At 34.0% G+C, this 142,867-nt stretch overlaps 11 protein-coding genes and 1 long non-coding RNA gene across 25 annotated transcripts in view; 4 read left to right on the top strand and 8 right to left on the bottom strand.

Moving 5' to 3' along the window:
* LOC106672626 (pyridoxine-5'-phosphate oxidase-like) overlaps positions 1–2,218 on the top strand; it is a 5,550-nt gene extending 3,332 nt beyond the window's left edge. Inside the window, exons 2-5 of the mRNA XM_014404189.2 lie at positions 1,136–1,292; positions 1,351–1,450; positions 1,517–1,734; positions 1,804–2,218. Coding sequence (XP_014259675.1) covers positions 1,136–1,292; positions 1,351–1,450; positions 1,517–1,734; positions 1,804–1,963 — 635 coding nt within the window. The 3' untranslated portion in view covers positions 1,964–2,218. The remainder of the gene's footprint in view (positions 1–1,135; positions 1,293–1,350; positions 1,451–1,516; positions 1,735–1,803) is intronic.
* Positions 2,219–3,117: 899 nt separating this feature from the next.
* On the bottom strand, positions 3,118–14,521 carry LOC106672623 (ribonucleoside-diphosphate reductase large subunit). The gene is made up of 13 exons (XM_014404186.2): positions 14,238–14,521; positions 14,072–14,160; positions 11,612–11,789; positions 11,371–11,531; positions 10,969–11,171; positions 10,641–10,866; positions 10,102–10,545; positions 9,752–9,901; positions 9,465–9,686; positions 7,817–8,029; positions 7,625–7,720; positions 5,337–5,525; positions 3,118–5,277 (listed from the first exon to the last, which is right to left on the bottom strand). Exons 1-13 carry the CDS (start codon positions 14,305–14,307, stop codon positions 5,080–5,082), a joined length of 2,439 nt encoding a protein of 812 aa, XP_014259672.1. The 5' UTR covers positions 14,308–14,521; the 3' UTR covers positions 3,118–5,079.
* Positions 14,522–16,052: 1,531 nt separating this feature from the next.
* LOC106672625 (serine/arginine-rich splicing factor 7-like) lies at positions 16,053–21,448 on the top strand. Of its 3 annotated transcripts, XR_001341287.2 has the most exons (7): positions 16,053–16,161; positions 16,331–16,385; positions 18,900–19,053; positions 19,118–19,285; positions 19,495–19,956; positions 20,824–20,970; positions 21,284–21,448. XR_001341287.2 is itself a non-coding variant. In XM_014404188.2 (6 exons), the coding sequence occupies exons 2-5, from the start codon at positions 16,331–16,333 to the stop codon at positions 20,981–20,983; spliced, it is 537 nt and encodes a 178-aa protein (XP_014259674.1). In that variant the 5' UTR covers positions 16,053–16,161; the 3' UTR covers positions 20,984–20,993; positions 21,284–21,448. The 3 variants fall into 3 exon arrangements, 2 of the variants coding, with proteins under 2 accessions (XP_014259674.1, XP_014259673.1); XM_014404188.2 differs by lacking the exon at positions 19,495–19,956 and having other exon boundaries at positions 20,824–20,993; XM_014404187.2 differs by lacking the exon at positions 19,495–19,956 and having other exon boundaries at positions 16,054–16,161.
* Positions 21,449–24,481: 3,033 nt separating this feature from the next.
* Positions 24,482–36,983, bottom strand: LOC106672644 (transportin-3). The gene is made up of 18 exons (XM_014404225.2): positions 36,374–36,983; positions 32,784–32,987; positions 32,485–32,709; positions 32,134–32,277; positions 31,891–32,054; positions 31,665–31,809; positions 28,725–28,871; positions 28,461–28,660; positions 28,260–28,399; positions 27,992–28,183; positions 27,468–27,568; positions 27,263–27,397; positions 26,999–27,139; positions 26,712–26,923; positions 25,210–25,366; positions 24,982–25,149; positions 24,797–24,909; positions 24,482–24,727 (listed from the first exon to the last, which is right to left on the bottom strand). Exons 1-18 carry the CDS (start codon positions 36,488–36,490, stop codon positions 24,667–24,669), a joined length of 2,766 nt encoding a protein of 921 aa, XP_014259711.1. The 5' UTR covers positions 36,491–36,983; the 3' UTR covers positions 24,482–24,666.
* Positions 36,984–39,214: 2,231 nt separating this feature from the next.
* On the bottom strand, positions 39,215–47,666 carry LOC106672645 (serine/arginine repetitive matrix protein 2). 7 transcript variants are annotated; one of them, XM_024227217.1, is made up of 11 exons: positions 47,359–47,666; positions 44,642–45,164; positions 42,991–43,060; positions 42,836–42,923; positions 42,657–42,783; positions 41,805–42,297; positions 41,533–41,726; positions 41,150–41,237; positions 40,827–41,062; positions 40,111–40,278; positions 39,215–40,053 (listed from the first exon to the last, which is right to left on the bottom strand). In XM_024227217.1, exons 2-11 carry the CDS (start codon positions 44,653–44,655, stop codon positions 40,026–40,028), a joined length of 1,506 nt encoding a protein of 501 aa, XP_024082985.1. In that variant the 5' UTR covers positions 44,656–45,164; positions 47,359–47,666; the 3' UTR covers positions 39,215–40,025. The 7 variants fall into 7 exon arrangements, with proteins under 7 accessions (XP_024082985.1, XP_024082986.1, XP_014259713.1 ...); XM_024227218.1 differs by having other exon boundaries at positions 40,120–40,278; XM_014404227.2 differs by having other exon boundaries at positions 42,836–42,928; positions 47,359–47,664.
* A 1,233-nt stretch (positions 47,667–48,899) lies between these two features.
* LOC106672630 (docking protein 3) lies at positions 48,900–55,424 on the top strand. The gene is made up of 4 exons (XM_014404204.2): positions 48,900–49,278; positions 49,361–49,428; positions 52,594–52,845; positions 53,770–55,424. The coding sequence occupies exons 1-4, from the start codon at positions 49,251–49,253 to the stop codon at positions 54,439–54,441; spliced, it is 1,020 nt and encodes a 339-aa protein (XP_014259690.1). The 5' UTR covers positions 48,900–49,250; the 3' UTR covers positions 54,442–55,424.
* A 4,271-nt stretch (positions 55,425–59,695) lies between these two features.
* LOC106672629 (signal-induced proliferation-associated 1-like protein 1) lies at positions 59,696–99,480 on the bottom strand. Of its 3 annotated transcripts, none has more exons than XM_014404202.2 (22): positions 99,201–99,479; positions 67,494–67,615; positions 66,829–67,428; positions 66,528–66,775; positions 66,324–66,463; positions 65,906–66,266; positions 65,732–65,835; positions 65,515–65,672; positions 65,346–65,452; positions 65,131–65,265; positions 63,427–63,667; positions 63,205–63,366; positions 63,052–63,145; positions 62,851–62,966; positions 62,652–62,780; positions 62,485–62,590; positions 62,265–62,426; positions 61,883–62,020; positions 61,421–61,825; positions 60,871–61,106; positions 60,651–60,794; positions 59,696–60,587 (listed from the first exon to the last, which is right to left on the bottom strand). In XM_014404202.2, the coding sequence occupies exons 2-22, from the start codon at positions 67,604–67,606 to the stop codon at positions 60,389–60,391; spliced, it is 4,098 nt and encodes a 1,365-aa protein (XP_014259688.1). In that variant the 5' UTR covers positions 67,607–67,615; positions 99,201–99,479; the 3' UTR covers positions 59,696–60,388. The 3 variants fall into 3 exon arrangements, with proteins under 3 accessions (XP_014259688.1, XP_014259689.1, XP_024082983.1); XM_024227215.1 differs by having other exon boundaries at positions 60,521–60,609; positions 99,201–99,480; XM_014404203.2 differs by lacking the exon at positions 62,265–62,426.
* A 2,051-nt stretch (positions 99,481–101,531) lies between these two features.
* On the bottom strand, positions 101,532–109,229 carry LOC106672649 (probable ATP-dependent RNA helicase DDX28). Of its 3 annotated transcripts, none has more exons than XM_014404233.2 (12): positions 108,891–109,229; positions 108,706–108,843; positions 105,332–105,481; positions 105,149–105,271; positions 104,886–105,083; positions 102,897–103,047; positions 102,734–102,840; positions 102,563–102,670; positions 102,336–102,493; positions 102,093–102,276; positions 101,875–102,027; positions 101,532–101,670 (listed from the first exon to the last, which is right to left on the bottom strand). In XM_014404233.2, exons 1-12 carry the CDS (start codon positions 108,957–108,959, stop codon positions 101,581–101,583), a joined length of 1,629 nt encoding a protein of 542 aa, XP_014259719.1. In that variant the 5' UTR covers positions 108,960–109,229; the 3' UTR covers positions 101,532–101,580. The 3 variants fall into 3 exon arrangements, with proteins under 3 accessions (XP_014259719.1, XP_014259721.1, XP_014259720.1); XM_014404234.2 differs by having other exon boundaries at positions 101,534–101,670; positions 108,706–108,831; positions 108,891–109,224; XM_014404235.2 differs by lacking the exon at positions 108,891–109,229 and having other exon boundaries at positions 101,533–101,670; positions 105,332–105,434; positions 108,706–108,831.
* Positions 109,230–110,406: 1,177 nt separating this feature from the next.
* LOC106672637 (cyclin-dependent kinase 1) lies at positions 110,407–115,190 on the bottom strand. The gene is made up of 2 exons (XM_014404217.2): positions 114,802–115,190; positions 110,407–111,420 (listed from the first exon to the last, which is right to left on the bottom strand). Exons 1-2 carry the CDS (start codon positions 114,860–114,862, stop codon positions 110,582–110,584), a joined length of 900 nt encoding a protein of 299 aa, XP_014259703.1. The 5' UTR covers positions 114,863–115,190; the 3' UTR covers positions 110,407–110,581.
* Positions 115,191–115,251: 61 nt separating this feature from the next.
* LOC106672636 (DNA helicase MCM9-like) lies at positions 115,252–128,246 on the top strand. 2 transcript variants are annotated; one of them, XM_014404215.2, is made up of 13 exons: positions 115,252–115,386; positions 118,247–118,343; positions 118,403–118,575; positions 118,635–118,801; positions 118,863–118,997; positions 119,209–119,315; positions 121,579–121,795; positions 122,281–122,514; positions 122,577–122,726; positions 124,448–124,623; positions 124,678–124,905; positions 124,960–125,132; positions 127,479–128,246. In XM_014404215.2, exons 1-13 carry the CDS (start codon positions 115,353–115,355, stop codon positions 128,141–128,143), a joined length of 2,556 nt encoding a protein of 851 aa, XP_014259701.1. In that variant the 5' UTR covers positions 115,252–115,352; the 3' UTR covers positions 128,144–128,246. The 2 variants fall into 2 exon arrangements, with proteins under 2 accessions (XP_014259701.1, XP_014259702.1); XM_014404216.2 differs by lacking the exon at positions 115,252–115,386 and adding an exon at positions 115,412–115,925.
* Positions 128,247–131,269: 3,023 nt separating this feature from the next.
* On the bottom strand, positions 131,270–137,688 carry LOC106672651 (endoplasmic reticulum lectin 1). Its single transcript, XM_014404238.1, has 10 exons — positions 137,203–137,688; positions 134,823–134,915; positions 134,672–134,752; positions 134,481–134,616; positions 134,136–134,415; positions 133,938–134,064; positions 133,430–133,486; positions 132,382–132,603; positions 132,075–132,326; positions 131,270–131,577 (listed from the first exon to the last, which is right to left on the bottom strand). Exons 1-10 carry the CDS (start codon positions 137,332–137,334, stop codon positions 131,401–131,403), a joined length of 1,557 nt encoding a protein of 518 aa, XP_014259724.1. The 5' UTR covers positions 137,335–137,688; the 3' UTR covers positions 131,270–131,400.
* Positions 137,689–138,201: 513 nt separating this feature from the next.
* LOC112127010 lies at positions 138,202–140,328 on the bottom strand. Its single transcript, XR_002910348.1, has 3 exons — positions 140,246–140,328; positions 139,473–139,671; positions 138,202–139,365 (listed from the first exon to the last, which is right to left on the bottom strand). It is a non-coding gene; the product is annotated as an uncharacterized LOC112127010 (long non-coding RNA).
* Between the last annotated feature and the right edge of the window lie 2,539 nt (positions 140,329–142,867).

Here is a 142,867-nt window from a genome sequence, read left to right as displayed (position 1 = left end):
GTTTTTCTACTCTTGGTTCGTCATCTGACAAAATCTGTCCCAAACTATCCGAAACACCACATACACTCCTTTCTGGTGCTAATGGAGTACAGTAAGAATATGTTTTACTGCTCTTGACATCCTTGACATATCAGTGGAGGTTCTTTTACCATGCGTGAGTCTGCAATGACCTATTCTGAGGCGAGCTAGGACCGTTCCTTCCTTACAAGAGGTTCGATTGGCAGTGGACCATTGGGTTACATCTTCCTTAATTTCTCTTAGCTTGTTTAGGGTTATTTCACGCCATTCATTATGCCATTTTGCCCAAATTTTTCTCTTGATATGGGTGAGAAAGTCTCCAGATACTTGTTTTATCCAGATCCCTTTTGTGACCCCGATTTGGCCGCATCAGCAAGAACATTGCCACGAATGTCACAATGACCCGGAATCCACATGAATAGGGCAGTGACATTTTTCGAATGAAATTCCCTCCGTGCTAGAAGAATTTCTGGAATCACGGGATTAAGGAGAATTGATTCTATGGCCAGCAGAGCGGCTAGAGAATCCGTGCACACGACCATTCTTTGTGTGACAGGGCAAACAATATTCAAAGTTTTATTGAGCGTAACGAGCTCTGCAGTGAAGTTGCTATTTATTGCAGGAAGAGCAAACATAACTTCTGAACTTGCTTACAAAGGTAACTCCCACACCGATTGAATTCTTGGAGCCCTCTGTATAAATGGTCACCTTGGTTCACTAAATTTTATTGTAACTAAGTCTTTGAAACAGTTCTTCTGCATCAGCTGTTCATCGGACCCTAAAATTTTGTAGCTCGCTTTGGTTCATTCTTTATAACTTCATCCTATTATTGATGAAATTCTCAACGCTTTTAAAAAGAAGGCCGTCTGGCTAAACGGTTTGTATGGAGATGATATGGAGAAAGCCATGAAGCATTTTATATAAAATAAAACCATTGCTCTTTAGTGCTCTAATTTCTCTAACAAAAAAAAAGTGATGGTGAGATTATATCATCAGTTCCAATATTATGTTTTGGAGTCTAATTAAAACGTCAGTGTATGAAAAAATGGATTTATACAAACTTCAATAAGGGCTTCTATGTTGATGTAAATTTAATTCAAGTTTCTTCTTTGTCCAGGATTGCGCCACAAGTACAACGAAAGCCACACAGCTTTTACAGAAAGTCATTTAGTTAGCGACGACCCAATAAAACAGTTTGATCATTGGTTCCAAGAAGCTAAAAATTGTTCCAAAATCCTTGAACCAAATGCTATGTGTCTTGCAACATGCAATAAGTATGTGTTATACATTATTATACTTGGACATATGTTAATTTTATTATTTTATATCAAGGCTAGGTAGACCGTCTTGCCGGTTTGTCCTTTTAAAGGGTTATGGAGAAGAAGGTTTTACATTTTATACGAATGGCGAAAGTCGAAAGGGGCAAGACATGGTTATTACTTCTGTTGCATTACAATTTTAATAATTGTTTATTTTATTTGTTTTCATTCTTGTTTAGGAAGAAAACTCTTATGTGTCTATAGCGTTTTATTGGGAACATTTAAGCAGGCAGATCCGGATCGAAGGGCAAGTTTCAAAATTGCCTGAAGAAGAATCGCTTAAGTATTTCAAGTCGAGGCCGATTTCAAGTCAGATCAGTGCTGCTGCGAGTCAACAGAGCTCTGTTATAGAATCCCGTGAAGTCCTTGTTGAAAAAGCAACAGAATTACAAGAAAAGTATATTTTTCCGTTGTGTATTTTTTTTCTCTCTTGAAATATTTTTTATGTATATGTTTAATTGAACAGATTTGGTGATAATGTTGAAAAACCAAAACATTGGGGAGGATATCTTATCAACCCGGACAAAATTGAATTTTGGCAGGGACAGAGCAATCGACTTCATGATAGAATTATTTTTGAAAGGAAAGAAGGATCTGCCTGGGTGCGGTACAGGCTTGCTCCATAAAAAAAAGTAAAAAGTTATAATAATTTGTTAATTAATTTTAAGTACAGAAAAATTACACAGTGATATTGTATGTACAAGTGTGATTTTTTTTTTGTTTTAATTAATGTCTAAATTAATTTTTAAGTCATGCCTTTGAACTTGGCTTTCAGCTTTTTATTTTTGCATGAACGTTTTACATAGCTTCTTTTGATTTTCACAGATTACACCCTTCACATAATATGTAAATGATTTAGAAAGTATATATATTTTTTTATAGTTTGTGACCTTTTTATCTCTTCCAAAATTGTTGCAATTTTTTTTCCCAATATTTCAACTACGAAGTTATATGATCATTTGGGCTGTCGTGTTTTTGAAAGAAAACCAGGTGTCATTGTAAAATTATGTATGTAATTTTTTGTATATTAGTAGGGATTTGACTAAATTATAAAATATATTCGAATAAGAACATAAAAGTTACCTCTAACATAAAGTTAAGTAAGTATAACATCCTATATTTACACTGGATTTTTTGAACTTACCTTTAGAGTATTAACTGGGGGGATATGACTTCTAGTTAGATTACAAATAAATTAAAAAATGGTGACTGTAACAACTAACAATTAATAGTGAATAAAATTTAAACCTTAGGTTTTTGGACGAATTGAAAGCCACATAGATAATGTGGCCGAATGGTTTTCCAGAAAGATGATTGAGTTGCAATTTAGCAAAAGTTTGAGAGAGGCCAGATCGTGAACAGAAGGGGGAGAAAAGTGTGGTTGTTAATTAGAATGTTAGAAAATTGTTACAGCTAAAATTGCTTATAAAAGTATACCCCAGTGCTCAGTGGAGCAAGAGTGAAAAAAATAAATACCAGTGGAACATAAATCTAGAAATAAATAAAAAAACATTTTTAATAAATAGAATGACAAAAATAGAGGCAGGAAGCAAAAATGGATAATTACAAAAAATAATAAATACATAAAACTACCCAGTATAAGAGAAGAGAAGAAAACAAAAAGTAAATGATTTCAACTTACCCTGAAATTCCTGGCTCCCACATGGAGGGTTCGTTTTGTGTTCAATAAAATATATAAAAAAATTATACAACAAAAATTAACACCTTGTTTAAAAAACAGTTGAAAAAAATTAGCAAATCCTCTTAACAGCTAATTAATTAAATAAATCAAACTATGCCGCAAGATTACAAAAACCATATAAAAATAAGAATTTGGTCTCTGGAAAAATTACTGGTCAGACATAAGCAATAAATTATCAGAGATAAAAAAAGATATGAAATCTTGGAAAAGCTACGTACGAGGATACCAAAAAGAAGAAACAGCACTCACTTGACTTTGCATTGGCCACACCAGACTGACCCATGGACATTAATGTGTAATAGGCCTCCTCTGTGTGCCAAAAATGCAAAGTAAGATTAACAATCAATCACATTATCTGCGAATGTAGCTTCTTATTATCAGCACAAAGGACCAAACTGGTATATCTACAGACATTAAAATTGCTCTTGAAGACCATGCTGACTCCATTTCAAAAATCATACAGTTCTTGAAAAACAAAAACTCTACAAAGAAATGTAAAAACAAACCAAACAAAAACATTTTAAATTCATCAATTAATTTGCATTAACCCGAGGGGATGGGAGTCGTCACTGTACAGGGGCTTGTCACTAGGGGTTCGGTGGCACTCACCTGGAGGAGGACACGGGGCAAAATGCCCCAGATCCCCAAGGGATGTGAACTTTTCCATAGGCGACACTGTAAATGGTTTTTTTCCACATCCCAAAATATATTAAAAGTACACGAAATGACTAGGGAAGCCCCCAGGGTCTTCCCTTTTAGTGGCGGCGGTCGGGCCACCGGCCATGTGCCTGTGTTTGGTGGCCTCTCACCTTTTACTCAAAACTGTAACAGGGCTTAAATAAAAACCATTAGAGCTGATAGCTGTCCTAAAGAGCTTATTTTCTGGTTGCTCATTCTCGGAATCCATCTGACGGTTTTTCCAGAGAGCTTTTTTCCACTCCCTGACAGTAGGAAAGACATCCTGATTGTTTTCAAATATTCATTCTGATTCCTCACTCCTGGATGGCTTTGGCTACACATAAAGAGGAACCTGGTGCACTGCCAACATCTCTCCTTCCATTGTCTCGGGTGGACCTACTGGTCTATTCGCCTCGGACTGTGGGAAAATCGTACTCTTTGTGGCAGTCATAAATCCAGGAAGGGGCCACAGCTGCACATGAGGAAAATCCGGTAACACCTTTTCCTAGTCCTTCTCCTCGGACCTGTTGGATTCGATTTGTATGATGTGTCCACAGTTGTTTAGCCCTTAATATTTCACATCCCTCTCTGTCAACTCTTTTCTTATTTTTCAGTTAACATTTTCTCGTACAAAACCAACCCTCATTTATATATGACTAATTTCGGCCTCACTTGGCTGCCTTCTTTTCCATGGCCTTTCTTTCTTTAATCTCTCTCTCCAGGGCTCGTGATATTTTTCAATGCTATAGGGGGGGGGTTACTTCAGCCTTTATTTTCACTTTTTTTGTAATAAAAAAGATGATGAGAAAGGAAGGGTGTGGGAGCTGTCCATTTCTACCAAGTGTCTCTTACACATTACATTCAACCTTAGCATCATGAGTGTCTCTTAAAAGTAGCTCTTAAAATGCAAAAAAAGAAACACTAGTGCAAGATAACTCTCACGAGTCCTGTGAAGTTTAATAAACATGTTGTTTCTTTGTTTGATTATTTAATACATATTCACTTCACATAAGATGGCTTAAAGGTGTCATACGGCTATCTTGAATAAAATCCCCTAGGCACAAAGGTTGGGAATAGATTCTACTTCCTAAGTTATATGGTTTTAATATCTCATTAAAACACATTTAAAAAAATGTAAAAACTTTTATTTATTATTAACATTAGCTCACAGATGGTTGTACAAATAAAATATTAACAGTGAATAATGGAAATTGAATTATTAAAAAAACAATAAATCATTATTATGTTCAAGGGTACGAATAATTGTAATGTGCAATTTTATTTTTTGTTATACTTAAAATACTTACAATTTTATTGATAATTACGAAAAATTAAAAAGTTTTCAATTTAAACTCGTATCTTTTAAGATCCACACATAAGGCATTCATCCTTGTTATCCAATGAACACACCATTGCCGCCATGTTATATGCAATTTCGTCATCCGTTTTCTCAGTGGCAGCAGGCTGCGAGTTGACCTTTAATTTTGTCTTGTCAACAGTAAACTGTATCGCTTTGGCAGCAGGCTTCGTTCTCAGATAATACATTCCAGTTTTTAATCCCTAATCGAGAGAATAACGATCATATTTAAATTTGATTATTTAACAACGTTCACACTTACCAGCTTCCATGCATGGAAATGCATCGATGTCAACTTTCCGTAATTTGGCTCAGCAATATGAATGTTCAAAGACTGCGATTGGTCAATGAACGCTCCTCTGTCTGCTGCCATTTGTAAAATAGTTTTCTGTGGGATCTCCCATACTGTTTTGTAAATCGCTTTCAATTCAGATGGTACCTCTTTGAAGTTCTAAACATTTCATTCGATTATTAAAAATGTTATTGATTTTAAAGTGTTTATATAAATAAAATTCATATTTCATTCCATCTACTTATCACAATCCTATCAAGCCTTACAACTTTAATAATAAATAATGGATTATTAACACCATAGAGTATAAGGGATGAATAATAACTTAAAGGAACTACTATCCTTATTCTGGTGAGCCCGAATGGCAGAATATTGCCTTTAGCTACTTGTGAGAGTTATGGGGCACCAAAATTGGAGGTGATCAATGAAAAGAGAGTCGTTAACCCTTTCAGGATGGTCTTGATTACCCCAGTGAGGGTAAGAGCCTGCCATCATGCTCACCCTTTTAGACTTTAGTTCACAGAAGCAGTGTGTTGCTTAAAATGATAATCAATTGTGTTGTTTTCTAAATTTCCCACTCTCACTGGTGCTAAAAATAATAACTTAAACAGCACACTGCTTCTATAAAATTGAGTATAAAAGAGAAGAGAGTAAAGCATGATGTCACACTCTGAATTTCACTTGGGGGTTAGGAAGAGTGCTGAGTGTCCTGGTTTAAGTAAGTAATAAAGGACTATAACGCAGTAATAACTTTTATTTTGAAGGTCCTCTTAAGAAATTTTTGTTTTAGTCGTATCATGCCAACTGAGTTAGAACTTAGAGTTAGAACTTAACCCTAGTGACCTTTTCAAGGATATAAAATACAGTGGACTAGACTGAACTAAATCAGCCTGAAATCTGTGGATTAGCAGAATAACAGCAATAATGCAGAAGAATCAAGCAGTAAAATAGATCTGGTTTATTAAGAAATAAGTGTACAGATGCATAAGTTGAAGTGTTGAAACAGACAGCTGGACAATGGTGAAAGTATAGTTTGACTGTTATTGTTAATTTTAGTCTTTTCATCTTCGTGGTTTTGGTATGTCAGACGCATTTTGGCTTCTTGCATCTTCAGTTTTTACGAACAATCTTGTTCAAAACACTCCACTGAAAATTACAAGTGCCAAAATGTGCCCCTGGAAGGCATTCCAAATTGTTTGAGAATGACCAAGCAGGTTAGATCTCAAGGGGAAAAACATACAATTTATTTATTTTTTATATATAGTTTTAAATTAAGTAAATTTTGGATTAACATGATTCCACTGTACTGATGATTTGTGTTAAACCATCAAAACTGGGTGATACTGAACTGTAAAAATAAAAATTTATTTTTTATTTTTAATTGTCTAATTGATCAAATACGTATTTCAATTAATTAATCTTTTTATGTAAGATATTGGTTAAGATGAAAAGTCAGTGTCACGAATGGGATTCGAACCCACGATCTTCGGGTGGGTACGAATCCTGCTCATGACACTAACTTTTTCATTTCAACCAATACCTTACATAAAAAGAAAAATTAATTGAAATATGTAAAATAAAGTCAAAGTATACTGTACTGTACTGTATAGTTGAGAGTATGGTGATACCATTGCTATTCTAAGAAGCTATGATATCAACGTAGTATATATTTGAAATCAGAGAGTCGGTAACCAGATTGAGTCACTCAAATGGCTGCAGTTTAAAACAAAATATGCGCGAAAGAAAAGAAAAAGATGGAAAACACGCAGAGGGCCGGCGATGACCTCAGCTGTTTGTCGGCCCATAAACTTCCCACTTTTATTATATAAGAAGCTATGAAACTGAACCTACATCTGGCCATACGATTGTTAAAAAAATGTAAAACCAATTTGTACAAAAAAATTACCAAACAAAAGAATACCATTGGAATTTGGAATTCGGGTTTCACGATAAACACATTATTTTGCTCTAACGCTTTTTTGGGAGAAATTCTTCTATTTTCTTGAACCTAAGAGGATGGTTAGGGTGAAACACTAACATCATGAATTACATCATCACAAAATCTTGATGTAATTTTCAATAAAAATTATTTAGTAATAAATAAAAGAAGATAAACAATTAAAGTTAATTAAGGAGTGTTTGTAGATATTTTCTGACTTTGGAGTTTTTTAAGTTTATAGTTAATTATAATTATTTAATTATAATTTATAGTTATAGTTAATTTACTTATTATTTAATGCACAAAATAAATTGCTAACCTGGATCGAACCACCATTCTCAATTAAACTATTTTTCATCTCCTCATTCCATAACTGTAGATTGACCAAGTCTTTCAATAAGTGTTGATTTACAACCTTAAAAACCACAATACATTAATTCCAGCCAATATAAATCATTAAATTTTTAATAATAATTTTCATTAGTTGTAACATTCTTAATTATAGACATACCTGAAATTCTCCAGATAGCACTCTTCTTGTGTAAATGTTAGTGGTGTACGGTTCAAAAGATTCATTATTGCCGAGAATCTGAGCTGTAGATGCTGTAGGCATTGGAGCGATCAAAAGGGAATTCCTAACACCATGCTTTGCTATTTTCTCTTTGAGAGCATTCCAGTCCCATAGATCAGATGGAGTCACTCCCCACATATCGTATTGCAAAATCTGAAAGGTAAAGTTTCATAAATTGGTGACATGGACTCATCCTTTTGGTAGAAAGCCTGATAAGTCATAAGGTTTACTGATGTGTCTCATGAAATTGTTGTCATGACCTTGTCTTTTATACTGACATTTATTGTATGCATTTTTTTCCCTACAACTTTATGGATTCCCACTTTAAAGCAGTTTGTAGATTTTGTGTGAAACCAGATTTCAGAATTGTGATTTGTTCCTGGATAGTCCATTTGTCAACTGAGAAAATTGGCTTTATTTTTTCTCTCAATTTTTTTTTTTTTTTTTTGCTTTTTAAAGGTAAAATTTTTACGGGTGTCAGTGCTACAACGGTTGAGACGTTGACACGACACATATCACTATAAAGAAAAGGCCCAGGTTCAAATGCAAGGCCGCTGAATTCAAACCCAACAAATGGGCTTTTTTTAAAAACACCGGCACCCCCCCTAGGTTCATATAAGCCCAGAGGTGAAATACTTTCATAAAAAAAAGGTAAAATCTGATTATTTTCTCTTTATGTATAAATACAGAATTGATGGATAGTTTGTTAAAAGCTAGAGTATTGTAGTAAAAGAGCTGAAGGGTATAATACAAAAGTAGGCATGCTTCTTCTGCCCAGGTGGTAGCACTGGGGATAGAAAAATCGACTGCCCTCACAGCTTCAAAAAATTCCATATGTGAATATTTTTGTAAATATTTGTTTAATGTACTTGGTTTTTAATTATTAAATCATTTTTTATGTAAATAATTTGTAAATAATGTGTATTAATAAGTTTGTAAATAATTTGTATTAATAAGTATGTAAATAATTTGTATTAATTAGTTCGTAAATAGTAATTATTAGTTTGTAAATAGTTTGTATTTATGAAATGAAAACAATTTTTATTTTTAAAAAAATAATAATAATTCAAAAATTAACAAATTGTCAAAGATTTGTTTAGGTTCAAATAAACTTATAATGCTTTTCCAACTGTTTTACTACTTTTTAAATTATAAGCATAATAAGTTTATTCAAACCCAAACAAATTTGAAATACTTCCAGTAATTGAAATAAAAAGAATCAAGAAATTGCCGAAAGAGATGCATTATAAAAGAAAATTATATAAGCAAAATAACGATTAGTAATTACAATGAGCATTACAATAGCAATTAATAAACAAAACGAGTTTTACAAAAATTGGAAACTAGGCGCTTTGTGTGTTGTATAACTTGGATGTTATCTCATATAAGATCCGGAAAGCTAATTTAGAGAGAGATAGTGCTTTTAAAAAAATTAAATAAAAAATTTACCTCGGTTTTATAATTATTATTAAGGTCATTTATAAAATAAATAAAAAATTTGCCACCCCAGAAGGTCGATAGTGTTTCAGGCTCCTGCATTCCACATGATAAAACATATTTTGTACTATTTTGACAATTTGAAACTTACTCCTTTGCTAACAGGTGAACCATCATATGTCTCGTACGGTCCAAGTTTCTCAGCAAGATCACAACTTGCTTCAAGCGCGCCATAATAAATTGTCTCGAATATCTGTTTGTTCAATGTTTGGGCCTGAATGCTCTCGAACGGGTACCTCATCAATATGAAAGTATCGGCTAAACCTTGAACACCAATTCCAATAGGACGATGCCTCATGTTCGACCTCCTAGCCTGATAAAAATTTAAAGCCAGCACATTGAACATTCCTGATATAAAGAGAAAAACACCAAACTTACCTCGACGACAGGATAATAATTTACATCGATGATTTTGTTGAGATTCTTTGTTACAATTTTGGCTACTTCTTTTAACTTTTTGAAATCGTAAGTACGATCTTGTTTGACATATTTGTTTAAAGCAATCGAAGCCAAATTACATACTGCTATCTACAAAACCAAGATAGTCATGTAAATTAATATCAATCCAGACTTGTAAGTTTCTTTATGTATAGTAATTATGTATATGTAGCAATAATCTTTATGTTAGAAATTAAAAGTTATATATTGCAACTGACCTAACACAACAACATTTACAATTACATTGTTATTACATTATTTCAATTGGTATTGACAAATTTGTATATTACCTCATCTGCAGATGTATATTCTACTATTTCTGTACAAAGATTGCTACATTTAATGGTGCCCAAATTCTGTTGGTTGGATTTTCTGTTGCACGCATCTTTGTACAGCATGTAAGGAACACCGGTTTCCACCTGAGACTCAATTATAGCATTCCACAAGTTTCTTGCGTCAATTTGTCGTATATAACGACCTTCGTTTTCATATTTTACATACAGATCCTCAAAGTTTTTACCCCAGACGTCATGAAGACCAGGACATTTATGCGGGCACATAAGACTCCATTTCTTATTAGATTCAACCCTTTCCATGAACAAATCAGGAATCCAAAGTGCATAAAAAAGATCACGGGCCCGTACCTCTTCCTTTCCAGTATTTTTTTTCAAATCGAGAAACTCAAAAATATCAGCATGCCAAGGCTCGAGGTAAATTGCAAAAGCACCTGGTCTCTAAAAAAATAATACGTGAAATAAATTGTTATATTTATATTTATAACAAAAATTATACAATATTTACAGAAGTCTTTTTTTTTTTTTCACTTTACCTTATTGCCACCCTGATCCACATATCGAGCAGTATTATTAAAAACTCTTAACATTGGCACAAGTCCGTTAGAGATGCCATTTGTTCCAGCAATTAAACTGCCTTTTGCCCGAATACAATGTACGTGAATTCCAATACCACCAGCAGTTTTTGAAATCAACGCAGACTGTTTTAATGTATCAAAGATACCTTCGATGCTATCATCTTTTAATGCAAGTAAAAAGCAACTGCAACCAAGTGAGTACAATAAATAAATAAAAATTAAACAATCAAATAAATCAAAGGAGTAGGTTTCAAAGTGATAAAACTTAATTTTTTTCGTTTCATACCTCGACAGCTGAGGTTTTGGTGTTGCAGCGTTAAAAAGTGTGGGGGAGGCATGTGTGAAATATCCTTCAGAAAGTAGATTGTAAGTTTCAATTGCAGCGTCAATGTCTTCTCCATGAATTCCAATCGCGACTCTCATCAACATATGCTGAGGTCTCTCGACAATTTTGTTTCTGATGCGAAGAAGGTATGACCTTTCAAGCGTCTAAATTAGGGACAAAGTGTACACATTAAAAGAAAGAACCAAGATTATTGATGATTATGATTGTGTAGGAAAATACTGAGGTAATTGATCATAAAGCCAAATAGTATAGTTTTTATCTTGAAATAATATTATAAAATTGAAATATTATTTGTAATAATCTCTTTTAAATCTTTACAAAAAGAAAGTTAAGATGGCACACCTTAAACCCAAAATAATTATAGTTGAAGTCTCTGTCATAAATAATAGCTGAATTTAATTTGTCTGCATTTTCCATGATGATTTTATGGTGTGTGTCTGAAATTAATGCCATCGGTTCTCCTGTGAATTCCCTAGTGGCTGTATACAAATCATGGACGGTTTCTGGAAAAATGTGTGATATCCTCGATAAGACAATTCATATTAGTACTTAAAAAACAAAAAATAAACAAACAGTGATGTACCACTAAAACTTTTTTTAGTCTGTTTGTGCAAATTAGAAACAGCAATTCGAGCAGCCAAAATCGCATAATCGGGATGTTTGGTCGTCATCGTTGCAGCGGTCTCCGCTGCCAAGTTGTCTAATTCAACGGTAGAAACTCCTGAGTATAATCCAGAAATAACCTTCATGGTAATCTCTACCTAGAAATTGAAAATAAAATCATATTGTTAAAATACATATATAAAAGTTGTTTTTTTCTTTTCTTTCTTTTTTGGCCATAGTGCGGTACCATAGCCATTTGCTCTAGATATTTTATTTTCTATTTTTCTTTATATACATTATGTGATCAGTTGTAACAATTTATAGTAATAATGAAAAATATTTCCAGTGCTAATTTTTAAAATATAGTGTAAGCCGGTCCCCATCTTAACATAAATTAGAATAGGTAAGGTAAATTAAGTTAGGAATAGTTGTTATATAAGGAAATAAAAATATATGTACATACTTTTTATGGGAATGTACAACTACAACTTGACAGTTCAGAAGGGCTGGAAATAATGTTTCCCAAAAACTTGAGGGTGTAGAAATGTGACACACAAAGAGCTTCAATAAATAAATAAAAATTTCTGGGTCTCTGAGATTTTAGTAATTTCATTGTCATATGTTAACTAACCCAAGGGGTAAAACCAGATATGACACCCATGTAAATTCAAAGAAATTAGTACAGCTTCCATAGCTAAAGTTTGAAGACACCAAGTATCAACCGTATCAGGTAGGTACTTATTTTGTAAACAGTAATCGCGCCTCTCAGACCCAGATTGAATGTGCACTATATTTTCATGGGTCTCTCAGACCTGTGATGGAATAAGGTAACACTTTTTTTGTAGGTCTATTTTAGTTTTCTAAATTTTCAATGTATATATCTATTCTTTTGATATTTGCAAAGAAATGGAGCAACCTTCAGGAGAACCAGCAAGACTTTTACGAGGGACGGTCCAAACTTTTCTGAATGAACTCAGAGGAAGAAGCTGGTTTTGGTGATATTTGTACCTGCCACTGCTTTTGCAGACTAAGATATTCTTATATGTACTATTACAAGTCCAAGATATAATTTTAATGGTCAAAAGACTGATACGAATAATAGCGCTGAACTTATATGTACTTGGTAAAAGGAAAAATTATTTTGAAAACGTATTTTCATTTTAATAAAAGTATTTTAATATATTAATCTTGAATTCTTCATCAGAACCTCTAAATACCCAGAATGATAAAAAGTAAATTACACACAAAACTGAAAAATAGATATTAGAAAGAAAAAAACAGTAGTGGGTCTGTCAGAATTCAGGTCATTTGGGAACGGTGCAGGTTAATGTAAAATTGTCACACATCACAGGGTCAACAGGTTCGCATAAAATTGTTATCTCGTCAACTTGGGCTTTGTACACCCTACACCAGAAGGGCATCAACAAAGCGCCTAGGATTGTGCAATTGCATTGGGAGCTTGAAAACCCTTGCAAGAAGAACAGTAACTGTCAGGCCCAATGGATTTTCTTTTTCCTTCCCTCACACTTGTTAGGGTACTGGGAAGATCGGAAAAGCAAAAACATAGTCAGAAAGATGAAGAGTGGTGAAACACACGGTCAAGCCACAAAGGAGGCAGTCGAGGGCCAAAACTAGTCGAATAGAGATGTCTTTCAAGAATCTAGGGAGCAGCAAGATAACTTACCAAGAAAGATAACTTACCCCCCTAATTTGGGGTAAGTTCTTTTTGTAAATAAGCTCTCTTCTAAACTTAAAGCCGAGTTTCCAGGGCACGAAAATGTCCCATGTTTTGGAATTTCCCTGGAACGATTTTGGAATGATTACCCGAAACTTGTCTCATGTTGTGGATACCTGGCTGGAAAGTGAAACTTTTGGCACGAGGATGTTTTGAGATGAGCTGACTAGCTGTTGGCTTTTTAGAGCGATTAGAAGTGTTTCGTATTGTTTGTGTTCATCTGTGTTATCACACTTGTTTCTAATTTTTACAGGACTGTATTTGACTTCTCCGAATGTATCCTACTGTGGGATGTTAAAGATAAAGTTCAACATAACAAGAACAAGAGAGAGGATGCCTGGAAGGAAATGAGCATAAAATGAGTCGAAGACAAAAAGTATGCAAACGCTGATGCAACAGTTGGTGTAGTTATAAAGGCCACGCTTGTCTCACACATACTGACAGCTCATCTCGTTTTGCCTGTTATGAAATGTTCCACCTCGTGGAAATGGCTAACCCAAGACGGCATTTCGCGAATTATTCTCATGTTTAGTTGCGAGTGATTTTTTCGCACAATGGAAACCCAGCTTAAGTTGTGCCTGATTTGTATTCTTTGTTTGTTATTGCATCTGATCTGTAGTAGTGATAAGACCTTCCGCTTGAATTCGTAAACCAGTTCGTTAACATATAAATTTACATGTTTAAACAATAAAATAATGTCATTACCGAATCGACGTACTCCGTATTCAAGCCATAGCACAGTTTTTGAATTCTAGATGTGATTTTATCGAAATGGACCGGTTCTTTGAATCCCTCTGGAGAAAAACAACGTACATAGGTTATGAACAATTCAAATAAATAAACAATAAATGTACATATATTTTAAAATTACTTCTTTTAACGACATAGAGACGGCTTTTGATGTCCTCTGTCTTCCTTTTTGAAAAATCGTCCATGCCCATCTTGAAGTATTACTACTTAGTACTTTCTGATATTAAATAGGGAAAACTGTATTTGCAACGATAGTTTTGCTAAATCGTACAAAAGTAATTAATTAACTATGACTGAACAAGTGGTTAAAAGGAAAAAAACGAAATTTGTAAAGATAAAAGTAACGTGAATCTGCAAGAAACGAGGGGACGTTCACACGATTCGCCTAACACTCATTATCATCTTGGGGCGCGGGAAACAACTTTATTGCGCCAAAGAAATATATTTAAATAATTTCCCTAATAACATTTATATATTAAAAAAAAATATATTGAAATAATTTCGTCGAAAATTTTTTTGTACTTAAAATTCAAATTTCTTTAACGGTTTGTTTATAGAAATTGTAACGGTGATAAGGAGTGACCGTTAAAAAAAGAAATACAATTTCAAACAGTGTTAACAATAAAATACCATAAACCCTTTTGCCTTCACAAACTATGATGTTTTTATAACGGTAACCAACTTTCTCTCTTTAATTTATCCTCCTGCTAGCCACTCTGTTTTTCAGGAACTCGTCAATTGTGTGTAAAATAGCACAAATGACAAACAAAATCACACAGAAACACAAAAATATGGACGTCTGTTAGCATTCACTCAACCCAGGGTACTCGATATTCCTCGGACTATTTGGGGATAGCCTCTCCATTCATGCTAATAGATTAAATTCACACAATTAATTGGTATAAACTTTCCCATTCATGTTATATTCACACTACTTTAGAATACTCGATATTCCTCGGGGAAATTAGGGATAAAACCTGCGATTACGGTAAAAAATTACATTCACACATCAGTCTTTGTTCACCTCCACACTACCCCAAGAGTACTCGATATTCAGCCATGCACGCTAATAAATTACCTTCACACTATCCAAGTGTACTCAGTATTCCTCGGGGAAGCAAGGGATAAACCCTGCCATTCTCGCTAATAAATTGCATTCACATTACCCAAGAGTATTCGATATTCCTCGGGGAACCTAGGGATAAACCCTGCCATTCACGCTAATAAATTGCATTCACACTACCCAAGAGTACTCGATATACCTCGGAGTAAATGGGGAATCCTGTCATTCACGCTAATAAATTACATTCATACTACTCTAGAATATTTGACATTTCTCGGGGAAATTAGTGACAAACCCTGTCATTCTCGCTACTAAATACATTAGTTCCAATGTATTTATATACAATATACAATTGTATCTATATACAATTATTGTGTCAACACCGCATGGCTTATCCTTAATCGGGTGAGGATGACTCTTCTTCTACGAGTCAGATCCTCCGAGGGCCATCCATCGACAGTTTTTCTTCATGCGGGAAGGCTTCCCTGCCGACACGGATAAAAAAGAATGTACTTATTTGTAGTATTTGAAATAAATAGGTCTTTATTTTTTTTGCATGTTTAGAAAGATTTAAAGTGAAGAAATTTCATTGTTACTGTTATTTAGAAAAGTAAATTTATTTAAAAGTTCTTTGAACTTTTTGTTTAAAGGAAACGGTTGAAAAGATGATCTTGTTTGGTTTTTCCATATTCAAAGGATCCCTCCAAAAAATGCGATAGACTTTAATGAATAAATCGAATAGTTCATGTCGCCGGTAGGATGCCTAAATCTAAAAGTAGTTTAATTTCAAAAAACTACAATTGAGAAAAACAATCAGTTTATTTTATTTGAGTTGAAATTTGAAGAAATACGATTTTACGCCTTTGAAATAATTTAGGTTGTAGACGCCCTCGAGTAGACGCCATACAGCGGCCTTTTGTTTTTCACCGGGATTCAGGGGGCTGGCGTACGTTTGCGTTTTATCGACTCGAACATCTCAGAGGTAAGTGGTAGTCAATAAATGTTTTCACATTTAAAAATAGATACTATTCAGTAGTTGTTTGTCAAAATTGTGCCGACGTTTGTAGTTTCACCCTTGCCTCGATATTATTTGTTTTGAAATTCTATCGGAAAGATTCTCTTCAAAAAATAACCTTTCTATTCATTTCTAGATGTCACGTTTCAGAGATTCAAATCCCGACTGTAAAATCTACATTGGCGATTTAGGTGAGTGATTTTACTAAATAATATTTCAAATTATATTTCACAAAGTTTTGTTTATAACTATAAGTTTTATATTTATCTGTATGTACAAAGCTCTCAAAGCGTGGTTTAGGTTTGGACCGGATAAAATCTCTATGGAGGAGATACAATTTGTGTTTTTATATTCATAAAACTGTGCATAAGTTGAATTCCGCCTTTTTTCGACTTGCAACGCAAGTTTCAGAGTTTCTTTTTGTATTAATAATTTAATAACTCGTGTAAAATTAATCGTGTTTTCTAATTATAACTTAAGTCTTAAACGTCGTAAGTCAAAACAACCCTTAACCCACTCGATCTTTCTTAAATCTAGGGTTAATTTATTATCCTTACACTAACCGTAAGGTAAAGCTTATAACGACGTTTATGCACAAGATTTAAATTTTATTAGAAAAAAATGTTGAAATTCTTAAGTCATTTAACTACTATTTATTCTAATCATGCATGCCATTGAAGTGTGGTTTAGATTTTCAGAGAAAAAAGTACTCAAAATATAAATATATTTCATTTTTAATCGAAAACGTAATTTTTCCATTTCAATTAATTATTCTTTTTATCTGAGGTCTAGGTTGAGATGAAAAAGGTAGTGTGAGCGGGATTTGAACCCCACGACCTTCAGCTCAATACGCTGCTTCTTTTAACACTTGAGCTATCTTGAACTTCTCATGACATTAACTTTTTTTTATCTCGACCAAGGCCTTAGATAAAAGAACAATTAATTTAAATAATTAATACAGTTAATTATAACAACTAAACATATACAGATTAATATAATAATTTTCAGTGTTTTCTATAAATTACAAAATGGTATGGAACTCAGGAAATAAATGTTAGGCAAAAAAATAGGCCACACAAATTATAAGTCTACTAATTTAGAATGTGATTACAAAATATTTTCAAATCTTAGAGCTAAAAGTAAGACACAAATGAAAATGGACTATAAAAATATGTACATGTTGAAGCTAATGTTGTCGAAAATGCGAAACAATTTTGGAAATTTATTAACTCATATAAGGCATCAACTGCTATCCTCCATCAACTGCATTACAAAAATGAAACTTACGAAGATGTGATGCAATTGTTGATCATTCCTCAACTGTATATGTGGTTGGTGAATGCTCAGCGCTAACTAACGAAAACTTGACTATTGTTATGAAAAACAGCAATCCATCTGTGATAATAAACTGTGATAAGGTAGTTGACAAATTAGAAAAATTAATGTCAAATTGTCATGCTGGTCCGGATTTGATCCCACCCATATTTTTAAAAAGTGTGCCATTGAGGTAGGGAGACCCTTAACACTACTGTTTAATAAGTCAATCTGTCACATGAAGATTGTAAATTAATTAAAAATTCCAGTTATCGAGTTTTTTGAAAAATCGAAGTTTGGGGTAATGAGCTGGCTAGTCCACTTACTGCGACATATTTTTATCCCTATTTTTTAAAATTGTGAACAAGGTGTTTGGCGGTATTCCAAATTCTTTGCGATGTGACCCTTTTTGTTAATGCCTTCATCTACCGCCCTAGTAATCGTGCATTTCCCCTTCAGGCTTAATGTCTCAAAATGATGTTTGATTGATTTTTTTTTTTTTTTAACACAATGAACAAACAGAGAAAAACAAACTGCCTGATACGTGTGAAATGTTGCACACAGAGAGAGAGAGAGAGAGAGAGAGAGAGAGAGAGAGAGAGAGAGAGAGAGACTCAAGAGCCCACCTGGAAAATAAATGGCACTAGTCGCAAGGGCTTTGAAAAAAGTCTAATAAGGTTTTAATTTTGAAATGCACAATGTATAGAGGTAAAAAGTGGGCAAACAGTGTAGGAAAATTAGAGGAATTTGAAAAAATTTGAGATAATAAGGTCGAGTTATTAAGAGTCAATTGTAAAAGAATAATTTACAGAAATATTCAGCTTGTAGGGTGGCCATAATTTTGTTTTTATTCATACAAATAAAAATCTATCTGACAAAAAAAAAAAAAAATGATAGTTAAAAAAATACTCTAAAGTTATATTTTATTTCCAATTGTTTTGTGAAATTTTCTGTTGTGGTGTTTCCCCATGTACTACCAAGTCACTTAAGTACATTTTCACATGCTTTTTAAATTATTGCACACAGCGTCATAAAATGCTAGAATATGTCTTATAGGCAAGACCTCTACTCAATTTTTATATAGTTTAAAAAAACAATGAAGATGTTATTTTTAAAAGTGTCATTTAGTTGTGCTTTTGCTCAATTGGTTTGTGTATGAAAAAGAAACATCCAACATTTAATCGACTTTACAGTAATGGAATAATATTTAGAAATGTTTTAAATTCATTTTGACTCATTTGCTTCATCACTTAGTATAATAATTATAATGTTATAAACATAACAATATGTACATAATAGAATAAATCATTACTATTGCATTTTTAGTGTTTTTATTTGAAATTTTATTTTTATTTATTTATTTTTTTCAATTAAATGTTTATTTTTTAAAGGGAGTTCTGCTAATAAACAAGACTTGGAGGATGCATTTTCCTATTATGGCCCGATTAGGAGTGTTTGGATTGCTAGAAATCCACCCGGATTTGCCTTTGTCGAGTTTGATGATGCCCGAGATGCTGAAGACGCAGTTAGAGGGTTAGACGGAAGGTAAATATTTATTTTTGAAAAAAAATTGAAATATTTGTTTTTAACAATTGCTATGTCTCTCCAGAAATGTTTGTGGAAGGCGCGTTCGTGTTGAAATGTCGAACGGCGCAAAGAGGCGAGGGAGTGTCAGAAGGGGAAGGCCTTTCCATCCAGAGGATAAATGCTATGAATGTGGTGAGCGTGGTCACTATGCAAGAGACTGTTCAAAGTATAATAAAAGAAGCAAGCGCAGGTAATGTTATAAACTTCTTTTTTAGACAAAACTTGTAACGTTTAATTGTGTACTGCTTTCTATTTGTTATTACATCACTTTATAAACGTGGTGGAGGTTAAAAATATCAATAGAGTGAAACAATTTATAAGAGAAACAAAAATATTTTTAACTTAATAGTAGAAACACAAAAAACGGACTTTATTAAAAATATTAAATATGGTTTATAGGAATAGCGGCTGAGCATCTCTCGTGTGTTTGCATAAGTCCTCAGCGTAGAAATTGATTGGTTTCTTCCTCCTTCTCTTCCCCAGTGTGTGGTTTGATCACGCTTCTCTCCCAGTTTGTCGGCCCATAACTCGAAAGAAAAAAACATGAAAACGAACCCTGCCTTCAGCCAACTTCTACTTCATCCCATTTGGCGGCATTCCACTCCTCAGCCTTTCCAAATGCTAAAATTTTACAGTCTTTTAAATTTAAAACAAACAAAATGGAAATGGCTCTGGCCTGGAAGAGTGAAGTGAGAGATTTCGATGAAAGAAAAGAGCAAGACTCCGTTGAGAAGGTGACTGTTAAAAATGCTTCACACCTTCAGAGCTCTTCATAAATCTACCTTCTTCTCTTCTACATTCTCGCGACGAATTTAAGACACACGAGTTCTCTCTCAGTATCACACGACTTGTCATAAATAAGTGAGTTTTGTCAATATGCATATGTGACATACTGTGTGTCTCATATTTTTATGTCATATATATAATATGTCTATTAAAAATTTATATAACAAATTTTCAATTTTTTTGAAAACAAAAAAGTTGAAAATTTTCCCAGAAATAAATTTGTTTACTAACCTATTGTATTTTTCTTGATATAGATGGTGAGTATTTGCATGTAAACTAATTTATGACAATCTGTTAAAACATCAAAACCTCCTTTTATGAAGTGATTAAATATAATATAGCAGTTTCCAATTAATTTTCCAGTCACTGCGTGAAAGATTTCATGTAGGTTTAGATTTTCAATCTTATGTTTAGGGATGGATTGTTTAAAATAAAAATATTGAACTTTATATTAAATAATTTTTAACAATAACGACAACTATGAATGAAAGATAACTTATTTTTACGTTTTACCAATGAAGAACTGTATATAAATTAAGAAAACATTTTACAAAATAATTTTTACATCACTTTAGCCTTTAAATTATGTGTTCATTTTAATTAATGCTCTTTCCTTTCCTATTTTTGTATTCAATAAAACCCTGAGGTTGTTTTCTTTTCTTTTCTTTTTTTTTTTTTTTTTTGCGAAACTACCTCCAGTTTTAAAAGTTGGTATTCAGTCAAATATTTGGTTAATGAATTTCTTGACTGATCCCACTCGCCCCAAATCCAAGTAGTAAATACTTTTTGTTTTAACTTTATTACATAAACATAAACTTGACTAAATGTAATCCTAACTGTGGATGACTATTTAAAAGTATATATTTGTGTAAATGGATGAGAGGTATTTTTATTTTGTTAAGTTCCACCAGCAGTTGATTCATTCTCAACTTCCTGTTGTAGAACCTACTCGCGAAGCAGATCACGCTCAAGATCTAGGGATAGGAGATCAAGGTCGCATAGCCGTGGTGGAGGCACCGAACGAGATCATTCCCGCTCCCGCTCAAGGAATAGAAGCAGGAGTCGTTCTCTCTCACGCTCCCGGAGCAGGTCAATATATTAAATTAATAACTGTATGTATTCTGCGAGCTATATTGCAAATTTATTTTTTATATAGACATAGATAACACATAGCTTCTATTATAATTTCAGTAAACTTATGTCTTTTTATTTGCAAAGTTGTACCCACATAATATAAATTGAATTTCTGTTAATTATTACAATTTAATTGTCATGTGACTTTAATAAGTTAGCTAACTTTAAATATAAATAGGTAAGTAGTTGCAATATACCTTAGTAGTAAAACTAACTTAATATTTACTTTATTTCGTGTGTATAAATTATTAATTTTTCTCCTTTTCAGAGACTCTAGAGAGAAGAATGGAACCAACTAAGAAGCAAAAAGACAAAATTGTCATAATTTATTCATTATTATTTTATAAATAATGACAAGCAATTGAGTTCTGTTATTAAGTTCTCTTTTCCTCTTTATTTTAATTATATAATAGCACAATTTTTTGACAATAGATTCAATTTGACTAAAATTATTTAGCCTAACTGTTTTTCTTCTTATTTATTGCAAATTTGTGTATATCAGTAGAGTGTTTATTTGACCTTTTTGTCTTGATATTTAAAGTGCTTTGGTACCACGTTAAGATATATGGATAATGGAAGATTTTATATAGTGTTTTATGTAACAACAAAAACAAGGTTTTTTTTTTTGTCAATCATTTAAAATATCCACTCACAAATACAACCTTTTGTACTCACATTGTGCAATGAATATGTTTGCAAAATAAAAAATGATTAATGATTTTTGTAGAAACAATAGATACGTAACATATTTGCTATATATATTATTAAAAAGTTTTCATTTATGTTGTTGTTGCTTTTTTCAAAAACCCTCTTAACTTTTGTAGTATTATATGTGCATGAGAAAACTTAACTTTTTTAAAGTGGCCTTATGAATTATGTATACTAGCCAAGGAGACGATATATTATGCATGTGCCTATTGGTGGGGGGGGTCTTGAAAAAGAAAGTCCCTGGGTCAACCAACAACGTGCTGAGAGTCATTGTGTCCCAAATCACACTAACCACTCGGCTATTGCGGTCTCCCAAGAAAACTAACCTGTAAGCGTAGAAAAATGAAGTTCAGAATAAGAAATTTTCAAATGGCAAACACGAAAATTTTAAACTAAGGTGAAAGCATCTGGCCATTAGGTGACCAGGTCAAAAGCATAGAGCGTTATCTGTACTGGCAGCTTTACTTCACAAATATCCAGTAGCATTCAGTTTCCTGTATGAGAACATTTTTTTTTCATTTGGGATAATTTGCCACCTCACACATTAAAGTGTCTTGCTCAACAAATTGTTAAATTTAACACATGCTCATCGATACCAAGATCCACCAATGTGCCTACTTATTTCCATGTATTATTTCTATAACTACCAATTTCCATGTATGCATTTGTATAAAATGCATGATGCATGCATTTTATAGAACCATCAATACAGCTAATACTTTTTGCCCAATAATTAAATGTATTCATGATTTTGATTTTTAGACAAACAACATCAATAATACTGCATTTTCTAAAACTGCCAGGGCGACAATAGATTTTTTTTAATTTGTGGACCACTGAAGCTTATTTGATATTTTTTTGTCACTTTACATAGGGAGTGTATTAATATGTAGCAGTAATGAAGATGCAAGAATGTAGTAAATGGGTAATATTTTCCCTCCTGAGCACTGCAGATCTATACGGTTTATTGTACTTTCCTCTCTTTTTTGGGAGTTAGAACGTGTGAATTGAGCCACAGATGTGCAGGTATTCCTCTATTAAAGAAACTAATTTTGAAAGGGGGTTGGGACTAAATTCAGGGTCACTGAGATTGATCCCGCCCCAGACCTTCCATTTACAAGTGCCATATCAATTTTTATTGTGGCCACTGGTCATCTTATTAACTTTATTAAACAATTGAGAATTATGTTTGAATCGAGAAATGTCTGTTTTGGTTGCTTAGGAATCTCCTCTGAAGAAAATCTTAAGAAATACAAAATGGCGAAGCCAGAGGATAGTAGCTGCTAAACAGAGCACTTGGGGAGTTTGCAAAAAAGCTGGGTGCTACCAAAAGTTGCTGGTCACTGGTTGACACAAATATGGATTTTGTTGACACTTCATCATGGATCATTTAAATTCAGAGTTAGTGACTGGCCAGCGCACAGTGATGAAGTTAGAAGTTGAATTTTAAATGACAGTTGGTTGCAAAAATGGAGATTCTAGACCTTTCCAATATTTTTACGTAGTGATCAAGCTTTTGAGGGGGAGTCTGACTTTGGATCAGATCCTGCATGGATTTTAAACAGATATTGAATGTTTTTTGAATCGTGAAGACCTGGAATACTTTTTTAACACTCCCTATGAAGGATTCAGGAGAAAAGCCAATCCTAATGAATGGTCGACTCCGTTTTTCTTCTGAGATATCTGTCTCTGCCTTTATGTCGTATATAAAAACAATATTACATAAAGTGTGATTTCAAATTTTAATAATTTAGCTTTATCTTTTGTCCACTTGAGGATTTTTTTTTTACAAGGGAATTTCAACTACAAGGTTATATGAACCCTCGAGGTGCCGGTTTTTGAGAAAAAAAGCCCATTTGTGTTTGAATGTAAGGCTATCTTACAACCTGGGACCTTTACCTGAACTGCTGCGTCCACTTTTGCCGCTAAATGGATTTTTTATAAACCATTTTATAAACAAAACACGTGCAGATTAACATTTCAAGTCAAGTGGGAAGTTTAAAAGTCGAAAACGACTTGAAACAAAAGGTACACTAGATAATGCCTTGGGCACAGGTAATAGGTTATGCCTTAAGTAGTGCTTCCTTAAATAAATAAAAAATACAATACAATCAAAATTACCCAGTAGTTATGGTTTGAATTATTTTAAAAATAGGTTGAATGTCTGCAAGTTTTTATATAAGTTGATATTCTAAAACTAATACAGTGTATGATGGAACTTTCAGCAGCAGGATTTTATTAAAACAGGTTCACATTTATCCAGGCATGTTACTTGTTTTTATGTATTTTTAAGTACTGAGAGAGCTTTTGGTTATGTTGAACCTATTAAGTACCCCGGTGCTCTATCACTTTAGGTTTGTGACACTAATTTTTCATTTAAACCTGATTTTACATAAAAATAATTAATTAACAATATACTATGATTAATTAAGATGGCCAAAAATTCCTAATAAGGATAGAAACAGTTTTCACTATGTATTGTATTTTCGAACATCCTGAGTGTCAGCAGATTATTATTTAATGTTCTGTATATTTTAGTATCAGGGTTGATATAGTGTCTTTAGTTTATTAAAAAGTATTAAAAATGAACATGTTAGAACATTTATAGACATCTTGGGCAAATTTACTTAAACAGTCATGAAAGAAATGATACTCTTAAAATGTACAATTTATAATAAGGAAAAAATTCCTTTTAAAATTCAATGATTGTAACAACCAATAAGTATACATTAAAAATTAAAACATAACTACAACTTAAAATAATACACAATTTCTTTACATACACGATTCATTAAAAAAATAGGTTTCAATATACATATTATCACAAGTTTAAAAATAAATAGAACAATCTACTGTCAGCGTATAGTACAAATTTCAATTTGTACAAAGGCTTATCACAAGATCGACACCTACACTTGCTTAAAATAAGCAATTCGACTATAGTCAACGGTACAATCTTGCAAAGTCTCGGAGAACTGTCGTCATTTCTTTATTCGTTTCAGCCCTAAATAAACGAAATAATTATTTAATAAATTTATAATTCCAACAACAAATTGTAATTTTATAAATTTACCTTAATAATGCTTTGAGAAATTCCTGAAGTTGTTCAGGTGTTGCAGATAGATTTCCTCCACTATTTTGCGTTGGCATTACTTTAATTGCTTGCTCTAACCAAGTACAGACAGCCTGTTAGAAAATCATTTAAATTAACGCATGTTATTTAAGTCTATGTTAGTGTCTTTTAGTTTTACTAATTACCGCACGGTCTAGCTTCATCAATTCGACAATAACATCAATGACATCATCAAGCATATAAGTGTGTAAATAGAATATAGATGCATGTAATAAATTTGTTATTAAATCTTGACCCTTTTCGTTTATCACAGTGCTAACAAGTCTTTTCCTCAGAGCCATATCCTCTGAAGTCTGTAACAAATAGTATTATAGAACCTCAAACATTGCTGTAAAGAATGTAGGTGATGTTACATCTTGATTTCTTCCCGCATGAACTAGATCATAAAAAAACTTCATTACGGATGCATTAGCGTCTCTATGATCAAGAGCGATTCCCAGGAGAGCACATTGCAATATAGAATTTAGAGAGGGCGATGTCAGAAAATGCACAGGGGCTCTTTGTAAAAACCTGCACAATAAATATTTATGAAAAATATAAATATAGATATAAATATAAAATCAAATTGTGTGTATGGGAGGGAATGCTTTTTCGCACAAAAAAAAAAAAAAAAAAAAAGTACAGGAGCAATTGAACTGAAAGAAAGACATTCTCATAATTAAATAATAAATGTAATCAAAACATCAAAAATAATTTTACTCTATATTTTCTCCCCATACAACACAACAGTAAAAAAAATTAAGAATACAGTGCTCTCTCCCTAATCCAAACTTCGGTACTCAATTTCAAGAAAGTATTGAAGGAAACAAACGAAACCTTTTTTACTCTTCTTTTCCGATTATTGTCTTTCTTGGATTTCTTTTCAGGAACTAGACAACCATCAAATTTTATTTCTTTTTATTGATATTAATTTTTCAAGGGGCAGCATCCTCCCCTCATTAGTCTCATTTTCTTTTCGGAAACGTTTCAAAATAGAAAATACAAAGAAAATGAGTTATGGGGAAGGAGGAGGTAGAGAGGGTGAAAGAGTGAGCGAGTGATAAAAGAGAGAGAGATGAGTGAGTGATAGTGAATAGTGTGTAAGAAAAAAGAGAGAGGAGAGAGATAGTGAAATGAGGGAGTGTGAGAAAGAAGAGAAGAGAAGAGAAAAGATGAGATGAGCTGAGAGAGAGAGAGAGAGGGAGGGAGGGAGGGANGAGAGAGAGAGAGAGAGAGAGAGAGAGAGAGAGAGAGAGAGAGAGAGAGAGAGAGGATCTTGCAAAAGATCAAGATCAGCTTAGACATTTTTAGAACTTAGAATTTTTTATTCAGTGAATTTCCTTCACTACTAAAAAATGAAATGTTAAATTAGACTTTTTTTTGTTAAACTTTTTTTTGTTAAGTATAATATACCTACTGTTTAAAAATTATGAAAAAACAATGAAGAAAATGTAAAAAAAAAAAATTAATTAAAGAAAAACTGACAGTATACATATATTTTAAAAATTCAACAGCCACAATGGTCAAAGTGTTAACATGTCACTTTTTTTTTTTTTAACACCAGCACCCTGAGGGTTCAATGACCTTGTAGTTGAAATACCCATGTACATTAAAAAAATAAATAATAATAATAAAAATAAAATAAAATGTGTGATTTTTTTTCCTTCATACGTGTGTATTTTTTAATACCGACTGTAAACCGAATGTTTCAGCAATCTGATTACTCACCTGCAACAATTAGCCCAGATTTCTGAGACAGCACTGTATACATTTCAATTCGATGTAAAAAAATATAACTAAATATTTAAAGAGGCTCAAACAGTTTGCTAATTTGTAATATATACATTTAAAAAAAAGAACCAAAAAAGAAATGCACCTCCCACAAAGTCTAAACAAGTCATCAACCGTGTCAGGGTGATTTTTGAGTCCATTTACTTCTTGCAGAAGAGTGAAAGTGGGAATAATGAAAGCCTGCAACATGTCAAGCAGACCTTGGACATAGCCAGGTTCACTGGCGTATTCATCAACTAAGATAGAACCGAGGTAAAGAAAGCTGCTATGCTGGTATTGAGAGTACAAGTTGACTATCTAAAATTTCAAAACAATAAAATTTTTATTTCTTGGTCAATATTGTACTTGTATTTTTTTTTTTTTTTTAATAACCTGTTTGACTAGTGGCTCAAGAATGTTAGCGGACTGGCGGCCAACACAGCGTAAAATATAACGTAGACATCGACAACTCTTTTCAATGATATGAGTATCTCTTGCATACTTTGTACAAACAGATGATAAAACTGGCCAGATCTGAAAAAATTACAGTTCAAAATGAAACTAACGAAAAACAAAAGCTTAATATTTTAAATATAAGTCCTGATTTCAATAATTTTTAGTTTATCAAACTTGGTACCGAAATAATTTGAAAATTACCTCTGTGATAACTGGCTGGCAAGGATGGAGCTGACCATTTTGAAGTTTTGGATTAATATGCTTAAATATAGCAGCGAGTCTGTCCATCCAGACTGCGGGGTCACTTTTAGTCCCTGTCTCAGGTTTTACATCATTCTGCATTCCAAAATTTAATAAATAATTTGATTATATACAAGGTAATGTTTTTTTGATTTATAAAAATTACCTCTATTAGATGGCAAAGTGGTTTAATTTGAATCAAACAAATTTCCTTTACAGCATGCCTCATCTGATCTAGGGGTATTTTTTCAATGACTGTTGCTGCACCTGTCAAAAATACAAATCATACATACAAAAATCCAATTTATGCAAGAAAGCGATGTTTTCATAACTAGAATTAAGTATCTATTAGGACAGTCAGCGCTATTTGTTACCCAAGTGAAGTTCTGAGAGTGTTATTTCATGCTCTATTTTCTTCCCTTTTAGATTCAAGCACGTACAAGCTATTGTTTTTAGTGTTAGTGACCAAGGGAAATTAAGAAAAGAACGCCATTGTTTAAGCAACACAATGCTTCTTTGAACTCCAGTCTGAAAGTGAATAGACCAGAGCGCAATATCATGCTCATAGTAGCTGAGTAGAGGTAGGAGTGAGCGTGAGGTACGCCCTCAGTACCTCACTGGGGGAAGCAATAGTCCTATATCACACGCACCGTCCTAAAAGGGTTAAGCTTGATAAAATTAAACCTTTACCTTTCAATAAACCAACCACTGCCTCATTAGAAATTGCAAATTTATCCAGCGATTGTAATATTTGTAATAAACCAGTAAAACGAGTAGCCATATGTTCACGACAAGATGAACATATACTCTGAAGACAGTTGGCTGCAACACTCGCAAGCTCCGGTTGTTGGAGGGATATCAACGCCATATTTAATACAGGTTCTAAAAGTTTTATAATACTTAATAAGTTTAATTGAAATAAACATTTATTATAATTATAAATTACAAAAACAATTACCCAAGGATTGAGGGTGTTTTTCAATCCACTCACACAGTTCTCCTAACAACAAAAGTGAGGTATATCTTACAGCAATATGAGTGTTTGGAGGTAAATTTAAAATAGCTTCAACAACTTTTGGCACTACATCATTTTCCATTCTAAAATGTAAAAGAGCCATTTTTGAAAGTCTTTATTATTGAAATTAATAACAGGACTTACGGTAAAATATTTTTTGCAAAAGCTTGCATTATAAAAAGGGCTGCCTCTGTAGTGTCCCACGTACTTGTCGGTGACTGAAGGCTGATAAACATTTGTCGAAAACAGTTGGATGAACCTACAATAAAAACGACATCCCGTATCAGTTCGGAAACTTTCAACCGAAAATCGGAAAAATCGTCTAACTCTTCCACAAGCCCTTCCTAAAACAAAAAGTACATACAAAAAGTTTTAGTTTCTCTAAGTGAATTTTAACATATTACTTACATGATCTGTGTCTATTTGGCAGTGCCTACATAACGCTTCAATAAGCCTTTCTATATAAGGTTTAAAAAGAATCGAGAGGTCATCATTATTCTTCTTGTATAAAATTTCTGACAGTCTGTACCACAAATTAAATGTTATTGCTACAACCTAAAATGAAAAGTATAACACTTGGTGTAATTTATTAGCGAATATAAAATTATACAAAATAAGATGAATATGGATAAATTTAAATAGTTTTTCGTATTTTTTTAATTACAATACTTAGCCTTTTTAGAGTATAATTAAAACATTCAATAACAACATTTAGATGTGAAAGCAAAATAAATTAAATGCTTATTTACTGAGTGTGTGCATAAGTGTTTCACATTTGTCAAATTTTGACGTTCTTCCTTATAAAGCTGATCCATTATTTACTTGCTAGCCCCGTTAGCTCTACAGTGGGAAAAGCCCTTTTGTAAGAGAGAAAGGTTGATCCCAAAAGTCAGTCTAGGATAAACTGTGACACGTTCAACATTGAAACAGATAAAATTCATTTGAGGTACTGTTGGCTATATGACTTTATCTCTGAGAGGTGGATGTCTGTTGAAATTTATGTGGAAATACAATGATAACAAAGTAAATGAATATGTGAGTTTAGTGATTCTGACTTTTCTTAATTCAGAGAGAGACAAATCAAAGAACACCTTATTGTGGAAGACCTAAGAGCATAAAAGCTTATGAATGATATTGGAAGATGAGCTCAAATTAAGTCTAGTAGAGCTACAAGAGAGAATTTGGATATAAGGTATCTTTTATTCAGATACATGCTAAGTGGGACAATAATCAGAAAAAAATATTATTTCGCAGATCGCAGATCCTTGCTGCACAGTGGAAATAATAGAAATCAAATAAAATCCGAATTACAAAACAAAATTATATTATTTTTTAATAAATACAACAAACAAATTCAATTCTTCGAAATAAAATATAAAAATCCCCACTAAAATAATCATACAAAAAGAAACAAACTATATATATAGTTGTTTTTTTTTGCCAACCTGTTAACAGTTTGATCATACAAGAAGTAGATGCCACGACTGCTAGCTATTAGTTGTTATGGTGGGAGCAGCGCTACTTTTTGTAACTATTTGTTTGGCAAATGCACTATTTACATTTTTATATAATAAAATCCACAATAACAAAATTTTGTTGACTAAACAAATACAAAATAAGAATTTTTCTAAATAACTTATAGTTTGTTTGAAAATAAAATATTTCCTTCATTGTTAATAATTTAACTTGAAAATTACAACATTAAAAAAAGAAAAACAAAGTGCTGGACTTGGGACACCCAGGCACATTTTAAACACACAGAAAGAGACACTGAGAAGTGCGAGCGAGTATGCCCTTCCCGTTTCTGAAATGAAGCTGCGTGCCGCGTCGCTCTCTCGACCGGACCAACAGTCAATTAATTAAAAATTGTCGTGACTTTCATGACAACCTTTATAGGAATAAATCAGAAGAGTTGATTTCCTGTTTGGTCATGGGGGATGAGAAGTGGGTCTTTTATAAAAATGTTAAATGGTGAAGGAAAAAATGAAGTGTGCTGATGACGTCAAGAACACAATTGCACCCTTGTAAGGTCCTAATGTCAGTTTGGTGGGATATTCGAGGAATAATTTTTGGTAGTTATAAAACCACAAACCCTTACAGCAAGGGTATACGCAATGAAGGAAAAACATTCAGCCCTGGATAATCACATCATGTTTCACCATGACAACGCCAGTCTTCACACAGCTACTACTCAAAATAAAATTGCAGAGGCTGGAAACAAATGCCCTACCTTCCATACTCTCCATACCTTGCCTCTTTTGATTTTTATTTGATCTGCTACCAAGACAACCACTTAAAAGGTAGGGAATTTTTGAACTAAAACACTTGGAAAATTGGGCTTACAGATTTCTTCTCGTCTAAGACATCAGATTTTTACACAAATTGAGTATTTCTGCTACCAGAATGTAGGCAGGCAGCTTGTTATAGAAAACAAAAGAAATTATGCTTTGAATTAAAAATAAAATAAATTTATGTTTTGAAAGTTTGACCTTTATTTCTGGAAACGAAAAAAAAAAAAAAAAAAAAAAAAAAAAACAGATTAATGGGAAAACTTTTGATACTTTTGTATTTACCAAAGTAACAACTTACAAAGCAAATCATTAGGTCATAGTCAAATTATGAAGGGAATAATTGAAACTAAAAATTGGTTGTAAATATAATAATGAAATAATTATTAATTACCTAGATTTGACAAAAAGATTGAATGGAAAAAATTCCAAGTTTAATAAATATAGAAATGTGTGGTGATTAGTGACTGTTAGTCAATGATTATTCGGAAATCGTAAGATGCGGTCTGGTGTGATGTAGGTTTCAGAAAAAATTTTTCTTTATCGTGCCAACGTTGGCATAGAAATAGAGATAGAGGCATAGAAAGTAGAAATACTTTGATTGAATATAAAAAATATTTTTTGCATTGTATAAATTCCCCTTTTTCCCACATCCTACCTGTATTTGTTAAATTTAAACAATGTTTGTAAATCCCAGGCCCTGAAGATGATCTCAATAAAGATCAAAACGTTGGCACAATAAAGAAAATGTTTTTCTGAAACCTACATCACTCCAGACCGCATCTCACGATTTCCGAATAATCAAATGTAGAAATAATATGATTATTGGCCTCACCCCAATCGTTTTATTGCAGTGGTACATTGAGATATGAGTGCCCCAACATGCGAATTTTTTAAGATACAAACTGTCAATCGTTTTGAGATATGAGCATTTTTACCTATGATATCGCCATAGAATAAATTACACTTGTATCTCAAAGTACCACAAAATATAATTACAATTGAAGAGGCTGGTCATAAATTATATCACAGAGATAGTATAATTGTAAACAAAAATTACCTCATAATCGTAGTGGCCTACGCAAGTTAAAACAAGATCAAATATTTTAATAGCATAATGTGGCGAAGAAGGCGAACTGCAGCGGACAATCTTTTCTAAAAATGATTCTGCTAATTCCGTAAAGACACGGCAATAATTTAAACAGCTAGAAAAAAAAAAAACAAATAAAAAATATTAGTAACTTCAAATATTAAATGTGAATTAGTAGTTTTATAAAAAAAATTACTTTTCGTGATTTTCATGTGCAACTGACATATGAAATGGTTGTTCCAAAGCCATCACACTGTTAAACAACTGTACTTCAAACGTCTGTTGATTGTTATTCTCTTCTAAATACTGAAGTAAGGCACAGATGCAATCTGTGGCAGCTTCAAGAACACCAGGAGAAGACTGGAAATAGTGAGAAAAAAGAAGCGTAAGTTAATGAAGGAAAGTAGGAACTTAAACAATGTATGTAAAAATGACAGACCATATTATTCCCAAGAATGTGAAATGCAGTTGCAACAACGACATTATCTAACATCAATGGCATAGCAGTTATCCATGAAGTATAGCATTTCAAAGTTTTTGTTTGAATCAAGATATTGTCACCCGATGTTGCTAAACATGATTTCTGAAAATATATATTAAAAAATACTTATATGAGTGAATAATATGCAGTACATGTACATGTACACTACAGTTTATTTCTAATTCTTCTTAAGAAATTTCACTATAAAATAATAATACACAATAATACAATTTTTTATTTAGGATATTTTTACCAATAATATTAATAATGTAATGTTAGAAAATACAAAAATTTAAATTAAAATCTTACAAGAAACTCGTAGACTTTTAGTGTACAGGACGCAAAATCAGCATGAATTTCCTCCCTCCGGTTAGCACCAAGTCTTAAAGCCCTGGAGCCAACTTCTTCTGGAAGGACCGTTAAAATTTCCAGCAAAGGTCCAGGATGCGTGCTTGAAAATTTGTCAATGAGGTCCAATACCGGTGACTGCCAGGAGTTCATCTGAAGGGCCAAGTCTGCCAGTGCAAGACATAGCTGAAAATTTACAAATATATTTTTTAAATATTAATTGTTCAATTTTAATGTTTAATTCTGTAATGGTTAAATACCTGAGTCACAATGGCAGAATTCGTCGAATCATTCACTTTCTCAATATGTTCAATTAATGAGTTTCGAAGAGAGGCATGCGATTGGGGTGGGAGTTCATGGAAGCACAACTGGATCTTAGTCCTCATCGTTTGGGCAGCAACGTAGCATAGCTCTAATTCATTGTTCCTATGCAGAATTTCATCTGATATTTTCCATGCATAGACCTAGGAAAAAAATAATTAGTACACAAGTTTCTATAAGAAGAAAACATGAAATGTTATCATAGTAGTGTATATTTTAGTTTATTAGATCAAGAGTGAAAGACAATATAAATAACTTGTTTGTAGTGTGGTCATTTCCAAACATTTTGGTCTATCTGTCACCTTCTTCAGTTGTAGGTTTAAAGGTGAAACTCATCTGATAGGCCAAAACAGTGTAGTTGACCAAAATGATCGGACAAACCAAGCAACAGATTCATAATTCCAAAAATTCATAATTCTGCAACTGACAATAAGTATATTGAAAGAAGAAAAAACAGCTTTGTCCATTCCATATCTAGGTCATTCAAATGTACAAAATTGTTAAGTTTTGTAATATTGAAAACTACAATTACAAAAGATTTTTTAAACCGGCAAGATTCAATACCAAATATTGTTAATTGAGGTTATTTTCCACTACAAACTTGTATGGAAGTATCATTTTTTCATTAAACATCAAATTTCATAATTAAAAAAAAATCCACTATTTAGAAGAAGCAAAAAGTCTGAGTTGGATAGTGAGTTATTACCCATATGAGGAACTCAATAATCCTAATTGATGAACTCAGTGCAAAAAGCTTTTGAGCACACTTAAAACAAATCTGACTGCTAACTGTTTCTTATCACTGTTCTGTTTATAAACAATATACAAACTTAATAATTAATAGGGGGCGTCGGTGGCCGCAACAGTTTAGGCCCCAGGTTCGAATCCAGCGCCCCTGCATTGAAACCCAACATACTTACAAATGGGCTTTTTTCAAAAACACCAGCAACCTGAGGGTTTATACGACCTCTGTGTTGCGAACTCGTAAGCTCATAAAAATAATAATTTTAAAAAATCTATTATATTTAGTGGTCAATTGACCAAATGACTTCTTTCGGTTAATTAATCTTTTTATGAGAGGTTTTGGTCAAAATGAAAAAGTTAGTCCGCTGCTACACCACTTAATAATTAATATAGAAGTGAATTTATGTTAAATTGAAGCAGTTGGCAATCCTGATTAGATTTAATTGTTCTTAATATTTCTTTTAAAGTTTGCACATCTTTGCAATGGAACCTCATTATATATTATTCTTTAGGTAAATTCAAAAAGCTTTTAGTTCCAGCAGATTTTCTTTAGTTATGAAAGACGCCTTTCACTCACCTCATGAGTATTCACGTTTCAATGTTGACAGTTTGAAAAGAACAGTTCATTTTTGTGTTATTTCTAATCTGTTTTGTTTTTAATGAAGGCTGATGATACTTATGATATTTCCTTCTTGAAGGTGGGATAATAGGTCATGTCCGTGGATATATCCCATGATTAGAATAACAATGTTTTCTTATATTTCGACCTCAACAGTTTAACTTATGATTTTTCCTTCTTGAAGGTGGGATAATAGGTCAACCTGATTATCGTTATGCTTATGATACTCACAATGTGAGTGAAAGAAATCTTCTAACAAAGAAAGAAAATTTGCTGGAACTAAAAGCTTTTTGAATTTAGAATAATATAATATTTAGAAGAATAAGAATAATATTTAATTGTATTTAGTATTTTTACATCTTCGGAACAAAAAGGAGAGGATTGGGATGACGTAATGGAAGGAAGATCATTATTAAACCATCCCTAACCTAGATAAGAGAAGACCATTGATATCTACTGCTTTAAATTTTGAAATTCATATGTTATAGTCAACTCTGTTGATTGCTTTTGATAAATCTGTGTAGATGATTAGGGGTGATATCAAATTGTTTGTTTTTTAATTTTCTTGGATATAACTTCCGTCAATATTTTATTAATAGGCTCAGATTGATGTTCTAATATTTTTACTACTTGGAGATGATGTGACAAAGTTTGAAAACCTAGATAAGAGACGACCATTGATACCTACTGCTTTAAATTTTAAAATTAATATGTTATGGTCAACTCTGTCAAATGCCTTTGAGAAATCCAGTGTAGACGATATTTACTTGTTTCACTTTTTTAATTTCCTCAGCTATTATATCAGCCAATATTACCTTAATTGGCTCAGATTGATACTATCCTATTTTTACTACTTGGATACATGTGGCAAATAGTTTGAAAATCAAGGATCAATTGATAAATACCTACTGCTTTATGTTTTGAAATTAATATTTTATAGTCAGCCCTGTCGAATGCCTTTGATAAATCTGTGTAGACGATATCTAGTCGTTTCACTTTTTCTATTTCCTCAGATATTATTTCTGTCAATTTTACCTCAATTGGCCCAGATTGATATTCTCCTATTTTTACTTCTTGGAGACAATGTGACATATAGTTCGAAAACCTAGATAAGAGAAGACCCAATGGTACCTACTGCTTTAAATTTTATGGCCTACTCTGTTCAATGCTTTTGATAAATCTGTGTAGATGATTAGGATGATATCAACTTGTTTCGGTTTTTTTAATTTCCTTGGATATAATTTCCGTCAATATTTTATTAATTGGCTCAGATTGGTATTCTCCTATTTTTACTACTGGGTGATAATGTGACAAAGTTTTAAAAACCAAGGTAAGAGAAGACCATTGATACCTACTGTTGTAAATTTTGAAATTAATATACTATGCTCAACTCTGTCGAATGCCTTTGATAAATCTGTGCAGACGATATCAAGTGGTTTCACTTTTTCAGTTTCCTCGGATATTATATCAATCAATATTACCTTAATTGGCTTAGATTGATATTCTCCTATTTTTACTACTTTGAGACATTGTGACAAATACTTCAAAAACCAAGATAAGAGAAGACCATTGATACCTACTGCTTTAAGTTTTGAAAATAACATTTTATGGCCTACTCTGTTGAATGCTTTTGATAAATCTGTGTAGATGATTAGGGATGATATCAACTTGTTTCAGTTTTTTTAAATTTCCGTCAATATTTTATTAACTGGCTCAGATTGATATTCTCATATTTATACTACTTGGAGATGATATGACAAAGTTTGAAAACCAAGGTAAGAGAAGACCATTGATACTTACTGCTTTCAGTTTTGAAATTAATATTATATGGTCAGCTCTGTCGAATGCCTTTGATAAATCTGTGCAGGACGATAACAACTCATTTCATTTTTTCAATTTCCTTGGATATTTTTTCTGTTATTATTAGATTAGTGATAGTGAGAAGATGAGACAGTAACTGAGATAATGGTTTTAACTTAAAATTATAAATTATTAGTTTACTAATGTAAAGGTGAGAATATTTTCATGGGCTTGAGATGTAATAAAAATTATGCCGAATAATTTGTAAAATTACAGGCAAGGTCGGTCGAATGTCGGGGTAAGTTGATAGAATTAAATTATTCGAATATTAAAACGATAATATAAGAAATAAAATGTAATTCTCACAGATTTTTGCAGTTCTCCAAGCCATTGGGATGCCTTCTCTTTTTCCGTTGAGTTGGGATTGTTGTGAAGCGTATAAACGGCTTGGTAGACCGTCTCCAGGCTCGGCGGGTTGTCCATTTTTCACGGATCTCTCGATGGATGTTCGCCCGGAGGATGAGACAAATACGACAGCATAAATCGGACCAAAAAAAGGATTTTCAAAACCGGTGCGCGTCCTGCAAAACTGACGAGCTATGACATCTTCTCGGATAGCCTATAATGTAGCAGATTTAATTCAATGCCTTCCCCATAAACCGGACTTTTTTCGAAGATTTAAAAGGCGTCCGATCCTTGAGTCAGACTATTTTTACTTTTCAATTCCAGCCCGTTTATGGACGTGCAATTATTTATTTAACGTACGCGTACATCGTGCACTAGTTCGAGACGACAAATGGATCATTGCAATAGCCAGCTGCCAGCCTATAGTGCGATGTGCCTACCATTCCAAGCGCCGATAGATGTCAGCGTTGATAATTGATGTTTTCAGTGTAGAAGTGTATTTTTATGCAAACCGTTCAAACAAAAATCAATGGCAAATTATTTTTTGATTTGCTATTTAAGAAAAAACTTGTTTCTTCTTGACCAGTACAGTATGATTGATCATTGGCTTATAGACTTTGCTGTTGTCCATTAAATAAAATCAAAAGTACATTTTCCTTTAAAAATTTATTTTCTCTTTCTTGTGTTAAAATGAAAGATCTTGTAATAAATATTTTTATTAATCAATTTGGATATTTTTAAAAAATGATTAGGTTTTTTGTCATTTCTTACTGAATCTTCTGGATATTTCCACCTTTTAGGAATGAGCAATATCAATTTGAATGACTGGTATGATTATGAAACTACTCCATTTATTAAATATCGATAAAATATAAAATTTAAATAATAATAACAATTAGATAGTTATCAACTGTAATGAATTAAGTACCATTATTATTAAAACAATAAATACACTTTAACATTTTTCAGTAGCTATGTTTATTATAACCAATTGGTGAAAAAAGTTTAAAAAAAATTTACATGCAGATTGATGTAGGCTTAAAAAAAAATCATTCCTGTTTGGTCAGAATAGTATGATTAATTATTGGCTTGTAATCTTTGTTGTTGACCAGTCAGATGTCTCTATTTTTCAAAAATATATTTTTCTTTAAAAAGTTTTTTCTCTTTCTTGAATTAAAATGAATGATCATGTAATAAATATTTTTATTAATCAATTTGGATATTTTTAAAAAATGACCTGGTTTTCTGTGTCATTACTTACTGAATCTTCTGGCTATTTCCACATTTTAGGAACGAGCAATACCAGTTTGAAAGACTGGTTTGATTATGAAACTACTCCATTTATTAAATATCGATAAAATATAAAATAAAATTTAAATAATAATAACAATAAAAACGTAGAACGAATTTTCCATGCTGCAGTTAATAATTATGATGAATTAAGTACAATTATTATCAAAATAATAAATACATCTGAACATTTTACAATATCTAAAAATTTGTTATAAATTGGATTGTTTATTATAACCAATTGGAGAAAAAGTTTTTAAAAAAATTTACCCAACATGCAGATTGATGTATGCTTAAAAAAAATCATTCTTGTTTGGTCAGAATTGTATGATTATTGGCTTGTAATCTTTTACGTTGACCAGCCAGTTGCCTTTCAAAAATATATTTTCTTCTTAAAAGTTTTTTCCCCTCTCTTTCTTATGTGTTAAAATGAAAGATCTTGTAGTAAATAAATATTTTTATTAATCATTTTGGATATTTTTAAAAAATAACCAAGTTTTCTGTGTCATTTCTTACTTAATCTTCTACATTTCAGGCTCCTTTTTGATGTTAAAACTTTTCTCACTTTTTAAGTGTGAACAATATATACTTGATTGACTGGTATGATTATGAGACTCCTCATTTATTAAACATCTATAATAATTAAAATAAAACTAATAATAATAACAATAAAAACGCACACGTAATTTCCCCTGCTTTACAACTTTAAATGTTATATGTACATAATATAACTTATTTTATTTGAAACATTATTCAATTTCATTTTAAATATTTAAAACTAATTATTGTGATCATTTATTAAAAATTTTCATTTGTTTTCAAATTTGGACAGTTTCATTATATTAAATTTTTTTATGGTTTGTTTAATAAGTGAATAAAACTATTGTACCTATAGCACACCGATGAGTTCCAATTCATCTAGGACCCGGTTTTCATGTTCATCCTAAAGCTCTTCCTCCTGCGGATGAATGTCAATTGACATCGTAGCTGTCTCACATGGTATAATATAATTTTATCAATTTCTTAAGATCAAGTGTAAAAGGTCGCTCAGTTTAAACAAAAGGATAATTCTACAAAATCAATTTTATTAAATATAATTTACATAGATTTATTTACACCAATTCATCATCGATACACACTTTAAATGTTTTCAATTTAATCTAAAACTAAACCAATTGGACATTTAACAATTGTTTTCATAACATGGCTGTCTATAAATATAACTAATGTATATTTAAAATGTATTGAAAAAACCTATTTATATTTTATCTTGATTAAAGAAATTATTATTCTCCTTACTGAATAAGTGACTACACAAATTAAGCTAATGTGAAGATAAACAAGGAATTTCATTATGGACATGTCGATGAGACAATTATTTAAAAAAAAAAAATAAAATAAAATAAAAAAATTCAAAACTGTTAGAGAAAATTGTTTGCAAATCAACACCAATAAAGCTTCTAAAATTCATTGTACCTGCCTACACCTAGTATATATAGCTGCATCTTATTACAATTACTCAAAAAAAAAAAAAAAAAAAAATTAACAACATTGACAGACATCAGCTACTGTCATATATGTATAAGCAAATTTGCAAAAACTTTATCAATACTCGTGAAATGACTTCAAATCAGAAGTGAAGTAATTTTTTAAAAAGAAATAATATTATTATGCTATAATCCTGAAACAATACCAATTGTTTCAATTTTTACAAATACCATTATGCCAGTATACTTAGACATATCACTGAAGGTACAATGTAAAATTACTCATTAATTAGTAATACAAGTTTTTGTTTTGTTTTTAAAAATGCCTTTTAATTGCAGAATAATTTATGGCACATATCAACCTACATGTAAACCTTAAAGAGTAAAATTGAAATTTAATTATTCTAAGTTTTTACATTTAAATGGAAGAATAAAAAATTCTTTCATCAAGAGTAATCTGTTTATTTTTTTTTTTCTAGTTTATTTGTATTATAACCAACTTAGGAGAACGTAAAAAGATCAAACCTTAGCCATATTAAAAAAAAAACTTTTCTAAAATATTTCTAGTTTCTTTATGTAAAGAAATTAAAAATCAAACTTTCTTTAGTTTCATGTTTCCACTGAAGAAGTAATCAGTTAAACAGTACTGATTTAAAATACCTTATAATATTTTTTTTAACAATTAGTGCAATTATATTTGATTATAACTATTTATTACAATTTCCTTTATAATTGTTTTATTTTAAAATAAAAATGAAAACGTTTTGACGATATTAATAAAAACACACGGTTTTCTTGGTTAAAGAGATTCAACATAGTGAACTAAAGAAATCTTATCAAAGCCGTCTTCTATAGTAATTGTACCTAGAACAAAGCCCATAAAATTATTTATGGCGTTACGGTACTTTAAAAAAAACCTACCTATCATACCTGTCGCTGTCAAGCCAATCTTGGTATTTGTACCACCATTGCTCCCACTTGATGTAGTCCTGAAGAGTCAAATCCCTGAGGTAACCGTGCTCTTTATAATAGGTGTAACGCACTCTCACATCATCCCATGATCCGAGATCAGTAAGCGAAGATAAACTTCTGCAAAAGTTGTTCTTATAATATATAACCAAAGACAAGATTTTCATGCAGTAAAACCCTTCAAAATGGATAAGGTGAAGTTCAATGAGGACACCTATTGGCCCTGAATCCTTTTGTGGCTTACTAAGTTGCCAAAAACGAGGATCCATTAGACCAGGGGTCGGCAACCTTTTTTGTACGGCGGGCCATTTTCAAAATAAAATTTTTTATGCGGGCCGCACATTCAAATGTAACTTAAATAGTGCTTTTATATCATATACGAGTATAAATATTATTATGGGGAGTGGGGATTAAACTTGTGCAGTAAAATAGGTTTCCCTCTATGCTTCTGTTAGTACACATTTTTGTCACCGGCCACATTTCGGCACGCTCACGCTCTAAGATTGTTGATTTTTCCTAAAATTATATTGGGCTTTGGCGGGCCGCGCAAAAAGTTGCAAAGGGCCGCAGGTTGCCGACCCCTGCATTAGACAATGGATTAATAATAAGTCCCCTGCTCAATGGGAATATAGATGCAACAAAACTATAATGTTTTTTTTTGAACTCACGGAGGATATAGTGGAGATGGTGGGTTGTCCATTTCGACAGTAAGCCTGTCACGGTCAGCAGTGATTCTCAAGTTGCGAAGCTCCAGATCTCTATCTACAGACCATTGTGCCATTCGGCCAAAACGCTCGGAAAGGCTGATTCGAGGCCCATTGGCGACTACTCCTACAGCACTCACACTCTCCCTGCTGCTTGAGTCTGAGTCAGATTCCACTTTAATGTAGTGAGACCGATTAACCTGTATAAAAGGTAAAGTAAATAAAATGTTATTCTTACTGTAGAAAAAAAAAAAGAGAAAGAGAAATCAATAAGAAAAGTAACTGACCTTTAATACAGATTTATCGGGAATCATTTTGCGCCTATTCCTTGCTAATTTACCAATTCTAGATCTCTGGGCTGAAAAAGATCTTGACCTGCAAATTATTAGTATTTATGTTAGTAATTAATAAATTTTTCATGTTACATAATGCTTCTGTACTCTTTTTACAAGCCACTATTGAACTAATAAGCCAGTATTTATAATAAGTTAATATCTATTTTTTGAAATAATGGCTCATTTTTCTTAACAGGTAAAGTCAGCAACAAATTTACAAAATCATGTCTTTACACTAATTTTGTTTGAAAATCACAACAGAATACTCCAAAATGTATATTATGACATGGCATTTTATTTGGTAGGCAAATAAGCAAACAAGTGCTTTTAAATACCTTGAACGAACAGCAGGTCGATTCTTCAATCTTTCATGACGATTTCTCTCAAGAGAATTTTTATCTCTAGATTTTGGCCTCTTTGTATCCCTTTCGTCCCTTTCATTTGAACCTTTTCTCTTTGGAGAACAAACGGAGCATGATTCATTGGAACAGCTGCTGCTTGTATCAGAAGAACAACTTTCTGAACGACACTATAATGGAAAAAATAAATAAATACATACTCATAATAATAAATGTTTCAATTAAACATTGTTTTGACTTTTACTAGCCTTAGATCTAGGAGAAGGAGGTCGTTTAGGAGGAGTTCTTGGAATGGGAGATCTTCTACGCCCCCTGGGTGATCTTGACCGTTCAGGACTCCTCATTGACCCTCTTGAATCCCTTCTTGAAGAATGTGCTCTTGAACTTTTGACATTTCTGTCAACAGATTCCCTTCTTGGAGAACGGTGTGGCGATTTTGGTCTTGTATCAATGCGCGGAGAGTCTCGAGTATCTCTTGGTGATCTACCACTAGAATATGAAAGGCGGCCTCGCTCTCGATGTCTCGGAGACCAGTTTCTTTCCTGGGGTGACCTCGCTCTCGAGTCTCTTCTCGGTGACCTAGGCCTATGCCTGGGTGACAGCCGACTTTTGACAATTGATTTGCCTGATGAAACTGATCTGGATCTTGATTTTGACTTTGATAACGAATCAGTGCCTGATTGTGATCTAGAAGTCCTTTTCTCCCCATGATATAATTCTTTGTAACCACTATGTCTCCATCTACAATAAATATTGTTTTTAAATTAATAACGTTATAAAATTTTTAAAAACCTGAACATATCCAATAATGTTTCTTTGCCTATTTGTATTGTATTCTTATCATATGTTTTAGTGCATCTTATAAGTTTAATAAAAATTTAGATGAGAAGCAAAAAGTGCTTAGGGGTAGTGAGTTCGTGGATTAAGTTTAATGTTTTATTGCTGTGAATGGTGTGAAATATGTTTAACCAACAAGATCTAGGATAGTAATCACGCTGTATATGAACAAATATTGACTTTGTAGGTTACACAACAATGTTTTACATCATACATGAAATATTAATTTATGAATATGTTTTCAACATATACAAAAATCGTACCTGTTAGGATCTTTTTCTTCGGCCTCGAGTAGCTTTTTATTCCAATAAGTACTTTGACTGCCGCTTCTCTGACTCCTCGCCTTTTTCATAACACTGTCAATTTCTCTTTCTCTGTGCCTCGGGGATCCTACGAAAATATTCTTTAACTCAAATCAAAAGGGAAATTCACAACAAAATACCTTTGCCTCGTCCATTTCTGTTCTGGTAAGAATCCATTCGAAGTCGTGATTTTGGTGATCTGTCTCGGGTGGATTTCCTTGATGACATCTTTTCTGCACAGAACAAATGATTTTTTTTTTTTTTTTGCATCGTATATATTCTGACTTTTAATTACCTTGGAAAGAGATACTTTTGTATGCAGAAATTGTATGTACTTAAAAAGGCCAATGGGCGAATCCAACAAGCTAAGAATTATAAATATTTTACTTACAGATTCAAACCTTAATTTTATATACATATATATGTACATATACTCCCTCCCCCCCAAAAAAAAAATCATTGTAAACACAGAAACACATAAAACGTTTCTTACATTATAGATTCCGCATGTTTATATTTACATGTTAAGTTAAAAAATTGATGTTTATATGTGACAAAATATAAGCCACTAAGTTTTTAACTTGATCGCGTTTTAAATTGGTGCATTTATTCCATGAAAACAATTTTTCATAATTTCAAATTTTTTAGAAATAAGTCTGACCCGACAGAAGCACTCAAAAATCGGTGCATTTTTTCAATAAAAACACAATTTACATTATTTAAATTTTTTTTCAGATAAGGAAAGCAGTTTAACGTCGTACAAGGACTCAAAAATTGGTGTATTTTTCTACCAATATTTACAAATTTTTTCACACAAGGGAAGCCGTCAGTTCAACCCTGTAGAAGGGTCTCGAAAATTTCATCATAGAAACCAGGAGCAATATTTAAAGAGAAAAAAAAGCAAGTAACTTTTTAAAACTCTTCCAAAACAATTAGTGCAAATTGAAGGATTAAACAATACTTTCGTTGTACAGAATTTTCAACGTTTTTTATTTTTACTTATGATTAAATTTATTTTATTAAAATGTTACTTGCTTGTTGTTTCCCTGTTGTAACAATCTGAAATAATTTGATAGTCTTGCTTGGCCACTAGAGTGACTTTCATTAAAAACTGGTGTATCCAATAATCTTGTGTGGTAGTATATGTACATAAATATGTATATAACATATAACAACTGTTAATTAAATTAAGAATTAAAATTAGAAAAACCATAAATTATAACAATTGGTGTGTTTTAAAAATGAACATAAGAATTTGATTGATAGAAGTTGTACGAACTCAAGTTTTGCAATAAAACACATAAAAGTAAGTGTATTGAATTTATTTAGCCATTTTCTATAAAATAAATAATAAATTTTGTATTAAGACAACTTATATCCTTTGTACTCTATAAAGTCAATAAATTAAAAAAAAAAAGAAAAAAAAAGTGGATGAAAATATAGTCTGGTAGAAGTATATCATTTTATAGAAAAGCTTTCAGTGAATATACCACAATTATTGGGATTTTCAAACTTTAATTAATACAATTTATCATTTGGTAAGAAAATAATTACATAAAGATAGTCTTTTCTACTAATATTGGAACCTGAATTTTTATAAAAGGCAAAATATTTTCTAAATTAAAATACATAATAAATTTAATTATTGTGTTTGTTTAATCATGAATGATGATGATATAAACATAGCAAGCTAGGCATTAAAATAATTTGCATGTTTAACCATCCTTTCATTTTCCTTTTTTCCTTTTATTATAAAACTGTATAATATATTCAATGGAATATGATTGAGGAAACACACATCATGGCTTTCTTTTTGTAGATTCTCTAAAATTTTAAGGCCATACTGTATTTATTTTCTTCCACATAAATGGAAAGTTGTATGTGAACTGTTGTTACAAGTTTATAAGACAAAACTAAAATAATTATAAATGAAAACAAGAGCATACCTCATCTGCTGCATATTTCTGGTTACCTTCGCGATAATTCAAAGCAAGAAGCGAACAGCAGTTACGCAAACGGTGAATCTCAACAAATAGGAGAAATGATAAACCATATGAGATTCACCTAAAAACTGCTTGACCGATTACGATTGTTATACGACCGTTATCGCGGTGATGCCAAAAACGAGTTCGATTTTTTTAAAGATAGAATAATACGTTAATTTTTTAGAAATATCCACGTCACGGCGGAAACTTCGATCGTACCGTACCCGGACACGCGAATACTCGAAACGGTTGAATAACGAATGTCGGTTTCACGTACTCTTCCTCAGCCATTAATCCCGTTGAAAATGAACGAGACAACAGTTAACTTTCGCTTTTTTAAATTTTTTTATTTGTTCTTCACGAACATTTCGCGGCGATAAAAAAACTTACATTCACACACGCTTCGCCTCGCCGAAACAAAACAAATGTCGATTCTCTTCTTTCTTCAATAAATAAAAACGCCTCTCTTTTTTCTTGAATTAATCTGTAAAAATAGAGAAATGCATTGCTTTCTTTGTAGATGTAAAAATCACAAATTTTTAAACAAAATATATGATGTTCATGTTTGCCAAATTGTTTTTGCTCTTACTGCATAAAAAAGTAATTTTTTTTATTTACTAGTCATAATTAGGATACGTATGGTAATCATAATAAGGGGTATAAATGGGTATTATCTAATACTCAACTCCGACTTTCCACATTCACAAAGCTTATGCGGGTGAACCCTGTTAATCGATTAGACAGAAAGAGGGGAACGAAAGAACAGGAGCTGGACCTGTCACCTCCTAAGCCCTACACCCTATACCTTACCCCTCTTCCTACCCCAATCGCAATCCTAATCTCTTATAATCCAGCCCCAATCTAAGGTATTATGCGACCCATGCCAATGGATGGATGGTACAAGAGTAACTGAACCAATAATGGAGCCTCACGGGTACCAGGTAAGTACCTCAAGTAATTAACCTTAAACCGGAGAGAGGGCTCCTCCGGTGTGGACCTTTAGTTCCCTCATACTAATGGGAATCACATGGATAAACCAAAAGAAAACACAAAATACTGGGGAAACCTGCAAAGGAAGTCCCCAAAAACCAACTTATGGAAATTTAAATGACTCCGAACCCTCTTCCCTTAAACCAAGAAATGGAGGATAATCTCCTCACATCACCTTCTGATGATGTGGGGGTCATCAGGAAAAATCAAACCAGAAGACAAAATCACTCAAATGGAGGTGACGGAGAAGATTGAATTACACCTCAAACTCCCCCAAAAAATCTCAGGGCTCAGGGGTATAAAATGTCAATTGAACGAGCTAAACAAAAGGCGAAGCCAATCCTAAAAAGAATGAAGGAAGGGAAACAAAATCAGCATCAAGGCCGACCATAAAACCAGGGCCAATACCAAAGGGACAGGTCACTGGGTAGCACCATATCATGAAGTTGAAATGCTCCTAGGATGTCCCAAAATAAAGCAAACTTGAGGGAAACGATATGGAACAAACCATCTCCCTTACAAATTGGGTTGGGAGAGCAATAAGACATATCAGCAAGCCCTCAAAACCATAAAAATGGCCGTGGTGTTGGAGGAATACCCGGAGAAAAAGTTAACAGCCAATCAGGGCAGGGCCATCCTAGCTGAGGGTAGGAGCTGCAAAAACTCCAAAGGACCTTTGTTCAACTATTCAACAAATGTCAAGCTGTGACTTTCATGTGTGAGTCAACCAGTAGGGATGAGAACGTTACCGGCACTTGTGCTTGCTGGTCACCTGCCTGGGTGGATGAGTTGATTGAGTATGAAGGGGTTCGGGTGGTTCCCAATTATTTATTATCTTCATTTCTTGACACCTACGCCTACTTAATCAACTAGGCTGAAAGAGGCCTAAAGTTTCTTTTTTATTTTCTGACTAATTAAGTGATGATAGGCAAATCAAACAGAAGAAATCTCACATAAAAAGCAATAACTATTGGGGTGGTTAGGGTCAATTTTTATAAATCCTAAGGTTTGCACAAGAAATTTAACATATAAGGAACAAAGACACTGTGTTTGAGGGTATGGGAGCATTTAAAACACACCTTTCCGCAGCGGTTTTGACTGAAGCTTTTATCGAGAGAATAACCGAATCAGTGTGTCGTCCCATAGTAGCATTGTAGCAGTACATACGTCTGTCGGTTTTGAAACCTGTTTTTTGAGTTGGGTAGTGGTTTATACGATCCTACAATTCAGTTTTGAAAATGTCTAGTGTTCAGTAGTCGCACTATGGACGACTCTCTGGCTCAGTTTCTTGAGAACCATCTGTGGTTGTTTAATGATATTTTCCTGAGGAAAGAACTCATGAATGTAGGGCATTTTTCAAAGATGCGGTCATTTCTAGTAGTTCATCTAACACAAAGCATCCGTTAGGGCTACCGCAACTAAGCATTTTTGATCAATCCTTTTTTATGACCCCGCTTTCTTTTTTTTTTAGACCGGCAACGATTACGATCCAACTAGCTTCATTGTCGGACATCTCACATTTTCAAAAACGACCTGAGTTAGCACAAGAACCTGAACGTACATGTAAAAAAGCGAAATTGTCTGACCGTGTGCGGGCCTTGTCATTAGTATTATACGACGCATTTTCAAAAAAAAAAAAAAAAATGATCCACTTAAGCAGAATAAATCGAATAAATATATTTTAATACCTTCTTTTATCCTAGCCGACTCGCCCTCGGGTAAGAAACTTCTCGGCTCACGAACAGCGTTATCTTGACAAACTGCTCGGCCTTTACATATCCCGGCTAAGGGAGAAACAATTTTCAAGAATTGATCTCACAACTGTTGAGAATGTTTTTAAATTAATACAACACAACGAAGAGATTAAGCGTTTCCTTGAATGGGTCGAATTTTAAATATTACAAATCAAATTGCCATCTCTTCACTTTATGAAACTGAAAAGAAATGCTTAATGGAAATTGTTAAGTTGCGTTCAGGTCTGAATCGAAACCTTAAATGGTCAATCTAACATCGATTACAAACTACTTCTACTGGGTCGTTTTTATAATAACTTCATATTTTTATTCAATATAAATTTAAGAACCTAAAAAAAAACAAAAATTATACTCGGCAAAAATAAAATAATCATTTTACGCCAATAGTTGTATAAATGTTAAAAAATCTAACGTTAAATCGATTATCATATATTTTTCTTGGTATTACTTGAAGACTAAATCTGACATAGCCAAAATAGAGTCCAACTATTTGTTTATTTAAATTGTGAATTGTATACCCTAAAAACATGTGATTTTTCAGATTCAAAACGCAAAATTATATTCATAGTACACAAGTAATAGAAGAAAAAACTAATTTACCTATTAATAGTTTTTATTAGTAAATATTTTTCTCTGTTTATTTAGAATTACCCTTAAAAAACGTGTATGTGCGCTTATTAATATGACAATACATGTTTATATTTAAAACTTTAAAAGAAATTTTGAGTAACGGAGAGTTTTTGGTACGAAAAGAAATGTTTTCACATTGAGTAGATTGAAAAAAGCAGAAATACTTTCATTTTCGTACATTTTTGTTCATAAGATCATTTAATAATAAGATGTCGCTGAAAAGAAGATAGTCTAATCCCTGTGTTCAAAGTATTTTTATTATTATATTTTTCATTGCAGGAAGAGGCTGATGTAGGAGGATGTGTGGTTAGTAGGTTTGTGGACTTTTTTAAAGAGAAAATGCAAGGGATATTTTCATAAGAGAAGATATTGAGTGGTGATTTTCAACTTTTAACCAACAATTATAACAAACAAGGTCAAAATATATCACAATGCACAGCAGAACAGGATGATCAGTACTTTCATCCAAAATGACCACTCAGAAGATGCAAATGACCTACAAAGAAACAATAATCTATATTTGAAGAACGAGTATAGAATAAAGATGTGATGAAGGAGAATCTGATTCGATGTTAAGTGTAAACAGGATGAATAGAATGAAAATGTATTTAAAAACACAGGACAGAGAATCTAGAAGAATAATAAGCCTAAAAGGATGGTGCTTTATACTTCAACCAATTAAAAATATTTTATTTGAACTAACTCCTTTCAATTGCCAGCAAATAATTAATGGTGGCAGATTATTAAGTAATTTAGTCGATTGGTATCGGCCTGGGAGTTAGTCGATGCTAAAATAGTGCTTGGTACCGCCGAAAGTTATCGATACTTTAACTTGTATCTTTGTTATCGAAACATTGCTAATTGTGTTGGGTTTGTTTTAGTTTTAAAGGACGAGTCAATTCAGCCACTGATAAAAAAATAAATTTCCATTTTTGCCTGTATTTCCAATAATCGGTATTTTATTAATCACTTGTTTGTATCTGCTGTCCATGTTAAATTCATACAGAAATCTGATCCTTAAAGTGAGAAATTTGGCAAAAACTTTTCTTATCTACATTTATGGTTATCAGTGTGGAAAAGATAGACGTTTTAATTAATAGTTTGAATATTTTGGCATTTACCTATTGTGTGCGTTCTCGACGTTTGGGACTGGTTGGAAATGACCGACCCTCGGACGAAGGCATAACGCTTTGTAAATGACTTGGGTCAAACACAAATTATCAGGTACACGATTAATTTCAGATTGTTAACCGACGATGGTTAATTATTTTGATTCTGTTTCCTGATTGTTTTTTTTTTGTCGAAGAATGCTGGAAGATGGGCTGTGTTACGAGCAAACACGATATAAATGACTTGCATCCAAACATATTTCAAGTAAGTTTTTTTTTGACAGTATGCTATCTCTCACTGTTGAATTCTATGGCATTCTCATTAAAAGCAACAATTATAATAAAAATGAGAACTTCATAACATGTATTGAGTAATTGGCACATTTTACGTTATGGGATCAGTTTCCTTCGATTGCAGTCAATAATCTGTGTTATAATTGCTCCATTATTTAAAGAATTTAAACAATTTAATTCAAGCATTTTAACAATATGAATCACTCTGAGAAGTATTTACAAGAAACAACAGCTTTATTCATATTTGGGCGTTTATCTCAACTTGTATTATATATTGTTAGATTTCAACACAAACATGCCACTACACAGACCTAGAAGATGATGAAATGAGACTAAGGGACCAAAACAGCAAGAGATGGACAGAGCATCTGAAATGATTGGAAATGATCAGCTACTTTGTTATTTCCAATCATTCTGATCTGTTAGATGCATATCACCAAGTATAGCTGTGTTTGTAGGGTTCTTTAAAACTTAAAATCTTATTTTACTTGTAAATGGAGAAAAGCCAAAATTTGTCTGGCAGTTCAAAACAACTAGGGATGGACAGAGCAAAATGATTGGAAATGACCAGCTACTTTGTTATTTCCAATCATTCTCATCTGTTAGATGCATATCACCAAGTAAGGCTGTGTTTATAGGGTTCTTAAAAACTTAAAATCTTATGTTACTTGACATGGTTGTCTGGCAGTTCAAAACAACTAGGGATGGACATACGAAAATTATTGGAAATGACCAATCTATCTTGTATAAGACAAGCTTAATTTGGCAAATACAGAGGTATCATACTAACCCACTTTTAAAGTTGTAGAAATAGCAAAATTAGTTTGACATACAAAAACAATGAGGATGGACAGACTAAAATAATCAAAAATGACTATCTACATTGTTTTATATATGCATATTTCCTTTAATAGAGGCCTGTCTGCCTCTACTTGCTGTTTTGGACTGTCAGACACATTTTATGTTATTTTGCTTGAAAATTGAGAAATGCCAAATTTGCCTGACAATACAAAACAACTAGGGATGGACAGACCAAAATGATCGGAAATGACCAAGCTGTATTGTATAATGTATGTAGTTTGATCTTTCCTATCATTCTTTTACTTTGTCTTTACTGATTTGATCCATCAGAAGCATCTTGCCATCTACAGTTGTGTTTGTGAAGTCCCTAAAAACTTGTTATGATATTTTATTTTTTCACCAGAGCAACTTATAACTAATAACTCAGACTTAATTTGACAAAGACACCGACAGACAATTATATCATACAAAACCACTATTGAAGTTGGAGAATTTTTGGCACACAGACAGACACATCTCAACGTCTTACATTATTTTACTTAAAAATTGAGAAATACCAAATTTGTCTGACAGTCCAAAATAGCTAGGGCTGGACAGACTAAAATGATTAAACGCATTAAATAGTTTGGTCATTTCCGATCATTCCTTCTGCCTGTGTATGCTGTTTTTGTCTGACAGATTCATCTTACTATTTTCAGTTGGGTTTAAGGAGTACAAATTTGTATGGTATTTTCCTGTTTTTCAGAGCAAATTATAACTAATAAATCAGTCTTAATTTGACAAAGTCACCGACAGACAATTATATCATACAAACCCACTGTTGAAGATGGAGAATTGCCAAAATATATCTGGGCAGACCAAAACAGCAAGGATAGACAGACAGACCAAAATAATATAAAATTACCAGTTACATTGTATGCTTTCATTCATTTTGGTCTGTCTGGCTCTCCTTTCTGTTTTGTTCTGTCACTATCTTCATTTGGGTTTGTGGAGTCGTAAACACATTACATTATTTTATTTCTGACTGGAGCAATCAATGACAAAAACTCAAAACTTAATTTTTTCAAAGATGCAAACAACAAACATTTCACCAAAAACTAATGGTGAAATGCCAAATTTGTCTTCACAATAAGTTAATCAGGAACTACTAAAATACATGTGATTTTGCTCCAGAGAAGTACAGAGTGCATATATTGAAACCAAAAATCTTCAAGCTCTAAAAAGGTTTAAATAAATTTACAAAAAATTTTTTTTTGTGACAAATTTACTTGAAAATAGGTAATTTGTAATTTTATGTGCCCAAAGTGACTTAATCACTTGCTAATCCAATCTATTCATTCTACTAAGAAACTAATCTGTGGTTTTTTATTGTTATAAACAGTTATTTGGAATTTATCTGGACTGAATAAATAAGTAAACAACTATTAAGTTTTCTGTACAAATTGGCGACTTTAGTAACTTCCTTGTCTTTTTGTTACATATTTCTTCACTTTGGTCATTTTTGATCTAGTATATCACAGCTAATTAATAATCAATTGATTTATTTATTGATAAATCATTTTTTCTTTTTGTATGTATATGTTGAAAATTTTTTTTATAGCTATGATAAAAGATCTTAACCTCACAAAATGCCTGTAAATACAAGGAATATTCCTTTAATGATTCCTTTAAAGTTGTGGTTCTTGCCTGTCCTCCTTGTGGGCAGTGCAGGCCGGTTTATCCAACTGGGGGATGCTGCTCACGTGTGGGCTCCTCTTTTCCTTCTTGTAAAGATAACAGAACAGTAGTTGACACCTAGCCTAAATAACCCTTTGGTTGAAAGAAAAAAAAAGATCGTTAGCAAAGGGATGTCTCCTTGTGCAGACCACAACGAACATCAGTTTGAAAATAAAAAAATAAAATTTGATTTTTTTTGTTTGTTTGAAAAAAGCCCATTTGTAAGTATGTCCTGCATTCGAACCTGGGGCCTTCACCTTACAGTGGTGAGCGCTGTGTCAACACCCAAACTGTTGCGGCCACCGATGCCCTAAGATGTTATTGTGTTACTGTTGAAAATTAAAAAAAAAAAATTATTTTACTGTTTTCTGGAATTTATTTTGAAAATTCCTAGCTATTTTTGTAAGGCAACACAAGTCCATAACTTTTCCTTGTTTTATGTAAAAAGGAAAATTTTTGAAATGTCCGCAATCAATTCCCACGATTGTATTGATAAACTAAAGAATTTGTAGGTAAGACACTATGACCTAAGCTTGTTTGTTTATTTGATACAGCACATTCCTATAGTCTATCTTCTATTTTTAACTTTACAATCATTTAACTTATTTACATTTTCAAGGTGAGTAATGTCGACGATGTCGGAAATCGCTTGAGCTCAGGACAGCTTGAAGTCAATGACACAGAACTTGTTTTTTACCAAAGAGGAAAGACACCCGTGAGATGGCCTTTACGTTCCCTCAGAAGGTATGGGTATGATAATCAAGTTTTTAGCTTCGAAGCGGGGCGGAGGTGTCCAACTGGATCAGGCATTTATTCCTTCAGCTGTCGTAGGGCAGAACTTCTTTTCAATTTTGTCCAGGCCAATGTACAGGTATGTTGATTATCAATCTTAGTTTAGAGTATTAATATTAATTTTTTGTTTTTGTTTAAGTTACAAGTACCATCTAGGAAATTTCTGTTTTGTTTTATACAAAAAATGATGAAATTATTTAAATCTTCAATTCTTGTTGTGAGTGATTGTTCAAATTGGATAGATTTAAGAAGAGTTCACTATTTATGAACTAGTAGATATTTTTGAATAAAAAAACCATTGATATTTGTTTCAATGTCATGTATGTGTGTTTAACACCATTGTGATTTCATAATACAAAATCGTATCTATCTATCATTTTGAAAAGTGATGAGGACTGATGTGGCGAACTTGCAGTTCAGCCTGGTCTTCTTCCTGCTTGCCTTATTATCTGTCTGAAAAGACCAACCACTGAAAATTGTAAAATGTCAAAAACAAGTATGACAAAGCCAGTAAAAAAATATGTATATAGACCTTGATGATCGGGGAAGGTCTAGAAAAGATATGTGAAATGATTTTCTATCCTTTTTCGTCTGGGTCCAATTAAAATTACCTGAAGGAAGATTCAAATAATAATGATCCTTAGTATTAGGACGAACACTGACATAAGAATTTTTGTGAAGTCTTTCAATTTCAATTTTGGTTGATATAAAATTATAAACTGAAGTTATATAAATGCTTCCTTCTTGAGTGTCACCTTAGATTGGATATTTTTGAATGCTATGTTATAATAGCTTGGTGTATACAATGGGTCATAAACAAAATTCTACTGGATTTTCATTTAAGATACTAAAATACCTCATATCGTTATTATCCTGTTGTTTTAACTTTATTTTTCATAATGTATAATTGACATATATAATTATAAGCTAATTTATGGCTGTGCCAGTTTGATGATAAAACGTTAAATTTAAAAAAGATTTTTGTGATGTTATTTATTTGCAGTTAAGAAATAATGAGGATACTGTCTCTCGTGAGGTAGGTACACCGACGCCTGTACAAACAAGGCCCACTTCTGGTACGCACTGGGAGCCAACTTCCAACACTGAAACCATTGTTTCGAACGCAACTGTAACTACAAACAGTCTGGTTTCTGTTAGGCAGAGTAGTCTTCCGAGATTGTCTTTCTACAATAATCCTTCACGGTTGAATAGTGTTGGATCTAGCAACGGTTGCGTTTCACCTTCCCCTCCTCTAAGCACTAACAATAATTATACCAATGAGTTTTTCCCAACTGAGGAGAATGTAACTGAAATGCTTTACATGAATATTAACCTTGGTGGGGCTCCGCCTAGTGAAGAGACACCCATTTACGTCAATCTCACACCAGGTTCCATTGAACCGATGAACACGGTTACAAATGCTTTAACTACAAACAGAAATGTTAATTACATTGTTTTGGATTTGGATAATTCAACTGAAAAACAAAATCCACCACCAGATTCTCCGAATCGCCCATCAGAGGGTTATGTAACAATAGATTTTGATAAAACGGTGGCCCTCTCTCATTCAGTACATCCTACTTTTGAAAATGAAGGTTCAAGAAAAACCAGGCACAATTCCACTATTAACGAACTTGTTTCCTCGAGTAGACAGGCTGCCTCACTTTCAGACTGAAAACACATTGAGACAATAACATTTTTTTATTTCGCAGTCTTTGTGTACAAAAGTAGAAAGTTTATTGGCTAAAATGTTCAACACCAAACTTCAATTCTGGCCTACAACTTGTAATGTTTATTATATTTTGTTAATATGAGAAATGTTAGTTCAGAAGTCATTCCAAGGTAAAAAACACCATTATCCAGGCTTTTATTCTTAAAAATAATATTCTGATTAACAGTCAACACTAAAAAATGTAAATAAGTACTTGTAAATTATTTTTAATAATATAATGTTAAGTTAAATTAAGCAAAACATATAGTGATGAATATGTTTTTTAATATATTTCGGAGTGAATATGAATACAGGAATGTGAAACTATCTATTCCTGAATGGCCAAATTTCAACAATGTACTGACCGATTCAGTATTAATGTTTCAGGAATTTACATTATTTATGATAGTATCTAGTTAATGCTCAATTTATAAAAAAAATTATATACAAAACAAAATATACAGTTACACTAATATTAGCCTTTACACACTAATAAATGTTTTTTAAAGAAACTAGTGGGGAAAGTTTACCAAAATATTTATTAGTTACCTTTGCTCATCGTTGTAACAAGTTCTCCTATTGTTTAACACCTTTTTTTATTTGTTAAAAAGCTTGTTTTGCTTTAACAATTGACTTGGTATTTAAAATACAATGCACAGAAAATAAAGGGAAAAACAAAGTGACTGTTCATAATTACTCTATTTAAACCGTGTTATTATGATGTACAGTTAAGACTGAAGTCACCAAACCAAATGGAAAAGATTTCTAGAAAAATAAATTAAACTTAGACTTGTAAAAAGAAAACAAGGTTTTCAAAAAATATTTATGTAAACATACGTGTTAATTGTATTTGCTTAGTCAACAAGATTGATTTCACATAAAATTTATCGTTAAATTGTTCTTATAATTTATAAATTTAATTGATTGTGCATATAAATATTAAGATATTCTCTATTTTTGATTTTTTAAATCATTAATTTATTGTTGTAAATATTTATAATTTTACTTAAAATTAAATCAGAAATCTGTATATATAACTGTTCACATCAAAGTATTGTCAACTATTGCAAGTATTAAAATGTATATTTTCACAGTAAAAAAAAGTCCTGAAAGCAGGGGTTTTCAATACAAAAATTAAAGTTACATATTATATATTTCTTACATACTTAATAATTAATTTTATCATCGGTTAAAAAATGTTATATAAATGGTTGCCTTTTTTGATCTAATAAATTTAGTAAATATAATTTTAAAATAATTAACACCAATAATTTAATAAATAAACTTTCACTGATTTGAAATTGACGAAATAAACATTTAAACTTCTGTTTGCCTTGAAGTTAAATAAATGCATTGAAACTTCCCTATAACAGACACTCTTAAGGAATGAATTATTGTCCATTATACAGAGGTTTCCCCTCTTGGGATAAGAGTGGAAAAAATATTTAGTATTATAAGATGAGCCACAATGGGGATTACAAGAGATCGGCACCTTTGAAACACCAAGGCCTTTTCTATGACCACAGGGTTTTTGAAATTCACTGAATTACTCTGTTCATAAGAGCAAAGTTATGTTTCCTTGGAAGCTTTTCCTCCTTGACAAAGCTCATTTTTAGCTTGTTCCTTTAGTCCACTAATGATCTTAAAAAAATCTTATGCTTTATTTTAAATTTTTCGAGCTAACATGAAGATACTTTAAAAACAGTTTGTCCTAAATGGTTTGCATCTGCTAAGCCCTTTTCTCAGAAAAGTGGACCAGAAAGTGGTATTTAACAAGCCTGAGCATATCAAAACCATTCCAATTTGTCCTGGTCTATGGCTAAATGTAGGAAAAAATTTAGAAAAAAATTCTCTAAAAGATCATTTGCCTTGGGTCTTTCTGATGGAAAACTTCGCAGCAAGTTTTTCACTTTCTCTCACTTTTTTATAAGTGTCTAACACTGAAGAAGTATATAAACATATTTGCAAAATGGTATGACCAAAATCTAGGAATATTGAGAAAATATTGGTAACAAAACTCATAAGGAAAATGGTGTTTCTCAGAAGTTCATTTTTTGGAGGATGTTTTCCGCTGTTAAGAGAGGTTTAGAGTCAGTGTAAAAGAAAAAGCTGGCTACGTCCATTACTGGGAGTGTCTGCTTTATACAACAATTTAATGCAAGAAACTAATGGGAAAATGCCGAGAAATCAGAATTTGTCTGTCCAAGGAAAATGTTTTTAAAGGTGTCCATGAAAGTTCCACTGTACTTTATTCATGCTATGAATCATTGTATGCATATGCATTTGAATTCTTATTTCACTTTAGAACCTATACAATTGGTATAGTACAGGAATAAGTAGTACATTTAAAAAATTTTTAATTGACAATTCGAATTGTAAAAGTTGATAAAAGTTAGTTTTCTCATACTGTAAGTTTTGTAAGGAGTTGAGATGAGTTCATTAAGTGTCTTGTATAATACAGTAGTGGTTTGATTCCCTTTTGTGTTTTCTGCGATGAATCTCTAATTGAATTGGGTCTGATGCCTTCATGACAACCTGCAGATATTTGCACATAAAAGTGCTGATGCTTTAGGGATTTTATATTTTTATTTATTATCTCTAATTATACCGAATGTTGGTTCATAATTTGTCTTAAGTTATGCAAATAATTAAACATGTACCACCATGCCACTGCATATGTGCCAACTTTCCTAAGTTTTATTAATTAACTTTCGATTCCATATATACGTCATTTATTTAAAATCTATAATAAACTGTGAAAGCGAAAAAAAAATCTTTTTATTGTAAATTGTATTTAAATGTTATCAAGTGGTGTATTTTTAAAAATCTTTAATTGATAAATTTGTGGTCGTTTAATTGTTATGATTATAATACTAGTGTGTGTTATCCTATTTAGTTATGTGTATACTTTGGCTAAACATGTTATATGTGTGGTAAAAATTATGCCCTTGTATACACTCTTCTTTTACATTGTTTCGTAGTAACGACTTAGGTGATGTAGCAGTGATATTAACAGTTAAAAAATGGATTTTTATTTTTATTTTTCAAAAGATCTGATCTAATGAAAGAATAACTTGTCATAAAGTATAACAAAAGCTTACAGGATCATTTTTTACTCTTATAGAATTGTGTATGTATTTTTAAAAAAATTATATAAGTACAGTTTGTGTACATCTAGTTCCTAATAATTTTCCCACCTTTTTGATTTGTTTGTTCAGACATTGATTACATCAGTTTTAATTTTAAAAAAGTGCTTTTATTTTTATATTGCTAGAGTAGTAGCCAAAGGTAGATATAGTTAGCATAAAGTTGTTTAAAACAATTTTTACTACTGTAAATAGTAAATTATTAGGAAAGAAAAAAAGGACATTTCGTAACAAGAAAATAACTGGAATTAATTTCAATAGATTAAGTGTACACTGTGATATTAATTGCTGTAAACACATTGTATAAGTAAAGAGCAAGAAGTTGCAATGTTGATTTTAAAAGTTTGCTGTTCTGCTTTCTTGCTCTGATGTGTGGTTTAACTATAAAATCAGAATGTAATTTTTTTACTTTGCAAGACTTTTATTTTGTTCAAATAAAATTTGAATATGTGATTTAATTATTTGATTTGTATACACCTTTTGGGGCAATGAGAATGCCCCACTGCTGCCGTGCAAATCCTGAATCTTCACCCAATATCTTTATCTAGGGAGACTTTAGAGCCACAATTCATAGGCTAATGCAGGGACAGCCTTCAATAGCCTACTTGCATAACAAAGAGCAGCAAAGTTTAGGGGAGGAGCTTAAGGCATGATGTTATCAGTTCCGAGTCGATTGTGGGAACAATGGCGTGACAATTCCGGGCATGCATTTCCTTAAATTCACATTTGACAAAAAATTTCAAATAGGCTTTGGGTAATATGCCACTGTCTTTAAGCAGAGTCTGTGCCAATGAGATTAAAAGGCTAGGTATCATTAACAGCTCTACTCTAACAGTCAGGCGACACTGAGGACAATTACACCATCGGTGGTAAAGCCTAGTGTGGTTAAGGTTTGCATTAGGGCTCTGTCAATCATTGGGGAAAATTACCCTTGTTTGGGCACCAATGAAGAGGATGATAAAAAGGCCAAGGAAAGTTCAACGAGGATGACTGCCCCTGAACCCTTTTGTGGCATACCAAAAATGTGGATCCATCAGACAATGGATTAAAAATAAGTCCTCGGTTCAATGAAAATATTGCCTGGGACAAAGGCATGTGAAAAAGTTCATCTAAGTACCATTGCAGAAGCTAACGGCAGAACTACCTCTAGGACACTGTATTCATTGGAAGCATATGTATAAACTCAGAGCGGCAGAATATGTCCTTTGAGAAAGTTTATGGAGGCTAAGATTCCTACTCCTGGAATAGGAAAAGCCCGGGTCTGAAGGATACACACAACGGTCCTTGAAATAGCTTTGATTTGTGGTAAAAAGCTTAAGCTTAATAACAACACAATAATGGAAATGCACACCAATACTAATTGCAGTGCCAGGGTTATAAAGAGGCTGACTTGCTTTAACCTTAATTTTACACCTTATTTATTTACTTGATCCTAATAACTAATATTCCATTTATTTGTATGATTTTTGTCTTAAAAGAAGTTTGGAACGAGATGAAGAACCTCATCTGGATCCATCTTTTTTATTTAAATAGTAGTGGGTTGATATCATTATTTAATACTATTTATATAGTTTGGAACTAGAATTATTTATACAAAAGTGCAAAATGTTTCTTTAAATATCTATAGTTTTATGAACAGATGTTTTTAAGGCACATTACACCGATGCGTTATATTTTGCTCGGTATCCATGCAAACAGTTAAACTATTTACTCCCGTGGTCTGTGGGATACAAACCAAGGAACCCCAACCTATGTTTTATAGATATGGAGTTCGGTAAAGGTGCAACTGTATGATTGTCCTGGACGAGTAGAGCTGGGAGGATGCTGGGATGCATCGGCCGTTTACATGCTCGAGTATCGTCCCCATTGTCAAACCCTCCTCCCTAAGACTTCACCGAAGAGAATCCCCAGGTTTTCCGTCCAGGTTCATTGTCTCTTGTACACCTGGCTGTGCTTGTTTTTCAGAATCGTGCTTATCAAGGGGTATCTTTTGTTGTTTCAAATATTGTATAATGTTAGGTAAAGGAATTTATAATAAAATTTTTGTTTTGGAAAAATTATCAAATCTTTTATTTTAATTATAGATTAGACAATAAGGGTGCATTAAGTGAAACTTACAAACCCGCTATAGTAAAAAAAAATTCATTAGGTAGTACAAAGAATTATGTACAAAACAAAAACAACCAAAAAAACATTTGAGATAACTAAGATCCAGGAAACGAGTCAAGATGTGCAGAATTGCCTTGATTAATTAATTTTTTGGGGTCAGAAATAAAAAATTCACCCCTTGCTTTCTTTCACACCCACATCCCTCAACCCACCTCTACTAGTTCTCCATTTAATAGTTTCCAAGTAATTTTAATTTTTTCTTTGTTTTAATTTCAAAATAAATAGAAGTATGTAAAGAAAATAAGTGTATTTGAAAATTTGTGCTGGAGATTTGATAAAAGTACCTAGGAGTCTTAAGAACCTATGGTTGTGGGAGGAGAGAGAGCAGAAAGAGTGTGTACCACTCATACATCAAGACTCGCTGGAAAGTAGTATTGAATAAAAAAATAAAAATATTGTCAGAACGATGAAAAATTGCTATTGCAACTAACAACACTAGACCTGGATTCAGCGTAATTGACTAGATTATTACCAACTATTGTCTATTTAACGTTAATGATTAAGTCTTAATGATCAAATTTGGTGAAAACATTTTAAGATTAACAAGAATAAAAAATACTGGTTGATAAATAATACAAACTATATGCACATGTTTTCTACTGTTTGTCAATTGTTTGGAAAAACCATTCGGTGAACCGTCTGAGTTGCTGAGCTGCACTCTGCGATTCCTGTTGCAGACGGCGATTCTCCTCACGCAGGCTCCGTACCTCCTCTTCGAGGGACATTCTTTTTCTCGTCTCTCTTGATAGCCAGCTTTCTAGTTGAAATATGTGCTTAGAAAGCTCTTCTTCCCTCCTGAAACAACAATTTTACCTAGCTAATCAGAACATGTATGTACGGTTAAAAGAAATATATTACATTTCAACTGAATTTGCATTATCGGACTTGACTTGCAGCATAGTTCTGCCAGTTGCATCCACCAGACTTGAACAGTCCATATCCTGCCCATCTGGCATCACACTTTTCAAAATATTACTCTTCAAAGGCATTCTTGGTGATAACCTAAACATAATAAAAATATAACAAGACATACAAAATAATAATAATAATAATGATTTAAAAAAATCAAAATAGTCACCTTTCGTCTTTGGATAGCTTGTTCTCACTCGGTGCCGGGCTCGAGGCTGTTGATGTGTTGGATATAACTGTAGCTGGTCTAGCAAGAGTTAAAATTGTGTCTTTTTCTTTGGTTGGAGGGCTGTGAGAACGAAGGCTGAGAGAGGAGAGATTCTCCCTTGAAGGCGATCTCAACACATCGGGCAAACTTCCGGAACTACTGCTGCTTGGGATTTTACCAAAGACAGTGGAATTGTCCTGACAAAGAAGGTAGTTATTACGCATAATATATCTTTAACTACTCAAATAATTTTCGGTGAGCATTACACATACATACTTTCAAAACAGAGGAATGAAAGTGAGGGAAAAGTATGTGTATGTAGTGAAATAATTATCTACCCAAAAATTTTAGTTCAGAGCTGAGAATTTAAACTTTTTTTTTAAATATTAGAAATACATTCTTTGCTGTCATTCTCAAAAATGAAACTTAAGTTTCATAATGTGCATATTTTTCAAGGAAAGAGAAAAATAATTTCTTCAAATATGTACATAAAATAAATCTTAAAATTTACCTTGGGAGGTGTAACAGGGGTTTCATTGCCCTGTGGGATATAGTCAGGGTGTATAAGACGCAGCAGATCTTGCTGAAGTGTACTAGACTGCAAGTTTGCTGAATTTCTTTGTGATCTTGGAGTGACACCTGGTCTCAATTTGGCCCCGACCGATTCTCTGGTCGGATCCTTTCCCCTTGGGCTCTCTTTACCATGCTTTAGCTGCCTCTTTATGAGAGGTGAACTCTTCCCCGATAAGTCATCTTCACTCGTGAGGACGAAGATGCGTTCGCTGTTTGAGCTAGTGTCTGTTAAATGGTCGTCGTTCAAAGTCTTTGTAGAGCCTGGTGCCATATCCAATGTCAGCGACAACGGTTTCTCATTTTCATTAGCATTTTTATAAAGGCTCTGAAGATTGTATTCACTCTGCAAAAGCGTATAGATAAATAGAACAAACTAAAAAATGGTAACTTCAATAATTACCTGGCTTAAATGATAATCGAGTTGATTTCTTTCCAGTTGTCTACGAAGTTCATGGCTCCTTTCTGCTTTCATCAAGCAAGTAACTTTCTCTCCAACTTTGAAATCGTGTGGCGGGTCCAACAGTGAAAATCCATTTGACTATAAAAAATTATTTTAATTTAGTTAAAAAAAGAAAAATTGAATATTTTAATATGCAATAAAAAATACATTATTAGAATTAATAAAAGTGCTTTATTTGTGAACAAATTTCAACATATTAAAGCACTGACTAAGCTTGGAACAACTAAAATTGAGATAAAATAATTATCTAAATTCTATTTCTATAAAAAATAATTCTACTGCCATTAGCAATGCGGGAAATGTCTTCTAATTGTATGAGTACCTTAGGGGTTGTTAAATTTTGCTGTGCATGATGGAGGTAATTATTGAGGCGAACGGGCAAAGGAGGGGGTGGAGAATTACTATCGCCATCAATACCTCCCTCTAATATGTCATACCATCTTTCATCAGATGACTGACCGCTCGATGAACTTGTATGCAGTCCCTGAATATCAAAATATTAAATTCTTATTTGAAAGAAAAGAAATGAAAAAGTTGATTACCTCAGCAGAATTGTTGAATCGTTCGCTTGCTGACGATTTACTACTGCTTCCAGTCCCATATCCAGAACTGTTACTCGATCTCGGAGGGGAAAAGCTTCGTTCATATCTGTAATTTTTATTTTTATTTTTATTTTTTGGGGATAATTTGATAAGCTCGAGGATCTCACCTCTTCCTTGTGCCAACAGTCACCGCTTGTTGCCTCGCCATTTTGTTACTTTTTTGGTCATTGCTGTTTATATTTTCATAATCGCCTTCTTGGTTTGAGCTGTACTTACAGTTTGGAACCTTGCAACCTCTAAAACAGCATCAATTAAACCATGTAATGTAACAGAAAAAATAAAAACAGAAAACAATAAAAAACAAACCTTCTTGGATATCCATCTGGTGAAGGAGGAATGACAGTTACCGTTACTGCTACTGATGTTTTTAAAAGATCCACCATTTGGTCATGACTCAAGGTTGAAACAGCTACTTTGCAAATCTAACAAAACAAAAATAATCAGTTAAGCAGCAGCACTTTATTTTATTTATTTGTTTTTTTAAATGCTGATATAAACTAGTTTTACCTCAACCAATCTTGCTCCTTGCTTCAGACCTGCAGTCCAAGCCAACCCCATGGTTTCGACTTGAGTTACAACACCATCAGGTTGAACGTGAAAACTGTGAAATTATTACATATTAATTTTATATAAAAATAAACGAGAAAGTTAAAAATTTACCCTAATTGACCGACTGGGTTTCTTCTTAGGGACAATTCCTGTGCTACCGATCCGCTGGTGACGCTTTTCAGCCTCACAACAACTTCCATTAGTTCATCTCTTTCACCGCCTTCTTTCATATGAAAGGTCACACATTCACCTTGGTGGAAGTAAAGCCTCAAACTAAACAGACGGGAATATTTTGTTATAAAATGTTACAAAACAAATAAACACGAGACCTACCTATTGGTGTTTGTCGACCAACCCAATATCGCCTTGCACGGAGTTACAAAAATGACCTCCCGAGACGTCTCTTCGATAAGAACAAAAGAGTCAGAAGATATTGCAAGGAAGCAGTCGACTAGTCCCGATTCGTTGAAGTCATCAAGCATGACCTGCCAGCACATCGCTCCATTTTGTGTGGCATCCGGGAGAAACCTTGGCCTCCAACGATCCTTTTTCTTACTGGCGAAAGAAAGCATTGCTGAAAGTTAAGAATAAAATAATTATTGAAGACATTGATGGATGATCTTTTATATTTGATTTATGATTACGAAAAATTCTGTTCAAGTTACAACATTTTTGTTTTGCAATACCAGGTTACCAGAAAAGTTCATGCGATTTTTCATTTATTGTTTTAATGCCTTTAACGTTACAAAGGAGGATTAGATGTTTACATCACATAATACCAAGAGGATAATGCATCAGTTCATAAAGAAAAAATGTATTGAAAAATTAAAATTATAAAATATTTTCTTTCAAATGTCTTCAAAGCCCATCATTCGTTCATAATTGTTGTATGAATTTTAGTTTGATCCTAGGGTCGCCAAGGCAGCTCTTAAAATGTACACTACTTTTGGAGATGAAACAATAAGTAAGCGCACTGCCCAAATGCGGTTAAAAAAAAATTTCTTGTAGGAATGAGTGGATTGAACATGAATCACGGTCTGGTAGACCTGTCTTGAACGACAATGAATTGAAGGAAGCTACCGACAAACTTGATTTGAGTTGAACACGTCAGGAGCTTGCCAAAATGTTCAACTCATGAAAGCTGAGGAAATGCATTCCTCATAAATTAACCAACGGTAACAAGCTTCAGCATTTTATCAGTTGCCTTTTATTGCTTTCACAGAACAAAGTAGACGCTTGTTTTGGCTGGATTAGGGACAATTCCTGTGCTACCGATCCGCTGGTGACGCTTTTCAGCCTCACAACAACTTCCATTAGTTCATCTCTTTCACCGCCTTCTTTCATATGAAAGGTCACACATTCACCTTGGTGGAAGTAAAGCCTCAAACTAAACAGACGGGAATATTTTGTTATAAAATAAACGTTCTTCTTACACGTGAAGAAAAATGGGTCTTGTACAGAAATAACAAGAGGTTGTACCATTGGTTGAAACCAATCCCATTGTTGTGAAAACTGAGTATTCACTAACAAAGATTAATTGTAACCCTTGCCCTGGTCCAGAAACAAACTTCTTTCATGTACAAAAATGTGTAATTTTTCACCAGGACAATGGGAGATCTCATCCTGCCAGAACAACAAAGGAGGTGATAATGAAGCATGGTTTGGAAAGTCCTTCTACACTATCGGTTCTCTCCGGACCAAGCTCTATCTAGCTCTAATCTTTTCTTAGCAATGGACAATCATTTGTGCAATCGGGAGTTCGATATTCGCCAACAGCAGGAAAATGAGCTGAATCCCAGGTCGAGGGTTCGAATCCCGCTCGTGACACTAATTTTTCATCTCAACCAAAAACCTTAGCTGAAAAGAATAAGTAATTTTATAAGAAAGCATATCTGGGCTAGTAACTCATTGGGAGACTATTATCCTGCATAAAATATTTCTAAACTAATTTATATATAAACCTGTACAAACTTTTCTGATTACCTGGGGTGTCTTATTCTAAATATTATTATTTAAAATATAAAAAAAAATATTTACAGAATTTTTGGTTTGTTTCAACCATGGTGGTTGTGGTATAGTTGGTGACTAAATCCTTGAGATACTCTTGTCGTGTTCGGGTTGCCATTGTAGCAAATTTCTCGCTTTGATGGGCGGCATTTTCAGCATTTATTACTAGAAAAGATATTTAGGATGGGATTTTGTTACGAAATTTTTCAGAGTTGTGTTAGTAATTATTTGCCATTTTAGCTTACTTTTTGCCAAGAGAAAGTCAGAAAAAGCCTTTGACTTAGGAAAGGCTCCTCCTTCTGGTATAGGAGGACCAAAAACACCAACTTCTTTTGAGCGTGTAACAGCAACTCTATAATTTAAAAACTGTCACAATAAGTAATTTTAATTAAATTATTTTTAAAAAAATATTACCTATAGTGTGTATTGTCTGTGCAAGGGTTGAAAACCCTAACAACTATGAAAACGTGCTGGAACTGAGATCGAATGACTTTTGGTGTGAACGGCTCAGCTCCTGGCTCTTGAAATACTACAGTGACGATGTCATTGCCAATATGCCTTTTCCTTAGAAGCTGGAATAAATTGAAGGTAGAAACTCTAGAAACATCAATTTTCACCTAAATAAATTTACCTGTTGTCTGTTGTTTGGTGTGAAAGGTAAAAGAGTAGATACATGGAACATAATCTCACAATCTTGATACTGAGAATAAACCGAATAAAGGCCTGTAGAGTCAGCTAAAAGAAAAAATAAAATTATTACAATTAACTGGTATAAAATAATATGAATAGTAATATATATTCTTACTTTTGTTATCCAATCCTGCTTTGTATTTATCGAAACCTTTCAGCCTCACTTTCTGACCAATCGTCTCTAAAAATTCTGTAAAGGCAGGGCCTGCATCTTGGTTGTTGTACATTTGTTCTTCTGTGGACTGTCCTGCCTTACAATACATGATTCCAACTTTGTAATTTCTGGAAAGGCCTTGTTCATCAAGTTTCAGCAGTGTCTCTTCTGTCTGAGGACCGGAGATTCCAAGCCTCAGACAGTTGATCTGGACCTCGGGTGCCACATATTCAAGCACCTCTTTTGTGTTCATTGATTTGCCCGAGCTTGGCTTCAGGTTTGGTATTACATCTTCCATCACTGAACCCCTGAGGGTTAACAACTGAAAAACAACCAATGTTAATTTTTATTTTAAAAATTAGGAAATTGTAAGTAATACCTCACTAGTTCTGATCAACACTCGATACTTAAATATACTCTGGGATGGCATATTTACATTAGATTTATCGACTTTTTCTTTCCTCAGGCTTATAGCAACAGGTCCCAAATTTTCATCCATACCAAACCAATTTTGGTGATCTTTATAAATCAACAGATATTAAAAGCTCAATAATCATAATGATTTAGTGATTTAAAAAATTACCTTGCTGATAAAAGAATTTTCTGTAATACTGAGCACCACGGTCGATGGCTTCTAAAGGCCTAGTGTTTCCGCTATATGGACATTGTGATTCGTCCCAGTGACTCTGACCAGGAGGAAATTCCAAAATTGATATCCCACATGCCAGAGCCGTTTTATGCATTGGTGCGTTCTTCCTTTTCGACCTGCCACGCATAAGCCCTACAACCCTTTCTTCCTCTCCTCCAATTTCATTTCGAAAAAATGGACAACTAAAATAAAATATGTTAACAGGCTGAATTTCTAAAAAGCATTACAGAAATACCTTTCAAGAAGATCGTTTGAAGTTCCATCACCTTGATCATCTTCTACAGATTCTAGCGTATCTGGAGTGGAAGATCTTGCACACAACATAGAAGCCGCTGAAGCTCCAGTTGTTGTGTTTTTTCTTTTCAACAGGAGCCCACATAGCCTGGCGGCATAGCCTAGGTTCGCAGTGACAGAGCGACAATCGTAGTGAGCGAAAGCTCTCCGTCTTTGTCGTTCTTCATCACCTTGTTGGGTAGAAATAATGGACTCCTCACTCGTTCTTTTCACACTAGCATTTCCACTCGTGTTCCAAAACCGCCCAAACTTCAGTCTGAGCTTTGGACTTGTCGCTTTGTCTTCGTCAAGCAAGGAACTTATTTCACTCTCTTTGGTTTTGAATTCATTAAACATCTCGAAAAGAGATTCTGTACCGTTTAGGGTTTTGTCTGTTGCAATCACATCAATACTTCCATGAGATCCATATTCTCTTCTGAGTAAAGGGGTAGCTGGTTTGGCCTCATTTTGATACCCATGGTCTTGCATCAACTCAAGGCTAGAATTACTACGGTAAAGCGTTTCCTGCACCCTTCTGTAGCTGTGAAGATGATGCCCATGCCTAGAAATATAAAATTAATTATAAAACAAAATGTTATAAATAATAATTAGTATATTCAATATTACCTATCACTGTATGAACTACGGAGGGCCGTTGATACGCCAGTTCTAAGTACATTACCGTTGTAGTAGTCTAATGCCATATTTGAGCTTCGAGGCTCCTCCTCGCTGTCTTTCATCCCATCTCCCTGAAATGGAAGATAAATAAATATAGGAAATACACAAAATAATGAAAATTCCAATTAATAATTCTTTTCATATAAGGTTTTTGGTTGAAATGAAAAAGTAGTGTCATGAGAGGGATTTGAAGAGGAGTTGATGCCTCAGTGGCTCGAAGTCATGATAACTCAAGTGGTTAGAGCAGCGGTGTATTGAGCTAAAGGTTGTGGGTTCGAATCCCGCTCATGGCACTAATTTTTCACCTCAACCAAAAACCTTAGATAAAAAGGATAATTAATTGGAATAATTAATATGGTCAATTATGACCTCTAAGCAAATATGGATTAATTTTACGAATGCTAGGTGTTTATAATTTTTATAATGCATTGTAATATCACTGTATATAATTTAAAAAAAATATCTTTATTAACAATTTTAAATAGGAGAGTTTGACTGATGAACAAATCACATTATTAAATTTATAAATAATCATACACTTGGGATAAATCCACCATTGAAATAATGTTTCTTATTTGGCTTGTAATAGATGAGAAAAAAATGTTTCCTCCCACACAGCATTAATCTACATTCACTTTGGTGTATGAGAAATGGAAATGATTATTTATTTATATTTTAAATTTCATAAATGAAATATGTTCAGTGAAAAATCCGACTTTGATAATCATAATCTATTTCCTCCCCTAAGGGGAAAATCATCAGGCCATAAAAAAATGGGCTTTTTGTTGACCCCCGGCAGTGGAGGGGTCATTTAGATATGGCAACATGGGTTCTAACGGGAGTGGCATACCACTTAAACCGTCAGTGTTCAGTCCCACAACCAACTACACTACCCCAATCACCGTATGTTTTAGTAACACGAGGCAAAACAATACCAGATTAATAGTTTAAAAAAATAAACCTATAAGTTAGACCTAGAAACACGCCCATACACTATCTATCGACAAATTGTATTTATCCAGTTGATATTTGAACGTGCATATTTTCCTAAAACTTTCCCTTCCATCAAATCGAAATGGTTTAAAGAGAAAACCATGATTAATTAGCAGAGCTTTCAAACAGGAAAAACGCCTTTCCTTTTAGAGATTATTTCAGGCCGAATAGTGAGTTGGCACTGACTACTACCTATGAACACAATGACGGTCAAATCGTCTTTGCATAAACAATAAATTTCACAAGCAGTGGCCACGGTATATCATAAAATGTGTTGTACCGATAGATTTTTGTCGATGCGCTAACTTTAAAAGCGAGACATTTTGTAATTTAATAATTTTCAATGGTCAATCTGCAAGTTGAATTAAGGATATGTGTGTGTATGCACGCATGTGCGTGTGTTGTTCGGGTGCGTGCTTATGCAGAGAATCACTTCCTGTTCTTCAACGGTAGTAAACGCCTTCAGAAAACGGATTGCCGACTCGGTTCTTCTCGGCCTTACCCACAAAAACTGGTTCATGACACACAAAGGGCGGAAGATTTCGATTCCAAGATATTCCAAAATGAACGGTTCTTTCCAGTTTTGGTGCTTTTTACGTTGTTTCCCTGTTAAACCTCTTGAACACCATGGGTGTTTAGATGTTCGACCCATTTCCATATTGAAGATAATCGAAATTGCCATAGCCATTAAAAACGGTTGTTTTAGCAAAAGATTTCTTGGTGTAGTAATTATCATAACTTTGCCACTAAAAGTATCTTTTGATATTCCATATACATTATTTAGTAGATCTACTCCTATTTCTATGTTGTTATTTCAGTTTTGTTCTCATTTCTTCCTTATTGTCTGGTCATCCTTGAACACGCAGATGTCTTTGAACCTTCGTTCCTTTTATAACTTTTGTTTACATCGTGTACAGCCCTTATAAAAAGTTAAAATTTGAGATGAAATAAAATTATGTAGTAATATATTTCTTGGGTTTTTGTTAATTATCTTTACTCTGCTAAGAAAGTATCTTTTAACGTCTATTCATGTACCCACTACATCAGCAAGTCATTGTTTTTAATTTAGTATATTCTCTATTATACTATGATTTCTGAGTTTATTATTTTGACTTTTGTTTTCATTTCTGAAGATCATTTTGCAAAATATGACAAAGTGTTAAGGATGTTATTTTTAATGTAGAATATTCTTTACTGGTTCTTTGGACGGCCATTTCTAAACAGACGAACGTCTATAAATGCCAGTTCATTTTTTAACTCGCCAGTTCATTTTTTAACTATCTTAATTTTATTTAATTCTTTTATGTACAGCCCATGTGAAAGACTTAGAAAATATGTCAAATCATTTATATTAAGGTATTTTTAATCTTTAGTTTTCTAGTTGATCTTTTTTTAGCTGTTTTTATTATAATGAATAGCGTTGATTAAATATGTTCGTTTTGAGAAATTTGTGTGCTGTTTACGGTTTTGTGACTTTAAAAATGCTTTTGACAGTGTATAGCTTCTGCTAGGCTATCGAATTATTTTATCTTATGTTGGAGGAAAACAAAAAGTTGGACCGATGTATATTTGTTGTATAGGACTATCCTCAATTCGCTCTTCATTTGGCCCATTCTGCGACGATGTAGCAGAAGAAACAGGAAATCAACAACTGGCTATCACAAAATCACAATAGTTTACTGTCAGATCGGAATTTGGAGCAACAGGTGGAACGGGCTAAACCCTAAAAAAATCCAATCTGACGTGCTTTACTTACAAAAGAAAACGAATTCCGCAACTAGTCTGTAAAATCGCGTATTGTTGGAGGTAAAGTGAGGTACATCCATACAGAGAGAGTACTCAACTGGAAGTTCATATTATTTTGTATTAACTCGGAGTTGCCTTTACCTTTATATCCGAAGAGAATATATTTACGGTTCATTTTTATATTATGTATTCAATATCTAATTTGGATGTATGGCTGTGAAATGATAAGTTCATCAAGTAAATCGCATTGTAAACAAAATAAAACAATGCCAAATCGAGTACAGTGGTGCTTGTATATACCAAACATGAAATAACTGAAAACATCCTTACAGCATACAATAAGATGGCACCTGCAACATTTTATTGCACCCACGAACCGGACACATAAAAAAAAGACAACGATATTGTTAATTAACTTTTGAGATTGAGTTTGTTGAAACAGACTGAAAAGTTCATGTTTTCTATCAATTTGGCCTGCCTATTCTCGTTGCTTTTGATTTTAGCTTCTCATCAACTTCATTGGTGGGTTTGTATAACGACAAAAAAACTGTGCAGACCAAAATTATCCGAATGACAACACCAATGCATTTATATTCACCATAAACCTACAATTTATGTTTATAGATTGGTATTCTTCAATAGTAAGGAAAATGGTGGAAGTGATTTATGAAAGAGCAATCCTTTATTGGCATGTGCAGCACCTATGTGAGAGTCGGCTCTTGAGAAAAATATGTTACCAAATTAAGAAGGATTAAAAGAAAAGTAGCTTTGAGGGTTGTTAGAGGATAGGACGATTTTCAGTTGGTTCTATGAGGTCCACGCAATCAAGATGTACTTAATTCAACTTGACTAAAAGGTACAAAAGCAAGAACATAGATATCAGGTCAGATAGCCAAGCAGCCATCAAAGCATTAAGTTCAAATATAATGATATTTCAGTTCAAAGATGGTAGTGAACTGCAAAAACCAAATTAAATAGATTAGGTACGCAGAACAAAGTCAGCCTCTGCTGGGTCCCGGACATATGGGAGTAGAAGGCAACGAGAAAGCGTACACCCTTGCAAGAAAAGGGGCTGCTATATTGCTAATAGGACCAGAACGCTTCTGTGGCATAGGAACCCACACTATCAATGAGTGCCTCAGACAGAAGGACAAAAAGGAAACATCTACGTCTACATCTCTTGGTTCTATCGAATACCATCTCCATTGATATTAAATGTAAACAAAAAAAGGAGATTTACAAAACGCAAAAACGAAAAGATGACTGTTATGGATCAAAATATGAAATTGGCCATCTTTTACCGCCAGCGAAGAGGGTGCATCCGGTGGAGCTGGAAAATAGTCTTGGATTACCCAAATTATTGCATATTCATGGATGGCAGCAGAATTGATGGCTATGTGGGATAGGGTAGTGTATATGTGAAAGGGAAATCGGCCATCTTTTACCGCCAGCGATGTGGGTCCATCCGGTGGAGCCCGAAAATAGTCTTGGATTACCCAAATTATTGCAATTATTACATATTCATTGATGGCAGCAGAATTGGTGGCAATGTGGGATGGGGTAGTGTATACGTGAAAGGGAACATCGTGGATACGATGAAGTTCCGCTCGACCATCCCGGCGGAAATTTGGTATTGATGCAACCAATGAAATGGCTAATGAAAAGAACTAGTGTAATCCTCCCCGACCACATTACGAACAACGCTATGACATAAACATATAGCCCAGTATCGTCGTACATGATAAAAGACCACCGATACCACAATGAGGTAGCAGAGGAGATTCGTAAAACTCTTAGGAAGCTGAGGGTGAAATTGGATGGCAGGTCGGGTTGCGTTGCATAAAAGTAAGTAGTAAAAGAAGCTGCGCAAGATGAAAGATTGCCGGTCACCTTCTCTACATAAGCGAATCTTTTAGCTCAACATTGGCACCATGGGAACCAAAGTGGTGCAGGCAATAAATGAAACCCACATCAAAGCGTTCTTTACAACTATCGGGCACCGCAGAACATTAAACTTGAACCATACCTGATGATGGCACTTACAGACTATGGAAAGAAGAAAATAATAACCAATGAGACTTCATAATCTTGGCTTCACATAATTTTGGAAATACAAATGTTCGAACAGGAGCGTTACTCGGTACGTAGCTAAGATTGAATTAATTATTTGAATTACATCAATAAGAAACTGAAGAGGAGTTGTAAAATTATATAGGAAATACAAAGCATAAAAATAAGACTAACGTGACAAAGTGACTAGGATATCACCATATAAAATTGTTAAAGGGTCAAATTTTTACAACTGGTAAAAGAACTTTGTTTTACAGAATTTATTAACTTAATTTTGTTCTAGGGGGATATGGAAAAATTTGGCGATGCTTGGTGTAAAAAAAATCTCGATTCGGTTCTCTGAGCGTGTCATTTTTGACACAATCAACTTGGCTACATATCCGAAGATATAAACTTCGATATCGCTATCATTGTTTGCTTATTTTTTTTGCAACGAAAGTCTATCTTCACGACTGGCGCTGTTAAAAATACAATGTCAAACCATAACCGTAAATCTACGTACAATAAGTGCTATATACACGACACTACTAGTACTAACTAGATATTATAGAAGTACTATCACATAAGTGAAATATATTGATGGGCAATTATTTCTTGAGTTGCTTAAGATTACCATCGTTATTAACGATTTCCCAGTACTTAACGGAAGACCTGACTAATAGAGTGGCATATTTTATCTATGTGTGAAAATTTAAATTACGAGAGAAAAAAAAGAAAGCGTTTTATTTCAAAAGATGTTGAGGAAATAAATTAAAGCATATACATACAGAGGTAGGTACTTTCATTAAACTTATCAGGGTGGAACAAGTAACGAGAGATGTTTGCGGTACAGAGAATTTTGAGGGCGTTACTAATTTTTAAGAATCAGCCATCTAACTTCATTATTTTTAATTATATATTTTCCCGCAACTCGTCTTGCATGGAACTTTATGGTCCAGCTTTGAAAATTACGCCGTCATTATTTAAAAAAAAGTTTAAATTAAAATACAAAATGACACGAATATAACGATTAATTATAATTGTATAAATACCAATAAAAGGTAAATAAATCAAAACTCACTCAATAGTTTTTATAAAGTTAAATTTCGTGATTTACGATTTGATTAGATTGTAATTAAGTATTCTTTTGTTTAAAGAATATTAGGTTAAATAATAGTGTGGGTCGTCCTCTCTCGAATGTGTTTATAGAGTTAATACAAATAGGACGTACACGAGAAAGCGCTCAGTCCAACCACTGCACAAAAAGACTGATCATCCAGGCCAAAATGTAACGACTAAATTTCTGTCTGCCTATCGTTGCAGTCAGACCTGTTGTATCGCTATATCTGGAACGTGGCTTCAGAGATATAAACAGGGAGAGTCGCAAACTCACTACTGATGTAGTTCTGATAGATGGACAAAGCGAGGATAGGCAGACCAGGTGATCGGCAACGACAAAATTGCAGGTTCATTAACCCGTAGACTTCAGAGAACTAGCAAAATTGTCGACAATTAGCAAAACCTTTAGTTGAGAGATTCCATCGAGGGTCTGCGGGTGATGAACCAAGTTTGATAGTTTTCGATCATTATCCTATCAAAATGGGATAGATTTAAAAATTAAATTTGGATCTTATTAAGATAGAAACTGGAAATCCAGTAAAGCAGAAGGAATCAATCGAACTATGTATAACTGTATAAGACGAGATCTGTTTCGTTTTGTAGCTGATTGTCCAATATCTAATATAATGCAGGAAAAAAGGGTCGACCAAAAGACAAACTGAATGGAGCAATTATAAATATGCTAAACGATAAAAGGTTAAACGAGTAGATTAAGGATAGGCCATGCAAGGTTGACATACGGACACTTACTTTTGGGCCAATGGCGTTTATCAGGCAAGTAGAGAATGGTCGCTCGATGTGTCCTACGTAATGGAAGGTGAGACTCCATGGCTCCGTATAGAGAGCATATAGGCCACCCAATATGAGAATTGTGCTTGAGCACGGCTTTGAGTGTCTGGGTCCCCTGTTCCGATTCTTGGAGGAAACAGTGTTGTTTTATTATATATAGTAATAATGGTTTGGGGATCCTAGTGAATGTATTTATTAACGTTAAAGTGTAGTGTGAGAGGAGCTGATGGCGGCATATGAGTACCCAGTGACCTCAATTAGATTAGTTATAAATAGGTTTAAAGAGTGTTAGAAGAATATCGAGTACTCCACCACCCTAACTGAGTGAATGGCATGTAAATAGGAAAGACTGTATTTAAGAGTGAGTATGGGTTTGAATTTGAAGATAAAGTTGCATATAATGTCATGCAGTGTATATAACGATACAGCATCAGTAGGCAGATTAAAATGAACAGAAGATTTCTGTTCTGACGGTGTATGACACTCATATGCCTTGAATAATGATTAATGAACAAACAATTATTAAACCCACATTCAAAAATAAATTATTGATGGACCAAAAAGAGAGGATAGGAAGGCCAGGTTATTTGGTAACGACCAAATTCCAAATTGCATCAATAAAAAAACACCTGCCTGAACGCTTCCCAGGTGAACTGTTCAGCAAATAAAAAGAGTAATTTACGGGGCGTCGGTGGCCGCAACGCTTTAGGCGTTGACGCCGCGCTCATCACTGTAAGGTAAAGGTCCAGGGTTCGAATCCAGCAGCCCTGCATTCGAACCCGACATACTTATAAATGGGCTTTTTTTCAAAAACACCGCCACCCCTCTGCTGCTGAGAACACTCGTTAAAAAAAGAAGGAAATTACAAAAATATGTATTTTTATCTATTTAATAGAGAATTAAAAACCTAAACAACCTTAAACCTGACATATTTCGGGAAGTTGGAAATAAATCTAAAATTTTCAAAGTAAACCCCACACGAAATTTCCATCACTGTAAAGTATTTTTCAACCTAAAAAGATATTTTTTTAGTTCAAATAGAAATCGAACCGAATGTAAAAAATTTATAATAGTTTTGAATTGCATTACGTTAGGTTAATTATTATTTTTTAAAGTTAATCTCTCAAATAGGCCAATATCTCCCAGACAATGTTTATTTTCCTTTGAATACATACTCAGCTGTTAAAGCATTTTTAAATGTAAACATTAAAAATATGTGCTTTCGAGACGGAAACATGCTTTAATAAAACTTAGTGCTTGTCAGTAGAACAAAGTTACAGTTTTGTTTTTTCTTTGACTTGTGAAAAAAATCTTACTGCAAAATTTAATAATACTGGCTGTTTGTAATTAAATTTTTATAGGCAAATTGTCGTTCATCTTCCACATAATAATGTTTATAGGAAATTAAATTACCAACCTCTCAAGTTGTGATTTTTCAGGAAAAACCTGTAAATATATACTTCTTTTTGTTTTTATAATCTTTGTTTTATTTATTCCATTGTGGATTACTTGTATTAGAGTAGTGATAGTACACTTGTAATTAAAAATTTTACTGGGAGATGCTGAATTATTCTAGGGCTGAAGGAATCGAGCCGAGGCAGATCAAAAGGACTGTGAAGGATAAATCGCATTTTAAAACCCTTAACTAGACTAACTCCAACAATTTTCCAAACTGAAGTCCATGCATGCAATTCTGTGCTCAGGAGATGCATGTTTAGCATATTCTTCGATGACAAGCTTTACTGTGTAGGTTTCACAAAGAGGAGGCAATTCTCTAGCCATCAGATATCCATGAATTAGCCAACAGTGCCCTATTCTAAGACTTTTCTTGGGGGGGGGGAATGACCAGGCTGACGAATAAGCCAAAAAAGGAGCAGCCCTCTCACCCATGGGACAGAAACACAACCAAAAGCTCAAACAACGGACAAACGCACCAAGTATGAGGCAAGCTGAGTGATTCATAAATCTTTCAAAACGAAAGGAACTCCTCTCTCAGAAGGCAGGATTAGAGAAAAAACTACGAAAGCAGCCTCTGCCCTCTTAACTATCATTTAAAGAAGATGGGCAGAGCAGAGAGAAACATGCCGACTCAGATAGGAGGAACCAAAGACATCGGCACATATCCTTTGTGAATGTAAAGCATTAGCCCAGTTTACATCCACTTGGCTAAAGCAATTACTAAAATACTAAAGCACACCAAAAAGTTGCTCGAAAAGGCACCAAGGAAAGTGCTGAATCTTATAAGAAAAAGCGCACTTTCCATGGCATGGATATAATTTATAAGAATTCAAGAATAGATTTATCTTGATAACAGAGGATGAAGGAATGTGCTTAGTCTTAAAGGAAAAATGCACTTTCCAAGATATGACTATAATTTATAGGGGCTCCTCAACAGATCTATTTAAGTCGCAGTGTAGGAAATGATTTTTATAACTCTTAATCAACCCCACATCTAAAACCTTAACTATTTCCATGTATACTTTCCCATTAAAATTCTTCTCTATTGGCCTAATTGAAATTTTGAAAAGGAAATTTCAAGGTCGAAATTCTTGGGAGTTTTTTGTTTAAAAAGGTCCTGTTTTTGAATCACACTTTGGCACAAGTTAAAATACTTAGTAAGTATTCTTTTGAAAATGTCCTGGGGTGCGTTCAGGTTAACAACTCTGTATTTATTTGAATTGGTTCCTTTTCTGAAATTTAACTGGCTTAATCATTTTTTTTACTAAGAACATCGTAGATTTAGTACATTTTCGTAGATTGGTCACGGCATTGAGGGAGTTTTAACGCGGGTATCTGCCGTGAAGTTGTGGCTAGAAGAGAGGCCATCCTACCGAAAGAGGAAATGAAGGCGTTTCCGGCCTCTCCATTGTTACATTACATTAATTAGTGAGATATGGAACCGGGGTTTACATCCTCTGTGAAATCGCTGTTGTGCCACAGATATACAGAAAAAAAAAACTTCTTTAGAGCACATCGAAACCACGTACGTTTCTGATTAAATGCACACAACACCTTGGGATTATGAAATATTACAGTACGATATTAATTTAATAAGAAATTATGGTTTTTTCCCAGTGTTAAAACTGTTTCTTTTCTTCGACCGTTACTTGATCAAACAGGAACAACGGAAAGTTTTCATCAACAATGTCTTTTTGAGTTCCCTTTCTCGGCCAATTAGGTAATTTCTCACCCTATTCTCCGAGGGGAAAACCGCTCTTGAAACGTTATACTCACAATAAGCATATTTCTTTTCATTATGATTTTAATGTTTCAAAAACGTTCACTCCCGGAATGAATCTATTTTCACATGTTGCGTACGTTATACTCAAGCACTGCACTACTTTGTTGGGCGATGGACATATTACTTCCACACGATCATTTAAAAACCGTCACATGAAAGAAAAAAGATAAGATATAAGATGATTCATTTCGATTTTTGGCTAAGGCACGTCATCGCTTAAGATTCCAAAAGCGTTCTATGCAGCCAATTTTGTATTTGATAATAGGACAAGTATTGGGCAGTCAAATATTTGTCCGGTTCGTCTAAACAAATTTTCCGAAGAGCCGAAATTGATTACATTTAATACATTATATCACGCTTAATTGTTTAATTATCTGATGATAGCAGAAAATTTTAATGAAACGATTACAAATCATGTATACGGAAGAACTCGGCATTTCCTTATCCTATTCTTTGTTGCACAATCTAACATGTGTTAATCTTCGTTAAATTCTGTTTGTTAAACTTTATTGCTCCAAAACCAATACAGTTTCGCCATCTTTAATCTGTGTGAAATCTCAGAAAAATATTTCTTCTAAACTCAAATTTTTACGACTTATTGCCGTAGACGCGGAGGTCTGACACTGGAAGTCGGGTACTGCTGAACTATGGCGTCATCATACGCACTAGGTTTGATTTTTCTTGATGTTTGTGGAGTGATGAACTTTTAGTTTGTATGTACTTGTAGTTTGTTCGTTTTCGATGTCGAGCCAAACAAATTTGAAAGAACATAAATGCCGAAACACGTCTTTAAAGACACAAGGCGGGAGAGATGGGAGCAGACTACAGGTTCATTTTTTACCTTGTGTTTCCACATTAGCCAAGGAAATAGACACATGCCGAAAGGACGCCACCGACCAGGCTAACCATGCCAAAACCGACGAGCGGGGATAGAGGACAGATTTACCTATTCGTTTTCCTTTTGACCATATTATTTGATTTGTCATTATGGAGGTCTTGGAGGTATGGATAAAAACCAATTGTTTCGAAACAAACATGGAAAAGTCCAAATCTCCAAGACCCCAGGAGCTAAACGTGCTCATGAAGAACGATCTCCCATACCCATGATACAGCACCATCCGACCCGACCGCCCCCATAACAGCCATCCAATACCACCCCAACTGCATACCTCGGATATCCCTTTCTATTCTGCACCATTTTCAGGATCAACACAAGAAGTTACTGTGCACACACTCATGATATATTCGTTGAGATGACTGACAGCTAGAGAAAAGATATACACAAAACTGGACTGTCGTTTGCTGCTGATACTTAAATTATTTAAGAACGTCTCTTGATCTACTGTCATAAGAATAACTACTGTCCGATCATTAATAAACCAAGAGCCATTTTATGAGAGCCAGAATTTATAAATTATTCACATGATAAAATCTGTTTTAAAAGTATTAACGTCAACGGCGTTACAGGCCATAATGGGCCAGTAATGGAGCCTGGCTTCCGTAATAGTCTAATGGATTGTAGTTGGGTCGTTTCCGATCATTCTGGTCTGCCTATCCTTGCCGTTTTGCTCTGTCAGGCACGCGTTTCTGAATTTCGCCATCTTCAGTTGAGTTAGGCATTGAATATGGCGAAATGCCGAAACCCGACGGACCAGAATGATCGGAAACGACCAGACTACAAGTTCATCACTCCGCAAACCTCAAGAAGAAACCTTAAAGCGTTGCTTAAACTACAGAAACTTCATGAATAGCTGGATTTTGAGCGGAGGTGTCATAAAAAGTCATAATAACTTTTTATTAAATCAATGAATGATATTATTCATATTATTAAATTAATACAGCTAGGGCTCAGTTTTTGCAGGTGTTCTAGTTTCGACAAAACTATAGCAAATATACTTAGTCAATTTCAGGTTTTAAAAGCTTAATTAAAACTATTAGTTTTCAAGTTTTGTAACCTGACAATATTAATATGTACTTAGTTAGGTAAAGTTTTTGGATTTAAAATTATTAAAAAGAAAAATGATTAAATAAGGCATACTGTCGAGAGGAGGCCCTACAAACATTTTAAGGATTGTGTGTGGTGATTGTAAATCCCAGGCCCTAAGATGATCTCAATAAAGATCGAAACGTTGGCATGATAAAGGAAATGTTTTTCTGAAACCTACATCACACCAGACCCCCATCTCACGATTTACGGAATAATCATTTTAAGGATTTTTGATGAACGATTTTAAGGAAACTTGTTTGGCGATACTAGGTGGAAAAACGTAAGATACGTGTTCAAGTGTTCTTACCAATGGATCTAGAAGCGGATAAATTATAGAGAGAAGTAATTTGAATAATTTTTAAAAATATGGGTTTAGGCCTTCATTGTACGACAAACTTCGTATGAACTTTTTTTAAAATTATCTATTGTTTTCGTCATAAATCACTCACAGGTCTTGTACTATTTATTGAAAAAATCCACAAAAAGCATTGAAAAGAGAGTTAAATTTACTTTAAGAAGGCACCCTTCTAGATCTTTCAATCTAATTTTTTGCAATAAACCTTTCAAAAACTGCTAAATTTAAAATTGATAAAAAAAACTAAATTTGCAACCTCATTTAAAAAATGTTAACGTTTAATAAGCGTTCTAGCGGTATACGCTTTTCTTTAATCACATCGAATGCAGACATTTTATGCTAAATGGGGAAAAAGTGGAGGCGGCGTGGAAAAAAAAAGTATGGGGTTATTGTATTGTTAATTCAACTTTTTGTCCCGGCCAAAATTTATTTCTCAACTTAAGTTAATAAGAAAGCACAAGAAAAAGAAAAACGAAATAAAACACGTAAAAAAAGAGACAATAAACATAGCGAACAACGAAAGCAGAAAAATTGTATATAATATCTACACTACACAGACATAAAAAAAGAAACAACAGTAGAGCAGTTGTACAACCCAACTGTAATCTAATGAAAAAAGGCAAAAAAAGAAAAATTCAACGTAAAAATTAAATAAAACACTTAAAAAAAGAAACAATAAACATAGCGAACAACGAAAGCAGAATTTTTTTATATATCTACACTAAACACAGACAAAAAAAATTGTAAAACCTAATTCTAACCCAATAAAAAGCGCAAAAAAGAAAAAAATTCAAGAAAAAATCAAACAAAACATAAAAAAGAGACAATAAACATAGTTGAACAACCAAATTACATTGAATTTTTTTGTTTGTTTTGTCTTTGAAATATAAAAAACAGTATTAAATGAGATTAAATGCATAAAAAGTTACAAAAATCAAAATACTCTTTAAGTAAATTACAAAACAAAACAAAAAAATTAACCACACAATTCATAATAATTTTAAGACTTCTTTTAAATACTATAAATACGAAATTTTCTACCAAACAAAATATAGACATTTTCTGGCTGGTAGCAATTTCTTTTTCTCATATACCTTGTGTTCCACTTAGAAATTCATAACTCCTTTGGATTCTATTTAAATTCAACGTATTACAACCGTTGGAAAGTTGATTTCTCTTTTTTCAACCTTTCTTAACAATGTTTAGATATTATTTCATCATAAGTAAAAAAAAGAGGATGAAATCAACAAAAACTCCTCAAATATATTATTATTAATATACATTATTTTGTATCTGCGATTCTATTTTATTTACGAAGGCCAAGTTTGTTCCATTACATGTTGTTTATAGGGTTATAAATTGTTGCAGTTTTCTGTGGTTCAATGGTGTCGTTCATAAGTTATCATAATTTTTGTGATTTTCGAAAAAATTGGAATTGTAGGAGTTTAGAAGGCGACAAAAATATTTTAACTTACTTCTTCTACCATGATGTTTAGCTGCAATGTTTAGTTTTTCAAAAAAAGTCATAATGTGTCAGAAATGATATAGATGCCTGCCTACAACAAATAAGTGGATCCTATACGAAAATAAGAAATATTTAAAATCTATCTCGGATCATAATTACATAAGATACCTACTGAAATATATAATTGAAAAACGCATGCACACGTGTCTAATATGTACCTAATATCGCCAAAACAGTTTCATTGAAATCAGTGCTCCCACGTCCGTACCCTTGTAAGTAGTTAATGATTTTCATGATAGTCCACGATGGGACATATGAATCATTTATAAGATAAAGTCGGATATAAATGCAGAACAATGCCTATAAAAAGAGCAGTTTGTTTTATTGCAATACTTGAACGACTCGATTGTTATATGCACGTCTAATCAAAATTATGCACTGTGTTGTGTAACGAACGGTTTGGGTTCGGTTTTGAACTCTTTTTTTCCCAATATTAAATGAGAACCGACCCATGACATCGCCTTGAATCATTAATGTCTTTCTGAACTGTTTATATTATTGTTTTAAATTGTTTATAACCTTGTGTTCACAGTCGGAGTAATTCTTGATTTAAAAGTTAAATGGACAAGACTTGGTCGTGTCCGATATCTTAAGTTTGCTAGACCTCGACTATAAAAAGGTCATCCATCACAACGTAGACCTCAAGAAAAATCTCGCAATTTAACACTGAAAGTTATTTGCATGCGTCGATTAACACTAGATGTAAAGATTATGCAAATGTGCAGAAGAAACGGCGACACATTGTTGGCAGGCTTAAGAGAACTCCTCTGTTGAAGAAAACGATTTGGCGGCCAAACAACAAAATCGCAGGAGAAAATTAAAAAACAACCCTTTCTGGCGGAGCGGGTAAAAAATTCATAAATGAATTGGTCTCAATGGTTTGTACATAACGGCGGATACACTATCTCTCCTATCAGCATGATTAGACCCCCCCAAACTTTTAAATCCATTCATATCATTATACTCAGTCATTTTAAAAAGGGATAGAAATATTACCAAAACGAAAAACAACCCACCTCTTTTGCCAGAATTTCTCAAATCTAAGAGACATTAGGTCAACCACTCGTTTTAAAATTATGTATTTAATTCCGAGTTAAAAAAGGCATTTTGTCGTCACCTACTAAAAAATCCCTAGGAACTGACGAAACTACCCACCCTTTGCTTTAAAACGTGCCAAAAAAGAACCTTGCTCTTTCAGTCTGAAATATACAACGCTATTTCGAGGACCGGGACACCCTACAAAATCGAAATATGCTTAAATCATCATGATTCTTAAACCTAAAGAAATCTCCTGATCTTCTAATCGATATTTTTTTAAATCCTGGAAGGAATATTACTAACTAAACTGCACTTGTTTTTGCCGCAAACAATCCTGTCAACAATTGTTAATATAGGTTGGACATATCTGGAAAACGAGAAACTTGCCAAGGTCGACTTATTGACACCGAAAATACTTTTATAAACGTGCTTGGCACCCTGGCCTACTCTACAAAATTGAATTACTAGTACCCGATGCGTAATACCCAACATTTCAGTCAAAGGACTTTTAAACCGATTGAACATACTATGCAAAATGTGAGTATGTTAATCTACTATTAAGATAACAAAATAACTACGCGTCTGGAGTAAAATAGCTCACTACATCTACCAAAAGGGTTTCGGTCATGTTCTCAAACGACCAGTATATTTGCGCTCAGCACAAATCTTCTAGTACATGTTACAAACATCACGGAGAGAAAAATCAAATGGAGGGTTAATGCGAACCTCCTAAAATCCATCGGTGTGACATTTAAGTTAAGAAGAGATTATCAGGTCTGCCCAATACCTTTAACCAATAAGATGCTTCCACTACCTGACATAACAAAAATACACGATATATGATGAATTAGTCAAGAGAATAAACCTGGATGCAGAAAAGGGTACAATACCCAGTAACCTAGCTAGGGAGAGGTCTTCAACAGGACCATTAAGACCAGAACCCTGTAAAATTTTCAACTGCCAAGAGCAATCGCCAAAACAAGTAATAAACTCTACAATTAGTGGAAATGCTACCTGCATTTTGAAGACACAACAGGCATTTTAACGAATTGGGATTGATAGAAGACAGCCGATGTGATACTATCAAAGAAAGATAGATACCACAGTACTTACTATACGTTAATGTGAAGGACTAATGGTGAAAAAGCAAAAAAGGAGCCTCTCTCAAAGTTTATAAGTGAGCAGCTAGTTACCTACAGCAATGAGGAGCACGATAGTTCTATAATTGACGATAACACATTGTAGCCACCTCCAAAAATCTATTTAGCTATAATCGAATTGTCCAATTTGCTAACCTGCACCACCGACTCGTCATGTATATGTCTCAAATTGGTATGTTAAAAGCTCGAACATACAAGGAGTCCTTGGCATTTCTGAGGAAAAATATGTCAAAAAAACTATCGGCTCGTCTACACTCTTTCGCACTGCAATTCCATGGAAGGTCAAATGTGCTACAGCAGAAAATTCAAACGATAAAGGGACATCGATTCTTCCCCCGATACGACAATCATCGTTCGACTTAAATGGCGTTATATAAAAAGTGATGTTTCGTGTTAGGCAACTGAAAATCCCAACGTTAGAGGTTACTGCAATTACAATTAAATTCTGAAGGACTGTCGTTTGACAGAAACTTTCTCGCGCTATTACAGCGTAAAATCAATTTATGTTTTCGAAACAAAATAGTCAATGATTCAAGTTTTTATAAAAACAAAAAATCTATATTAATTTAATTAATTTAAAGATGAAATTCAATGAACGTATTTTTGAATAATACTTCGAATGCCCAGTACTATCAATTAGCTATGTTTCTTTGATTGTTCAATATTCGAAATTCCGTGGCTGAAGTAAAGTACCAGTGCCTCAGGCGAAGTAATTTCAGAACACTAATCCCATTTAGTTTTAGTTAAGAATTTATGATTATGAAACTTTCGCAATTCAGCGAGTACTTGACATTTTGAGCTGTTGAGTTTTTTTAAGTGGGATATTTGCACAACTCTACTACTGTCAAATATTTAGGCCGAAGTCTGGTTGGAGCTTCATGATGTTGAACAGACGAATAGACGGAATGTTAGGAACAAATAGAGTTAGAGACGACCATGAACAATATCATCATTATACCTTCCGGAAATTATAGTTTTGTGATAAAAAAAAATTCTTAAACTTTGCTAAGACTCTAGAGTTTTTGCCACTACAATGAAGTTCCTCGTATTATTTCAAAAATATATAATTGTCCTATTTAACAAGTAATTCCATGACTATTTCGTGGATCGCGAAACAACAGCCGGTGCAATTATTATTATTATTATTTTTTTTTTTTTTGAGGGAGAGAGAGAATGAGAGAGAAAATTGACTCCACGTACAATATCGAAGGAACAAGGTTTAAAAATAATCGGGACGGGACTTAACTAGTTCGATAATTTTTTGAAACCGTGGTAATAAATTGAATGCCTTAACTGTCCGAAACCCCTTCGCAATAAATTGGAAAACAAATATAAATTTATTTACAAGATTTCGAAAGATGTTATCGACAAACAGGCGAGGGGGAAAACGATTGCACACCAACAATAGCAACTTGAAACCGACGATATCGAGGCCAGGAATGCTGAGAAAACAATGGTCACCGTAATAATTACTTTCGCCCGAGAATTTTTTTTTAAATATTTAATTTAACTTTCTGTAAAACATAAGTTTGTTTTGGAATAAGTGGTATTTTACAGTTGGATTTATATAACCTCAAATCTGCAAGTGTTCACATACACACAGGTACAGAGTTGAGCCTATCACTTTTCGCCGTCCATCGGCGATTCCAGCTTTTGTAATTTACAATAAATTACCGGCACGCCTCGAGAATCATCCACCCCAGGTGTTGCTAGTCCGGGGTCATAGCTCGGTCTTATCCATTCAGCTACCGAGGTTGGACTCCAAGTGCTGTCAACAGCTAGGTTAATTCAGCACCCAACGCATGCAGTTGTTCCAAACCCATTCACTCTCACCCATTCTTAAATCCATTCTATCCCATTCACTCAATTAGGTTGTTGGAGTACTCGATATTCCTCCATCATCATCATCCATTATAAAGGTAACCTCATTGAGGGTCAATGAGGTAGTCAATATTCCGCCATCGTCCCTCAGTATGCATTCATGCTAAGAAATACATTCATTCTTAACACACGCAAGGGACACGAAACTATCTGTATTAATAAAACCACCAAAAGGAAATCGGAAGGAACCCAGATACTCGCTGCAATCACGATTCTCATATCGGGTGGCATGGCCATACACATTCTATATAGAACCAAGGGGTTGCATTTTTCAAATAGGTGGGCAACCTTTCTCTACATACTGGACACATACGTGGGCTTTGGCCCAAAAGGAAGTGGCATGGCCTATCCTTAATCGGGTGAGGATGGACCTTTTACTACGAGTCAGATCCTCAAGGGCAACCTGTCAACGGTGCTTTTGATGTGGGAGAACATCTCTATCGACCGGGGCCATTGATGCTGCCTACTTCTTACATTCATATTTTTTTTATCCTTTTTGAACTTCTTCGTCTGCCATCCAGACCTGTGTCCAGGTACCCAGATAACAACTGCGTTTTGCCGAGACGCTCTTGTTCGTGGTAACTCTCCAACAAAAGCACGACGACAGGGAAAGTAGTTTTAGGAATAAGTTATATATAATATATAGCATATATGTAGTACCATAATACACTTAACTGCAGATGGCCCCCAACGTCAGGCACCACAAATAAATAAATACATGAATATATTTATCAATATTTTATAAAATAAATGCAAATGTCTATGTGGTGCTCATAAGTGTCTGAGGATCTAATGTACATGGTACATAAGTAGTTCGGTAGTTTCAGATAGTTTTGGTCCGACTATGCTCGCTGTTTTGGTTTTTCAGACGTGTGTGAGTTGTTTTGTTAGTCATGTCTTTTTCATACGAGTAGTATATTAGTTGTTATATTTCTATATAGGAAACGACCCAAAAATGGTTTCATAACTCCTCAGCCACAGTTATGTTTATTTTTATTTGTAACCTACCTCTCCATTATTAGCCTGAGCATTAGATTTTGGAATTTTCTTTTTTTTTTTTTAAATTTGTCAGTCGGAATCATAAGATTACAGGACCATTTTGTCATATGGGTCCGATCAATACAAGTTATCTTTCGATGGTGGTGTTTTACGGCCGGGTTGACTGCAGTTTGGATGTGGCTGTACCAAGTCAATTTTTGATCAATAAACTTAAGTATCGGACCGGCAACCCGTTGAAATTGATCGTCGCAGCAGTAGGCGAAGCAAATTAGGATTCACCCGGATTAATTTGTACTTTCTGCACCAGTCCTCTATTTCATCCACGAACGGGTCTCTCGGCGTCTGATACGACAGCAACATGGAGAGAGCTGCTAGATCATCGGAGAAGTGTGCAATTTTAATTGTGCCACTTTCAGTAAATATAGGGAGGGTACTTCCTACTATGAGGATTTAGAGTACACCATTATGTCAAACTTTACCAAATGCATTTTCTATGTCAGTGAAGAGTCCCAAGCAGATTTCTCTTTCCTTCCTAGCTATTCAATTTCGAATCTATCTCGCATGTTGTGGGCATGAATGTCAGCTGAGTCCTCAGTTGGTCGGACTTGGAGATTTCTAGGTCTTTCGAATTCCTTTGACATAAGACTTAGGGAGATGTCACATTTTGCACGATTGATACATATTTCCATTTACCGGGAAAATGTATCGTGCGTATTAAAGTCTTCTTGCTTAGATAAACTGTACCTTATCTAAGAAGGTTTTTGTGATAGTGGCTTAAGTTCACAACACGAGCAATCTTAATCTACTTTTGGGCAAACAACTGGGAGATGAGGAAGAGCTGATGTAGGGATTTCCTTAGCATAGCATATAATAAAATCATGCCATTTGGCAAAAGTTTAGTAAAAAATGTCTATAGAGTTTATTATCAAATCCTCCGTTTTTGACAGTGAGCAAAATCCATTCATCAACTGATAAGCAAAGGGAGTCCTTTTGTCTTTTTTCCCCAGAGCGATTCATTTGGATCGAGGTTAAGCGGCAGATTAAGAGAAATTTCTTTTTGTCCAGTTCCATTATAAGCATTTTTAAGAGGCTGGTATCTCGTTCTATGCCATCGGTTTTTACGGTGCTTTATCGCATGAATAAGATGCTGATATGAGACGGTAGTAATGGTCTATTGTTTTGTTTATCAATGTGTTTCTTAGATCAATGAGCGGCTAGGGCTGTTGTATTGGCTCTTTATCAGATTTCCACTTTCAGACAGACCAAAAAAGCAATGAATAGATATCAAAATGACCTTTAGTGTGTGCCTGTTGGAAGCAATGTAAACACTATCTAACTCAACATTATACACATTACATTATTTCGTTTTTTTACGTAATAGAAAAAAAAATGAAGGATCATATTAAATGAGATTAGATTTACCAATGTTACAAAAACCAAGTCACTTTAAAAACTGCAGTTTGGATGTGGCTGTACCAAGTTAAATTTTAATCCGGATTCGTTTTAAGCATATTTTTAAAAAAAGTACAGTAATTCCTATCAAATAGGAAGACACGTCCAACTAGCCCTTGGGGGTAGGGGTCAAACCACATTACAATACACGTTTCGTACCGTAATCCATCACAAAAAAAAGACTGCCGGGATTCGAACCCAGGACCGCTAGTTTGGCAAATAGGAGTCGGACACCCTAACCCCTCACCTACTGCGGTCTGCCTAAGTATCTTTTAAAACCCATACGAATTTTCATAAAGGAAAAAAAAGTTTTGCCTGCTGCGGACAATTTTTGGGTGGACAGAAAAGATGAATCTTTCCGCCTATGCCAACAAAGAATTTTATTATAAGTGTGAAATATAAAAATGAAATAAAAAATTAAAAAATCCTGAAACGCTTTCTTTTATATCTCCGGTTCTGATTTATTTACGCAGGCCAAGTTTGTGCCGTTATGTGTTGTTTATAGGGATATAAACCTCTGGACGATTTCCTGTGGATAGGCCCATTAGCATCAAATACTACCTTTTTGCGAATTTGGAAAAATCTATATAAAAATATTTTCGAAAATTTCTAGTAGAACTTAACTAAATTCCATAACTGTAATCAATTAATTACAGAGATAATAATGCCAAAAGGAAAGCTTTTATATGTCAAGGTAGTGACCCACTAAGTTTATTGATTTTAATAAAACTAAAAGTATTAAATTAAGTGTTTACTTCATATAGTTTACGTTTGCGATAAAGGTCTAAATTTTGTTTCACTTGTAAATTTAAAACCATTTTACTGTGTTGATGAACTAGTTAGGACCTTATTAGTAACCTCATTACTAAAAACTAGCGCTGGCTTTAGGCTTTTTTTATTTGGCTTGCGAAGTAGTGGGTTAATTAACTGACCAGCATATTATATAGTGGTAAATAGAAAAGCTTGAATGTGTGCATTGTCGAGAAATAAATATTTTTGTAAACTAGCGTGGACATTTTGTAAACTTGCGAGTAAAACCACCGTTTCTGCCTTAAATTTGTGGTTAATTTTGTCTTCACCTTTACTGGAACGTTACATGTGCATTCATACACTTGACGAATGTCTGAGCATTTATTGTGTCCCGCCTACTGACCTACTGGAAGTATGAACAGACTCGCTATCCTTTCAATCAAGACCCCTTCTCAAAACAACTCAAAAATCAGGATATTCTCATTTCCCTCAATACTTTAAAATCCAGAAATGTGAAATACTTGTTTATCTAGGCTTAATCGTGGCAGCAATGGCAGAAAGCGTGGGCCGAGATAAATAAGGGCAAAGCAAAATAACAACAAACAAAGGCAAATAAAGCCGAATATGTTGCTCACTGGAACTAGTCTTGCCTTGCCGGGCGGCAAAAAAGGAAGAAACATTTTTGTTCCTAAGTGGGTTCATATACATATATAGAATAATGACAATCCTTTCCTCCTCTGCTACCAAGGTAAATCTATTCTTGAATTCATATAAATTGTATCCATACCATGGAAAGTGCGTTTTTTCTTATAAGGCTCAGCACTTTCCTTGGTGCCTTTTCGAGCATCTTTTTGATGTGAGAATTGCCTTACGGAAACGGCCCTACCGTAACTGGGCTAATACTTCACATTCACAAAGGATATGTGCCAATATCTTTAGTTCCTCCTAACTGAGTCGGCATGTTTCTGTCTGCTCTGCCCATCTTCTTTAGATGATAGTTAAGAGAGCAGTTACTTCCGTTTTGAAAGATTGATGAATCCCTCAGCTTGACTCATACTTGGTGCGTTTGTCCATTGTTTGAGCTTTCATTTCTCAATCCATTTCTGTAGTTCCAAATTATTAGCATACACTCCAGTGCACTTAGTTGTGGTTCTGTCCCATAGGTGAGCGGGCTCCCCCTTTTTGGCTAATTTGTCAGCCTGTTCTTTTCCTTTTGCCTCTCTCCTCAAAATACCGTCTTGACCACTCTTAGAATAAGGCACTGTTGGCTAACTCATGGATATCTGATGGCTAGAGAATCGCTTCTTCTTTATGAAACCTATAGAGTATTGGTCACAGCAAAGTAGTTAAGAGGACAGTGGCTGCTTTAGAGGCCTATAATTTTTTCTCAAATCCTATCTGCTGAGAGAGAGGAGTTCCTTCCGTTTTGAATGATTTATGAATCTCTCATCTTGCCTCATACTTGGTGCGTTTGTCCAGTGTTTGAGTTTTTCTTTCTCAATCCATTTTTCCAGTTGCAATTTAAGCACACACTTCGGTGCACTTATTGTTGTTCTGGTTCCATGGGAGAGAGGGCTGCCCCTTTTTTGGCCTGGTCAGCCTGTTCATTTTTTTGCCCTTCAAGAATCAGACTTGGCCAGTATGAGAATAGGGCACTGTTGGCTAACTCTTGGATATCTGGTGACTAAACAATCACGACCTCTTTGTGAAACAAGTACAGTATTGTTCACAGTAAAGCATGTAATCAGAGTATCCTAAATATGACCTTGCTTGAAGACAACTCCGCATGTTTGACTATTGTCAGAGATTCTTGGGGACAATTGTTTGAATATAGAGCTCAGCAAGATTGTTTGCTGTTGTTCAAAATCTAGATTGCTCTAGGTAGCTGGGTAAGGGGTGGAGTGAGCTCTTTGGGGTGTGAGCGCGCACCCCTTCCTCTGTGAACCTCGGGTCACTGCAGGGACCCAAGATTTGGAGGGTTGTGGACATTGGCAGTGGCATGCACACCCGTGAGATGATCTGCGCAATAACAAACAAGTACAAAGTACGTTAAATAATGAGTACGTTAATTCTTAGAATAAACGTGCTCGGTGCGTTGCCTCGTCGGGGCTCGCCTCTTTGTTCGTTCACGGAGCTACTCAGTTACCTTGTCATAAAGTTATATGGTATTATGAGGCGGAATATAACCCGTGGAGGTTCATTGTATTTTTATTGATATAAAAAAAGTTTCATGAAATAAATTCATAAGGGATATTTATACATAACGTTGCAATTAAATTATTAGTACATACTATAATGATAGATGTTGAATGATCAGTATTAAAATAATTGTTAGCCTTTTTCTTCTCTGAAAAACTACTGCTAATGTCTATATTTCACTTGTGGCCGGTGGTGATAAATCCTCGGGAATGGGAATGAAAACAACATCCGTAACCACTGGCGATGACTAAGAATTCCATTCATACCGATTCCGTCCCCCCTCTAAACGGAATAAACCCGTCTTGAGTAGACGGGTTCTATTTTTCCAGACTCTCTATATCTGTAAAGGCGTAAAGCGGTAATGTACTTTGTATAAGTGAACGTAAACATATTTAAATTGAGTAGTAAGACCACTGGACATTTTTTATTCTGCGATAAAACCCAAATCGCCCACGCAACACGACATTAACGTCTAAATAATACCTAATGTCATAATACTATGAGTTTGGGCAATGTGCCGGTGTAGCAAAACTTACGAGTCGATTGAAATATTAAATAAAAAATCTTACATAAACGCCATTTCTTGACTTTCAAGGCAAGGACACACGTCCCCTACCTGTAGTCAACTCGACGTGAGTCAACCTAGTTTTCCTTTATGTGTTGACTCGTCCCTCTAGGAAAGGAATCTGACAGCACAACGCCGACCGTTCTGTATTCCATCATCGACTATGTCTCGGATTTCCCGTCACGTACCGACGTGGAATGAGCCCATCCCAACAGTCTATTTCCAAACGCAACGATTGATATTGGGACTTCTGTCTGACTAGAACAAAACAATCTGTACGGATTGTGGTATTCTCCCTGTGGTCTGCGGGGTGATGGTCCGTGTTTTGGTGGTTTTTTGGTCTGCCTATCCTCAATGGCTTGAGTCCTGTCGGACGAGTTTCGACATTTCGCCATTGGGTCGTCCTCTCACGACCTTCGACCAAACAAATTACACAGAGCCAGCACTGAAGATTGCAAAATTTCGGAATGCGTCAGACAGACCAAAATGATCTTCAATGGCCAAATTAAAAAACGGTACGAAATCAATGTATTGTAAGTTAATCAGGGATTTACTGATAAATGGTATTACGGTAGTTCGTCTTTTGCCAGGTACCACCTAGCTTTTCCTGAGACTTCAATGGATCCTCTTACAATAATGTTTAAGCCCTTTAGCTTCACTGATGACATTTATAATTACATGGATGCATTTGTACAAAAGAACATCATATTGCTAGCATAGGGCTTTTTAATAAGTGCAACAACAATTAAACAACACTTTAACAAGTGTCCTGTGATTTCAATTTTTGGTACAGCATGAAGTATTATACAGGTTGGAATAACTTTGATTCAACTAGCCTAACAAACACTTCAAATATGTTAATTCTATAAATTCGCGTTAAATTCATTATTTAAATAAAAAGTCTTTTGCATTTATGCCGATATTAAGTGGAGGACAAAGAATGAAAATATTGGAAATATTTTTCGAATTCTTTAATAAAAAATGTTTAAAGCCTCCAAAACCATAACTCAAACCTATAACTGTCAAATATGTCACCTGCCTATTTGAATGTAAACTTTACTTAAATCGCATTAAAAATATTTAAACTTTGAAAGTGACCGATACTCCAGTGAATTTATCAAAACAATAAACATAAACCTCTTTCGGTAGCTACTGGTAAAACTTTCGCTGTATTTTTTTATATTTTATTTACACCTGCGCCAATTGCTCAGCTTAAGTAAATTTAATAAAATTTTACAGCATAAAACAGAACAAAATGAAAACAAAACAACATAAAACAGAAAAAATAGGAACTCCTATCATATTAGCGTTAATCCCTTTCACTGTCATTCAGGAAGTCTCGAGGCCAGTGACGCTTCAGTCGCCGGGAAGGATTACTTGGAAGGGTGCTGGTTGAAATAATGATTTTTTGATTGTAAGGATTGGGCACGTTGGAGGTTGGGACGTTTTATTGAACCCTAAAATTCGATAACGTATCAAAATAGCTATGTAAATGAGTCGTCTATTTTGAAGAGTCAGCTTGTCCAGCAATCTTTGAAGTCTGATACGTCTGTTTAACTCCTGTCTTTTGCGTTGCGTGTGAGGGTTCCATGTAAGTAGTTTGTCAATGTATAGCCCAAGGCAGCGAAATATATTAGCTGGTGGCAGAGGGATATTGTTACGTGGGAGTGGTTATTCTCCGAAGGGTGAAATTTAAGTAAAATAAGTTTACTGTCATCTTCTACCGCTTGAACACCTCTCAAGGGAAGTGACATGGGGTTAAGATGGCAGGATCTTTATGAGAACAAAGGAGGGCGGTATCATCTGGATAGCTGGTAAGGATCGTTTCAGGAATGTCTGTGGTATATACTGTGTATAAGTAGGTCCTAAGATACTTCCATGTGGTACCCCTCAGTCAGCTGATAGCTAGTTGATAAAGAGAGTTCAATGATGACTAGAAAGTATCTGTCGGATCGGTAGGATTTTAGGAAGGTAGTAGGTAAAATGAAGGATTCTCTTAAGCTTCCAGAGCAACCCCGATTGCTGTACTCGATCCAAGGCTTGCTTCACACAGCATTCAGTTCAAGAACGGTAAGGATAATGTCATTACGATGGTATTACTGTCTGTAAATTTAATGACAATTTTTTAAATAATAAAATCCAAATATTTTATTGCTATAGGTTTGTTTAAAGACGGATGTAAAGCTGGAATACAAGATGAAAGAATACAATAGTTCAACTTTTACACTTTATAAAAATTTATAGACTAGCTATGACTACATATCAATTATTGTGTATTCAAATGAAATAGTTGTTTATAATAAAGTCAGAGGTGAGTTCTATTTAAATAAATATAAATATTAAGTATAGGTCATTCATTCATTCAATATATAATTCAGTAGTAAAGATTTGAACAAGGCTAGAGAACTATTCTACAATCATCATGCAAGTATCCTTTTTTTTTTTATTTTTTTTTTTATTTACCAGTGTAATTGACGGTAGTATAATAATGTCTTTATAAAGCAAAAATTATATATTAAAAAATAAATATATTTAAATTGAGAATTCTTATCGGATAATTTCATTATTATTTATATTAATTAAGGTATTCAGTTGAGATAAATTAATTGTAAGATATTAATTGGTCAAGCGGACCACGAAACTAGTGAATTTAATTATTTATATTGCTGCTAGAAAAACTATTATTCAGATATGGACCTTGAGTTATTTGATTTACATAGTAATGAAAATTTTATTATTATTATATGTGAAGATCCTATTTATTTTACCCAATTAATTGTTAAAAACAGTGACAGTCCGAAACCACAATGTTAACAAGAAGACAGGTGCCCCTTATGCAGAGAAAGGTTGTTCGATGTGTCCCACATACTGGAAACATGACATGCCTTGGCTCCCTACAGGGAGCGTGCGTGTAGGCATGCCATACAATCTGAAGATGGTACTCGAGCACTGCAGCGCGTTTCAGGGTCCCCTGTTCCGCTTTTTAGGGGAAATTGGTTTTTTTTATTGTATATAATATGTCTTATGTGTTGTGTGTCTATATGTTTTGTCTGAGTGCATGTATTTATTAGCGTGAATGGCGAGGGGTGAGGGAGAAATATAACATCATCATCGCCCCTCGTTCGGGGTCGATGGCGGAATATTTATAAAAGTACTCCATCGACCCCAATCTAGATTAGTTTGAGTATAGGTCGGTGGAGGAATATCAAGTACTCCACCGACCAAACGGAATGAGTGTATTGTATGGATGTATTTATGTGTATGGATGTATTTATGTGTATGAATGTATTTATTTGTATGAATGTAGTGTTTGAAAGGGTAAATACAATACTGACTTAGTTGGGGGCTAAAATGACCTAGATGTCGGAAGCCCCAGTAAAAAAAAAGTGCCAGCTATCATGTTTATACATTTAAACGATGTTTGTCTCGATCTTTCGTTTTTCGTTATTTAGCTTCTGAATTTAAAGTAGAAACAAATCATTAAACAAAATATTCGTAAGATTTCTTCTTGAGGTCTGCAGGGTGATGAACCTGTAGTTAGTAATTAACGCCCTTTCTGGTCTGCCTGGTTTCACTGGTTTGGACGGTCAGTCGCGTTTCCCATTGCAACCAGTTTCAACCGTCTTATTTGTAGTAATTTCATAAACTCACCATTGAATATGCCGAAACGTCGGGGATAGGCAGACGAGGATGATTAGGTAAAGACCACAAACTACCGGTAATGCTGACGGTGAACCGAATTACTGAGCTATTTCTTGGGGGGGTAAAACCCCCAGGTGGCGGCCTTCAGGTAGAACATCACCCTTAATGGTACCTCGGATCGCATTCTCCTCTTTTCAAAGACTCCCAACGACTTTTCGGGTGGGTCACGATGGAATTTATCCACGTTTTCCTATTACTATACGTTCAGAAAAATCGTGGAGACATGTTTTCCGTTTATGGAGATTTTTATAGGTTTGATTTGGATGTGGATAACAATTTCTAAAAGACTATTTGAAAATGAGAAAAGTGACATCAAAGAAATAGCGCACTGCATTAGCAAAATGTGTTATTTGCTTGTACAATTTGCAATCAAGAGCTAGTGAGATTTTTTTTTAGTAGATCGATGTAAGACTGAGTCACTCCTCTATTTGTTGACTATGTGTTCACTTAACAGTCCTGCTATTAGTTTCAATTTTTAGTTTAATTCTTTCTGGCCTTTTTGCTTTTCCTTTTTCTAAATGTCAATGGTCTCTGATGCAAGAGTTGAGTGTCGACCTTAGAACATCGAAACAGAACTGCATTTCCTACTTTACTTTTTCTAAATTAGTTTTGCCAAATTCACCATCCCTTCATTGCTATGAAAATTAAAAACTGTGCAATCTATAATAAATCCTTTTTACTATTTAAAAATGTAATATCATATAAGTTTGGGAAACAGTTAAAATCTTTTGAAGATTGGGATGCTCGATCGTCAAACGAATTTAATCGAAACAGTTTTAAAAAAAGCTAACTGGGAAAACAACTAGCATTATTTGAAAACATTGCTAGTATCATTTTTTAAACATTTAAATCTCAGGAATTAGCTGTCTTGGTCCAGAAAAAATCCCTAAAAATTTATAAGGGCCCAAACCTAGACAACTCTAACCAATTTTGTAAAGTTCACTTTGTAAGTAATTATACTAATATTTTTAATTTTTCTTTTCAGCAAAACAACCTTCTGGCGCATCCAACTTGACTAGTTTCAGAAAAATTCCTTTAAAAATTGTAGTCAAAACTTTGACATTCTAGAAACTTTAGAAGATAAATACAACTTTTTAAATACTTTTTTTTCTAGGCACAAGATACATTAATTTTAGTACAGGACATTTTTTGAAGTAATATACATGATTTTAGGTGTTTTTTTTTCAGTTAATAGACAACCTTTTGGCGCAGTACTTGACTTCTTTCAATTCTTATCTCTTTCTAAAAATTAAGAAGTGTCCAAACTTTGACGAATAAAAATTTGTATAAACCATTTTCTAAGTAATATATAACTTTTTTAATTATTCTTTTTTCTAGATGAAGGCCATCTTCTTACGTTTCTTTGTTTTGCTCCAGAAAAACCCCTAAAAACTGAAAATGGTCCAAACCTTGACAACTGTGCACAATGTATATATCAAAGTTTGGATATGTCACAAGAACGTAAATGTACAGATGTTTTTCAGAGTTTTGTCACTTTCTGGCATATCCTTCCTGTCTTGCTCCCGAAAAACAAATCCCTAATAATTGAAAATGATGTCAAACTTTGACCACTCTACACCGCGTGTATATAAAATATTGTTTATGCCCCAGGAACATACTAGTAAACATTTTTTTAGTTTTCTTTTCATGACAATCTTCACAAGACAATCCTCTGGCGAAGCCCAGTTGTCTTGTTTCAGAAAAGTCCTCTACATATTGAAAAGTGTACGAACTTTGACAACTATGCAAAATTTTGTAATGGTAATTTTGTAAGTAAAAGGTATATACCTTTTTTAATCCTTTTTTTCTAAATCAAAAACAAGCTTCTAACTTCTTGTTCCAGAATAAAAATTAGTAAAAATTCAAGAATATTCAAACTTTGACAACTCTACATCATGCATACACAATATTTTGTACGTCATTTTATAAACACATAATAGACCAATATATCTTTTGTAGAGAATTTTGTCTTGTTCCAGAAAAACATCTCTAATAATTGAAAAGGGTCCTAATGTTTACAACTCCAACGAATACATCGAATTTTGTATAGGTCAGTTTTTTAAGTAATGTATACATTTTTTAATCCTTTTTTTTCTAGAAATGTAAAGACAACTTCGGACGTACCTTGTCTTCTTCCGGAAAAAGCCTAATAATTAAAAAAGTCTTGACCTTGACAACTTTGCACCCTGTATACATCAAATTTTCTACAGATGGTTTTAAGGTTTTAAGTAATATATACTTTTTTGATTCTTTTTTTTTTCTAGATCAAGACAAACTTCCGACGTGTCCTTATCTTGTTCCAGAAAAAAACCTAAACATCAAAAAGTGTCCCAACCTTGACCGTTCTACATCACGTGTATTTAAAATTTTGTTTGGCACAGGAACGGATTAGTATACATTTTTTCAGTTTTTCAAGTAAAAAGACATTCTTCTAGTTTATCCTAGTTGACTTTATTTCAAAAAATCCTCTAAATATTGAAAAGTGTACAAACTTGGTTAACTTATACATGATTTTTTTTTTAGAATTTCACGCAAAACCAATGTGACACCACTAAATAGCACCACACATTATGCCCTGGAGATGACCCGAATAAAAGTAGAAACGTCGGAAAAAATGAAAAAAGTTTTTTCTAAAATACTTCATTTTGACAACTCCTCACGACTCCAACAAATTATACATGAAGTTTTTTTTCAGGAACAAGACAATCTTCTAATATGTCCAACATGTATTGTTTCAGAAAAATCCTTTAAAAGTTAATAGGAGTCAAAACTGACGACTCGACACCATATATACATACATTTTATACCATATATACATACATACATATAGGTCATTTTTTATGTAATATAGATGATTTTTTGAGGTTTTTTCGGTTACTAGACAACCTTCTGGCATATACTTCTTGTCTTGCTCCTGAAAAAAACACCTAATAATTGAAAATGGTCCAAACCTTGACAACTCTACAACACGTGCTAAAATGTTGTGTATGTCACAGGAACGTATTAGTACACATTTTTTCAGAGCTTTTTTCGAGAACAAGACAATCTTCTGATTTATCCAATATGTCTTGTTTCAGAAAAATTCTTTAAAAATTGACGAAAGTCAAAACTGACAACTCGACCATGTATATATCAAATTTTGTATAGGTCATGTTTAAGTAATATAGATTTTTTTTCAGTTACTGGACAACCTTCTGGCAAAAAACACCTAATAATTGAAAATGGTCCAAACCTTGACAAATCTACACCACCTGCATGTAAAATGTACATACCTCAGGAACGTATTAGTACCCATTTGTTAAGAGTTTTTTCAGGAAAACAAGACATGTCTTGTTCCAGAAAAGTCCTCTAAAAATTGAAAATGGTTTTAATTTCGTGTATGTACAATATTTTGTACTAATCGTGGTCACATCTTTTGAAAACCAAACAATAGACACTTTAAAAAAAAAAATCGCTGTACCCAATGCAATTTGTTTTTATCAATTATTTATTTTGATATGCATTGTGTATAAAAAAATTGTTTTATTTTGTTTTTAAATGTCAAATTTACAAGATAACGAAGAGAAGAACTGATCAAATAATTAGGGAACGTCCCAACTTCGAACGACCGAAACTAATCGCTAACTCTAACTACCACGCAGGGGAGAAAGAGGACAAAAGGGAGAGAGGCTGAAAAAGAATTACAAACGTCAACAACAAAGTGGATAAGAAAAATCCTAAGATCGAATTTCAAGTCAACAATTTTTTTTATTTGTCGAACGTGCCTCTCGTGTCAACGCTATTGACCTATTAATTGAATTAAAACACGATAATCCTTTAAAAATCCGACTTGTTCGACAAAAAAACAGTTCTGTTTATAATTGTTACGCAAATAGAAGATTCGTTGACCCCCCCGGACGTTCAAACTCGTGCCGAGGGACCACTTGTTGAGTTTTGGTACTACCAACATATAAAAACATAATTCAAAACTACCTTTTATATACGATACAATTATAAAATAGAGGCCGTTTTTATTTTATTGTATAATTTAAAAAGTTGTTTTTTGTTAATATTTTAAATTTTGTTAAAAAAAAGACATGACAAGAACTAAACATAACAAAACTCACCACTTCTATTGAGGCTGTCGACTGGCGTTGCTTCTGTACGCAAAACAGTTTTAAGCCTTTTGATGACCGGTGTCCACGAAAGTGGTTCTTAGTGAGTCGTTTATCCAGCGGAAAAAAGAACGCACAACACGGTCACAGAACGAACACACTGGGACTGCTGTTGCTGTTGGTGTTGGATGCAATAAACAACAAACGAACAACGACGAAGAGCGAAACTACACGAACGCAACTGAAGTTACTGAACTGAACGCTGTCCAGGTGCCAAGGATTTTTGAGTTGGTCTGCTCCCCTCCTTGCACTTCCATAGTGCAGCGCTCCCTACTCTTCCTCATGCCAATGTCATCTAGGCCTAGCAGACTAGGATTTTTAAAACAATTATTTCTATATTTTCGCCTACTATAAACTTATACAATTAGGTGCAATTCCATCTAATGATATTGGGCCAAAAACGATTCATGTAAAAAACATTTAAGTTGTAAATAAAGTCAAATAGACAAATAGGTGCATGCAGTTCTATTTTTATAGTTAAAAAGTTCTATTTTTATAGTTAAAAAGTTCTATTTTTATAGTTAAAAAGTTCTATTTTTATAGTTAAAAAGTCCTATTTTTATAGTTAAAAAGTTCTATAAATACGTTTTCGATGTAAAGGAGTATTTTGTAATATTTAAAATCTAATACAATTTAGTCTTACATTGCTTTTCTGGTTCTGCAAGTCATTGTAACTGAGGCTGTTGGTTCTGTGTCCCTCATAATGCAACCACTAGATCTTCATACTATTAATGTCATCCCCATTGTAAAACTAGGACTTGATTTGATGTCAAATCACTTAGACACAACTCTTGACAATGTCACCAAACTTAGATCAGATTAAATTATAGTAGGACCTGTCCTCTTTACAACCTGGACCGCGACCAGTATTGGTCTATTTTGTATCTGTTGTCTAGAACTCCTCATTAAGGTTAAATCTTTTTACCAAAAAAGCTTTTTCAAGGACTTCCATGGTATTCTTCTTGTCTCCAGGAGTAGGAAACTTAACCTCTTTGCACCAACAGAGTACATCCACTTTCTTCTTCCGGGTAAATTTTCAAAGGCTTGTTTCTGCCACTCCAAGCATCTGGTCTATCCATGTAGCAGTCCTATTATTCTAGTTTTAATAGTTCTGCCGTTAATTTCTGTAATGGTCCTTTGATGAACTTTTACGCATGCCTTTGTCCTAGGCAACACCCCCATTTAACGCAGCTCTTATTTTTAATCCATTGTTTTTGGCAGTTTGATATGCAACAAAAGGGTTCAGGGTGTGTGTAGGTTCAATAGGTGTCCTCATTGAACTTTCCTTGGCCAATTTATCAGCCTCTTCGTTGCTCATACCCCCTTGGCTAGTACCCAGACAAGGGTAATTTTGTGTTTTCACCTATGTCTGACAGGGGCCTGATGCAATCAATAACGACTCTGAATTTTATCACTGATGCGGTAATTGCCCTCAGTGCTGCCTGGCTGTCCGAATAGATGGCTATTCTTCTGTTAACGCTACCTAGCCAATTACTCTCCTTGACACCACAGGCTCCACTTAAAGACAGTGGCATATTACCCAAGGCCCAATTGAAATGTTTTGTCAAATTTGAATTTAAAGAAACAGATATCTGCAGAACCCTGTCCTGCCTTAAGCTCACTTGAAGCTTTTGTGGCTACTTGTTATGCACATAGGCTAATGTGTCCCTTCATTAGCCTGTGGCTCTGGTTTTTCACTGGATAAAGTTATGTGGTAGATTCAGGACTTTCAGGGCAGCAGTGCGGATTGTCTCATTGCCACAGTGGAAAGAAAAAATCCCCTTGGTCCGTCTTTCCGAAGATAAGCACTACACGACACACTTCCCTTCCAACAGTGAAAAATTCCAAGAACTCTACCACACTTTATATAAGTTTGTATTTGTAATGAACAGTCTACTTCCTGTAGTACTCTATTAAATAAAGCAGTTTTCACGGCATTGCTCTGAGTTAATAATTGCGAAGGGAAGAATATGAAATGCATCTTATCAAAAAACAATGAGACAGTCCAAAATGATCATAAACGATCAAATTTTTGTCCTTTTCTATGCTTCTGAGAAGTTCACTATACAAAAGTGAAGATGTGCATCAAAAGGGCCACTGGATTTTTTAAATGTTTATTTAGCAGGAAATGTGTAACGGCTTTTTTAGTTGGTGGACAATCAATGTCCTTTCTACATGAGTTGGTATGAAGACTCAAGCAACGATATATGACGTGACAGCATTGAAAAGTAGGTTTGACATTTAGTTAAATCTAATGGAATAAGCAATTATTTATTTAACAAATTTGTAACCAAACTAAAAATTCAACAAATTTAAAAGATTATTGTTTATTTTAATAAGTCCTTTTAATTATTTTATGGTGGATAATTTTGGTTATGTTGGCGTTTACATTTGGCAGCACATCCATTGTTCTAACAGCCATCTGAAACAGTAATTTTAGAATTTAGATTATTGTACAATCAGTCCATAAATATAGTAAAATGTAGTGAGAAAAACTGTCAGTTATTATTTTAAAGAAATGGGTTCTTACTATCCGGGATATTTGAATTTTTTCAGAGACAATTTAATAACTATATTTTTACACAGAAAAGAGAGAGAAATATGTATAATGTATAAATAATGTTACCTCTATTTTATTGACAATTTCTACTTCTCGTTCTCCTGACACAAAATTAATTACTGAACAATCTTGAGGACTTCCACATCTCCCTGTCCTTCCACATCGGTGAATATAATCAGCCATATAAAGGGGAAAATCGAAGTTAATTACTTGCTTTACCTAAACATTATAACTACAATTATAATATACATTTTACAACAGATTTATTCAAAGTATATTCTTACGTGTTTCGTGTCTAGTCCTCTTGAGGCAATATCAGTACAAGATAAAATTTTGATCTTCTGTTCTTGAAAATCTCTAAATTTTCCAGAACGAATCACTACAGGCATGTTACCATTTAGGTTTATAGAAGGTATGTGGTTTTCTCCTAGCAATAATGAAATCCAGTCAGAAGTTGATGATTTATTGCTGTAACATTAAAAAAAAAATTAATTAACATTATAATGAAGTGCGATAAGGCTCTGTACCTAAAAATAATTGTAGGCTTGTTGTCTCTCAAAGCGGCCCTGGCCAAATGCAGAATTTTTCCAGATTTGTCAGAAGGGCCAAGCCTATAAAAAATTTGTGGCACGTGGGGCATCACTCTATGCAATCGTGGTGAGGTGAGTTTCACGAGTGAATCGGTCTAAAGTTATATTTAAATCCATTTAATACATAATTGTTTTAATAATTATAATCAGTTAAATAATATTACTTCAATAAATTCTTGAAGGATTGTGTACAGACTTGTAGGTTTTGTTGCACTTGCAAGTGTAAGCTGACATCCTTTTGCTCCTGTGGCACCTTCTTTTGTGTACATTATCTAGAATTAAATTACACTTATATACATATAGATAGTAAAATATGATTGTTTTGAACTACTGACCTGGAACTTTTTCATAAAACGAAGAAGAAGATCATTAAAACTGTCATCAAGCATTGTATCCGCCTCATCAAGGACAAGGTGGCGAACCTCTTTGACATCAAATAAACCTGCACAGTCCCATTGTTATTTTGTCTGTGAAAAATAAGATTTAAAAAATGTATACCCATCGTTGTAAGTTTGCTGATAACACCGATGGTGGTTATTTGTAAATCGACATTTTTAAAGTCGGGGTTAAGCATCTTTTTCTTGGTCCTTCCTCCTACAAGCATTTCACAACGAAATGGGAGTTGATAGGATAGTTTTTTGGCTATTTCCTACAACAATAAAATATCTAGAAAAATAGTACAATTTTACATTGAAACATTGTACTTGTCCAGTGCTGTTAATCATGTGTAAGCAGTCTTCCTTTATCTTAATACTGATTTTTAAGAGCTCAAATGCAAGTACAGCCAAATCCCGATATATATATCGTATCTTCAAGAGGACGAAGGTTAAATACGATATATTGACATGTTCACCATATCAAGATTGTGGTATAATGATAAAAAAATGAATGAAACATACATTATATCAAAAATTAATTTTATTTTGAGTGTGTTGTATATGTACGAATGCATGTAAGTTTTTATACATTCACGCTAATAAATACATTCACTTTCAACACATGCTAGACACAAAACTATCAGTATTATACACAATAAAACAACCCTGTTTCTTCCAAGAATCGAAACAAGGGACTCAAATACTACTGTGTTCAAGAAGTTCACATATCGGTGGCATCCTTATTAAGGATTCTTTTAGACGAGGTGGTTTGGTTGATTCAACCAAGTTGCCTGGTTGACTATCAACTAGTTTAATGCAGTGTGGTTGGTGGTTTCACACCAGGCAACTTATGGAATCAGCTTTTCTTCCCAACGGGAGGTCAGTACGTTAGGATCTGAGGAAGCTAAAAAAAAAAAAAGAAAAAAAGAGAAGCAAAAAATGAGGAAACCCAATAAAGAAAAGTGTGGGTTCATCCATTGTTAAAAAATTGGGAAATGGCGCTTTCTCTCAAATAGTGTTGTGCTACTTCCCTCCAAGCTCTGCTTCTTTTAATTTTATTACTATAATCCTCACCCCTCATGTCCCATATCACAGGACTCATATGAATATCTTTAATGAACTGTTCCACATTGAAACTTGCTTTCCACGGTGAACTCAGTTGATTCAACTAGGCAACTGGTGTGAAGGATGAATGCCGAGCAGTCTTTTGAGTTGAGTCAAGTAGTAGGGATGAGAACGTGAGCGGCACTTGTGCCTGCTGGCCACCCACCTGGGCGGACGAGTGGACTGCGTGTTTAGGGGTCGGGGCAATTCCCAAACATTTTGCTTCCACGTTCACTCCTTGACACCTGCCTGTTCAACTGGTTGAATCAACTAGTTGCTTCATCTGAAAGAGGCCTAAGAGTCAAGGAATAGTAGCATTCAATTAAGAAGGGAAATATTGAGCAGTCTTTCCCTACAAGCTAGACACATACATCACATTGTTGCTCCTAAGAAAGTGTACATGTGTCAACCTCGCATGGCCTATCCTTAATCGAGTGAGGATGACTCTTCTATGAGTCAGGTCCTTTGAAGGCTACCTGCCAACACATCTTTATGTACAAGAGCTCTGCCTTCCCAACCCATTGACGCTGCCATCATTTTTTTTTATTGTAGTTTTATTGCAGTTTTACTGAATAGTGGTGGTTAAAGGTGGAGGTTTTTATTCTGGTAATAAATTGAATTTTATCTCAATACAAAACCAGCTATAGCCAATTTCTCTCTAGTTATAGCTAAATTATTCACCCTGTCTACTTCTTCATTCCTGGCAGCCCTATGAGGCTGGGAACCTACACCAACAAGACTTTTTTCCACCACTTTTTATGTCGACTATTTTAATTGTTATTTTATTTTATTTTATAGGGGGTGCACAGAGGCTTTTCTATTGAGCTCCAGAAAGGCAAATATTATTTTAAATTTATGTTTTTAAGTAAATAAAGTAAGCAATGTAAGTAGTAAATAATGTAAGTAAAAAAAAATTTCTAGAACTAGTTGAATTTAACCATTTCTATTATGATGTGATATTAATGTGAATAACTATTATTTGTGTATAAATAAATAAAAAAAGTACCCCTATTTGAAACACAAGCTCTCTATTTGGACATAAAATCATAGCTAGAGGTGTATTTGGAGGCCTTGATTTTCCTTCCCGGTTCCATTCCACCAACTGCTGTACAATCGGCAGTAGATACGCCAAAGTCTTCCCACATCCTGTCTCAGCTGTTATAAGCGCATTACGGCCTGACAAAATAGTAGGTATAGATAATTCCTTAAAAACAACAGTTCCTATAATATATTACATTTTTTAATGATACACAATTGTTATGAACTAACTTGGATAAATGTTGGATTATAAATCCCCAGAGAGTTCACTGCATCGACGACAGCACTCTCTAGGTTGAGATCTGAAAAAGATTTATTACTGTCGTCCCAATAAAGCTCGTCTTTATTTTTATCCTGAAAAAGCATTATATTTATTTACAATACAAGAGAGAGTAAAATAAATATAACAATCACCTCGTTATAAATTTGTATTTTGAAATAATCCCCTTTAGATTTGTAGTGGTTCCAACCTTTCGATGCCAATGGGATTGGGGCGAGGTGATCGTATTTTTGATTTCTGTAATGGTTGAACTCAGATCGTTTACACTCAATAATTGGGGGTCCCTAAAATTAATTACTTACAACAATGCTATTGTAAAAGCTAATTCAGACTGTAAATAATGTTTATAAATATGTACAATGTTTCATAGGTAAGAAACAAAAATAGCTTTTTATTTAAATCATTTTTGTACTACTGGACGGCTTAAGGTCCAACTATTTGCAAGGTGTGCAGACTAGGACTATAAACTAAACCATTTTCTGTAAAGGTTGTTGCAAAAAAAACCAAAATTGCAATATTGTTTAACTGTAGTATTTTTCCTGCAGCCATAAGCAAGAGATCTTTGAAAAGATCATTGCTATAACTGGTACTGAGTTACTTATTAGATCTGTCTTTTCTTGCGGGTTTGTTAAGACAGACTCAGCAAGTAACCCAGTGCTGGTTCAACATGAGTTCACTGACTCGCAGACCAACACCCAGCATCGATAACTGGTAACTTTCATTAGTGATTCCCACTGCTTTTTTTTCCTCATTCCTTTGGCTGTCAAATATAATAATATTATTATATTTTATAGAATTAATCCAATAAAAAATGCTTAAAGATAGAAATATACAGTATAAAAAATATAACAATATAAAAGCAAAAATAAGAAAACAAAGGAAAAAATTACTTAAGTATTAAACAATATGTAAAGTAAAAAAATAACTTAAAAGAATGTTTCAAATATGTAAATATAAAAAAAATAACATTTATCATTGTTATTTTAATTTGTCATTGTAAATTAATATAAATTTTTTTAAAAATATTATATAAATAATATTAGAAAACAATTATATAAAAACATGTTAAGTAAGTAAAAATTAAGAGTTTTTTTGTGCATATTTAGATGAATTATTCTGTAAAAATTTTTAATTAGAAATAATATAAGTTAAATATGGAAATATATATACATATACATACATAAATGTAGATAAGTGCAAGTTAAATAATTTATATGAAAAACATTTCATTGTTATAGAAATAATGAAAGATAATTCAACTTAAAATATACATAATAATTCAAGATTTAACAAGTCTGCATATTTGACTGTAGAATTAAAAAGAAGAATTAAAGATTTTAAGATTTGAAAAGTTATTGGCTGAACACTTCATTCTGTCAATAGGAATCTTTTACTATAGTATAGAATGGTATGGTATATGGTAGTAGAATGGTAGGAAATTTGTAAAAGTCTATTATGCCTGGTCAAGTAGCTCGGTACAGAAAAGGTAATTTGACTAAGTAAAAAAAATGACTGTCAATATGGTAGTTAATTATTTTGAGGAAAAAAAAAAAAGAGTGAAGTTTATGTGCATGTAGGGAAACTATACAATGATGTGGGAAATTTATGGGCTGACAAACTGCTGAGGTTGTCACCAGCCCTCTGTGTGTTTCCCTTCTTTTTCTGGTCTTTCACACATTTTTCATTTTAAGCTGCAGTTGATCAAGCTCTCAAACTGGTTACTGACATGTTTAATATGTGTACTACATCAATATTCTCAAGTGTTAGCCTCTAATTTGTACCTCAGGTTGTTAACTACAGACTAAACACAAAACATACAATACATATTTATACATCACCACCCCATACAAATATAGAAGTCTGATCATTCACTCCTCCAGAGTACCCGATATTCCTCAGGGTGGGGTCGAACCCATTCTATTCTCACTGATTATTCGGAGATCGTGAGATGTGGTGAATTTATACAATGATACAAAATTTTAGATAAATAATTTATACAATACTAGAAAATTTTAGATTAAAAAAAAAAAAAATGAATTTATACAATGCTAGAAATTTTAGATTAAAGAAAAGAAAAGAATTTATACAATGCTAGAAATTTTACAATTAATTAAGGTTTTTAGTTGAAATGAAAAAAGTGAATGGCACGAGAGGTCATGACAGCTCAGGTGGTAGAGCAGCGGCGTATCTAGCCGAAGGTCGTGGGTTCAAATCCCTCTCGTGCCATTAACTTTTTTTCATCTCAACTAAAAACCTTAATTAATTGTAAAGTATTAATTGGTCAAGCGGACCACGAAAATGGTGAATTTAATGCTAGAAATTTTAGATTAAAGAAAAAAAATGAATTTATATAATGCCAGATAATTTCAGATTCAAAAAAATGAATTTATACAATGCTAGAAATTTTAGATTAAAGAAAAGAAATGAATTTACACAATGCTAGAAAATTTTAGATTAAAAAAAATGAATTTATACAATGCTAGAAATTTTAGATTAAAGAAAAAAAAAATGAATTTATACAATGCTAGAAATTTTAGATTCAATCAAAGTATTTGTGTAGTCTCACTCAAGTACTCACTCAGTGTTTGTTTTCCGTGTAGATGTGTCATTCTTGTCTGTCGTGTTGAGAGTGCTAGTGAGATATTGATGTTTTATGTTTATATACGTTGGATTTTTAAGGGGTGGGGAGGGAAGTCAGGAATAGAAAGACATTTTTATATATGAGGAGTCGGCTTCTTTGAGGTGAAATGTGCTGAGCTGACATAAAAAAAAATAGGGAATGGTTCGCCTGATTATCTTTTCAAGATTATATACTCGGGGATAATTAGGGAAAGGAAAGCCAAATTGTTGAAGAATTAACTGAAATGTTTGATGTGTGGAATGTGATGATTGTTTTATATGTTGTATTGTATGTTTTGTGTGTCCTGCGGTACGAGTCTACACAAGCATTTAACCCCTCGGGTCTTGGTCGCCCACCCTGCGTAACATATGTTTTGTGTGATGATATATGTATGTTATCGATATTCTCACAAATAATTACTATCTAGACGTCACACTCACTCCAGAGCACTCGATATTCCTAGGCGTGAGATTATACAACCCCATTCCTTTCATGCTAATAAATTACGTTCATTCCAATAAATTAACAACACAATACAAACACTACATATACATTAAAAATCCCTAAAGCCCTGAGGTACCGGAACAATGTCCACTAGACTATGCTGTATAGTACACTGGTCTGATGATATGCGAAAATATTGTCTACACATATCAAGTCTTCTACAATTAAAAAAGTGTTCGACTGTTATTTCATCCTTGCATACCGGTAACTACAGTTGCTTTCCTACCAGGTGCCTTTATGTTATTCTTGAAATACCTAGTCATAGTTTAGCTTTTAAAAAGAATTGAAAAACAATCGGAACATGTTTCACAAGTGTTGCGAAGCAATGTTATGTCTAAGAAACATTGTTTACCGTCTTAAGGCTAAAACTTCAATTAATCGCACCTTTTTCTGTTCGATCTGAGGTGTTTCATGTTGTTTTGGACTCTCCAGAACTTTATTTCCGTAACGATTGGCGTCCTTTAGGTCGAATAGATCCAAAACATCAGCTTCGGTAGAGAGAGGCTTACACTGCAAACGAAACTTAAATTGTTATGCTATAATTGACACGTTCGACTTTATGAATTTACCAAAACGTTTGAACATGGGACCTGAAATTGTTGCCTGTGCAAGCATGACAAACGTTTTAATAAACGCATGGTCCTTCTGAGGAGTGTTTTACGGTTTAAAAACGATAAGGCTTTTAAGGTAACTATAACCGTAATATCGAACAATTTCGTCCGATTATTACAATTTTATATCGATGTGGACACATTTTTTAATAAAAACAATTGCCTTTATTGATAATTTTATGAACCTAATTTGGGAGGAGGCTTTAATAAATTTAAAGATACAACTAAATACAATGGGCCCGATTAAGAATATGCCATACGCGTTTGACTCACGGACAATTTTGTGCTAAACCCACGTGAGAGTTTTCTCGATGTGTCCCACTTCGTCGAGTGCCATTCCTTGGCTCCATATAGGGAGCGTGTAGGATAGCCACCGGACGTGAGACTTGATCTTGTACAGGGCAGTTTGGGTACGTCCACTCCAGGTTATTTGCTAAGATTTTTAGTTGATAGGCTAAAATTTTCTATACTAATGTTAAAAAGCAGCTATTAAATGGTGGTTAAAATTAAAGACATGCCAAACAATACAAAAGCCCAAAATTGGTTACAACAGATTGAATTAATTATATAAGAGCCAAAACTTTGACACCAGATACAATTGTGTTTCACAGTTGAAAGCGAATAAGTACAACAGTTTTATATTACAAAATGATTTACAAAGAATTAATAACTCCTGATACAACAATATTTTTAAAGATATAAAGCCTAAATCTCTCGGTTTAAGATCACAAAAGAATCTAATGAAGGAATAAACAATTTGATTCTGAATAAATTAATAAATAATATGATTGTGCTGAATAAACAAGCAGATTGAGTCTTAAGATAAGTGATAAAACATTGCTCCTATAATATAATAAAGGAAGTATTAGGGATTTAATAGGGAGCTCTATTTTCTTTAGAGTGAAAAAGCTAAGGTGGAAAAAAAAGTATACCTTTTATATGTTGTTTTATTGCATAGTTGATAGTTTTGTGTCCCCTAGTGTGTTGAAAATGATTGTATTTATTAGAATGAATGTATAGTATTGGAGGTCCGAAGTCGTTGAATGTAATGTACTATATGCTGCCTTTGGCTCTGCAAGGGGGAAAAAATAACGATTGTATTATATATAATCATGTTTTCTTTTATAATTGTTAAAAAATAAATAAAACCATGTTGTGCTTTCTTTTTGAGGCCTGCAGGGTAATTGATTGATCAGAAAAGACCTACCTTTAAAAAAAGACTATAGTAAATATAGTTTATTGTAAAATAACAGTTGCAATGTATTTTATGGCTTTTATTATGTATAAATTTAACAGCAAAATATAGTTAATAAAAAATAATGTTCGGACAGAAAACATTCAATCACATTAAGAGAAAAATAATGAAATATTGAACAGATGATTGCTAAAATTATGTAGATTAAGTGAATACAAAACAATAAAAAAAGAATATTAAAAAAGGAATTAAAATTTTATAAATAAATATACTAAAATGTAAAGATCATAAAGCAGAAATATACTTAAGTATTACAATGTGTCGAATATAATAACACAAACAATAACAATAATATATATATATTTGTATAAACACGAGAATACTAAACAAGAATTATTTAATGTACATATTTATCAATTGTCTGCATATTACTATATAAAGTGAAATGAGCCAATTAATCTTCGTAGTTGCAAGGAAGAGTTGACTTATCCAGGTCATCAAAATAAGGGTGGTTGACAGCTTCTTTGGCCGTGATCCTTGCACTCGGGTCATATAGAAGCATTTCGCCCAACAAATCCAAGCCTTCGATGCTTATGTTCTTCACTTGGGAAGATAAATTGTAATTTGACCATGATGGGAATGTCTGGTTGAAATCTGGAAGCTTACTCACACCAGGCCACGTTTCTTCCGTTGGTGTTCTAAGAACACGGAATATCCTGAACAGCTGATCTATCTCAGAGTCACCATGGAACAGGGGCTTCTTAGTCGCCATCTCAGCAAATATACACGCAATAGACCAAATGTCAACTGGGCAAGAGTACCTAGTCGCACCCAAAAGTACCTCAGGTGCCCTGTACCAGAGGGTGACCACCTCATGTGTGTAAACTCTGACAGGTATTCCGATGGCCCTTCCAAGACCAAAATCTGCAATTTTAATGACATTTTTATTTGCCAGAAGTAGGTTTTGTGGTTTCAGGTCTCTGTGGAGGACTCTTCTTTTGTGACAGAAAAGGATTGCCTGAAGGATTTGATATAAGAACGATTTGACCTGACTTTCAGGCATTAAATTTTCTAATGAGTCTAGGTACTTTTTGAGATCCATCGTAAGGAATTCGAATATAAGGTAAAGCCTGTTCTCTTCCATTAACACCTCTTGAAGGCCGACGATGTTTGGGTGGACAAGCTCTTTCAACAAAGATATCTCCCTCACTGCTGTCGAGGGAACTCCTTCTTCTTCACCTTCATTCCTGATTTTTTTAATGGCCACAAAATTACCAGTCTTTTTGTGTTTACCTGCAACAAAAACCAAAATGTATTTTATGAGATCATTTTTAAGTAAGAAACACTATCTAGTGTTTAATTTTCACCACTAATATCACCTTATACCATGTTATAAATATGTTTAATGATTATAGATATCTTAATTGGTATTGAAAAAAATCTATATATTTATTGGGCTTAGACTGTCCTCAGTGCAAACAAAAAAATTGCATGTATATAAATTTCAGGATTGTTTCAATTGGGTTTGCATAGGTGATAACACCTGGGGAATTAAAAACACTTATTTGGAAGTACATACATTGGGCTTAAATTCAGGCCCACTGAGATTTGAAGTCAGGATCTTACCAGGAATGAGTCACTTTATTGATGCCTTAACCCCTTTTTTTGTTATTTAGTTTAAACTAAATTAAACTTGATCTCTCTTCTGAGTCTGTATTTTCACCAGTCTACTGAGTTGGTGCTCAGTTTGGTTAACTCTTTTCCTCTTTGAAGATGGAGTGAAGAACAACACTTTTTAGTGATATTTAAACCTGCAAGTCAGACCCAGTAAAGTGATATGTTGATTGATTTAACATGTGTTCACTGACCTGCAAACCAACAACCCCACCAATTTTATTATGGAAATGTTTACTCAAATTTAAATCAGAGCAATGTCACTTCAAAGAAATTATATTAAGTAAATCTCTATTGCCTATGGAAGTACCATTTTTATTTATTGGCTAACTCTATTTGTTTTAATACTATTAAACTGCCTTTATTATTGAGTAATTGAGCTTTTATTTGTTATAATTTATATTGAGATTAAGCAATTCCATCTTTTGTTATTTACTTTTAGTTTAATTCATTTTGACTTGAACTGGATGCTGCTTAGAGGAAAAGGATTATGAGCAAACAATTTTATGGTCATCCAGAAGCTAAATAGTTTGGACCTCTGGAACCACATTCAAACTTTATTTTATATACAGGGTATATACAATATACTGTAACATTTACATTATCCTTAATACATCAAACATAACAACCTACACTTATGCTGAACCAGCAATGGACTGTTGTTTCTTGGAGCCATGAGTCCTAGACACTTTCCATAAAAATAATTAATCAAAAATAAAAATATTGTTCTTGTCTAGTCTTAATTTATGATTTTTTAAAAATTATTTATTACTATTTAAATGGTTTTAATTTTTTCCCATATTTTTCTCTTTTAATAATATTAATTAAAAAAAAAAAAAAAAAAAATGCAATTGAGTGAGTAGAAATACTTTGATTGAATATTAAAAATATTTTTTTGCATTGTATAAATTCACTCTTTTCCTCATCTTACATGTATTTGTTAAATTTAAACAATGTTTGTAAATACCAGGCCCTGAAGATGATCTCAATAAAGATCGAAATGTTGGCACGATAAAAAAAAAGTTTTTCTAAAACCTACGCCACACCAGACTGCATCTCATGATCTCCGAATAATCATCTACTAAAGGTCACTAATCACCACATAGGCTATTATTTAATTTTAAAAAATAAATAAAAATGTATAGAGAGCCTGTACAGATATTAACATACTAGAAATATGACCATAGTACATTTTTCTTTTCATGCTGTCACAATACTAATGCCAGAGCACCCGGAGGACACATGTCATGAGAAACCAGTTTTTGGACTCAGTGTGAAGGATTAAGGGGCAAAGAGGTCTTGAGGCATCGTCAATCAAGGCAATGTGGCGAGTTCTAGGGATGGGAATGTATAGAGATGGCTCGAGCAATAGGGTTAAGATGGATCAAGTGGTTGGCTTGAAAATTTTTGAACTAACGGATCAGTTCATAGACAAAAGAATGTTGAGGTCGTTGTGGATAGTTAGGATATAGTAAAGAGTATTGACAATTTGTCTGAGGACTTTCGTTTGGAAGGACTGGATGTGCTGCATGGCTTAGCAGAATATCCAAACTAGTCACAGTAAAGTTTTATTAGTTAGTTTAGTGTTAATGGTCAAAATGGATTTAGGTCCTAGAAATTTTCATAGTTGTTGCCTTTTAAATCTTGTGCGGGGAATCGTCATCGGTCTGCTGTCTATCTGTAGTCCTAGGTATTTGAATTGAGTAGAAATCGGTATCTTTTTGTGGTTGATGTACAATGGAGGGCACGACTGTTTTTTTCATGTGAAAATACACTAAGTACATTTTTCTTCATTCGGTCAGTCTTATCCTCCAGTTTTTGCACCAGTCTTCGATAAGCTCAGTTTTCTTGGATACTGGAGGATAGGAAAAAATTACAGTATCTTCTGTATTTGAGGTGTTGATTGTATTGTGGTAGGTCAGCAGTATATAGACAATATATAGAATGGAACCAACAATGCTCCCTTGTGGGACGCTGACTTTTTTCAGTCTATTTCCAAATAAGATAATAAGGACTAGGTAGGAAGAGTTTAAGTTTATAAAGCATGCCCGGGTGCAGACACTATAGCTTGTGCTACATCTAGGAACACATCCAAGCAACTCTTCCTCAAGAGAAGAGATGTGTCGACAATTCTGAAACCTTGTTGGATCATAGAATGAACTGGTCGGGGGCCAAATTGGTAAGAGGAAATTATATTATAGGTATCTAAATTAATTGCTTTAAAAGGGGCTTTCGAGGATTTTGGGCAGTGCAAAAGGCTGTTGTGCCCGTAGGAGGATATGTTGGGTGGTTTGTGAGCTTTAGGAATGAGAATGACGGAAAATTTCCATAATATAGAATAATAAGTGGTTCGAAGGATGGCATTATTGTGGTTGTGTTGTAGGTTTATTTTTTTTTTGCCTTGTACTCGTGTACATCTAACCAAGTTTGTTACCTGGTGCTGACAGCTGGAGGGCGACCCCGAGACCAGCTAGGTAGGACATCTGGGTTCTCTGTTTAAACATGGGTCGTACTACCCTATTTTCTTACAGTGGATTGCTCCTGATGGTGGTGGATAAAAGCGTTACATGATACGGTGTACCCTTGGAAAAGTCCAACCCCATTCCACAGTCTGGGGCATAACATGGAAGTCCCCCGACCGACTGTCCCCGCAGAGCCCCACCTCCGGCCGGCCCCAACCACAAGTATATTTAGTTACTTAAATATCTATGTATTTGTAGATGGAGTTGGCTAATATTAGATTTACCAAGCTAGGTAGAGGGATTTTATAAAATTTAACTATTAAAAAATAAGAAAAAATCGAATAACCACAACCTAATAATTAGTGTGAAACAATTTTTTTCATCTAAATTTAGTGCAATTATTGCAGTGTGCTGTTGTTGGACAAAATTTTTGTTCTCAGCCAGCAGTAAATTGCATGTAATTTAGCATGAAAGTTTTCCCAACTACACCTCATTAATCTAAATGGAAGTTAAGGGAAAAAAACAATAGCTATTCTACCTTTGAAGACGACTCCGTAGGTGCCTTCGCCGATTTTTTCTATCTTAATATACTTGTCCATTTCTTATTTTCTCTTTCCCAGCGAAAAGGGGTTAATCTGGAGTTGCTGATGGACCGGAATTTACAGACAACACACAACACGGTACGAGGCCGGACCGACGTTAACGGCTATTATGAATTCCAGCGGTCGCCGTTTTCGAGCCGTTTACATGAATACTAGAGCCATGTGGCGACGGGCTCCGTGCCATCCAACGGGCGGATTCAAATCAAAAAGTCAAATCACGAAGACTTTACGACTCGTCTGGGCGAAACCAAGCGGACCCAACATTAAGGGTCCAATTGCAAATGACATCTAATTATGAAAAAAACAAATAACAAAATACAAGAAAATGAGAGAAGACGAGTAAATATTTAGAAAGCGGTGGAATGCACGAAAAGGCGGGAGATAACAAGAAGCCGGGAGTTTATTTGATAAACAATTATTTATTTATTACGAGATGTATACAGAAAAAGAACGTTTTTATTTTGGTGAATTTTATTGAAGAATAAATATGAACGACCAGAAAAGGAATGTCAAAATCGAAGGTCTGTTGCTTTTTATCCCATGAAAACGTACTATGCTGGTTAGAAACGACAATTTAGCACTTTTAATTATTCAAGCTGGAATGTAATATAACTTCCGAAATCAATATTAGAATCGTTCTTGAGCACAACAGCAACGTTTTTTGGCCCCTTGTTCTGTTATTGACAAAAAAATAGATATGTTCAATCGTATACAGGGTTTAAACATAACAAATTAAAAAAAATCATAAGGGTGTTCAGTCGCTTTGGGTTATCGACTACAGAAAATTGGGATGCTGAAAAACAGGAGGTACAGAGGCTGTGGCACACTGGGCAGCAGCTGATCAGATACCTGACAGCAGCATGTGACCCAGGACACCCATTTATCTTTATCTTTCATCTTTAACTCACCTTCATGTTAAACAGAAAATGAACTTAGTAAATGGAATTAAAGCATACAGTCAATATTAGTGCTTTTCATCGATCTTTCAGCACCCATGGTTTTGGAGCCAGAAAACAGGAGGTGCAGAGGCTGAGGTACACCTTGGGCAGCAACTGATCAGGTACCTGACCACTGTGTGTCCCAGAACGCCCATTTATCTTTAAAGCCTAGTATGCACTGAGATTCTTTGAATCGATTCATGTTGGGGGGCAGAGTCGGGGCTGCACAGATTCATTGTTGCGATGCAGCCCCGACTCTGCTCCACAACAAAGAACCGTGTCCAGACCAAGATTCAGTTCACATTCATCAGTCCCGGCGAAAATGAAGGAGGAACTAGCTCTCTCAGGAATTTCCCTTGCTCTTTTTTGCATTGTACGTAGTGAATCCAATTGGACGTGCATTAAAAAATGACCAAAAAGATGGTGGGTGCGACAAATATTTCACAGTGGGAATCAGCTCGTGAAAAATCTTTTGGCCACGTTGAGATTAAATGATGGCGCAGGGTTCAGAAATTTTTTGAGGATGTCCCCGACCAATTTTGAAATTTTAATGAATGTTGGCGGTCAAATTTCCAAGAAAGATACCAACTTTCAGGACTCTATCTCTCCGGCCAACAGATTATCTGCCACTTTCCGGTTCCTAGCGAGTGGAGACTCGTGAACAAGCCTCATGTACACCTTCAGGATTTTAAAACAAACGGAACAGTCCTTTTAAAGTGTGTATTTTTTTTTCAATTTCGGCGACGGAAACACTGAATTTTTGGGCTAAACCGTTCAATGTTTGGCTTTTCAATTCCCGATTTCTGTATCCCATGAATGATACATCCCACAAACACCGATGGGAATGCATGTCTTCGATAAACTGTAATGTCAACTCGGTATTCCACAATATACCTTTTACAAGACATTGTCAAAACCTTCAAGAAAACACTCACTAGAACGTCAACTAAACAAATGAAGCAAGAGCGCTTGTTCCGACTGGCATATGTTGCACAACATTGAGTCAAAGAATCCCACATTGGATGGGATTCAAAAGAGTCCGAAAATGTTAGCCCGCAACACACCAGATTCATAGTAGCAATGAGTCGGGGCAGCCCGGACTCAGGCTAGACGCAGCCGAGACTCTCCGGAGATTCAAAGAGTCGACTCAAAGAATCCCAGTGCATACTAGGCCTAATCTTCATCTTTAACACATTTTCAAATAAGACAGACAAAAAATGTAGTGATTTGTTTGAAATTTATTTCTAGCCAATACAGATTTGTATATATTACACGGAGGACACATGCTATGAGAAGCCAGCCAATGATGGCACTCAGTGTCAGGGATTAAGGGTTAAGGAGGCTCCGAGGCCATCATCGATTAAGGCTTGATGGGTTCTCGGGATGGGAATGGGTAGAGATGGCTCGAGCAGTAGGGTTAGGATCGATCGAATGGTTGATGTGAAACTTTTAAAATCAGGAACGTATCAGTTTATTGACAAAAAGAGTGGTGAGGTTGTTGTGGATAGTGAGGTTAGTGATGAAGTAAGGAGCTTTTACGATTTGTCTAAGGACTTTTGATTGAAAGGATTAGATGCGTTGGATGTTACATTTTTTTGCCTTGCTGCCCCACTACACCGAATCCTTTAAGGAGTCATAGTATCCTTTTAGAGAGGGCAACTGGCCATATTAATATGCGATGGCTTGGTGTCACACTGTTCAGATCTGATGTGAATCTGTGTCGGATCCTCCACAATATCACTACCTTGGCACTGGGACCACCCCACAGTGTTCCATGAAACTGGGCATTCATAACATCTGAAGAGGAGGAGTGGGCAGCACCAGAAAGACTACTTTTTTTATAAAAGTGTGCTGGTGGTGGTCTGGATTCTTAGCAGTGAAAAAATGGCTATGGCTCAACCTCCAGACCTAATCACCATGATCCAACCCTCTAGTCTAAAAAAGCAATTAAAAGCACGATTAAAAGGAAATAGAAGTATCAGTGGCTGGATCATCAGTGAATCTCTCATATACCAAGAGCTCTGACGATAGGAGGTGGTCAACATAAATGGAAGAAGAGGCTCAGCTTATTATTTTGGAGACTTTCTGAGTGGAACTGAATTGTATTTGTATTCTTTTAAGTGTTTTTATGACTTTTAGATCATATTATCAACATCCAGTTGCCATCTCTTATCAGGAACAGTCTTCCTATTTAAGTCCTTTTACAATAATTTGCTCTACATCTGTCATTCATTGCTTGTTTGACCTTCCACTCTTTGGCCTTTTTTTAATAAACAGTTATAAGTAGTGCTTTTGTACATAGATACTGTTTTATATAATTTTCAGGTAGTTTGAAAGGATATTTAAAGTATCATTTTAAGAATTTTGAAAGCTATGACAAGTTAAGTTGTTAATTTAAATTTTGTGAATAATATTAATCTGTTGTTTTTTAAAATCTACGTAGATTACTTCATCAATTACTGTCTTGTTCAACATAAGGATGATGTGTTGAATATTTTAAGGGATCTGGATGAAGAAAAGCACTATTCAGTTTTTGTCAAGTAAAATATAATTATTAAAACAATTTGTACTGTAATAAACATTAATTAAATTATTTCAGTTTTGTTACCCTTTTTGAAAAGAACCCGGAGCTAGGCGATGGAATTTTATCAGATCCTACGAATGTTCTACCTCTCTGCGATAGCGCACTGGTCAAATTGCAGGATTTTATCAAAATGGAAAGTGGGGAAGGTGGATTGTCGACAAAACAACATATACATGTACGGATCACAGGTCTGAGAGCAAAAAAAAAAAACTGTCGGTTTTTATTTTATTTAAATTTTGTAATTTAGCTTTGCCTGTCTGCCCGGAGTTGTATAAATCAATGTTTCCCAGCAGCAACGATGTGGGATCCTTTTTGAGGATTTCAGGGACTGTTATTAGAAGGACAATGCCTAAGATGTTGGAGTACAAAAAAAATTACATATGTGCCAAATGTAAACATCAATTCACAGTTTGGGTATTTTTCTCTATTATATTACACCACATGCATTTTTATGATTAATAAATGTTTAACTTAGGCGGATTATGAGAAGCAATATATTTTACAAAACCCAATAGTTTGTCCAAATCGTCCTACGGGCTGCAAGAGCACTAACTTGAAAAATATTTTAGATTCTGACTGCTACAAGGACTATCAGGAAATAAAACTCCAGGTAATGTATTACAATAAGTCTCTTATCTTTGTAAGACATAATTTCAGGCTTATTATTATTTAAGAAATTCTCAGGATAAAAAAAAAGTAGCTTGGTTATTTCCAAACATTTTGCTTAACTGTACATAGTTGATAACGCAGTCATAAAAGGATAAGTTTATGATCGCACTTTGATCTTCCCATAAGCCAGTGGCTAAGTTTTTTTCTTGCAGGAACAAGTTGGAAAATTAGACATGAGTTCAATTCCAAAGTCGATGTGGGTAACAGTTGAAGATAATCTTGTCGATTCCTGCAAACCTGGAGATGATGTTACCATTAGGTAATTTATTAGTTAATAACTTATTTAATATAACTCTCCATTAGATGCACCTGAGACAACATTCATTGGTTGGAAACTTTTATTACCGCTCAACCAGTGCGGCATCAGACCCCATCTCTTCAAATACCTGTACTGTCTTAAAAAAGTGCATTGACCCCACCATGTTTCTGACCTGACATTGTTCATTTATGTTCTCTTCACTCATTGCGTCCAATTTCTTCATATTATTTAAGGCATTTTCTTTTTTATTCCATCACATTTATTTATCTAGCTCATTTTGTGATATATGAGTTAAGACGTAGGGGAAGAAAGTTACATTGATTCTGAAGATGAAATTTAAAAATATTTTCTTAATTCCGAAACTGAGCAACCTAGATAAGAGACAGATGAAGAAACATAGGAAAACTTTAATATAGGGAAAAATGGAAACACTAAGTTGGACCAGCAAGCCACCCAAAGAAAGTTGACATTGGCAGTCTCACGACACTCGCCACTGTTCCAGGAGTGAAAGAAAATAGAAAGAATGCTAAAACTGTTTAAATATTGGAATGGTTCACTTATATTCTGGAATTGGTTGTGAAATACACGAACCTGTACATTGACTCCATCAAAGTTCGATTTGCTAGAGAGAGAGAAAGGCATCAGACTCCATGATGTAATTGAAATAAAGACTTTCATCGGCTTGTAGTATCTAGTAGTAGCATATAGAGTGAATCACCACAGTCTGGAAGAACTTTGAGTGAGAGATTGTAACTGTTTCGAAAAATTCAGCCTTGTTATGAAAGCCTAGCTCCAGTTTGAGAAGTTTCCGACAAATTTGTAGAATTGCTTAGAATTGCAAGGGCGATTTTTGGCAATATACTTCCTCAAAATCAAACAAATACAGCATAAAACTTTTTGCCAGTGTAGGCATCCAGATGATCTTTGCAGTTTGTAACAACAGCCAACAGGCCCTTTCTGCACGAGTCAAGTGAAGCTTCAATATATTGGAACTGTGAAAAAAAGGTGCTAATGGGCATTGCAGATGTCAAAGAGAGGAAAGCAAACACCAGTATGTTTGCTTCAGTGATGCCAAATTTTTGGTTTCCTACATCCCACATGAAAGACTCCATGATGACATCGTCTGGAAAGCAATTGAACCTTGGATGATTTGACCAAGAGTAGTGTTACACCACAGATCAAATGTGCTTCTACTTACAGCATGAGCTGAAACACTAAGTGGTGGACAGTGGTGATATTATTTGCAGTGTTAAATACTGGTGGGATCAATTCTCAATTGGTTTATCTTGGAACTGGAATCAACACAAAAAAATACTATTTTTGAAACAGTTGTCACATAAACTGATGATCGAACACTGCAGAAGCACCACTGGAAGCAGAAATACCACTGGAATACCCCTTGTCTACAAGTTTGGATGAAAAGATTCCTCCCTGAGGTTGATCGAAAACACTCACCATCCAATCTTCCAAAAAGATGTGTCACATGTACCGTGAAGTAGGTCTTAATGTTTAAAATATCACCAAGCATGTATGAGCCAAATATTTCATTCATATTTGTGTATAGTTCATCCTGCAGGCTTTTAGTTTTCTGCATTGTAAGAGATGCTTAATGTTATCTTTCTATACATAATGGGCGTTAAGCATAATAAGATCTCCTAAACTTGCATCCCATTTGAATTAGTTTAGTGGCCGTGGTCTGCCGGTATGGGGTCTCCCTTAAGTACGTCGGGGAGGTGCAAAAAAAAAAAAAAAAGCATAATGGGCATGGATGCAGACTCTTTCCTGCCAGCTAGTGCTCATATGGTTCTGGTAGGTTTAATGTTTAAAGTTATTTAAGTCTTAAATGTGTAGTTTTTAGTGATCATTAATTAATGATTATTTATAAATTGTGAGAGACCAGACCGTATCTCTAAATAATCATTAAGTTTTAAAGTTATGCTTGTTTCAAAATTGATTAATTGTTTTATTACTTAAAATACATTACTTATTTTCTATGTAATTAAATGTTTTTTTTGCATGAAATTTTGTTTAAGTGATTAATTTTGGGGAGTTGAAATTAATATAGCCAGCTAGTTCGGCCATTTTCAAATCAATGCCTGCCAGGCACATTGCACCAAACTGAGGTGGTCCAGGGATGCACCCATTGGAGGGTCCCTTTGTTGAAAATAGTTGAACTTGTAATAGTTTCCATACTTATTCTTCTACTGTTATATAAAAAAAGTTCCAATTGTAAATTGTCTTTAATTAATTTTACTTTATTAAGTGGCACAGTACGGAGGAGATGGAAGCCGATGATCAACAATAATAGAGTGGAAGTTGATATCGTCCTCCAGGCAAACCATTTGGAGGTGTGCAACGATCGTAGAAATACCTCGTACCTCACGAAAGAGGTGAAAGACGAGTTTATAAGTTTTTGGGACAAGTATAGAGACTCGCCGTTGACTGCCAGGAATGAAATTCTGCAATCTATATGCCCTGAGGTATCTAAATAATAGATTCAAAACAATGCCGACCAACAAATCATGTGTTATTGAATTAATTACAAATAATTAGTTTTGAGAAAGTTTTTACCAAAACAAAATTTCATGATTAAATTGGATTTTAGAAAAATGTAGATAAAATGACAAGATACCCATGATTAATATGAAAATAGTAAACAAACTTAAATTTCTTCTTGTGATGTGGGATATTTAACAAATTTAATTTGTTATGGTTATAATTATTAAAGTAGCATTACATTTTTGTTAAATAGTTACATCATTCTATAAAATATTTGTTTAACTTTAAATAAACAGTATTGACAGCAAATAAATGATAAAAGATCCCATAATGATTAAAATTCAACAAAATATCATGCTTAAGATAGGTCACTAGTTAATAATTTTGAGTCAAGTATGTTAGACAGTTTATTAATTTATTTTATAGTTATGTAAGTTTAAAACGTTAAAATTTTCTATTGTTTTAGGTGTATGGCCTTTATGTAATAAAACTAGCAATGGCACTAGTCCTTGCGGGCGGGGTACCACAAAATCCAAGCTCCGGGGCCAGGGTGCGAGGTGAGTCGCATCTTCTGCTAGTAGGGGATCCAGGGACTGCCAAGTCCCAACTATTGCAGTTTGCCTCCACAGTCTCATCCAGGTCTGTGTTTACTACAGGCATCGGCTCAACTTCAGCGGGCCTGACTGTCTCTGCAGTCATGGTAAATTATTTGATAAAACCTTTAAGGTTTGCATGGCTCTGTTTATTTAAATTTTTTTTCAGGCAACAGGAGGGGAGTGGCAATTGGAAGCTGGAGCTCTAGTACTTGCCGATGGTGGCGTCTGCTGCATCGACGAATTCAGTTCAATCAAAGAAAGTGAAAGAGCTAGCATCCATGAAGCCATGGAACAACAGACGATTAGTATTGCAAAAGTTAGAAAGTGATTTTCTTTACTATCACTTTTTCTTTCTGATGAGTGACTATATACACAGATAAAGAATATTTTTAGCATGATCTCTGATTATTCTGGTTTGTCTGTATTGTTGGTCAGAAAAAGATGGACAAAATACAGACAAAACAAGTTGACAAAACCGGTGGGAATTTACTGACCAGGATGATCAGAGATGATCAAGCTACGGTTGTGGTTAAATGTATGTGATTCAGTATAGTTTCTTTTAATTATTATTAAATGATGTCATTTAATAGTTTAGAGTGTGTAAATATTTTTAAGGCACTTGTCGTTTATTTTAATTGTTAATCAATTCCATTAGCTAAGATCCTGGGCTACCAATAGTGGAGACATATCCCCTAATGCCCCGTGCTCTCGGACTGTTTATGTTTATATAACTGTGTACGTATAACTGTAAATATGTATGTTTATATAACTGTAAACATACACACATACATTACATACAACATTTACTCTCTTAAGCTGGGTTTACATTGAGTGAAAATCCCTCGTCAAACTTTTTCACATTGTGGGAACCTAGCCAGATCTGAAACTTGACCTGAGGATGTTTTAGGGTGAGCTGACCTGCTGTAGGTTTTTTAGTGCGTGTCATAGTGCTTCATGTTGTCTCTTTCTCTCCTTGTAAATGCGACTGCATTTGACATATCCAACTGTATAAGAGCTATCAATTTTTGTGGGATGTTAAAAATAAAAGTCATCATAATATGAACAAGATAGAGGATGCATGGAAGGAAATGTGATGTTTTCTTCATTTGTGTTTCTTTTTATTCTCAACATAAATTATTGCCATGATATTGAACGCTGATGCTGCAGTAGGTGTAGGTATGAAAGGCTTTCTAGTCTCACGCAAACTGTTGGCTCACCTTGTTTTCCTCTTTGTGACAAAATGTTTTGCCTCGTGGAAATGGTTAACCCAAGACAACCATTTCATGAGTGATTCTTGTGTTCAGTGATTTTCGTGCAATGGATCTGAACTGGGGACGCAAAAACACATATGCCCGAGGACTGCCTTTATACGGGATTTTATGCCTATTTCCCTGTAAGAGGACATGGCCTGGCACTCCTTGACCAAGTATGACCCATTGAGCCATCGAGCACCCTTTCTCTACTATCAGAACACTTATGCAGGGTTTGCCCCAAAAGCAGGTGTCTGTGTGTCAGTCGGGTATGGCCTGTCTCAAGAAATCCCTTCCTTGCATTTCAAAACATCGGTGGGCCATCGCTCAGTCATGCTCTTGATCTCGGATGATCTGGCCTATTGACACTGCCAAAATTCTTTATTGTGTTCTTTACTGTTCCTACAGCATCACTGGGCCGGACCGCAGTGCTTTAATCTGGAAGGTGAGACTTTTTTATCTTTCATTGCACATTGATTTCCCTCCAGTCCGTCAGGTCCAAGTACCCAGATGACTTACTACAGTTTTACCGAGGTGCTCCAACTCAGCATATCTATCTAATAAGAGCACAATGTGAGGGTCCGTTGTATGCAACTGGTCGAAGTGCACAGGTCGTAAAGAGGCCGAGGTCTATTTTGTGTTTATGAAAAATCACCTATAAACAGCATAGCAAGTAATAATGTATTCTCTTTTTGGAATTTAAATTTGCCCCTTCCTTATATTGTTTTATGTCAAACACCAGCAAAGCTGTTGTTTCATTGGTTTAATATTAGGAATTTGTTAAAAGGCTGGCATCGTTTGTAAGCTGGATACAAGATGTACTGTTTTAGCTGCTACCAACCCAAAAGGGCAGTACGATCCCCTTCATCCGATAACAATCAACTGTGCTATCGCCAGTCCGTTGTTGAGCCGTTTTGACCTTGTGTTTGTTCTCTTAGACAGCAAGAATCACACTTGGGACCAGTGAGTAGTTTGTCCTCTTTGGTATAGTCAAATTAACTAACACTGATGTTTCAGCATGATATCCACATACATACTCGAAGGAAAAACTTTAAACAAGTGTAAACCGGGGAACCAATGGACTATTGAAAAATTAAAAGCTTACTACTGCATCGTAAAAAGTATCACACCCCAATTAAGCCAAAACGCGGTGACCGTTTTACAAGAATACTATAAACTACAAAGAAAGAGTGAGGCGTTAAATGCATCGCGTACAACTGTTCGGCTCTTAGAGAGTTTAATAAGGTAAACTTTATAATTCATTTGTCGTTTATTCATTTCAAACTCACATTTTTTTAGGCTCTCCCAAGCACATGCGAGGTTTATGTTTAGAAATGAAGTTTTAGTGCAGGACGCAGTTGTCAGCGTTTCCTTGATGGAGGCTAGCTCTCAGGGTTCATCAAAACTTCAAGGATTTAATGTGCTTCAGACAAGTTTCCCTCAGGATCCACAGGAAGAATATTTGGAGCAAGGTTTCTATTAAATTATTATTTTCATGACGATAAATCAAATTAACAAAAAACTCTGAGTATTTAGAAATTTTCTTTATATAATTGTAGTTTGTTTACACTGAATATAATGTAAAAAATGTAAATAATTTAAAACCTTATATATTTTTTTTAACACACTTCAAAATAACAATGGTCACGTCAACATGCCATCAATAATTGGACCAGGAAAAAAGGTTTGTCAGGCAACATATCAGTTAATGTGTTAAATTAAAGATTAAATGTGTAGAGATATCTCACGATATCTGAATAACAATTAAAGATTAAAAATTATGTTTTTGGTCAATGTCAGCAGAGGGGAAAAATGGGATGATCAGGTTGGTTGGCTACAGATTTGGACAAACCTTTTTTTGGTGATTCCACACTCCGAAATATTAGACACATATACACCACTCCTTGTGAATAGACCCTGGTTTTGCCAAAACAATTTTTTAAAAGTTGAAATTTACTTTTTTTAATATTTTCATTTTGCCGTTCTAATTGCTCTAATCAACTATGTGATATACCATTTATCATCAAATGAGCATAAATTGTTACTTGAGGATTAAAAAAAAGAAGTTATTTTAGGTATAATAATTTCATTGTGGGTTAATGTAAAAACAAAAATGTTCTACGATTATATATAAGTGAGGGTATTTTAATTTTTAAAAAAGTTTAAAATAATTATTTAATTGTTTTTATTTTATAACCATAAATCTCCATTATTTTTCAGACAACTGAACACTAATACAATAATTTAAAAAATTGCAGAATTTGCTCAAAAACTACAATGTTTACAAGTCCGGGAGAACCAGGCCTTTGCGTAGGCCCTTGTTTTATTAATTACCACCTTACCACCAAAGTATTGGTTTTGATATTTTGTAGTAATTATTATTATTATTTTCACTGATTTTGTGGTCCGCTTGACCAATTAATATATTACAATTAATTAAGGTTTTTAGTTGAGATAAAAAAGTCAATGGCACGAGTGGGATTTGAACCCACGATCTTCGGCTAGATACTGCCGCTGCTCTACCACTTGAGCTATCGTGACCTCGATCCACTCGGACACTAACTTCCCATCTCAACCCCACCTTTTGAATTTTCCCTCCTTTTTGCCATTTTTCAAATGTCGTATAATCGGATTGGATTCTCGACGACAAATGAAATGGCCATTTAGTGAAGTATACTTCATTTTAAATCATTAAATTCATTAACTTCGTGGTCTGCTTGACCAATTAATATATTACAATTAATTAAGGTTTTTAGTTGAGATAAAAAGGAGGGAAAATTCAAAAGGTGGGGTTGAGATGGGAAGTTAATATCCAAGTGGATCGAGGTCACGATAGCTCAAGTGGTAGAGCAGTGGCGATCTAGCCGAAGATCGTGAGTTCAAATCCCCGCTCGTGCTATTGACTTTTTTATCTCAACTAAAAATCTTAATTAATTGTAATTATTATTATTAATCGTTCCACCTTACCAATCTGTCAGCCATGGTTTTTCTCCTATCCTCCATCAATTTCTTCACCTTTAAAAAAAGTAACTAAAAAAGAAATTACACCACTAAAAAGGATATTAAATGGAGTGGATATTAAATATATTAGGATATTAAATGGAAATTTAAGTTAGTCTTCAATGGTATCAACGGATTTGTATAAAACCTTTAAGTTGTGGAGTTATCATTGGTTATCTGAAGCAAAGTAGTGAAATCTTAAAAAATCAGAAAAAGTGAAATAACTCCGAAACTGCTGAGATTCGGACCATAGATAATTTAGACTTTTTGGTTTCATTTTGAATGTAGAATCTACTGGCAAAATTTGTAACACGAGTAGCCAAACACCCTGTATATAGATCAGTAAATATACTTTTAAATATTTTTATTCTAATAGTAAAAAAAAAAAGACATTTCGGTCTTCTGAATGCTATCAGTTTTATAATACAAATGTCAATTTTTTTAACTGGAATACTTTTCCCTGCATAAGCATTTGTCCGCTGTTGTCAGCCATTTTTGCAATTTGTTTTATAGAAGTTGTCATACATTTTCAAAATGTGCGGTGTTTAGTGACCGTTAGTTTATGATTATTTGTGTGGAGATCGTGGGATGTGGTCTGGTGTGACGTAGGTTTTAGAAACACATTTTCTTTATTGGATAACAAACACTTGGAGTCCTGAAGATGATCTCAATAAAGATTGAAATATTGGCACGATTAAGAAAATATTTTTCTAAAACCTACGTCACACTAGACCGCATTTCATGATATTAGCAATAATTATTTAAACTGTTAGATTATATATTCACATGGAAGATTAATTTTATTGTTTTGTTTTCAGCGAGACAGGTCCTGGGAAGTCTAGGTTTAGATGAAATTTTGCAGCAAGAATTGAATAGCACAAATAAGACTTTTCTTAAGCAAATCTCATCACAGCAGTTTAATAATTCTGTCAGTTCAGTGTCAGAGCACAATAGTAATATTAGTTCGAAAGATCTTTTTGCTTCTGAATTAGACAAAGAAGAGAAAAACAGCAAGAATTTTCATAAATTAATTTCACATAGTAATAATAAAGTTAAATTAAAAAGGCACGCACATAAAATACATAAAAACAAAGTTACCGATTGTTCCACTAACTCTTCTGGTGAATTACATTTTTCTGAAATGCCACCCTGTAAAGACAAACCCGAAAAGGCACGAAATGAACACTTGTCTCCAGCAAATCAAAATAGTGATGAGCATAATGTGAATCGATCACTAAGTTCTTCAGTTAAAACTAAAATCGCCCAAAAGCTTACTGAAAAAACGGCCAACAAATTAAAACAATTTCAACATAAATCGTCGAACGGCCGAGACAAGTCGAATAACCCGGGCCAATGCAGTGTTGTGGATAGATCGGTCATTACATGTCCTAGTACACCTACTGACACAATTCAGGTAAATAAAACAAAACATTTCATGTTTCAAGTTTCAGAAAGCAGTAGTGAAGAGGAAATTGATTTTTGACACTTTTAAATTTGTTTGCATGTAAATAGAGTAATTTATTGTTTGTAAATATCTGCAACGGGAAGAAATGTTTAGATATAAGTATGTATACTGTAATAAATTATCGATGTATATGTATTTTTTTTATATTAATGCACCTCTTGGTCACTTTGTTTAGTGTACAAAAAAAAAATGCTTTTCCTCCTTCAGATGATAACCTGTATGCATAAGCCAGCAGTAATAATAATTAATTCACTACTTTCGTGTCCGCTTGACCAATTAATACATTACAATTAATTAAGGTTTTTAGTTGAGATGAAAAAAAGTTAATGGCATGAGAGAGATTCGAACCCACGACCTTCGGCTAGATACGCCATTGCTCAACCACTTGAGCTATCGTGACCTCGATCCACTCGGACATCAACTCCCCATCTCAACCCCACCTTACGAGTTTTCCCTCCTTTGGCCATTTTTCAAATGTCGTGTTATCGGTTTGGATTCTTGACAATTGAAATGGCGACGGAGCTTTAGTGAAGTGTACTTCATTTTTAATTCATTAATTCACTACTTTCGTGGTCCGCTTGACCAATTAATTCATGACAATTAATTAAGGTTTTTAGTTGAGATGAAAAAAAGTTAATGGCACGAGAGGGTTTCGAACCCACGACCTTCGGCTAGATACGCCGCTGCTCTACCACCTGAGCTACCTCCCTCTCGTGCCATTAACTTTTTTTTTCATCTCAACTAAAAACCTTAATTAATTGTCATGTATTAATTGGTCTAGAGGACCACGAAAGTAGTGAATTAATGATTTAAAAATGAAGTACACTTCACTAAAGCTCTCCGTCGCCATTTCAATTGTCGTCGAGAATCCAAACCGATTACACGACATTTGAAAAATGGCAAAAGGAGGGAAAACTCATAAGGTGCGGTTGAGATGGGAAGTTGGTCTCCGAGTGGATCGAGGTCACGATAGCTCAGGTGGTAGAGCAGCGGCGTATCTAGCCGAAGGTCATGGGTTCGAATCCCTCTCGTGCCATTAAATTTTTTTCATCTCAACTAAAAACCTTAATTAATTGTCAAGTAATATAATAAAAAATGTTATGATGGAATTGAGTACATTGAAACTAATACATAATGGACACTCTTGGGAGAATGAAATATTGTCTGTTAATCAGATGTGTCTGCTTTTGGGATAATAATGAGAAAAAATGTTTAGTATTACAAAATGGGCCACGATGCGGGTAACAAGATATCGACATATTTGAGATCCTGAGGATTTTTTTCCTTTTCTATGAGCAGAGGGTTTTTCAAATTCACTGAGCATACTTGTGCATAAGAGCTAATACTCATTTGAAATTTTTCCTCTTTGACAACGCTCATTTATTAAATTCGTAGTTTCACCCGGAAATTCTCTAAAAAAAAAAAAAAAAATAATAAGGCCGACTCATTGTAGTTAAAAATGCTTTTGGGTTCAAAATTGGTCTAATATGGTTTAAATTTTCCATCAATTTTTGTACCACCTTGGTCCATCTCTCTATTTTAAAAATGGTCTTAAAAAAATCTTTTAGGCCTGTTTAGGGATTAGTACGCTAAGGGATTGTGGTCTGCATTTCAACGGACACCTTTACGTCAATTACTTGGGTGTCAAGAATCAATATTATTTTAATTTAAGTGTTAATTAGACCGCAGAACACGTGATGTTTTTGTGAAGGTCTTTGTAGGTGCAGATCCTTTAACTGGGAGAGGAAAAGCCGCAAGCAAGATCTAAGGAACTGCTGGCATGGCTATGGAGGTTGATTAACCTGAAGCTGGCCGGTAAATTATAAGAAAAATAGAGGAGCACAATATATCTACTAAGGTCGTGGTGCAGAAGGCCTAGTGGCAATGTCTTTTATCCCTATATTACAGGGACGTTGGTGACCGCAATGGTTTTGGCGTTGACCCGATGCTTATCATTGCTTAAATTGTAATGGTCCAAGGTTCGATTCCAGCGGTCCTTCATTCGAACCTGACAAACCTATAAATGGGCTTTTTTGAAACACACTGGCACCCCGAGGGTTCAGTTCCCCTTGTTGTTGAAATACCCTCTTCAAAAAATTCTTATGCGTGTTCTAAATTTGTCAAACCAACCAGAACATGCTTTAAAATCCACTTCTCCTAAATGTTGTGCATCTTCTAAAGCCTTTTCTCGGATAAGTGGTCCTTACAAGCCTGAGCACAGCAAAATCATTTAAATACATAATGGTCTATGGACGAAGCGGACATTTTAGTAGAAAAATTTGCAGGATTGGTCAATTCCATGTTGTAAAATTTGTTTAAAAGTTCCATTATTCTTTAGATTTTCACTTGCCTGGGTCTTTCTGAGTGAAAACTTCGCAGCCTAGTCTTGCACACTTAGTTTTTCACTTTCACTCACTTTAATCGTATTAAATTTTTTAAGTGTCTAACGCACTGAAGAAATAAATATGTTTGCAAAGCGGCATAATCAAAATCCAGGATTTTGGGAAAATTCTGAAAGGTTAAAAAAAAGAGGAAATGGCATTTCTCAAAAAACTTTATTTTTTTGGAGGCTCCTGTCCACTTTTCAGTTTTAGAGTCAGAATACGGTCAAAAAAGCTGACCGTGTCCATTATTGAAAGTGTCTACTTTATAAAATATTTTAATGTGAAGAAACTAATGGGAACATGGGAATCAGAATTTGCCCATTCAAGGGAGGTGTACGTCAAGGGAAGTTTCACTGTATATCAATTGAATAGATGAAAGTATCAGTGGTTTTATTTATTTTTAATTTTTTTTATGGGGGTTACCAACTGGTGTTTTTGAAAAAAGCCTATCTGGAGTACATTGGGTTCAAATTGAGGACTGCTGAGATTTGAACCCAGGAGCCTCTTAGAGATGAGTCGTCATGTCAATATTTTAACTGTTGAAGGCCACCAGTGATACTTTAACTGTGCTTTTGCTGTTTTGATGGCCACAACCCCAGTACAATAAAAAAACATGAAGAGTAGTAGCTGAAAACGATCAAACTATGAAATTACAAAACATTTTGTGTGGACTCATAGAAAGATTGCTAGTGTCCTATTAAAAACGGCAGTTAAAGGATTAAAGTTGTATACCTGTGAAAATAACATCGCACCAAAGAGGTCATATTAAAAAACATTAATTTATTTACAATTAAATTTACAAACAAAATCATATATCTAGGAATAATTACAAACACTATTAAGGAAAAATAAACAACACTTTTCTTTTTGTACAAATCATTTTGCCTTGGTTTATTTGAGTAATGTTTTGATGTCAATCAGGCCGTCCTCATCAACTTTAGGTAGAAGCTGACAGATAAGATCAGACTCAAATATCAAAATGTATTGACAGACTTGAGGCTCAAGGTGATATATGAGACCTAAATGTGTTTCATCCAGTTCAGTCTTTGGTGTGCATTGAAGTCTTACCTAATAAAGAAATAAATTGAGCAAATGCATATAAAATAAAACTATAACCACATATTTAAAAAAAAAAACAATCAGGGATAAGGCTTCAAATTTCAAAGACCTAATGGAGGAAGGGAAAATATTCTAGAAAGATTGTCGAAGAAACTGAGTACTTTCTTTCTTAATTGGCATCTTTTTTAAATATATGCTTATAATTTAAGGCTGATTACTAATTATATGATTTTACAATGACTGAATGCAAATTAATTTCAATAATAATAGTCCTCTATTTTTTTGCAGACTCTTTTTTATTCTAAAAACTTTATTTTTAACTTGGCAAAATACTTTCCAAGATATGGAATGAATGGGCAAAAATGAGATTTTTCAAGTGTTGGCACATTAATTTACATGATAAAGATGGGAGATCATGGATGAAGCCATGAAGGTTTAATGGAAAAACCCCCCATTAATTTACATGATTTAACATCGTAATTTAACATTTTAAGTAGATAACAAACCTCAGTTTCTCGGGGTTTTCCCGTTTCAGCGCATATATCACCATTTCCGTAGAAATGAGTGATGTATGTTCGTTTTCCTAGAGGTTTGGGGCGTTTACTCGGTTTTTTCTTTAACCACTGTTTGTGCACTTCCTCATCCCACACACCGAGTATGATCGAGGCTTTGTCCCTTTCGCCGTCCTCTCCGCTGCTGCTGTGAAACTGTTCAATGGGCGCTCCATAGCAAAAATAGTATTTCCACCAACCGAAACCCTTTGGAAAATACATTATGTAAAAGAGTTCTCAGCGACACAGACAATTCACATACTCCTTGTAAACAAAGCTTGCCCGATAGAAACATGGTCAAATCAGTTTCTTTTGAATCTTCCCCTTCAAGGACAATAGAAGCACTGCCTTGGTGTTCTTCGCTAATGCTTGCTGTACTTCCAGGTGCAATGAGCGTATCACTGGCATCGATTTTGTTTGACAAATCTGAAGTTTTCTCAGGAGTAACTGGTCTCAACTCCACTCTGACCTGCATTTTACCATCCTAAAAATAAATAACAAATATCATTAATGCAGGATTGAGATTTAATGAATATTTTCATATAACAAACAGTTGAACTGTTTACTGTCACTAATGTAGAAATTGCCCAATGAATTTCCTGATATTAAAAAGGAAAATAATTTTTACAAGAAAATATATTTAATGCTTGCAATGTACTTTAAAATAATAAAAAATAATGTGGATATGCTATAAAAAAAGAAAAAAAAATGGAGACGAGGAAAATTTAGAAAATTATGAAACCAATTATAGCTAAGAATTTGATTGCCGTATGAGGATGTCTATAAATGTCATAGAACATGTAAATAAATATAAATGTTTATGGTTATAAGCTGTACCATTTCAAATAATTTAAAAATATCGTTATTGTTATTATTTCTTTGATTATGCCGGAAAATTGTCCAAACAGTTGGGGCCTTCTTCCCATTGGTTCTGTTCATTACCAATATAGGGATTCAATTTTTTTTTCAATCAAAGTACAGCTAGTTTTCTATTTATCTCAGGTAAACAATTTATGATAATAATTATTTGTCAACCTTTGAAAGAGAAATTTGTCTCCTTTTGTACTGTTACATATTTTTAATGCAAAAAGAAAAAAAAAGTCAACATTTCAATTAGAAATTTGTCTTCTTTTGTATTCTTACATATTTTTTGACAAACAATGCAGTAGGAAAAAAAAATCCCTAACTTCAAAACCTGGCATTAATGGTAAATGATAATCGAGATTTTTTCTGTCAATCTCAGCCTCTGGCGAGAGACAATTTTTCAAATAAATAGTTAACTACTTTAAACGTGATAAATATAAACAAACCTTATCTTTGAACTCGTCAATAGAATAAACGGCAAATGTGTGTCCATTCTTCGCATCCTAAAAATAAAAATTGTAACAAAAAAACATAATTCTTTTGATGGATTTGGGAGAACTGGACAAAATAAAATGTGACAAAAAATAATAAGGGATTCTTGGAGGATTTATTTTAGGGATGGCAATCCTAAAATAAATATATTCATAGAAGAAAAAAAAAGTGAATTTCCAGAGATAGAAGAAAAAAATTACATACACCTACCTGATTTTGAAACAGATAATACAATATATATTATATTTTCTTTGGTGATTGATCAACCTTCTCAGTTTAAATATATTTTTTTTTCTTTCCAAAAGGTAGATTGGGGATGAGTCCTGGCCTCATCCCCAATCTACCTTTTGGAAAGAAAAAAAAATTAATATATATTATATAATATATGCACTTTTGAACAAGGGGATTTAATAAAAATCTTTAGCAACTAATTTATAATTTATTAAAATGAAAGCTTCTTACATCAAATGCAGCAGGAAAGAAAGATTGTTTGAAAATTTCAGCTTCCATCTCTGACAAGCTTTTTGGCTTTGTGGGCGATTCTCCAACAGGCAAACAATTGATGTCATGTTCCACATTGACTTGAGGTCTAATAAAAATACACGCATTATTAAAAAAAAAATACTATTTTAAAAAATTAACTCAACGTTTAAACTGTACCTGTATTTAGGGTGTCTGCACAATTCGGGTGATATGACAATGACTTCATACTCACAAGTAGAAGTTTCTTTAATACTAAATATGTCATTTTTACCATTTGGAAAACACACATAGAGAACATTTGTTCTCCTCGGTTTTCCATTCAGGTCACAGATCGTGCCTTCAGTAAAGTTAAATTGCAGATAAGGAAGTGTGATTCCATCCAGCTTTTTCATTGGAGGGATAAATTTTTTCCCTTCGACCTTCTCCTTATAAACAAACTCTTTGGTGAATTCAAGGCCTAAAATAAACTCCATTTTTTGAAGACAAATCTCAATTGTGGTTAAAAAAGAAAGAAAAACTAACTTAATTTATCAGTCATAGACATGTCCCATTTTCCCAGGTAGTACTCTTGGATTTTGACTTTTTTCCCTTCCCTTTCTTCATGGTATTGCCTGATGTGCTTCCCATGGCAAAGTTCATATGTCCAATACGATTCTAGCTGTAAATTTTAATGATCGAGTAGCTTGAAGTTATAAACTGAAGGCTTTAATTACCAGAGTAGTGCATGGAGAAAATAAAAACAACTTTATGAGCAGATCGATTGGGTTCGGTCCATTGTACTCTTCTTCAGAATCCTAAAAAAGTCAAGAATAAAGTAAATATTGTCGATAAATAAATAATGATAATAATAAATAAATAATTTACCTTTTTAGTATCTTTTATTACTGGTAAAACACATTTGTAAGTCTCTTTTTCATGTGTAGTAACTACCATAGTCTTAGCCACCTCTGACTCCTCCTAAAATAAAACATACAAATTAACACAAATCTATTAAATTGAGTAAAGAATGGAAAAAAAGTTAGGATTAGCATATTTTTAATGCAAAAAGAAAAAAAAAATCATCAACATATCAATGAGAAATTTGTCTCCTTTTGTATTCTTACATATTTTTTGACAAACAATGCAGTAAGAAAAATTAAAAAAATGCTATTAGGGTTTGTAATTTTCCTACAAAGGAGTATCATGAAGTAATAAGATGACTGAAAAAGAAGATTATGAAAAAAAGCCAAAATATTAAGCAATATTAATTTATGAATGCCAATTGTATTTTAGCTCACTATTATTGTAGTATAATCCCAAATAAGGTAGAAAAATATAAATTTTATACGATTTAAGGTCCCACTTAATTGAAGGGTGCTGCTCCTTAGCTCCATATAGTATGTAGGAATACCATCCAATATGAGCACAGCTGCAAGTATCTGGGGTCCCCTGTTCCGATTTTTGGAGGAAAAAGGACTGTTTAACAATATACAATACTTTATAGATATCTTGTGTGTTTTTTGGTGTATATTGAGAATGAATGTATTTCTTAGTGTGAATGTGTAGTGTGAGAGGGCCCATTGTGGTGTTGGAGGAATAACGAGTATTTCACCACCCTGATGATATGTAAATAGGAAAGAATGTATTTATGAATGAGTAAGGGTGTGAATGTGAATGACGGGAAGGATTGCATTAGGGGCAAGAATGACCTAGCTGTTGATATCCCTGGAGCCCAACTTCAGTAGCTGGACCGAGGTCTGACCCCGAACTGCTAACACCTGAGGTGAGTGATTCTAGATGCCTGGCAGTAATTTATAGTACTCCTTGACCAAAAACCTATATTTGACAAACATATTGGCCAAATAGTACAACTCCGAAACCGAATCAAGCAGTTGCAATTTCTTCTCAACAAAAAGTCCAACATACCTCTTGACATGAAACATATATAAGACCAATAAGGCTGTGAGATATGGGCATCAGCAAGTCTCGAGTGAAATAGGTTGAGACAGTTCAAAATCGGGTTCTGAGGTCAATAACAGGTGCGGTATGTGAGGAACACAACACTTTATACTGACCTAAAACTACCGATAGTAGCTGATGTTGCCACCAATGCCTACACAAGACTGAAAAGAAGTATGAGCACCCTCCCAAACCCTTTACTACAAGAAATTGGTGCTCATCCACCACCACCCAGAAACAACTGACATCCAAAAAGGAAAAGCCTTGGTGACTACGTTAAAAAAAAAGAAAAAACTATCAATAATAATCCATTTATGCTTAGTGGTCTAATCGACCAAATTACTGCTTTCAACTAATTATTATTTTTATGTAAGGTCTTGGTTGAAATGAAAAAGCTAGTGTCATGAGTGGGATTCAAACCCATGACCTTTGACTCAATACGCCGCTGTTCTAACCACTTGAGCTATCGTCACTTTGGTCCACTCGGACACCAACTCCCCATCTCAACCTACAACCTTTCCAATTTTCCCTATTTTATTTTGCCATTTGTCAAATGTTGTGTAATCAGGATTCGATTCTCAGTGACTTATTAAGTGACGATAGGGAGCTGTTAGTGAAGTGATACTTTTACAAGTTAAATATTAAACTGTTATTTTTGTGGTCTAATTGCTTCTTTCTGTTGATTATTCTTTTTATGTAAGGTCTTGGTTGAGATGTAAAAGTTGTGTGACCAGCGGGATTCGAACCCACGACCTTCGGCTCAATACGCCACTGCTCTAACCACTTGAGTTACTTCCGTCCACTATAAATAATGTAAATACTCTCCTGTTGCTTTAGTCCCTGCTATTTGCTAAACTGTAAAAATTCGTTTCTCCATTTCACTTATTATTTGTAAATTAATATGTACATGCTCCTATAGTGTGTAAAAAAGGAGAGTCTGTGGGACAAAATCCCACATCGTGTCACACATGAATTAGGACCGTAATACGCACCCTACTTATTGAAAATTCAGAAAAACTAGAATGTAATTTTGTTACAATAAAGTATATACTATAATAAAAAAAATTAAAAAGGACAGGATTTTCTTGAGGACCTGATAAACCAGTGGTCCCGACAGTCCAAACAACACTTACATAGTTTTAGGATTGAGACCCAAACTCCATCCTTAACTCGATTAAAATTCATACATTTATTTTTATTAACAATTTTAAAATTTTTGATTATTTCAATTAAAAGTTGTTTCGTGGTAGAATTGAACGTGGAGAGCGTGAGTTGGACAATCGTGTTTGAACAGTTGGATGCTTACGATGAGTTGGAAATTCTTTCCGGGCCAGTTGATGTTGTAGAGTATGGAATCGTCGAAAGCATGCCTCGAATGGTCTGAAGTGGCGAACTTTTGGAGGTGGAAGAGGAAGAGGCAGAGGGTCAGGGCATTCATCTTCCCATCAAAGTCCTTTTCTTTTACGGGCTCAAGAAGAAAAATCACACGCAATTTCGAGTTTCGGAACACAATTCGTACGTGTTCTCTGGCATTATCAGAATTTGGAACCTCAGGGCGGTTGCCAGCGGCAAGAATCGATATCCGCCCACTCGAGACAAACAAGAAATTATAAAACTTGGCATATTTTTTTGGATTTTACGTTTTCATTTTATTCAAGAAATTCTTCTTAAAGAAAAAACACTTACAATGGAGCGAAAAAAATATTGCCATAAATAAATCAAGTCATTGCACAAATTCTGTTCAATAATGGGCCTCACTGAACATAATTTACGATAAGCCTTTTTTTCCACCTGACTAAAATGGTCATCATATAGAGATAATTTAATGCACAAATATTATTCTTTGGTACAAAATTTTATCCAATCGAATAATTAACAAATAAAAAACCCCTATTCACTACTCAGGCTGGTCTTAAGTACCTAAGCCTTGTCAGCTCAACATTCACTTTATTTTGATACCTTTTCTAATATCTTAATCTATAAACTTAAGGACTTTCATTTTGAAAAAAAAAATCTTCATTACCTTAGAGATTAAGATCATGTCAAACACAGCAAAACTTGAAATGTAAACTTGAACATAATTTGACATTACTATAAACCTGTTTTTTCACCTCACTATTAGTGGTCATCATATAGAAACAATATTTTATATTTATCAATTTATTGGACAAATATTTTTTTTTAATACAAAAGTTTATTCAATTGAATAATTAACAAATGAAAATAAAAAAGATCACAATTCATTATGCAGGCTGGTGTTAAATACCTAGGCCTAGTTATGAGTTTAACATTCACTCTATTTTGACATTTTTTCTAATATCTTAAGCTATAAACTTAAGGGCTTTCATTTTGAAGAAAAAACTTCATTACCTTAGAGATTAAGATCATGTTAAAAACAGCAAAACTTGAAATGTAAACTTGAATTATGTGCCTCACTGAACATAATTTGACATTACTGAACATAACAGGTTTATACCTGTTTTTTCACCTCACTATTAGTGGTCATCATATAGAAACAATATTTTATATTTATCAATTTATTGGACAAATATTTTTTTTAATACAAAAGTTTATTCAATTGAATAATTAACAAATGAAAATAAAAAAGATCACTATTTACTATGCAGGCTGGTGTTAAATACCTAGGCCTAGTTACGAGTTTAACATTTACTCTATTTTGACACTTTTTCTAATATCTTAAGCTATAAAGAGACTAAGGTTATATCAAACATACAGAAATTTATAATGGAAGGAACAAAAATGTGTCATAAAATCAAGTCATTGCACAAATAATTTTTTTTAGTAAAAAAAGTTTATTCAATTGAATAATTACAAATAAAAATAAAAAGATCACACAGGCTGGTATTAAGTACCTGAGTCTAGTCATGAGTTCAATATTCACTCTATTTTGACACTTTTTCTAATATCTAAAGCTATAAAGAAACTAAGATTATATCAAATACAAAAAACTTAACATGGAAGGAACAGAAATGTGCTATAAAGAATTGAGTTATTACACAAATTAATCTCGTTCAATAATGTGCCTCAAAGAACATATTTTGACATTACTATAAACTTTTTTCACTTCATTACAAGTGCCATCATAGACAATGTTTAAATTTACCAATTTATTGCACATATATTTTTTAGTACAGAAGTTTTAAACTTCCTAGTTGTTCAACTTTTCCTATTTGGCTGACAATATTCAATTTTGTTTTTGTTTGTGTATACCGTACAAATTTTAAAATATTTCCATTTCTGAATTTTGATTGAAGATTTGCTACTTGTTTCACAGTATCAAAATTTTTACTTGTCTCTTATCTTTCAGCTCTAAGTTTTACAGTTTCTCTATTTGAAGGCTGTTTTAGATTAAAAGTAAACTCTAATTATTAGTGGAATGATTTTCTGTCTTCTTTTACATGTCCTTCATCCAGTGCCTCAAGAATCCAGCAGAAATAACTGTTTTTGACTATTTTTGAGTGATGAAAATGTAAGTTGTGAAAAATTATGTTAAATTTGGTGATGTGGATTTATGAAATAAGAAAAGTTTTTTAAAATATGTATTACAGTCATTACCTGAAGAATCCAGCAAGTGAACTGTTTATCCACTATATATTGATCAGATGAAAAAATTTTGAAAAAAAAATGGCTGTAGCTTAGTAATTTTCAATTTTTTGGTATTTATTCTGGGGGTTATATGATTTTTTGATGCCAACAGTTTTTTCGATAGTTTCTTTTCGGTCACAACCAAATATACGACGGTGTTTCATAGCACCTGAAACAAAATCAACACATTTTATTGGGTTCGTCTTCACTCACGGTTTGTTGAATAACTCAAACGCGTTTCGGCGTTGCGCCGTCTTCAGTGAGGATATGTCACTTTCTCCGAGTAGGATTTATGGCATTGGGTCCGTCTGTTGTCACTAGGGGCGCATGTGGTATGGAGCATAATCATGGGGTTCATTAGTCGGCTTGATGTCGGTTGCTTGCATTGTGTTTTCTGTATATTTGTAATTCGGAGACGCATACATTGGACACATAACCCAATGACACATAACCCTATGCCCTATGTGACCTTATGCCCTATGTGACCCTATGCCGGTTGCCTATTGTGGTTTGTGCTTTTTTATGAATCTATGTAAATAAAGGCCAATTATCTATTACATTAGTTTGAAAAACAAATAAATATTAATTGACTATAAGGATTTGTTGAATAATATTTCTTTCCAACTGTGTTGAAACCAAATTTTATTACTGCGGTCGCAAATATCGTTGTTTTCCCGTTTTCTCTCAAATTGAAAACGATGTAGGCCGACTCTAAAAGATTTCATTTATGTGTAATTACATACCTGATATATTAACTGATATATAACGTTTCATTTCAAAACGGCCGGAATTCCCTCGTTCAGATTTAACATTTTTGGAATTCCGGTTTTTGCCCATGAAGGAATGCTGATATATTGGCGAATGGCTAACACTCGCGAGTCAAATCCTACTGCTATCTTCTAATAACAAAACAAATTTTTATTTCATGCCTTCTTTTTTATCGTGCCAATTTAGTACTTGTAAAAATTGATAATGTTGTTAAGACCAGCAATTCTATAATAAATGTATTATATTTTTGCTTTGATGTTTTTTTCTAACAAAGTTTCTTTATTTTGATTATAGAAATAAATATATGGAAAAAGAAATAAGGCATTTAGAAATATTAAACTTCTTGCAAGCTTGCATTTTTATTTTTCAAATAGTAAGTATCATTCGTGAAATTAGACAAATTACAAGAAAAACTCCGCTTATCTATTACTTAATGAAGCTTAATTTAAGCCTCTTCCCGGGAGTGTCGTCACACTGTTAGTAAGATTGGGAAGCCAAGCCGCTATTAAAGCATTAGCATGTGAATCATATCAAAATTGTTCAGTGAAAGCATCCATAATCTCCAAAACATGGGGAAACTCAACAACCTTGTCGATCTCTTTAAAGGTGAATTTCGGGTAACAAAAAGCCGACATACTGGCCAGAGGAGGATCTGCAAGACCATTTATAAATCCTGAACCTATTCTTGGGACAACAAAAACAAACAGAATCTTCCATCACAGAATGGATCCAAAAAAAGACAAAAGGAAAACTCTAAAAACATGGGCATATTTAATGATGTCCCCATTTTTAGGTTATGCAATGAAGAGGAAGAAACAGCCACCCCATGTCATATTCGAATGTTAAGCAACTACTCAAAGGACATAACCTGGGATACAAAGAAATCCCAGGGAAAGGAATTGTAGGTACGACACTCTCTAATTTTTTAAAGAAGGTGGAGTCGATTGCACTGAATTAGGAACTAGGAAAGTACAATAAGTTGCCCAAGCTGCTTGGGAACAGAACACTCCTCTTCCTAATATCCTTCATCATCCTTATTTAGCTTAACTTAAGCCTCCTCCTGGGAGCGTCAGTGACCGCAACGGTTAAGGCACGGTGCTCATCACTTTAAAATGAGATCTGGTTCGAATCCAGGGCTTACTATTTTTTTTTGCAAATGTGCTTATGTGATCAGACCCACGTTTGACCCAAGTGGAGTTTTTAGGCCACCAAACTTTCTTTGGGTGTATGGTATGGTTTGGTATTGTGGAAAAGGAGACTAGGAAGCGGGTTTGTATTCCCCAAGCACTGCAGCCTTCTGGCTTATTGTACCTTCCTAGTTCCTTAGTTCAGTCAATAGACTCAATCCTTCTTCTTAGAAGTATCAGGTCATTGACTGTTGCTGCTGCAATTTGATTCCATAAGTCTTTTCCGTACGTTAGGTTAAACCTCCATTGAGCTGTTGCTTCGCATTCGAAGATGATATGAGTGGCCTCCTCCTCATTACATAATCTGCAAATGGGATCATCGCTTATATACCCATGTTGTGTAGATGTTTTCTCAGATACCTGTGACCAATTAGTAGTCCTACCACTCCTCTGAGTTTGGCCCTCTCCAATTGCAGCAGTGTTTTTGCCAGTCTCGGTGAGGGTTGTTTTATCATACGTTTGCTATGTCTAGCACCGCTAGAGTTTATCCACTTCTCCTTTTGTTTTGCTTGGATCCATTCTGCGATGGAGGATTGTATATTTGTTTTTGTTATCCCAAGAATAGGTTCGGGGCCTATGTGTGGTCTTGCAGATCCTCCTCTGCCCAGTCTGTCTGCTGTACCCAAAATTCCCCTGTGCCCTGGCACCCAAGATATCATCAGGTTGTTGTGTTTCCCCAGGTTTTGGAGATTTTGGATGCATTCACTGACTAATTTTGATGTGATTCTTTTACATGTTAATGCTTTCTTTGGGTGTACTTTTGATAGTGAATAAGTGTACATTTATGAAGTTCGTTTACAAAACGAAATCCCCTTCTAATGGGTTGACTTTTAATTCTCCAAATAGGCCTAACAGTTAAAATAGTTGCAAATGTACGCGTCTTCTATATAAACGTGCGCCCGTTAGCAAAATAGTGGACAGAAAAGGTCTAGTCAGTTCTGAATTCATTACTAATTGCTCGATTACTGTTCAATTTGAGATGAGAGGAATTTAATAGGACCTTTAATTAAGGTATTGTTTTATTTAACAAGTTGTTCAACTCGTTAATGGCTGCATGAAACAAGAGGCGATTGATAAGAAATGATAGGAATTCCCAAACTTGATTTGACTCATGAATCAACTATTTAAATAGAATCTTTATTCGTATATCAAGACGATATTGATACAATGTAAAAGGCGACGGGTTTCCTCGTGGTAAATAATCTGCGAATTTCCTTTTCAAAAGTTAGTGGCATATAATTCTTACCATCCTCGGTACATTGGAGTGAATAGAATGGGTAAATTTGATATTAAAATTGGTGAAAAGCAGGGAAATGTTCTAAATCTTTTTCTTAATTCAATAAAGTTATGTTGTAAGATAACTTAGAAATCGGAGTTACGTGCCAAATTATTGATATTCGTATTCATCAA

Source organism: Cimex lectularius, unplaced genomic scaffold (genome assembly GCF_000648675.2).
Source record: "Cimex lectularius strain Harlan isolate CLEC.00 unplaced genomic scaffold, Clec_2.1 scaffold152, whole genome shotgun sequence".
Lineage (NCBI taxonomy): Eukaryota > Metazoa > Arthropoda > Insecta > Hemiptera > Cimicidae > Cimex > Cimex lectularius.
The sequence above is the reverse complement of the archived record's forward strand: the minus strand, read 5'-3'. Positions and strand labels throughout refer to the sequence as shown.

Excerpts from the sequence above, each read along its gene's own strand:
- LOC106672623 (XM_014404186.2), bottom strand. The coding sequence starts at position 14,307 with ATGGGCATGGACGATTTTTCAAAAAGGAAGACAGAGGACATCAAAAGC. Across the intron at positions 8,030-9,464 it reads GTTCACCTGTTAGCAAAGGA|ATTTTGCAATACGATATGTG; the intron begins GTAAGTTTCAAA and ends TTTACCTTTCAG. Across the intron at positions 5,278-5,336 it reads ATTTCCATGCATGGAAGCTG|GGATTAAAAACTGGAATGTA; the intron begins GTAAGTGTGAAC and ends TCTCTCGATTAG.
- LOC106672625 (XM_014404187.2), top strand. The coding sequence starts at position 16,331 with ATGTCACGTTTCAGAGATTCAAATCCCGACTGTAAAATCTACATTGGC. Across the intron at positions 16,386-18,899 it reads AATCTACATTGGCGATTTAG|GGAGTTCTGCTAATAAACAA; the intron begins GTGAGTGATTTT and ends TATTTTTTAAAG. Across the intron at positions 20,971-21,283 it reads CTCTCACGCTCCCGGAGCAG|AGACTCTAGAGAGAAGAATG; the intron begins GTCAATATATTA and ends TCTCCTTTTCAG.
- LOC106672644 (XM_014404225.2), bottom strand. The coding sequence starts at position 36,490 with ATGGACAACCCGCCGAGCCTGGAGACGGTCTACCAAGCCGTTTATACG. Across the intron at positions 32,278-32,484 it reads TAAAAGTCTACGAGTTTCTT|AAATCATGTTTAGCAACATC; the intron begins GTAAGATTTTAA and ends ATATATTTTCAG. Across the intron at positions 28,661-28,724 it reads GCCAAATAGACACAGATCAT|GAAGGGCTTGTGGAAGAGTT; the intron begins GTAAGTAATATG and ends TTTTTGTTTTAG.
- LOC106672645 (XM_024227217.1), bottom strand. Across the intron at positions 41,238-41,532 it reads CGACCTGCTGTTCGTTCAAG|GTCAAGATCTTTTTCAGCCC; the intron begins GTATTTAAAAGC and ends AATAATTTGCAG. Across the intron at positions 41,063-41,149 it reads CCGATAAATCTGTATTAAAG|GTTAATCGGTCTCACTACAT; the intron begins GTCAGTTACTTT and ends CCTTTTATACAG.
- LOC106672630 (XM_014404204.2), top strand. The coding sequence starts at position 49,251 with ATGACTTGGGTCAAACACAAATTATCAG. Across the intron at positions 49,279-49,360 it reads GGTCAAACACAAATTATCAG|AATGCTGGAAGATGGGCTGT; the intron begins GTACACGATTAA and ends TTTTTGTCGAAG. Across the intron at positions 52,846-53,769 it reads TTGTCCAGGCCAATGTACAG|TTAAGAAATAATGAGGATAC; the intron begins GTATGTTGATTA and ends ATTTATTTGCAG.
- LOC106672629 (XM_014404202.2), bottom strand. The coding sequence starts at position 67,606 with ATGAAAGACAGCGAGGAGGAGCCTCGAAGCTCAAATATGGCATTAGAC. Across the intron at positions 65,266-65,345 it reads TGACTTTCTCTTGGCAAAAA|TAATAAATGCTGAAAATGCC; the intron begins GTAAGCTAAAAT and ends TATCTTTTCTAG. Across the intron at positions 60,588-60,650 it reads AATGCAAATTCAGTTGAAAT|GAGGGAAGAAGAGCTTTCTA; the intron begins GTAATATATTTC and ends TTGTTGTTTCAG.
- LOC106672649 (XM_014404233.2), bottom strand. The coding sequence starts at position 108,959 with ATGCGTTTATTAAAACGTTTGTCATGCTTGCACAGGCAACAATTTCAG. Across the intron at positions 105,084-105,148 it reads ATAATCCAACATTTATCCAA|GAATTATCTATACCTACTAT; the intron begins GTTAGTTCATAA and ends GTTGTTTTTAAG. Across the intron at positions 103,048-104,885 it reads AGCTTGTGTTTCAAATAGGG|GAAATAGCCAAAAAACTATC; the intron begins GTACTTTTTTTA and ends TTATTGTTGTAG.
- LOC106672637 (XM_014404217.2), bottom strand. The coding sequence starts at position 114,862 with ATGGACAAGTATATTAAGATAGAAAAAATCGGCGAAGGCACCTACGGA. Across the intron at positions 111,421-114,801 it reads CTACGGAGTCGTCTTCAAAG|GTAAACACAAAAAGACTGGT; the intron begins GTAGAATAGCTA and ends TTTTTGTTGCAG.
- LOC106672636 (XM_014404215.2), top strand. The coding sequence starts at position 115,353 with ATGAACGACCAGAAAAGGAATGTCAAAATCGAAG. Across the intron at positions 118,576-118,634 it reads TATACATGTACGGATCACAG|CTTTGCCTGTCTGCCCGGAG; the intron begins GTCTGAGAGCAA and ends TTTGTAATTTAG. Across the intron at positions 124,624-124,677 it reads AAGAATCACACTTGGGACCA|CATGATATCCACATACATAC; the intron begins GTGAGTAGTTTG and ends CTGATGTTTCAG.
- LOC106672651 (XM_014404238.1), bottom strand. The coding sequence starts at position 137,334 with ATGAATGCCCTGACCCTCTGCCTCTTCCTCTTCCACCTCCAAAAGTTC. Across the intron at positions 134,753-134,822 it reads TAATAAAAGATACTAAAAAG|GATTCTGAAGAAGAGTACAA; the intron begins GTAAATTATTTA and ends TGACTTTTTTAG. Across the intron at positions 131,578-132,074 it reads GAAAACCCCGAGAAACTGAG|GTAAGACTTCAATGCACACC; the intron begins GTTTGTTATCTA and ends TTTCTTTATTAG.